Raw genomic sequence first — 121,896 nt, 5'->3', positions numbered from 1 at the left:
TATTAAGGGAGAGAAATTATTTACAGCAGGCTGAGGGTTATATGTAATCAGATGAAATTACCAGCAGAAAAAGTAAAACAGGAAGTTTTCATTTTAATTGTAAAAACCCAGGAAGCAGACCTGACCCTGAGCCCTGCTGGGCTGCACAACAGCTCAGCACAGACCTCTTGAAAGGGAGCATTTGGGAATTGTCCCCACACTGTGGGAAAAGAGCAGGGAAAGTTGTTCCAAACGAGTGCTGAGTGAGTATTCTGAGGGGTGCTGGGCTCACCCATGTACTGCTTGTGTGGCAGATGCATTTGTGTATTGAAATAATGATTATACCTGTGGAAACTGAGCTGGCTGCTTCATTAGCCAAAAAAAAAAAAAAAAGTAACACACAGACCAAAGCTCCATAACCGCCATGAGAAATGCTCTCTGCTCTTCCAGTCCCCCAAATTTGCTCTGCAAACATGTCCCTTCCCTCCTTCCCTCAGTTACTGCCCCTGAAAAGTCAAACCACGAGCCTGGCAGTGTCCCCAAGCCTGACTTTACTCCAAATCTTGGCCTTCCGATGTCACTGATGGTGCTCCTAGGCACGAGCACACCTGGAGTTCAGCTAGCACATGGAATGAGGAATTACCTACCGTGGACTTAGGATCAGCCTGTAAAACCCTTGGGTCTAACCAGACTTCTCTCCTGTTTGCTGAAGCAGATTGCACAGCATGCACTGGGCAGGGCAGACCTTGGCTGAGGGGAGCAGCCAGGGTCACGGCCCCTTTGTGTCACAGCAGCCTGGAGCCCTGCCCTTGGAGGTTATTCCAGCCTGGAACCCAGCCCCAAGGTACAAACACTCCCAGATTTTCTCATTACAGCCCCGGGTTTGACTGCCAGCACCTTCCAGCTGCCACTGGTCAGGAAGTGACTCCTCAGCCAATGCCTCAAACCACTGATGCCTCAGGGTTTGGGTTTTCTATTCTCAGGTTCTGAGCTGCTTCAGTGTGTGGGTCTGAGCTTCACATTGGGGATGCTGAGCTCTGCACAGAGCAGGGACACAAAACAATTCCTGCTCCAGCTGGGCACCAAGGACAAATGATCCAAAGCTCAGCCCAGGAGCACAAACAGCGTGGGCTGCAGAGAGGAAAACAAGCAGGGTGGGAGTGCCTGGGCTAAAGCTGGAACGGGACAATGAACTGCAAGGTGCAAATGGAGCAGAGCTGAGCCAAGGCAGAGACCCCGGGAGCGCTCGTGCATTTTGGGACCATTTGGGTTCATCTTGGGGGCAGCCCTGGCTGGGCTCTGGTGCTGCCCAAGGTGGATCCATGGAGGAGATGCTTTGAATAAATCCCTGCTTTATTCTGTGACTCTGCCCAGCCCCTGCTCCAGGGCAGCCTGCACAAGCCATCACCAGCAGCGTCACACAGACTTAATTAATCACTTTATTAATCAGCCAAGCACTTCCAGGACCTCTGGGGCACCACCCACCTGGATAAGACTCTTGTCTCACACAAAAGAGCCTCTGTAGTCCTGAGTGTCCATTAACTGCAGGGACCTCGGGCAGTGTTTGTTGAGTGGAGCTAAAGTTCACATGGCAGAGCTGCGGGGGAAATCCATCCGTCCATGCTGGGTGGGAATGCAGAATCCCAACAGCTTCTGGGGAGCTCTGGGGATCCCACAGGCCAAGGAAATAAATCAAGATATTCACCTTGGGAATCTGAACCCTGCGTGCGCAGGCACACGTGGAAATTTAACCTGCAAGGGAAATCAAAACCTGTGCAGGAGCATGGCCGTGACTGCTGGATTACATACACAGTTGGAATATACACAATTGTTCCGTAATTCATGTGAGCATTCAGGGATAGTGACCTGCTGTAATAATTAATTTGTGCAGCAGGAAAAAAAAAATCTGAAAATATTGCAAGACTGCAAAAAAAAGCGGATTTTTGCGGAGTTCAGTTTGTTTTAGTGCTTAACAGGAGTGCCATGCTCAGGGGAGGCAGCAGGAGCTGGTCCTGGGGAACTTCAGCTCTTGAGTGCTCAGATTTGGGGTAATTCACCCCAAAACCCAGATCTGGGTATTGTTCAAAGTCAGTTATGTAATTAAACCCATATCTTACGTGAATAAACCTTCCTGTTAGAAAACCTTCATGAATGAGCAACGTGCATGCTTTATATACAGCCTGGAGCCCCTGGAGGGGCCAGTTTGAAGAGCAGAACGCTGCAATCTACAGCGTTTTCCCACATTCCGGACCCCCAAACAGCCACGTCTGCAGCCCTAACAGGCTCGGTGATAACCCCTATTCACTGCGGGGCGCACAGGTGTGCCGGGGGGCCTTGGGGCCGGGCAGCGATGGGCATTCCCGCAGGAACGTGCGGTTTTTATGGGCAGCGATGGAATTCCCGCAGGAACGTGCGGCTTTTATGGGGCAGCGATGGGCATTCCCGCAGGAACGTGCGGGTTTTCTGGGGCAGCGATGGAATTCCCGCAGGAAGGTGCGGGTTTTCTGGGGCAGCGATGGAATTCCCGCAGGAACGAGCGGTTTTAATGGAAAAGCGCGGGAAGGCTCCGCGGGGCCGCTCCGGGCACTGCGGGCCGGGCCCTGAGGGCGTGAGGGGGGAACGGAGCCGCCGCCTCCGATTGGTCGAGCCGCACAGGAGGCGTGGTCAAAGCGGGACCAATCCACCTCCCGCCGGCGGGGGAGGAGGGAGGGTTCTCCCCACGCAAATGGTACAGCCCGAACCCGAGCCCTTTGGCCGGGCCGTTACCAGCGCCCGCGCGCGCTCAGGCAGGACCCACAGCGGGCTGCCCGCCGCGCTGCCTGATGCGGCGGCGGCCTCGCGGGACCGGTGGCGGCGTCGCACCGGCGCCCAGCCGCCTCCGGTCTGTCCGCCGGCTCCCGGCAGACGCCGCGCCGCCTCTCGGCATGCCTTTCGCCCGCCGGCTTGCCCCGGCGGGGCGGGCTCCGTTTTCCGGCGTTCTCGCCGGGCGGCCGCCGGCGGGGAGGGGGGGGTTGCGGCGCGAGGCGGGGCGCGCGCGGGGCGGGGGGGTCCTCGTCGGCGCGCGGAAAAAAACGCGCCAAGTTGTCTGACGGTGTCCCCGCGGTCTCCATGGCAACGGCGAGCGGGAGCGGGGCCGGCATGTAGCGGTGAGTGAGGGGGAGCGGCCGCACCGCGGCCTCGGGCCCCGCCGGCCGCGGGGAACATGCGGGGGGCGCGGGGGGGCGGCCCGAGCCCGGGGCGGGGGGCGGCGGGTCCGCGCTCGGCCCCCTCGGGGAGTAAATGGCGCCTGGTGTGCGCGTGTGTGTGTGTGTGCGCGCCAGGTGTGAGCGCCCCGGCCGCGCCCCGCAGGAACCATGCCCGGCGTCCTGCCCGGCGACAGCGCCAGGGCCAGCCCCTCCAAGAAGAACAGGCTGTCGCTGAAGCTCTTTCAGAAGAAGGAGGCGAAGCGAGTGCTGGATTTCATCGAGGCGCAGGAAAATGAGCCGAAGGGCGCGGAGTTCCGAGGCGCCGAGATGTGAGTGCCGCGCGGGAGAAGTTCCGTGGCGATGCCGCGGCGGGCTGGGGCTGCTCCCGCCATCCTTCCATCCATCCATCCTTCCATCCATCCTCCCTTCCTCCTTCCCTTCCTTCCCCGCTCCTTTCGCTTTCGTGTTCTCGCACCGGCAGGGCGCTGCAGCGCGCTCCATGGCATTAACGTGCGCCCCGATTCAATTAACACGCGCCTCCGGTAAATTAACCGGCCGGGGCCTCGTGGAACCGAACCAGCTCCGGCTGTGACCAATTGCTGCCTTCCCAGCCGTTTTAAGAAAGCGGCTTTGCCGCACCGGGGATGTTCAGTTGGCACAAACTTTGGGATTGCGTGCTGAAGTTAGTTTTTAAAACCTATTTAATCGCTGTAACCGACTTCTAATAACTCTCCTAAGAAAACTAGTTTTCTTCTGCTGCAATTTGCTCTTTTGATATTTTAGGGGCTTTTTTTGGTGTTTAGTTGGCACAAACTTTGGGATCAGTCGAAAAACTTACTTTGCTTCAGGTTAATATAAGTAGTTATTGCAAGTTAATATAAGTAATTATATTCAGGTTAATATAAGTAGTTATTGCAAGTTAATATAAGTAGTTATTGCAAGTTAATATAAGTAGTTATTGTGTCACTGAACTATTTATATTAAAATTTAATTTTCTGCAAGGGGAGCTCTAATGGAAATATGTAGGATGTTTAGTTGTGGGGTTGGCTGTCATTCATTGGGGCTTTTCAGGCCCTGAGCAAATCTGTTTCATTGCTGGTGAGGGGATTTAAGTGGGAAAAAGAAAATTGTGGTCAGTTAGAAATAGTTGGAGATGTCAAATTTTGGTTCTGTTGTGTCCTTACAGTGTATTAATCACTTCTATCAGTGATTATTAATAATGATAATCAGTGTGTAGTGTGTAAAGTTTATTGGTTTCTTTTTTTTAGATTTTTTTTCTGGTTTTATGCTTTGGCTTTGCATCCAGAAATGATGTGACTGGAGCAGGGGACAATGTAAAAATACATTCTAGGCACGTTTTTTCTGCCTTACGAATGAAGAAAGAACGTTCAAAAGTATCTGTACATGAAATTTTTGATCCATTAAATCAGTCTCCTGCTATCTGATGTGCTGGAGCTTAGAGCAGGTTTTCCTCCTGTGTGGTTTTGGGTGGGTTGCTGAGGAGTCCGAGTGAATTCAGACACTTTTGCAGGGTTTAGATCTGCATTTCTCAGTGCCGAGTTCTCCGAGGTGGGGACAGATGAAGGAGTGGTTTCTCCAGAGTGTCTCTTACCCCATGCTCTGTTTCCCAGTGACCAGGTGGTTCCTGCAGCACAGCCCCCCTCCCTTGTCAGCTGTGAGAAAAAAGACAACATGCTGCCTTTTGTGGGCTTGAACAACCTGGGCAACACCTGCTACCTGAACAGCGTCCTGCAGGTGAGCCATGGCCAGGGGGGCTCCAAAAGGGACGTTTTGGGTGACAAACGGGTGACATCGCTTCATTCGGGGTGCAGTGACAAGGGCATCTCATTACAGCAGGGAAATAAAGATGCTGCTGCAGGAAATGTGTGCCCTGTGGTTGTCCTGATTGGGAAATTCTTCAGTTTCCATACGCAGGGCTCCTCCCTGCTGTGAAAAATCCTGGATCTTTGTGTGCCTGGGGAGGTGCAGAGCTGTGTGGGTTATAAATGTGCATTTATGTGTGGAATAACTTCTTACTCTACTTATTCTCCTGTTTTCAACTGTTGCTTTCAGGTATTGTATTTTTGTCCTGGTTTTAAAACTGGAGTAAAACACTTATATAACATTATTTCAAAGAAGAGAGAATCTTCAAAGGATGAAGGAGAGCAAAAGGCAGAAAAGGTAACAAATCCCCACGTGTTCTTTGTTTGTAGCCTTGCAAGCGAGGCTGTCCTGAATGTAGGGAAAATTTAACTGGTTTCTGTTCTTAAGAAGCTTTTCAGCATTGTTTTCTGCACTCTATTCGAGTTGTTTTGAACTTTGGCACAAGTTTTGAAGTCTAACAGAAGAAATTTGAGGAAGATACCTGACCATGCTTCTGGCACAAAGATAATTATGAAACGGTGCCTGGAGCTGATGGAAATGGGAGTTTGGGCAAGGATGGTTTGGGATTTTAAACCAATGGTTAATTGGGCTTTTATGTTTGTTTCCTACTTGAAAAAAAAACCAAAATACTGTCTGAAACCCACCTGCCTCACATAGCAGACAAAAAATTCAGCCAAATACAGAAAACCAAGGGAGGGGAGGAGAGAAAAATGTTAATTTGTGACTGATGTACCTGTTGCAAGTGTTCTTATTCCTTTTACATTGTCCTTGCAGGGAAGCTGTAAAGAAGATCCCTTGGCAAGTTACGAGCTCATCTGCAGCTTGCACTCCTTGATCCTTTCAGTTGAGCAGCTTCAAGCCAGTTTTCTCCTAAACCCAGAGAAATACACGGATGAATTGGCCACTCAGCCCCGGAGGCTGCTGAACACCCTCAGGTACAAATCCCCTTCAATGCTGACAGAATTCTGTCCTGACTTTTCCAGGCCGTTAAATTGCCCAGCCTTAGAAGCTGCTGCAAGGTAGACAGCCTCAAATTTGGGGTGGCCTTACAGGCAGCGAGATTTTTGTGCTTATTGTTGGTACAGTGGGGTTGAAAATTTGAAAATAAATTGTAAGACTGTCATGCAGAAGGGCTTTAAAACAGTGCTTAGGTACAGAAGTGTTATTAAATCACAGAGAGGTTTGGGTTGGAAGGGACCTTAAAGCTCATCCACTTCCAGCCCTGCCATGGGCAGGGACACTTCCCACAATCCCAGGTTGCTCCAAGCCCTTCCCAGCCTGGCCTGGGACTCTTCCAGGGATCCCCTTGGAGCTGAGGAGCTCCACTGCTGGGTGTGTGGAAATCCTTAAGGTAGAACCTTCCCCCATGACTTCTGAATCCCTGATTTCAGTCTCAAATCACATTCCCCAGTTAGCAAAGGCCAGCAAACCCTCATTTTTTCTCCTTTCTTTGACAGAGAGCTGAACCCCATGTACGAAGGGTACCTGCAGCACGATGCCCAGGAGGTCCTGCAGTGCATCCTGGGGAACATCCAGGAAACCTGCCAGCTGCTGAAGAAGGAAGAGCTGAACAAACTGCCTGTGGAAGAGCCTGCAGCTAAACTGGAGGAAAAACCCAGCCAAAACCCCGAGAGCAATGGGTCTGTGAGCCCCGCTGAGGAGGAGGATCCCAGCCCGGGCAGCCACGGCGGAGACGCGGCCAAGGAGAAGCTGCTCAAGGGAAACGGGAAAAGGAAAAGCGACGCCGAGGGCGGCAACGCCAAGAAAAAATCCAAAGTATCAAAAGAGCAAATTGCAGCAGAAGAAAATCAAAGACAAACCAGGTCCAAGAGGAAAGCCACGGGAGAAAGGATGGAAAGCCAAACGGATGCCATTGCCAAGTGCTCCGGGGAGAGCGAGAGCGCCAAGCCCACGCAGAAAAAGTCGCGCCTTAGGTTAAACTGGTTAAAATCTTCCTGCAAACAGCCCAGTATCCTGTCCAAATTTTACAGTCTAGGAAAGTTAACTACAAACTTGGGATCCAAAGAGCCAGGGAGAGAATATGACTGTGAGTTCGAAGAGTCAGCTGTCAAGTGTGAAAATGGTGACAGTAAAGAAGAATATCATGAACCAGCGTCTCCTGTGGAAAGCCATCATGGAAAAGGAACTGAAAAAGAACCAAAAAAGGAAGGTTGGTGCACAAGTGGATGGGCTTAAAATTAGTAGGATTAAGAAAGTACAATGCGTGGGAAGTCAGCCTTCAAACTGCACAGCCTGCAGAGCTCTAAACACAAAATTAGATTTTTCAGGAATTGAAGATGATTTTTAGGAAAGAAAATTTATTTTTATACGTGTTTGTAATTTTTTCCCTTTTAGAACTTGACCTGTTTCGCTTAGATCTCGAGGTGTTTCTCTTAACACTCTGTAATCGTTGTGCAATATGTATAAAAAAGGCTGAATATTACCGGGTTTGTATTTACCACTAATTTTTGTCATCCGTGGAAAGAGCAAGTGGATTTGAGATGTAAAGGGATATTTCTGGCAGGAGCAAACAGAACCAAACACCACTAGCTATGGTTTTACAAGCAGTATCCTCTTTTTCCCTTCCAGTTCCTTAATCTTTCCATATTCCCAACCTTCCCAAGAACCAGGAAGGACTCAGGATGTATTAGAGATCTAATCTATTTAGATCTAATAGATACCAATTAGAAATGCTAATTGGCTGGCAGGTCTGGATTTTGTTGATGTCAATGAAACAAGATACAGGTTGAGGGAAGGGCCTCAGTATGAATCCAGTGCTTACTAATTTGGAACTTTCCACCCACCAATTTTTTATAAAAAATTGAAGGAATGAAGAGTCTCTTGAGTTCTGCATTTCTTCTGCAGATTTGGCCAAAACTAGCCAGTAAATTTAGGAAGGAGGAGAGGACTGAGAATGAACAGAAATCAGGCAAACCCACAGTGTGGTGCTCCTTGAGGAGGTCAGCAGTCCATGCTAAGTTGTTTTGATGACAACCAAATATTCCAGAACATCACACTTCAAGTACAAAACAAGAACCCAATCTCAGAACAGAAAATAAAGGGGGTCCTTATTTACTTACAAGCAGATGATACCATGAAAACTGTTCGTGATTTGTTTTGCTTTTTAATTCCTGTCTGAGCTCCCTAAAGGGCCGTGGTGTAGCAATGATTTTGTGAGGATAACCAGGTTCTCAAGGGTCTCTGGAACGAAGTGGCCCTTGCTCAGGGATGTGCCATGTGCTCTCTCCAGGTACAGAGCTGGCTGTCTTCGAGCTGGTGGAGAAACTCTTCCAGGGCCAGCTAGTGCTGAGGACAAGGTGCTTGGAGTGCGAGTGCTTCACGGAGAGGAGGGAGGATTTTCAGGACATCAGTGTCCCAGTGCAAGAAGATGAACTTTCTAAAAGTGAAGAGAGTTCTGAAAGTAAGTAATTCCCTCAAAAAAAAACCCAAAAAACAAAGGTTGTGGAGATGTGTTCCTGCCTCTGCCAGCCGTGGGGAAGGACGGTGCTTCAGTTAGGAAGGAGCACGGCTCCTGTTTGTGCTGGCTAAAATTAGAGGCTGTTATCTCCAGTCCTGATTAACTTTAGACTTTGGAAACACGGTGCTGATAATGCTGGCAGATCCAGATAATATTCAGATTGTTCCAGATCTTAACATACAGCATGGACTGCCTACATCTGTCACCTGTTTTCCTGCTTATGGATAGGTATTTCCTTTGGTTTGAGTCTTCCTTTTTCTTCCTGCATAAGAAATTGTGCTTTATCTTCTTTTGATAAGAAATATTTACATTTTTTCTTAGAAGTAAAAGAAACAAAAATCCAGCTTTTTTTTTCCTCAGTTACTCTACAACATTTAGTATTTTAGATTGCTGTTATTTTAATAACATTCGTATTATGTTTGTAAATGTTAGTCATGTGATATCTTTCACAATTTTTACTGATCTATATGCAGTTTTTTAGCTATTTTCAAAAGGAAGCATGCTAAAAACACATCTTGAAATTGAGGCTTTTAAGGGAATTAATTTTAGTTGCCGCTGACTTAATTTGGAGCAGCTTTTCCTGCTTTTGCTCCCCATTTTGCTGAAGGATTCAAAGGAAAATATGTGTGGTGATGTTCGTAAGTGAAGTGCTGCCGACAGCGGGTGATCCTGTCAGCAGTGTGAGGGTGGCAGGGGAGGCGAAATGCAAGAAGTGAGAGGGAACTTTCTGGTTATTTTGGGGGTTTGCCTTAATAAGTGAAATTCTGGTCTCATACAAGCTCTCCATTTCCAGACATGGCAACAAAATTGTGTGATCTGAAAGGAGCTTTGGGAAAATCCTAATTTTGAGCAGTGACATCCATTAAGTGATGTTTTCATCCCTTCCTGAAATGCTCCAAAGTTTGGAATACATCACATATTTCACACATACTGAGTGTTCTTTGCAGTGTTACAGGTTTGGAGTGGTCTGAACTTGACATATTTTGTTTTGTTGCTCTTCTGGCGGGATGCTTTGGAAATGTAAATATTGGCATATCCGTGAACGCAGCGATTTCTTTTCCAGTTTCTCCAGAGCCAAAAACAGAAATGAAGACTCTGAAATGGGCAATTTCCCAGTTTGCCTCAGTGGAGAGGATTGTGGGAGAGGACAAGTATTTCTGTGAGAACTGCCACCACTACACGGAAGCCGAGCGCAGCCTCTTGTTCGACAAAATGCCCGAAGTGATCACAATTCACTTGAAGTGCTTTGCTGCCAGTGGCTTGGAGTGAGTATGCATTGCCTGCCTTACCAAACGGGGTCCTGCAGCAAGGGAAGTCTTACCCCTAGAGCTGGAGATGCTTTGGAGTGTTTCCAAAAGATTCCCAGATTGGAATTAAACTGCTGGGATGAAGCCCCCGATGCCGTAAAGGCTCTGAGTTGTTCCAGGTAGTGGTAGAAATTACCTCCAGAAAAATTGACTTTTAGGAGATTCCTTAACAAAAATTTTTTAGCTGTACTCTTAAAACAACCTGGTATTTCTTAAAACTTTACTTACTTTAAATATCCCCTTATTTAAGGGGATGTTTAAGTTTTAAGTAAATAAACTGTGAGTTCAGAGGCAGCTTTAAGTACTTTACTAGAACAAGTAATGAGAACAAATCTGCATTTTATGGTCTGATGTTGTCTCTGCCTGAATGTGAGTAATAAAAAGATGAATGTGAGTGGGGAAAAAAATATAATCAGGAGTCAACACACTTCTAAAGAGCCAAAACTCATTACCCCAGAATTGACCAATTCCTTTAAAAAGACTTTGGTCTGTACATGAATATGAACACTAAAATTTTGGGGGGAAAAAAAGTCAGATAAACATTTTAAAGAACTAATATTTAAAAAATATATATAAATTACTTTAAAAACACAATGATATCAGCCTCATTGATATTCAGTTACAGAGCAATCAGTTTGGTAATGTAATTGTAGCAATCCTTATATTTTGAAAGAAGTTGTGGGAGTGTTCTTTATCTTTTTTTTTAATACTTAAAAATTTAGGGATTTTCTTTGGGATGAGAGCAAACAAAGAAAAATCCATCCCTACAGCACTGTACAGGAATATCCAGGTTTCTGACAAAGCAGAAAGGAAATTTCCTCTGTCTCTGCACTGTCTTTCCATACGAGTCCAGAATCATAACATACAAAATTGTCTTTTCATTGATCTCCACAATATTTACTTAAATACTGACTTGTATATACTGACTTAGAGCTGCACACTTAAAAATCATCACAGTTAAATAAGAAACACGAAAATTATCTTCTGTTTGCTCCTGTATTTCCTATTTTCTTGTTTCCATGAGGAAGGACCTGCAGTTAACCAACCCTCTCCTGCCTCATTCACCTCCTCTGTCCTGGGCAGCTTCAGGTCCTTGCTCCAAAACACTCAGACCAATTTCCAGGTCAGAGTGAATCCGGTCTCTTGTGGTTTTCCTCATGTGTCCTCTCAGTCATTCCATAAATTTTCTGCCAAGGGCTACCAGTCAGAGATTGAGGAAGTCAGAGTGGAAAATCTGACACTGAAACCTGTGATGAGGCTGAAACTCTTCTGAAGAGTTTCCTGATATTTGAGTTGGATGTTTTCTCTTGGGCAAAACCTTCTCATTGCTAAAAGTAGTAACAAACTCTTCTACTGGCTTTAAACAAAACATTTTTAAGATAAGAATCTTCAGGCAACTTTCAGCTCCCACAAAAATTTGGGAATGTGGTCTGCTCAGTTGTGCTCTACTGAGTTCTCTGGTGACTGAGTTGTAAATAAATGAGAAATGAAGGGTACTGTAAATATTTGCAGTTAATAGGGATTTTATTCATATTTTCTAGATGCTGCTTTGCAAAGTGTTTTGTTTTAAAATAAAGCAGCCAGTGTGAAAATCTCCTTGCCTGGGGAGAAGTCATTCTCTTAGGCAAGAGTGTGTGAGTGTGGGGAAAAATGCCAGGCCATGTGTGAGCAGGCTGTGAAGCTGTTCAGGAGGCATTTGTTAACTGGTAACATGCAATTAAGCATTTCCACTATAGAAATTTAAGAATCTGTGAGAAAATCAGCTTTTTGTCTTGTGAAATTGAGTGGGTAAAATGTCACTAATTTATGGTCTCAAAAGATGTGGCTGCAGAAATCAAGTTTGATGTGAAGTGCATCAGTCAGAGCAGGCAGAGTACTTGGCATGCAATTTTTCTGTCTTCAGATTCTTATCATTAAGAAGAACAAAAAGCTAATAGGAAAAGATTTCCTCTCTTATTTCATCCTCTCCAAATCTTTCTGATGCTGGATGTCATTGAGAAGAAAGGTAGAGCCTGCTTTTTCCTGTTTTCTGTGAATATGATTGTCCCAGTGTGCTTGAGTGGAACTGGATTTGTAATCCAGGTATCAGCCAGCACTTCTGTGTTTCTTGACTCTCTTCTGAATCTCTCTGTTTCTGGCTGCTGATAATAGGGATTTTCAGAAGATGTTTTATTATTTCTGATTCTGTGCTCTTCTGTGTTCCTTTTGGTGGAGTGAAATGTGTATGGTGAGAGGTCTGAAGTGAGGTTCCACTGCACTGGAGTGACTGAGGATCTGTGTGTGTGTCACTGTGTTTGTTTCTGTGTCTCAGGGTTCATGGCCCTGAACAGGAGTGAAGCAGAACCAAAATTAAATCCAGGAAAACAGTAATCATAACTGCAGTTGTGCCATGGCTGCGGTTTCCTTGGATTTAAGTTATTTTTTCCTATGATAAGAGCAGTGAGCTCTTGGAAACCTCAGTTTTACAGGCCTTGTCTGTACTCCCCAGTATTTTTCCCTGCAACACCCTCACAGTTGAGTAAGACTGAGTCATCCCTGGAATTTATTAGGACATCACAACCTATTGTTAAATAAAGGGGTTAACTGATCCGGGCTGATGCAATGTGTAAGTCATCAAGGGCAGAATCATTCAAGGAGGCTGATGCACAGTGAAATCCCAACAATGACTTTCTCTTCAAACTCTGTAGAATATCCTTATAATGAAAGGACTTTTCCCCCTCCTGGTAAATTTGTGTGCTATGAACAAAATACTGAATATTTATGGAATACTAGAGGCTTTTCCAAAGTAAATTAGCCACAGAATTGTTTGAAAAATTAGAATGCCATAGGACAGTTAGTGAAGAATCCCAGGTGAGCACCACTGGCACAGCTACAGTGCACTGAGGGGAGCTGAGGAAAATTAGTCACAATCTCTTGAGTGGTATTAGAGCTACTTGAAAGTAAAATAAGTAATGCTTTATTTAGTAAATGACTCTTTCAGGAGGAGAAAAAAACAAGCCCAACCCTGCTGGGTTCAGCCTTGGCTGTTGAAGAGGGTTTTGGTTGTTTCTGAACAGGATGGTGAGAGAGAGAAGGGGGTGTTTGTGCAGAAATAGGAGCAGGAGTGAGAACAATCAGCTGAACCTTTATCATCACTATTTAAAAATTATCTTTAGCTGATACTTTAGAAAAATGGGATCTCAGAAATAGTTAAAATTTACAGTTTCTGGGCTGTAAGATTTAACATTACAGTCATAAAAATGCCTTTGCTGACCTGGGATGCTGGTGCTGGGCCAGGGCAGCAGGGAGCAGTTCCCATCATCCGTATCTCTGATGAGAAAGGATATGGCTGCACCTGTGGGCCACCTGCAGTGGTGTTTGGGAGGTGCTGTGGCACGAGGTGTAAGCCGTGTGTCCCTCGGCAGGTTTGACTGCTACGGGGGCCTGTCCAAGATCAACACGCCGCTGCTGACGCCGCTCCGGCTGTCCCTGGAGGAGTGGAGCACGCGGCCCACCAACGACACCTACGGGCTCTTCGCCGTGGTCATGCACAGCGGCATCACCATCAGCAGCGGCCACTACACGGCCTCGGTGAAGGTCACAGACCTGCAGAGCCTGGAGCTGGACAGGGGCAACTTCCTCCCCGAGCCGGCCTACGCCGCGCTCAAGCCGGAGCCGCTGACCGAGGAGGAGGCGCGGGCCGTGGCCGAGGACTACGACGACGGCGAGGTCTCCTTCAGGCTCAACGGCGCCGCGCCGCCGGGCAAGGTGCTCAGCAAGAAGAACATGGAGGCCGTGGGGCTGCTCGGGGGGCAGAAGAGCAAGGCTGACTGTGAGCTGTGTGCCAGCAAACAGCCCAACCCCGAGAAGCTGCTGAGCGTGGCTCCCGAGCCGCGCAGCGAGCCCAGCGCCGAGCCCAGGGCGGAGCAGGGCGAGCCCCCGGCGCTGGGAGCCAACGGACTGGAGAACAAAGCTCTCTACGTGCTCCAGAGCCTCAAGGAGTACGAGGGGAAGTGGCTGCTCTTCGATGATTCTGAAGTGAAGGTCACAGAGGAAAAGGACTTTCTGAATTCTCTTTCTCCGACGTCGTCATCTACATCGACTCCTTACCTACTGTTTTATAAGAAAATTGTAGAGTGATGCTGTACTTGGACTGTAAATATTTGGGATTTGCATACACCTCTGGCTCTGATTTGCATCCAAACTACCTGGAAGCAACGGCTGTTTGTTTTTTGAAGCTACTGATTCTTCATCTTTCTGGTCTTTTTTTTTCTTCGGTGTCAAGTGGCTCGACTTGAATTAACAGAACATGACATAGGACGTGACTCACACCGTAACTTTTCTGCTGAAGAATAGTGCTCTGACCTTTTAGAAATACCAGTTTGTATAGATTCTAAACGATGCCTACAGCACCCAGTAGTGGTTTTAATGCAGCTCTAGGTCTCAGACATGCCTGTTGTATTATTAGCTTTTTTTTTCCTTTTTTTTTTTTCCCTTTTTTTCCCTGTTTTTTTCCTTTTTTTTTCTTTTTTTTTTTAAATAAAAGTTATTTGTATTCATACCCTGGAGTAAATGTATATTAACTAGCAAATTTCATCAGAAGTTGTGTATTTTTGTAACTTGGGAAGTAACACTTCATATTTAGTCTTTGGGTAATGGACATGGTTTATTCTCCTGCTCCCCTTCTTTCCTGCTCCTTGCAACTCGAAGCACAAGGAAAAAGGTCTGGGAACCTTGACCAGAGCATTGGAGGGAACTGGATTCATGGAAGTGTTTGACTGGTCCAATGTGCCTCTTGATGCATAGGTGTTAATGAGCAAAGTGTAAATAGGTGTGATTAATACTTCAAAGCAGGGGCAGAGTGTAGTGTAATTAAAATAATTTTGTACTTTGAAGAGTGAAGCCCTCAACTCTGCATCTCTTTGGGGTGGTTGGGAACTTAGTGGTGCCCCTCTAACTGAAGTTAGTTTGTACCTGGAGCTGACTGAAACGTGGGGGAAAAGGAGAGCATTTGGCTTTGATGCTTTGTTAAGAATGTACATACGAAATAAAAAAGTTATGATCCGCATCTGAGACAAGCAGATCAGCCTGTTGTGTTTGGAGAGGGGAAAGGGTTTTGGGAACAGTTACAAAAAGGCTGGGAAATCATCTTTAAGAATTAAAGAGCTTCTAGAATACATTCTGTGGTTTTTAGCTGCTTCTTGGACAGTGCCTCCTAATTTGAAGGTACTTTTTGACTTGTGAGGTTAAGGGGAAACATTGCAAAACCAAAACCATTTGCACTAAATACTAGAGATGAAAATCCCAAATTGTCTGTCAGAGAATTGAAGGCGACTCCTATAAAGTGATAAAGATCTTAACAAAGATGACTCAAAAAAGGGAGAGTGTTCAGTCTGTCCCAGGATGGATGGAATGACAGCAAGTGTCACTGCAGGCTTTGAGTATGCCCTGGATATATTTCACCTTCTTCCACTACAAATTAATTTATTTACAGAAAAAGCCCTAAAAACCTCTGCCTCCTTAATTCTGCAATACTTAATTTTTACTATCTTTTATTACAATGTTGTATAAACATGGAGCTAAGTCAGGAAAAATCTCTTCTAGTGCATTTTCCATGTTAGGTTTGACCTGTTGTACAGGCCTTGATTTCGCAGCATAAAAAATCTGCAATGACAAAATACACTTTCCCTTTTCCAAAGCATTGCACCATAATAATAAATAATAAATAATTTCAGAGTCTAAACCAAGAGAAAGCTACATTACAAAAATATCAGTAATCTTACCTTGCAAGGACAGCCCAATCCCATTACAGAATGCAATTTTTTAGGCTTTGCTGAATTTCAGCCTGCAAATGAAAGTTTATTTTTCCACACCTGGCGCAAGACTTTATCTTTTTCATTCAACTGCAGCATCAGGAATGTTCCAAGGAAACAAAATACCATTATTTACACCAAAATAGGATGTCAGGAAGACCCAGCTGCCTTCCATCATCCCAGCACAGCTTGGGAGGAGATTCTTTGTGGCAGCTGAAAACAGCCTCAGCTGGAAGATGCTGAATGAAAACCCCTCCCCTGGCACAGGGAGAGGGATGGGGGGTGGATTTTTGGGGTATTCACTCAAGCACCACTTGGCACCCCCCTGAACTTGTTGCCTGTAACTCCTGTCCTGGAGCAGGACCGCTGTAAATTAAAGTTTCATCCTTTCATGGCTCCTGGAATTTGTTTGCACTGTGTAAATATTTTTAATGCCTCTTCCTGTAAATCTCTTCCAAAGCCCTTCCCTCCTTCCTTAATATTTTCCATTCTGAGATTCCCTGACTCCTGTAGCACCTCCAAGGCCTTGTCAACCCCTGGGCTTTGCCAGAGCCTTGGAATATCCATGAAAAGGCTGGAGTTTTCCTTCTGCAGGGAGCTCCCTGCAGGTGTGACACAGAAGCAATTCAGGATTATTCTGTTCCCAGGAACCTGGCAGAGCCTGGCACACAAGGCACCCCCAGTGTGCAGCTGCTGGGATAACAGAGCACGGGAGAAGTCTCCAATAACCTAAAATAAGTATCAGGAAGGGAAAATAAAAGACCCTCCCCACCCTAAACCTTCAGTGCTGCTGCAGAAGGGGGCACTTAATGTATAAACCCATTTGTCCTTCTGTTTTTAGAAATTTACATCTATAAAGAGTATGTTTATCAAATTCAGGTTTTGTGTGTCTATCTGGTTTTTTATGCATACTTGAATATTTATGGAGAGAGAATAAACATGTTTAATCACTCACCACCTCTTCTAGGGGACTCTGTTCACCACAGAGAGGAAAAATATTAAGGACAAGATTTAGGAGTTGTGGATTCAGCTCCAAATCTGATGTTTTCTCAAAGTGCAGTGTTAGACCCCAAAATATCTGCTGTAAAACATCTTTCTTCACATAAATAGTAATGCAAAAGAATGCTTTGTACCCTTTTAAACTGTGACACCATTTTAGGTTCTTTTGCCCTGTGAAATTAGGCTTTAAATTAAAAAATTACATGAAATGAGTTTAGTTCCATGGACACTGCTAATTCCAGGGGTGAGGAGATGCTGGGGCCTCCCAGCTGGTGGAGCTGTCCATGAACACACAGAAGTGAAGCTGAAACTTCCCCTGATGGAGGTGAAGGGGTACCAAGCTGTGCCTCCATCTGCTGCTGACTACAGGTGGAATGAATTTTTTTTTGTTTGCAGCAAAAGAACAGGGATAATAAACAATCAGCACTTTTGGTTAATTAATGTTACCGTGACTTACCTTGCTCTGAACCTTTTCCCCAAGGATGCTGAGCCCTGAAGTCCAATGCACAGGGAATGAAAGTGTAAACATTCACATATTTAATAGTACCATCAAAATAACCATCAGCATCATCACTACATTAAAAACTTCCAAAATGCATTTGCGTATGGTCCTAATATAAATTAAATATAGGAACTAAAAGTAAAATAAATTTAACATTAGGTAATGCTATAAATAAAGGTAAATGCATTTAGTGTACCTTTGAGTCATAAAAATGCCTTAAAAAACAGGTAAGTTTACAGCTCATCACCAATACTCTGGATACCACTGCCATGATGGTTTGTTTTTTTCTTTTCAAACATTGAGAAGTCTACATTTGACAATTCAGAATGATTTTTTTGGCCACTGAACACTTTGATGGAGGAAGAGGTGTGTGGGATGTCCAGGATGAAGTCCAAGTTTTATTTCACAATAAAACTTCTTTGATTCCCAGCGCTGATAACAAGGCTCTTTTTCTTTTCAAAACCTTAATTTTTTAAGTGCTTTTTTTTTTTTATTTTGGTTTTTAACTCGTTTAGATTTCCATTTTGCGAAGGCTCATCCTGCTGAAGGAGTCTCTGAGGGAGAGAAAATACAATGATGAGCTCAGATTTTCCATGGTGAAATAAGAAGCCTCACCAGATGAATGACTCTGAATTGATTTCCAGTATTTCCTAGAGCTGGTTACAACAAAAATTAAATCTACTGGCATTAAAACTCGTTGCTTTTCCAAGGAATTGGGTTTGGGTTTGTATCTGGAATCATCCAGAACACTGACAGAAAGTTTAATTCCTGTGTGCACACAGAAGCAGCACAAACACCTGCACAACTGGTGTTTATTATTATTTAAAAAACCTTATTTAAATCTTTCAAACACATCCCTGAAGAGGAATTTGCCAAGGAATACTTGGAGTTGGACTCAGTGATCTTGTGGGATCCTTCCAACTCGGGATATTCTATGATTTTCAGGATATTTTATGTCATAGCTGTATCAGGCTGATTATCTGATCAGATAATAATCACCACACCAAAAGCATTTGTAGGGTTCCTGGCTGGGTGCAGAGGGAAGGTCTGGTGTTTCCACCATGCCAGCCAGGAAAATTTGCAAGGGAACAGCTGGGACACAGAGCTGGGGAGAGCTCCAGCATCCCAAAGCTGGGCAGGGAGGGAAGGGACCTTTCTGCAGCACTCCCAGCCAGAAACCCTCTGAGTTCAGCTCCAGGAACATCCAGCCTTGCCCTGCTGCCAGGGAACTCCAGAGGGGCCACAGATCCCTGCTGGGAACCACTCCTGGCCCTGATCTGGGAGCCCCAGCCTGGCTGGAAAGTGGCTGTACCCCAAATCCCTCTGCTCATCCATGACCTGCACATGGAGGTTTTGGTCACTCCAAACCTGGAATTTTTCCAGAGCAGGTTGGAGCAGCCTGCTGTGGCAGAAGGTGCCCATGGCAGGGGGTGGGACTGGATGGTGTTTAAGATCTTTCCAACCCAAACCCTTCTGTGATCCTGTGATTCCCACTGGGATTTTTATGTCCTGTGTCACACAAACCCAATCTCCAGCTTCCTGCTCTTCCAGCACCAACAATTTTCCCCCCCTGGAGCTCCTGATCCCATTTTCATTGGGAATTAAGTCCTGCCATGCTGAGGGTGGTTTTGCATCTAAAAGGAATGGGATGCAGGATGGAAACAATCAAAAACCCGACTGTCCTAGCTGAGGAGCAAAAGGAACATTGCAAACACCACCTACCACAGCTGCTGGGAAGGGAATGTGCTCTCGGGAGGGACAGAAGGGAAAAGGGATGGGCTCAGCCAGGAGAGCCAGGATGGAAAACAAACGGATGGCGCAGGATCCCGGGAAGCTCAGAGCCCTCAGTTTCACACCCTGTGCCCCGAGAGGAACCCCAAATATGCACCTGTGGCACGTGACAGGCAGCACTGCCTTGTAGAGCTGTGGGATCTTCCTGTTGATCAGGGGCTGCAGAGCCTCCTTGAGCCGGTGGTAGTTGCGCTCCAGCTCCCGCTGATATTCCTTCTGGTCCGGCCCGATCAGGCTCTTGTTCTTCCTCAGGGCATCCTCACACCTGCAACACAAACTCTCTGAGAGCTGGGCACGCAGAAAGCGCCCCTTGAGACAGGTTTGTTCATCCAATGGTACAAAAACAGCCACTTTGTCCCTCTGGGATCACGGGGAATATCCTTTGTCTTGTCTTTTGGTCATCAGGGCTCAGCTGAAGCACCTGGTGTCCAGGGGGCAAGGAGAGGGTGTCACATCTCCCATTTCCAGAGTGACAACTCCTTTTTTATTGTCATTTACCCTCCAGTTACATTTATCCTCTCTGAAGAGAAATGAAAAGCGAATTTCCACAGAGCCACTTCCAGTCCCAGAGGATTGAAAGATGGATAGAATCAGGAGAGATTAATAAACAGCAGCCTGGGATGTTCACCAAGAACTCTTCTGCTTGCAAAGATGTAATTTAAATAAAGGGTAGGAAAAGAACTGTTTCAGCAAAGCCATTTATTTCACAAGGGAAAACTATTATGCTTCCACTGGATCTATATGCTCACAGCTTTTTCATTTCAATTATTTTTGGTGGTTTTTAAAATTTCTTGGTGCTGTAAAAGATGCTGGACTGAGCCTGCAGTTTGCATGACTCAAAGAAAGTAGAGCAGCCAGCACATTTCTCCAGGGAATGGTGCCAGCATCCCTCCACTCTACTTGGAGAAATTCACTTCAGAAGGAAATTTCATCTCCTGGCCAGTCCAGCAGCTCCTCCTGACCCTGCCAGGCTGGGAGCTCTGGCCTGTTGTGATTTTTCTGGGACACTTCACAGCTGAGCTGGGATCAATTCCTCCCTGCTAAACAGCAAGGGCCACGAAGCCAGGGAGCAGCAGCAGCAACAGGGAAGGGCTGGGCAGGTGAGGAAGGAGCTGCACATGGAAGCTGGGCAGGTGGAGGGACAGCAGGACAGCCCTGGGTCACTGCACGTGGCCCTGCCTGGGGTGGCAGCAGCCACAGCACCCGGCAGGAGCCCTGGGGACCCTTTCCGTACCTTTTGGTGAAGTCCTTGAAGCAGAGGCGGAGTTTGTTGTGGTGTCTGAAGAGCTTTGGATCGTTGGGGATTTCAGACAAGAAAACTTGTGCAACTTCTAATGGTCCCTTTAGGAGAAGAAGGGCACAGTGAGCTTCTGGAAACTGTCATATCCAATCACTGGAGAAAGTTCAGCCACACAGAAAACATCCACAAAACACAACATTTCCTTACACAAAGCATCCTGAAGAGCTGCAGCTGGGAAGTCTGGTGTAAATCACCAACCTCAGTGACAACTGAGTCTCCTTTAGGCCTTGCTTTGTTTTATTTAAAACTCTGCTTTTGGAAAACAGTGTGAGAAACTGCACAGATTCTCCATTTGTTTTCCTTTATAAGGACTCCTGACAAAGTTTGCTCAACTCGCGACTGAGGCAAAGTTTAAACAATGCAGATGGAAGCAGGGAGTGTTTGCCAGCGCCACAAACTCGACCCAGCACTCAGAACTCCAGCTGATTTTTTTCCAGCTTGTGCACTGTGCTTTACTCAGCTTTTCCTCAGTTCTTCTCCACTGCTTTCCATTTTGTTGAAAATCCACAGCAGGACACAATCCTGCAGAGCCTGGCTACCAAAGGGAAAGTTTAGGGAAGAGGAGCAGGCAGAAACAACTGCAAGTGCCAGGAAGGAGCAGTAACTGAGGGAGAGATGTTTCTTCCCAGTTTCTTTCCCCATTTTCAAGACTCTTACTCAAACAGCAAAGTCACTGGGAACAGCTGGCCTAGACCTACCCTAAGTGACCTTCAACACATCCCAGACTAAACAGGGCAAAAGTGCCAGGGGAATTGAGAAAGAAGGCCCAAGGCCGTGCACTCCCAGAGTCCAGCTGGGACAGAGATCCTCACCTGATTCACTGTGGTACCTACTGATCCCTGCAGCACCATCTGCAGCATCTTGGGGTCTGCAGGGTCTTGGTGGGTGGCAAAAGCCAATTCCTGGGTCTTCTTCTGCATGTCCTCGATGGCAACCTCGATGGGGGTCAAAATGATCTAAGCAAGAGGCCAGAAGAGGATTTTTGTTATGGCTGAGCTTGGCAACCAGGCACAGACCTTCAGGAACAGCCAGGCCACAGTGGGGTGGTGCTGGAACCCTGGTTACTGAGAATTTTAGACTGCTGACAGGCACTAACCCCCAAGAGAACACTGCATTTGACCTAAAACCCTAAAGAAAGCTTCCAAAATTAAATAATAAAAGCAAGATTATAAATATATAATTTAGATAAAAGTATATAATATCACATGATAATATATATGATAAAAAACTTAATATATATATGATAAAAAACTTATATATACATAAAAGTTTATACATATATAGATATATCTGATAAAAACTTAAAATTTAAAATATAATATATATAAAAACAATATTAATAATATATATAAAACAAAAACTAATCCTTCTGCACCTTCTTCATAAATTTAAATAATGTTATATAAATAAATAAAAAATCCACATTTCAAACCGCAAATAATTAATTATTAAATTAAGAATAAAAATAATTTAAATATCATTTCTTAATTGAACAATTTATCCTTAAAAAACTTTATTAAAAATACAGCTCCATTTTTAATTTATTAAAATACTATAAAACTCACAATTTATAAAACTATAATATAAATTTAAAACTAATAAACATCTAAATCCAAACAAAAAATATCATCTCACACATTTAATCCCAGCCTTAACAAACAAACAAACCAAAATTTCCACAGGGTGGCACCACGAAGGGGTAGAGGACACCAACAGGACCTCAGAAATGCATCATCTTGGTTCAGTGACATCAAGAAAGGGTTTGATTTTTAGATGTGTTTCTGGGCACCCCAGAGCTGTCTGAGATGTTTCTGAGTGGCACTCGTGTCCCTTTGGGTCACTGCTCACAGTGTCCCAGTGACCACACCTGATCCTGCCCACCCTTGGAAAATTAGCAAGCCTCCATTATCACAGAATCATGGAATGGTTGGGTGGGAAGGGACCTTGGAGCTCATCCCATTCCACCCCCACCACGGGCAGGACACCTTCCCTAGACCAGGCTGCTCCAACACCAACCCAGCCTGGCCTACATGCACCAGGTCTGGAGGTGGTGGGGCAGGCACATCCCCAAATCACTCTGGGCTTACTTTGGGTCGAATGGCAACAGGGAGGAGTCCCGAGGAGCTCCTAAGCTCCTCAGGCAAGCTGGGACTGCAGCTGCAGGAGCCTCCTGCACCACTGGGCACCGTTTCCCACCCAACTGCAGCCTCACCTCCTCCTTGTGGATGACGTTGATCCTGGTTTTGATGTAGGGGAAGGCGTGGGAGGTGGTGAGGATGGTCTTGCGCTTGAACTGCTCGTGCAGGTCGCCGTGGGCGCGGCCGTCCAGCGTGAAGGGCGTGCAGTACATGAAGCGCCGCAGGTTGTAGTTCTTGTCGAAGTAGGTGATCCTGTCCTTCATCTCGTACGTGTCAAAGTAGGGCTCCACGTAGGTGATCTGGATGTAGGCCTGCAGCAGGGAATGTGCTCCTCAGCTGTGCTGGCCCAGCTGGAGCTGTGTCCTCCCAACACCACCACTGCACAAACTAGGGCTGGGCTTTGCCTTCAAAAATCCCGCTCGCACCGGCGGGACCGAGGTGCTGCCGCCAGCTTGCGGGCTGGGTAAAGCACAGCTCGCTGTCCTTCCCTTCTCATGCCTTTCACATCATGGAATCATGCAATGCTTTGTGTGGGAGGGAGCCTGAAGCCCATCCAACCCACCCCTACCACAGGGAGGGACACCTTCCACTAAACCAGGGCGCTGCAGCCTGGCCTGGGGCACTGCCAGGGATCCAGGGGCAGCCCCAGCTGCTCTGGGCACCCTGTGCCAGGGCCTCACCACCTCACAATGAATTTCTCCCCAATATCCAGACTAAACCTCTCCTTGCAGCTCATGCCCTGCCCTGTTTCCCAAGCCTGCTCCTGCTCTTTCTGCTGCTCTTAAAGGACGTGGCACAAAGGTGACAAAATGCCACAGCTGCACAAAAGCCGGGGAATGGCACAGCCCCTCCTGCCTTGCACCCAGCACAGATTCTATCCTCTCACCTCCTCCCTTCCCACCCACCACTACCAGGGCAGGGAAGGGAATGGCCAATCCTGCATCCCTTGCTGGAGTGACTTTCCCAAACTCTCTTCCCAAGCAGCCACATGATGTTCAGTACATGGGTTTTGTTGCCCACCTGGTGAAATTCAGGGCAGAATCTGTCCCACTGCATTTTCACCCATTCAGGACCTGTTCTACTTCACACCTGCACTTGTGCCCTTACCTTGTTGGGATCAAGTTTACATTTGTCCACAGGGTTTGAGTCCTTGATCACTTCCAGCACATCTTCCCCAAACCGTTCTCCATAAAACCCCTACAACCAAGGAGAAAGGAAAAAACCATCAAATGCAGCCCTGATGGGGGCTGGGGGCAAAGGCACATTCAGGGCAGGTGAAGCTCCACATGCCTGACAGAATGTGATCTGCTGAACCCAGGAGAATTCCAACAGTCACATTCCAGAGGCAATGGGAAAAAACAAGCCCTGGAAAGCAGGAGAGCCTTCCAACAGTGCCTGGCTCTAAACGAGGCATTTGGGTTTGTTTTGTGTCTATGTGCAACTAAAATGGGTCAGTTTGGGATCCACTGGTGTTGGAAAGGATAGAATGTTTAAATTTCAGCTCATGATTTTAATTAACATTGAAATTAACTGCTTTAATCAAAACCTATATATATATTAATTATAAATACTGTGATATTCCTAAATTACTCTTAGCCAGCATTTAGCAACGTTGTCATAACCTACTTTTGTGGGAAAATTAATGGAGCTTTAAGTTTTGATAAACCAACTCTGCTGTGCTTCAGTGGGCAGAGAGTGGGAGAGAGAGATGGACTGCTGAGGTTGGACATCTGGAATGCAGAATTAGGGACATCTTGGAGAAACCAGAAGATAAAGAAGAGAGACTAACAAAGACTCAGTCTATGCCTTGGGAAGACCCTACTGGAGGAGAAAGACAATGGGAACACCACAAATTTTCAGGAAGAGACTCTGATCAGGGAATTCCTCTCCTCCCACAGAGGTGGCACCAGCAGGAGGGAAGGGGACACCAGCCCCAGCTCTCAGACACCCAAACTGCTTCTCTGAGGGGCTGTTCCTGTGAAACAACTGATGATGAAGTTAAAGTTCCAGTGAAACCCTCTCACCTCCAGCCGATGGGAGATTTCAGCCAACTTGGTTATTGCAGGCTCCTTGTAAACAAACTCTTGCTCATCCAGGTCTCCAAACTTAGTTCCATAAAAACCAACTCGGAAGTAGGTGCCAAACATCCTCTTTCCATCCTAGGGATGGAGAAACAAGAGGTTATTTCAGGGTGGAGACACGCACACCCCCAAGCACGGCTGCAGGCAGGCTCCTGAATTTATGCAAAAAATGAAAAGAAATTTAAAAAAAGGGAAAAAATTAGAAAGAAAGAAGGGAAAGAAAAAAAACACACCTGGAACTCAGCATGGATGCATTTAGCAGCAAACACCACAATGGAATTATAAACTAACATGGAATTCTATGGATCAGTTACGACCATCAGCCCAACTCTGCAATGACTTCTCCCAGCCCAGGAGGAGCCTGGAGGTGCCATCATGAAAATTATGGAATAGTTTGGGTTGGGAGGGACCTCAAAGCCCATCCAGTGCCACCCCTGCCATGGGCAGGGACATCTCCCACTATCCCAGGATGCTCCAAGCCCTGTCCAACCTGGCCTGGGACACCTTCAGGGATCCAGGGGCAGCCACAGCTGCTCTGGGAACTGGAGACTCACCACCCTCACAGGGAAGAATTCCTTCCCAATATCCCACCTAAATCTACTCTCTTTCAGCTTAAGAAGCATCAGATGTCTCTGAGAGGCAGGCAAAGGCCAATCCCTTTGTTGGAATCATTGTCTGAGGCTCTCCAAAGCCTGTGCAGATCCTGCAGGGGTCAGACACCCCTGGAATCACCCAGCATGGATTCCCCCCAAATCCACCCTCCAGGAATTGCAGGGTTGGGCCCAAGTCAATGTCCAGTTCACTCACACACACACACACAAGTGCTTTTGAACCAGCATTCCAGCTGGGAGGTGTTACACTCTCTAGGAACTGTCTAGGAGAGAGGGCCAAAGTCACTCCTGGTGAAAGCAGATGCAATCCTGTGCCATGTACCTGCTTCCAGGGGAGCCAGTGGTGAATTTGGCCCCGAAACGCAACAAAAGGAGAGAAACAAGAAAGATTTTTTGCTGGAAAGGCAACGGAGAAAATCTGATTAGGAGAGAGAGAAAGAGAGAAGAAAAATGCTTTAAAAATTAAACACACCTTGCTTGTGTTAAAGAACTCACGCTGCATGCACAAACCAGGGATGCCTTTCAGCAAGAAACTCCAAAATGTTCACCTTTACTCTCGTGACAAAGTGTGATGCAGTTAAGGACACTGAGTGCCCCTGAGCTGGGCTAGGTTTTGGCTTCAAACAGCCCTTACAGGTGTCCTGGCTGCCAGGTTTTGTTTTAGTATTTTGCTATGGCAAAACTGATCTCTTGTGATGGTGAACATGATCTACGGAAGGCAAAGAGGATAAATAAACCAAACTAAAATAAAAAAACCCTTCAGGCAAACTCCAGACTGCAAAAACCACTGGCATGGCCACTGCCTTCTCCTGGCTGGAGGAAACTCTGGAGCATCTTCTTGGAGGTGCCTGAGGGCAAAAAAACTTCAACTTCAGAGCTGAGCTCTGCCCTCCTGAAGGCACCTGGGGTGAGTAGCAGCCCTCATCCCACAAAAGCCACACGGGGCTATGCCCAGGCTCCCTGGACCCTGCTCTAGAGCCCATCCCTCTGGGAATCCTCCTGCAGAGAGGGGCTCTTCTCCAGCCCCACTGCCAGGGCTTTCAGCACACCACAGGATCCCAGCACCCCTCCCAGGGTGGGGACTCCAGCTGCAGAGCTGCTGCTGTTTTACTGGATGCTGCCATTTCCCTGGACTCCCTGCCTTTGTCCAGTGCCCATCCCTCTGGATTCATTCAGGATTGAGCTACTGAACCCTTTTTTCCTCATCACTACCTTTTCAAAGCCACAGTTTGGGGTAACATTATCCACACTAAAATCCCTCAACACCCAGCATTTCCAGCTTCCACCTCACTGTCACAGACAGAAGGCTCTGACTCCAGGACTCCTTTCACACAGTCAGGACCTGGGGGAAGGTGGGGTTGGAACCTCATCTCTTTAAGGTCCTTTCCAACCCAAACCATTCCATGACTCCGTGTCTGCCTGGGGGGAGCTGCCACATGGATCAGCTTTCCAGGGCCAAAGGTTGTGGGATCCTTCCCCAAGCCTGGCACTGGGTGGTTGAGGACACACTGATTTCTAATTAATGAGCTGTTTCCTTCCTCCTGGGCCAGGGGTTTCCAGGGTGGGAAGCATTTGCAGAACCAGACCCCTACAAGTGAGTTTTTGGCATGGACACCTGGCCAGGCAGCTCCTTGTTACAGGCAGGGTAAAAATAACAAGGGAGGAAGAGAATGCTGTCTGCTGATCAGCATAAATCCCTGAGGAGTCCTGCTGGCATTTACTAAATGCATAAAGTCAAAGCTTTGGGGCATTGGGGAGTCCCAGGAGTGGCAGAGCTCCAGGAAAGCCTGCTGAGATTCCCTGTTCCTGTGTGAGATCAGCTCCCAGCTCAACCCCATGCTGCTCTGGCTCTCCCTGGTAAATCCAGATGCTGAATCCCAGTTAAAGGGATCCCAGAGGCAGCAGTGAGGAGCACTGTCAGCCCCTGATGTGACTTATGCTGGGAATCTGTGCCTGGAGGCAAGGGAATGGGAGCAAATCCCTTTGGGGAAAACATTTCCAGACCACTCCAGGCCTGCCAAGGATATTCAGGAGCTGCCTCTTCCCTGGGATCAGCTCCATGCCTGGCATTAGGGATAGGGGATGGCTCTGTACTGGCATCTCAAACTCAGCCAACACCAAACCACTTCCCAGCCACAGCAGGGAAAACGGAACAAATAATTAAATGCTCTGTGGTCTTGTTTCTGGCAAGAGCTAAAAATGCAGATATGAGGGAGGAATTATTAAAAGCATCGTATCTCCTATTATTTTATCAAAAAATAATAGGATTTTGGGAGGAGAAGAGAATGAAGGTGAACACTGAATAGCCATCACACAACTGGCAGAGCAGGTAACAGCCACCATGACTTATGAGGGTTCATGATTTGTTATTATGCATGGTAAATACCTTTCCAAATTGCTGGGAATAAAGTTTTGGGGTTATCTCTTGCACGCACACAAAAAGCTTTGCCAACAAGATTTGTTGGGAAAAACAAGATAAATCAGACACAAGAGGGATCATTGCTTCCTCCACCAGGACAGCAGCAGCTGCCTGAAGGGTGCAGGAACAAAAGCAACTCCTTCAAAATGCAGAATCCAACCCATCTTTACCAAACCCAGCACTGTTATTTTCCTGCTCAATTTTAACCCAAGGTCCTTTGCGGTGTTGCCAACTACTACAAGTCTTCCAATATTGATTTTTTGGGAAACAATCAGCTCCTGGAGCCTTGTTATCCACTGGCAACCTCTCCCTGCACAGTTTAAAAAGAGTTTTTAAATTCTCGTGGCACAGCATGAAAAGATTTTTTCTTAATTTTCCTAATTGGAAAGCAAACAAATAGAATAAATTTAACATTTATTCCATGAATAAACACACAAAGCCCATCAGCTGGTGTGTTTAAGGAGAGCTCAGGAATGCTCTGGTGCCAGCCCCAGGACACTGCAATGCTTTTGTAGTTGGCAACACCACATTCCTTGTGCCATGAGGGGGGTGCTGCTGTTGGCATAGCTCTTTGCTAAAATGAAATTGGGGGTTCCACAGTGTAAAACAAACAAACAAACAAAACAAAAACAAAAAAGGGGAGGTGGGGGAAAAGGGGCAGAGAAAGGGAAAAAAATTTCCACAAGTAGGAACTTACCACAACAGACAATAGTAAGAGTGGGGAGGAGGGTCAGCAACCAGGGCGATAGAGGAGAAAACAGAAAGTATTTAATTAGGGAAATTCCATAAAACAAACAAGCAGCAAATTGGCAGCAAATAAATTTTAAAATTAAAAAAAAAAAATGGGAGCGAGCATCCATTAAAATATTTAAAATAAGGGGAGGGAAAAAAAGGGCAAAACATGCAACAAACCTGAAAGCTACAAAGCACAAAGGTCAGAAAAAGTGTGGCAATGAAGGAGCACGATGACAGACGAGAGCTGAACCCACGGTGTCTTTTACCATGCAGTAAAACAAGTGGTGTTAGAATCATAACCAATGGCAGGAGTCTCTCCAGGGGTCGATTTAGGGGCAGAATAATAAAACAGATGCTCACAGGCCTTGTTGGCTTGAACACATTTACATCGTTTCCACACCTAGCACAGGTTCTCTGCTGGGCTGTGTCTGCCTGGACCTTCCATGGGGACAAGGGGACGACTTCCAGGGCCAGCCCTGAAGTGTCAGGGTTTATTTTAAGCTGCTCAATTTCCATTTTTTGCTAGGCTGGAATTGAAACTGACATTCAGACATCACCAGCCTTCATGATGTCCCACAACACCAAAGGTTTTTTTGTCTCAGCCTCGGTTCAGTAAACGTGTGGTGGAAACCTGGAGGGAGGTGGCCCAAAATGAGCTGCCTGATCCAAAGAAAAGCAAAAATAAACTGGAAAGATGAAGCCTAAACAAAGAACATCATATTCACAGAACTTTTTAGTGCTTTCTGAGACTTCTCCGTGCTCATGCACCCACTGTGCCAACTGGACTAGGGCTGGAGGCAAAGTGGCCCTGCAGAGCAATCAATTGCTTTGTCCATTTTTAACCCAAAAGTGTGGTTCTCCTGGTGTGTGCTGCAGAACTGTGAGCACACAGCCTCCTCAAAAACCCAGGCAGCAAAACTGGCCCCAGTTAACACAACCGAGCCCTTTTACTGCCAGATAAACCCCCACATAAATTGACTGAGAACAGAAGGAAGCATTTTCTCCTCTGAGATCAAAGGTGCACCTGCAGCAAACCAGGTTTGTGTTTGGTACCTCTGAGCATTGGTGCTTAAATCGACCCCTGTGGGTGGGGTGAAAATATGGTATGGAGGGATGATTTTCTGTGTCAATGCTGATGGAAAGAAATATAAACAAATTATAAAAACAAACTAGTGATGATACAGTGGCTCATTCACCAAAGAACCTCATTAGTGGAACACGTCAGCATCCATGCACTACCTACAGCTGCTTACGAAGAAATTCCTACTACGACCACGGTTTATTGGGATTTCTTTGGTTAATGAATTGTTTTAAACAGCAGACAGCAACAGAAACACCCACAACTAGCACATGTGGGCAAGCGTTGGCGTGAGTCATCTGGGAACTCAATTAGTGTTCTTTGCTAACTAAGATGGAGTTACCTACCTCCCAGCCAGTACTCTGTGTGATAAAAAGTAAAAAGGGCATGTCACAGAAACCAAAAAAAAAAGTTTCAAAGGCCAAAACATGACCAGCAAATAAGCCTGCAATGGTTTCAATGGTTCTAAGTCATCATGCATCCAAAGCAGCCTCCTCTGGCCCAGCCAGGCCCTCACAGCCCTTAATTAAGCTGGTGGCTTTTGCACCATCCAAGTTTGGAAAGGTTCCTTCAATTCTTTAACCACCACATGAACGAACAAATAAACCCCCCAGCAATTCTGGATGTTACCTACCAGGCTAAAGGCAAGGTACAGGGGGTTTCCCAGCATGCAAAACACAGTTTAAAAGAACATCTGAGAGGGTAACCTGGAATTTTTAAGTCTTAGATAGTTCTGAAGTTACAACAAAATCTTGGTTTGTGATGTTTTCTCGTATTAAATTCCAGAAAAAAAACCAACTGTTAATGATCCTTGTATTTACTGTGGATCATCATCTGACAATTCTCCTGGAATTTGAGAATAATGGTTTTTCATTTTCCTTGCACTGAGCATTTGAAGTTTCTTCACAATTCACCCTGCAGCTGAAAATTCAAACCATTACCTGGTGAACAATCTTGCTGAATGCTTCCTGCAGTTTACCATGAATAGTAGACAACTTCTTGGCATCTCTGTTGGCTTCATGAATAGGAATAAGGACTTTGTAAACCTCATTAACTGCTTCATACATGCCAGCCTACAAAAATAAGGCCCATCAGATCACTCCATCAATTCAACAGCCAGAATTACACACGCAGCATTTAAATGATAAAAGTGCAAAATGAAAAGGTGGCTGAGACACCACTGTGGGATAATCACATCATCGCTTGAAATGTACCCAGAGATAAATGGAATAAAATCCTCAGTTACTCCTGGAATCAACAGCCTGGTGCATTACATCATGCTGTCAGTAATTAGGATCATTAACATAACCAATCCTGGGACATTTTGGATGGACAAAGGCACAAGAGCAAAACAATCTAAACAGGATCCTAAATATGGAAAAGCTCAAATGCACATTTCAGCTTTTTCTGTTCAGTCCATCTCCAGCCTGTGCGACTTCTACACCCAATTCTGGCACCCCAGGAAAGATGGACTTTGGAAGATGCTCAGGATCTCTCTCATGGAGTGGGTCCAGCCCATCATGGGCAGTCACTGCACAGAGGGGCTGAGCAGGAACTCCAGGTTTTTGCTCTGGATTTACTGCTACTTGTGCTTAAGCCCACTGAATGACACTTCATGTTGTGTCTTGGGAATTAATTCACTCCTTTTCTTTGGTTTACTCCAAAGGGCAAACCAGGCTGTCTCAAACAATTAGAACTCCAATTGTTCTGTGCAAATTAAGCATTTACAATAGAATTATACATTCAGAGAGAAAACATTTTCCTTCCTACTGCCTAGCAGTGTGAGGTTGCTGAAGAAGGGAGGTAAAGAAATAAAAGTCTTCTACCATGGAAAAAGATGCTGCAGCCTGTTCGAGCAATCCCACCAGACCAGCTTCTGTAAAATACTTCCCAGAACAGATTCCTTCTTCATCTGGGGACACAACATCATCAGAAACTGCTGACTCTTCCAAAACATTGGAAGATATGTTCTGGGGAGATACAAGAGATAAAAATGCATTCACTCAATTCAAACAACACTCAACACTTTCAATGCTTTGAAAGGCAGCTGATTTGCAGTCAAATCCTGGAATTTCTGTAGAGGTGCCTTTCTATTTATGTAGAGTATAGATATAAAATATAGCTTTCTATTTTTGTAGAGTATATACGTAAAATATGGCTTTCTATTTTTGTGGAGTATATATGTAAAATACTGCCATTTTTGTAGTGTATATATAAAATACATCTATTTTTGTAGAGTATATATGTAAAATATTGCCATTTTGGTAGTGTATATATAAAATACCTCTATTTTTGTAGAGCATCTGTATAAAATACACATTTCTCACAGAGCAGCATCTCATTCATGCAACAAACAGTGAGCACGGTTTGAGGATGAAGGCACAGAACTCCCAGCACATGGAAACATTTTGTAGCTCAGCAGCAAAGCCCAAAAACCCCTTAGCGAGGATGATGCCCACCTGGAATGTCACACAGCCCACAGGGAGGTATTTCCTGTCCTCCAGCATGCTCAGGTACTCGGCCACCAGGGCTGCAGAGTGCACCAGGCACTGGGCAGACTCGGCGTGGTTGCTCCTCTCGGAATGTTTCCCTGCCATGTTCTGCAGCCACGTCAGGCGCAGGTCAGGGGAATTCTGGTAGCCCTTGGCAATCCTAAAGGGAGACAAAACCTCTGTGCTTCCATGTCCCTTCCTTTTGAACCAGCACAGCCCTTCAGCATGGTTTTTTCACGCTGTATTTAGTCACTTCTGCTTAAACTCCAAGCCCTCTTGGTGCTGTCTGGAAATCCCTGAGACAAGAAGCTATTGAGATGGGAAATCACCCTGAATTATAGATTTTTGATCCAGTTAGTGATGGGTGAGCAGTGGGTGATGCTGAAGCTCCTGACCAAAGCCCACATTTCACCTGAGACTGGTGGCAATCCAAAGGTGTGGTACAATCAGAGCACACCTGCCTGGCTGCCAACAACAAAACCTCTGCTGACCACTAAGAAGCCCTCAGGGCCATTTGTGCAGACAGCACCATGAACTTTGGCACTTGGGAGCTTCACTTGGCTCTGGAATATCTTTTGCATATGGACACCATTGTATGTACCACCAAAAAGCCTTTTGGGCAACCAGGTACTGAAAGACCCCCCCAAGCTTTCCCTGAAGCAAGCAGGGAGAGTTCACTACTCAGGTGGAAGATGAGATTTCCAGGGATGGCTGGGGAATGAAAAATACTTTTATCCAAGATAAGTTGCCCAAATGCCAAACAAAACCTCCCAGCACCACATTCAAACATAACAGACAGGCACAGACTGGTCTGTGAGCAGTGAGACCCAAACTGCTCCACAGTCAAGTCCTGTAGGTGCCCAAATGTGCAGCACCTGAGCCCAAACCCACGCGGAGCACTGACATCTCCTGTCCCTACAGTGCCAACTCTACCTGTACATCAGGTCAATCAGCATTTCTGGATCTTCCTGGTGCTCCTTCATTTTAACTGTGTCTGACAGGATCATATGGAGGTTGAACACTAAATCCTGGACCTGTGAAAAAGAAGCAGTTGTAAAGAACTAGCAATGGGAATTGAGCTACACGTTGTTATGTGAGGAACACGATCACTCTGAATCTTTGTGTGTTTGCATCTTGTCAGAACTAATCAAAGACCTGAGTTTTATGTGATTAGATGATTAAAAACACCAAAATCCTAACCCTTTCTAGGGAATGCCTGCAAATTCCAGTTCTAGATGGAGGTTTAGGCACAGCCTGCTGATGAAATACATATTACTTGTCTTTTACCTGGTCAGGAAATGTTGTCTCCCTAAGTTCCAGATCTTCTTCAGCATATGTCAGAATAGTCTTGAGGGAACGCCGCAGAAATTCTTCATTGAAGTTCTGGGAGGTCCCCACCAGGGATGAGAGGGACATGGTCACCTGCATCTTCACTCTGGCAAAGTTCTGCAACAGAGATGTTGTTATGGTATTTCAGCAGCCTGGAGACAGTGCTTTAGTCATGGCACCCTCCTCCTGAACTGACAGAGAAAAGAAAACTGAAGTTTTGCAAGAAAGGTTGTCTCAGAGCAGTGATTACAATAAACCTGGTGCTGCCAAACTTCATCATCTGATGATTATTTAGTTCCAGATAAAGGTTCTCCTGCAAAAATATTAATGTTGTCTGTGTGCACCTGGTCTCCTCTCACACACCCTGAACAGGATGACACTCTCACGAAACATCCTTGATCCCAGTTGGTTTTGGTTTGGTCAAGCCTTAAAAACTGGAATCCCATTATCTTTGCTGTCAATCTCCTCACAGCCCCTGGCCCAGAACCAGGGTGTCCCCCAGTTCTGTGGGTGACTGCACCCACAGCCAGCAGCCCCCAGTCCCATTGTCTGCAATAACCCAGTGAGAGCAGCAGGACTCACGTTCCCAATCTCGAAGTTCTGCCTCATGAGCAGGTACAGGGAGGCACTGGCGTGGGACCTGATGGTGCCAATGCTGCTGCTGCAGTGCCTCAGGAGCCTCAGGCACAGGTCTGCACACTGCTCTGTCTCCTCCTCAAACAGCAGCTCAGGGAACTGCAAAACAGCGGGGGAAGAAATCGTGGCGGCACTGGAAGGCAACTCATTTTACCCTTCCCTCCAACTTGCTCCCACATCTACACCCTCACACTGATTTACACCACTCCCAAAATCTCAGGCTTAAAACTCTGAGCTTCTCCCTGCACACCTACAGAAACTGGGAAACAAATCCATTTAAAGTGAGATTTGTCCAGCTTAAACCCCACCTGTGCCTTGAGCTCCCAACTGAGCAGAGCTCCCCTCTTCCCACTCAGTGCCAGCCAGCAGCAACCCAAATCCCATCCATGGTGTGTGAGCTGCACTTTTTGGTGCAGCCAAGCCCAAAATGCAGAAATGCAGGTACTGGCCATGAAAACCAGGCCAGGCTACACTGCCTGAAAATTAACACTAAAATAATAATTGTTTGGGGAAGTGGCCCCATACAAAGGAAGAAACAGTGCCTCCCTCCCTCAGTGCTGCTCGGGGTGGATTTCTGCCCCCACAGGGGATTCACCTTTGAGACCAAAGCTCTCTGTGTGGCAAAGCAGTGCTGGAGGTAAAGGGCACTTTGGTTGCAGGCCATGCTGTGCAGCAGCACTTTGAGCACCCCACCGAGGATGCTCTCCTTGGACTCCGTCACGGACACGGTCTGCAAAGGGAAACCAAGACTCCATGAGGGAAAGGGAAACCAAGATTCCATGAGGAAAATGGAAACCAAGACTCCATGAGGAAAATGGAAACCAAGATTCCATGAGAAAAATGGGAAACAAGACTCCATGAGAAAAGTGGAAACCAAGACTCCACAAGAAAAATGGGAAACCAAGATTCCATGAGAAAAATGAACCTCCTGTGTGCCTGTCCATGTGGGAGAGAGCAAATAGCTATGACCAAAAGCCCTCTGCATGGGGAAATTACCCACTTAGCTGGGCCTGTCAAACAGCCCCGTTCTGAGGCAACCCCCAGGTGAGGAACACCTGATCCATGGATAAAGCAGGTGGAATTGGGATTCTTTGTCCCCAGTGAGGCATTTGGGGACGTTGTTCTGCTAGAGGGAAAGCCCATAGCTGGGCTCTAGCTGGGTTATTCAGGCACAAATTAATCCCTGACATTCCTGGGTCTCTCTGCAGATCACAGGTGGATTTGGGAAGCATGGTCCTGCCTGTTCCCAGCCTGTCCCAGGTTCATTTGTACAGAAATCAGGGGACAAAGCGAGTACAGGTCCAGGAGGCTGACCTGGAACCCAGTGATTTGAGGCAGGTTTGGGAAAAACTGGAGGAACTGTTTGGCATAGGACAAGATTTGGAGATTTTTACAGTTCATTCCTGAATAACTATTTCTTATACTACAAGGAAGGGAGAATCTTTAAATTCTCAATTTCAAGACTGAAGGAAGGTATTGGTTTCTAAAACCAGATTGTCCCAGGCTGGGATTTGGAGAGGCATCACCCCCTTGCTGCTGTAGCTGAACAGTTCTCTCAGCACTGAGGCAGTTTTGTTTAACAAAGTGCTGCCTGGCCAGGTGACTGTAATGCCATTACATCTCCATTTTCTTATCAGCCTCACCTGTACAACTATCTCTAGAGTATCCAAAATTATCAGGTTGGCTTCTGTTGCAAGATTCCCATCGATGAGTGCTTCATGCTCTATCTCTGCCCTTGACCTGATCAGAGAAAACAAAGAAATAAAATTACTTCCTGACTGAGGAACAGACCTACATATTTTCCAGTCAAAAATGTTCTCTCTCACTAGCAGGAAATTCCCGTTACAGTTTGCATATTTATCACTGGACAACACCACGAAGATATTTCAATGCACCCCCTGAGAGGACAGGAAGGAAAATTCAGTTTTTTTACAAGTACAGACTTACAGAGGCTTCACGTTCATCATGCTTGGAGAGCTCACACTGCTCTCTGACACTTCACTATTCTCCCAGGAACACAACAACAGTTTAGAAGCCCAGTCCAACTCCAAACTGGCTCAGCAGCATCATTAGGCATGCGACAGCACAACCAGGAACAGGACATGTGGCTTTATGCTGTGGACACACGGTGGTGCTACACGAGCTGGGAACCTGCACTCCCTCTGGGAGCAGCACAGTGCAGCCTGCCAGGCTGCACTCTTATCTCTCCAAGCTACACTGCATCTAATTTTTGAAGCATAACTTCCTCTCTCAGTTGAAGGACAAGGTTTTGCTGTTCCATGCCAGGCACTGGCTTTCCTGGAAAGCCTTGCAGAGTCCAGACACCCACTCACACCTGTGGCTCCAGGAATTCAGCACAACCAGCCCCTTCCAGTGGCACCAGCTGCACTGGGCAGGGATCCAGGGGTGTACTCAAAGAGCCCAACCCTGGCCTGCCCTGCCACAGGTGCCATCACTGACAGACTCATGCCAGGCCAAATCCCAGCAGGAAGGTGACCAAAACCCCAGAAAAACACACAGGGAGGGTGAAACGATTTGGCTCTTGGAGCTCTATTGCAGCAGCCGTTCCCTGCCACACTCCACATCCTCTGGGAGCTGGCTCACACCCCCAACACCTCCAGGACAGGAAGTTTTGGGACCTGATCCCCCATAAAATAATACCGTCTGCATAAAAAGACAGCTGTGCAGAGCTCTTGGAGTGAAAAGTTTTGTTTATGGGGTTTCAAAGGGCCAGGCTCTACCTACACACACAGGACACAGCAGAGCCAGTCACAGCAAGCAGGGGTTAGAAAGCAGCTCTAGAGAGTTTTATCTAAGCAGCTCATTTTGTGAGGTGAGACACCATCCTTTGACCATCAAGGAATTCCACAGCTGTTAGATGTGTACTTGAGGTCCTTCTGGGAAGGACAGGACTCAGACCCAGCATTGGCAGTGAACTGCTGAGTCTTTCAGGCCAAATTCTAATCTGGCGTGGCTCTGGAATTTCTATCTACATCACTTCATCAGCAGGGTAAAATACCCTGGTCGTTTGGCTTTCAAAATGACTCAACAGGACTGGAGCCTTGGACAAAAAGCCACTACTTGTCATAAGGAGAAATTACATTTTTGTGTGGGACAAAACAAATAAAGGCTGTGAAGAATTGCCTTTTATTCCAGGAAGAGTCAATGTCTGCAAGGATAAAATTTGGCCTGATCTCCATGCGGGCTCTGAGGACCCCATTCCTCAGTTTCTTCAGAGCTTCACTTGGGCTGAGGTTGCTTCCCTAGATTGAGGAACAATTCTTTTGCTGGGAGGATGGAGACTGCAGGTTGCAATTTGAGGAGACAGAAAACGTGCACAGCAAAAGCTCAAACACAACTCCTGAGCCCTCTGGATTAAACCACACCAAGAGAGGGAATTTTCAAGGAAATGGGTGTAAATAAGCCAAAAGAGCTCATTCCAGTCAGTTGCACACACACACTGAGAAGTTCTGCCAAGCATCACAAACAACGCTGTGATGATTGAGTCTGCAGATGTACAAAATGGCAATCTGTAAGAACTGCACACCAATGCTACAGTACCTGGCTGGTTTGTGGCTTCTAAAAGCACAGCACATGTGGAAAAACAATCAAAGTGATGGATTAGGACAGGAAAGGAAAGCGAGCTTTGAGAACTCCAGAATGCTCTTATGGAATAAAGGAAATATGACATGAGATATAAATGCTATCTGTGGAAACTCTTAATGGATCTTCCCTCTAAATTACAGCTTAGGGCAGGGTTTTAAGACAGTAATGGATCGTATAAATCTCTTTAAATCTGATTTGGAAGTCTAAGGAAGCAAGGGACAGTGGAAAGGCAAAGAGTTGGGAGGGCAGTGTTGGAGTAAAAGCTATTTGCTTTTTTTTTTTTTTTTTCAATGCCAGCCCTGTGCATCTGAGGGCTCAAACCTGCTGGCACAAGGGCCGAGCAGCTGCTGGCAGTGCCCTTCTGTGGGGAGGGGGACCCTGCCCTCACAGGCCTGGCACAGGGGTACAGCAGAAGGATAAGGCAGAGTTACTTGTCAAGCTTCTCGGTGTTCTGCCGCCAGTGAGTCATATCCTTTCTCCATCTCAGATTCTCTTGACTTCCAAAGGCACTCCCAGAAGGACTCCTCTCTGCAGGGTAACAGCAAAACAACAGCAGTCAGCTGATGCTCACTTCAGCTGCACGAGCAGCAGCTCCAGATCTGCTCACAAGTGGCAGGTGGCAACAAAGATGATTTTCTAGAGCCTGAGGCTCTGTGGCAGTCACCCAGGATGTTTACAGGGCCCTAATTCTGTCACTGCTGCGTGGCATGAGACACAGAGGGCAGCTGAGACACTCACTGGTGAGAGGAGTCCCTTCCTTGGACTGCACAAGGAGCCTGAGTGTGCCAACCCTCAGCATTCCAACGCTGCTGTCCTTGACTGGCACCCAGGAATGTTCTCAGGGTGGTGCCAAGACCCCCCTTTCCCACCTCACAATCTTTTATTCTCATTGCTGGGAGGGCAGGGGAATTTCAAGTAATAAAAGTAATCCGGCCACATTAAGAAAAAAAATAAAGGTTCCCATCTCTCAAGTGATTCCTTAATTATGGCTCTAAACTCCTTATCCACCTTAGCCCAGAAGGACAGGCTCGTGTGGCAGAGCAGGAGACAAACCCACAGCTCTGATTCTTGTCCCCCGGGCCACGCTTTGAATTTTGGGTGCTCATAAAAATTACTGGGTTTTACAAACAGTAGAAATCATCAGAAGGAGCCTGTTAGCCTAACTACAGCTACTTCAAGTCTCCTTAAGTCAGCAGAAATGCCCAGGCATTTTCAGAGCTGTCAGAGCAAGAGCAGGCAGTTTGTTTTCCTCTCTGATCCTTGAACAGGACACTCTAGAAGATGCTACACTGGAAAAAACTAAGGCAAGAACACCCCATAACTGAGATGTGACCTCACTTTAAAAGGCAATCAGGTAGCAAATGAAGTGCCTGCAATTTAGGAAAGGTGTAGAGATTTTGGAGACCCAGGGAAGGATGCTGCAAACAGCTTTCCTTGGGGCGTCTGTATCCCACACCACAGATGGGTGCAAATAATTGTTGGGGGTGGGAGGAGCAGCTTTTGGAAAAAAGGGATGGCACAGAGGACTCCTTTACTTACCCAGCTGTCCTCTACTTCTTCGGACCATTTCCTGCCTTGCCCCTATGCTGCCCAAAATTGCTTCTTCAAGTTTGGCTCTCATGTCTTTTGACTTCTTAAACGTCAGACTGTTCATTCTTTCAAACACTTTCTTGCCCTGCAAATTCCAAACAAAACCATGAGGGAAGATTCTTTCAATCTGGGATATTTGCTAAGAGTTAACAACTCAACATATCTGAAGACATGCAGTAAGAAAGGAATACAGATTAAGTTGGTAGGTAGATAAAACACTCAAATTCCAGCATTGCTACAGAAAACTCTTTTCAAAGTGGCACTGCAGCAGCTCCCAGATGAGGGGCAAGCAGCACAAACTGCTTGAGAAGTGGAACAAGGCACAGACACTCACATGGCTGGGAAGTAAACATGGGAAAAGCCTGGCCTTGGGACTGTGAATACAGGAAATACTTTGGAGAGAGCAGGAAATGCCTTTCTGCAGTCGTGTAAAGGATGGGAGCGTAAAGGTCCTTGGCAGGGCCCAGAAGGGACTCCAGGGGTTCCAGCTTGGCAGTACCTTGTACTCAAAGCAGGAGACACAGAGATAGAGCAGGTCCAGCAGGCGGTTGAGCTGCAGCACTGACAGGTCAGTGAACCACTTCTGCAGGACGCTCTCGTCCGCGTTCTTCAGCACCCACAGCAGGCAGATGAGGAGGCTGCGACTGGACTCTGTTGAGAAGGTGGAGTGCTGCCTGCCACTCTGAAACACAGGTCAGGACAGGGCTTCACATTCCCATCACCACAGAGTGAGTTTCTTCCCTTGAGGTAACTGTAATAACCTCAGCAGCTCAGGGGTTAAGCAGAGGGGCTCCATGTTATCTCAGGCATCTATCAGTGTCTCACTGAGAGTGCCTCACCTAAACTCCAGCAAGATGGGGTGGGGCTGTGGCCCTGGAGTAGAGGCAAGGGAAGGCAGAAATGGAAGGGTCTGCCAGCTACCAGAATAAGGATTCCCTCTCTGTGCAGAGAACAGGGAAAATGGCCCCTCCTTGTCTTCAGCCAGCTGGGATTTACCTGGGGTAGAATTTGTTCTCAGGGTTTAAAGCTCATAATGACTACTGCACTTCACAGAGCTTCTGTAAGATTGTTTCTTTATCAGGAAAGAGAATTCTCCCACTTTCTGAGGCTTGTTGATTCCTATCCCTCCTTGGCATTTTCTTATCCCCCCTGATACACACACAGCAACATGCAAATGCGGTTCATCCCCCTTGCTGCCCCTCTGCACACCCAACTACAAACTGATGTGGGTCCCCACAGAACCTGCTGCTTATTTGCTGGTTGACACAGCCTGAGGGTCAGGAAATGGGGACAGATGGATTTGTACCGAAGAAGGGAGTAGAAAACTGCTGGGCCTGGTGAGCTGGGGGACAGAAGTCCCTGCAATGGCCATGGCCACCGTCTGGCTGATCATGCTGCCACCCTCGCTCTCGTAATCGTCCACGGCAACACAGCTCGGCCTCCCCCGCTGGTTGTGGCTCTCTGCAGAGAAATACAGGACTTTAGTCAAGCCCCAAATCAAGGCTTCACCCCCCAGACTCCATCCACAGTGCTGGTCTCACTGAACTGGGAATTCAAACTGAAAACCATCCCCCTCGAGGGGTTCTGCAAAGAACAGGACAATGATTTGAGGCCATGAAAGCAAAGAAAGCAATTCCCAAATGCAACCTCCACAACCTCAGTGCCTAAAACCCTTCTAACAAGGGACTACACAGCTTTAGTCCCTTGGAATACTCCAAATCCCTTCTTGCAGCTTTACTGTGTCATGAAACTCAGAGGATGTAGAGGAGAACTCTAAATTCCAAACTATTCCTGACTGGACACCCTGTCCTGATTTGAAACAACCTCTGCTGCTCTTTGGGACCCTTTGCAAAGCACCCCTGAAAATGAACTGCTGATGGAGCACATGATAGGGGGAAGAAGAGGAACTCTGCTTATCCTTTGGAATTAGGACATCTGCTTATCCTTTGGATTTAGGGACTCTGGTACAGTGTGAGGGGTGACTTTTAAGCAGGTCAGAGACACAGATGGAAGCTGCATTTATATCAGCCAGTGGGATGTAAACTAAAATACATTAAAATGCACTGATTTTTTTTATTTCATGCCAACAAGTGGGCAAATGCAACTTTTGAGTGTTAACAGGCCTTGAAGGCACATTCTGCAAGTGAAAACAAACACGAAAAAATGCCAAAATCGCAACTCAGAAACAACCTCATCCGACAGCAAAGGCGTTCATAGCTCCATTTCAGAACCCAAACACCCAAGTCTGGTGAGCAGACAGGCAAGGCAGAGAATATCAAATACCTGTGAAGTCATAGAGCTGAGGCACAGTTTCCATGATCACGCCAATCAGAGGTAGATACAGCATTGCCACCCGGGCCTTTACCTGGGGGTCAGCGTACCGCGGGTCCGAGTCGTGGCTGGACAGCAGGTTGTGTACCATGTTGATGACCTTCTTATGCAATCCAAATAATCTGTTAAAAGACAGTTGGGTCATGCACATTAGTTAATATCTTCAAAGCAAACTCTCTTTTGTAACTAAGTGGCTTCAAAAAGGAAAAAAAAAAAAAAATCCCGTTTTTTATTTTTAACTTCACGCGAACTGCCGCTGCATGGGTTTTCTGATCTCCCATGGATTTTACAGATGGTTGGCTGGTTTTTCACTGTGCCTTGTAAAATGGGCAAAAATATCTCGTGGAATGCACACCCAGTATAATGTGAACACTCTCATATATTCCATTAAAAACCCCCAAAGTCCCAGCTACTGCTATGCTGAAGCATTGAATTTACTAAAAACTCTTGGAAAAACTTAGGGAATATGGAAAACAGGGAGAGAAACTTGAGAGGACAGTGGGTCCAGTAAAACTATTTGTTGGATTCTTTTTTTGTTTCTTTTTAACATTTACAGAGAGACAAACCCTCCTAAACCAGAACATTGCTTTAATCAAATGATCAGGAAGTTTCTGCTTCAGCTCCCCACCCTCCCCCATGCAATTATTGAACCAAAACAGGAGACTACAGATCCAAAATTCTGAATAAGAAGTGGCAAAGACATGAAGGGATGGAAGGAAAAATAGCCAAAATGGCTTCAGTCGTTACTCAGATGCAAACACTGGCAGAGCCCTTCTACAGAGCACCACGTGTGACCCTCCTTGAAACACAAAAACTCCCCTGAATCTCTCAAGGACTCTGCTCCTTTCAATCCCCTCAGCCACCACGCAGAGGCAAAACTCTCCCAGAGCAAATAGCAGGTTCTCTCTGCAGCTATTTGCTTCTGTAGGCAAACCAGCCAAGAAGACACTTTACCCCATGCATGAAGCAGCCAAGGAAGCTCAGACATTAGGCAGTAGCAAAACATAAGCTGCAATGTTCAGACCTGAGGTATTAAAACAAGTGCTGAATTTCAGGCAGTATCCACTTTACCTGAAAAGTAGAGGTGAGTTCTGGTTAAAAAAAGAGGCTTTGACTGGATTTTTGGGGGTTTGAAGTTGACTATAAGGCAGCAGTGCAGCTTGGGAGGACATCAGCTACTGGAGCTGCAGGTCCTCCCTGTGGCTTTTAACCAAGCCATAATGAGATCCTACAATTGCTTGTTTGTGTAATTAGTGAGAGCCTTAACAACTAGGAAGGAAACGCTTATTTAAGTGACCGGTTCCTTTAGATTAAGGGTAAAGAAAAGTCTTTGTATTATTTTGAAGGAGTGGCACTCAAATCGTGTTCTTAAAAATTCAAGGGAAACTATCCCACAGGCCATAAAACTGCAGATGGGGAAAACATCCAAGCAAGGCTGTGTAATTCCAACCTAGGGATCCGTGGATTTCTTTGTCACTTTCCCAGAGCTGGGTGGGCACTGTGGTGGATCAGTCCCTGGTGGAGAGGAGGAAATGCAGCCCTCTGCTCTTCCTACCCGATAAGGCAGCGAATCGATCTTGCCTCCCTCCCTCCCCTCCCTTATCTCAGCCCTGGCCTGGATTTCTGTCAACACCCACCCACACTTGTGCAAAACCGACTCTGGCACCGAACTCTGAGGGCTAAATTCTGATTTTCTCACTTCTGGCCTGCACCCTCAGCCAAGATGGGCAGCGTGGGCACTGTGTGTGATGGCCAAAGCACCCCTGCAGTGTTTACAGAGACAACTGTGCAGGGCCCAGGTGCTGGGACTGTCACGTTCAGCTGGATCCCTTCCCCTGCATGCTTTGTTTGTCCTGTTTTTCAGGCTGCAGGTGCTCTGCAGGGCTGCTCTGTACCCTGTCACTCTGTACCCTGCCACACTGAGGGATGTATCCAACACACACCTCCAGGCACCAGGGAGCTGACTCCTCTTCTGTCCAACTCAATCCAAAGAGTTCTTACAGAATGACTTAAAACTAAACATATCCTGCTAATGGAGCAAAAAGAGCAAGGACAGAACACATTTAAGGCTCTGGATCACCTATCAAGGCCTAAAGCAGGTCTCTAATCCAATTAGCAACGAGCTGAACAGCCCTTTCCACTCCTGCTGCAGGATAATGAACTGGGAACAATTCTGAGCTTTCTCCAGTGGTGGCCACAATATTTTATGGAAGGCAAGTGTGAACTCTCTTCTGGTGATCATGCATGACCTGTTAAAAGTCTTCACAGCAAGGGAAGAGCAGATCTGAACACACTTGGTTAACTTTATCAGATAGATTAACCAGGAGAAATGCAGAGGGTTTGAACTTGAGAAGTCAACAAACCTGAAACTCCAGGTTTTTCTGGAAAACAGTAAAAAGTAAATGTTTTACAGGTATACATCTGCCCCAAATACAGGAGCTTGGATCCAAATGCATCTCCAGAGCTGAACTGGTACCAGGGGCCTTTTTCTGGCTAGATAAGGTTTGAGTGAGGAGTTGTCTCCCCACGGGACACCAGCAAGCTCCTCTGTGCAGAGATTACCATCCTGGGCCAGGCCTAAGGGCTTGGTATGCAGGTAGAGAACACAAAGTTCGTCAAGAACAAGGGCAGACACACTCAGAGACTGGGCCTGATTTCCAACCAGTGAGCAGGATGCTCCTCTGGCACAAAAAGGATTTCTGCAGACAGCACGTATGGGTAAAGATTTGCTGCTTTTTCCATTTCAGGCCAAACAAATGGGACTGCAGTGTGTTATGTATATATACAGGAAAATATTCCAGTTTATGCCATCACTTTCTTCTCCAAGAGGAAACAGAATGAATGTCTAACTCCAGAGACCTCCTGGCAAAGGGGCAGAATTAACCATGAATCATCAGCATTTGTCGACTCGGCTGATATTTCTGAGTCCACCTTGAGAAAAATGTCTGTGAGGGAACTCAGGACTGTGGAAGCAATCAATAATTTCCATTGCAACCCATTTTAAAGAGGCAAGGCAGAAAACAGCCCTAAATAACACAAGGAACAGGCTGGATGTCAGGACTAGAGCAGAAAATTATTTGCTGCACAAGCCAGGCGAGTCACTGACAAACTCTGCATGCTTGACTCTATTTGTCTATTTGTGTAACCCACAGGGGCCTCATCAATGCATAATTTACAGTTAAAAAGAGCTGGGAGAACCACAGGCAAAATATATTGTAACATTTAAAACCACCAGCAAGAGAGGCTTCCTAAATGTTGGAAATTGTTTTCCTGTTCCATTTGAGAAAAGCTATTTTCCTTTCAGAGCTCCAGCAGTGCCCGTGTGGCATCTGGGGGCTCCAGCAGGAACCTCCTTCCCTCTTCTCAGCTGGAAAACTGTGACTGAAATCAGGTTTACAGAGTCTGGGATAAGGAAGAAACAGAAGGGGCAAGAAGAAAGAAGATTCTTAAATCACTGTTTTCTTATCATAGCTTACTAATTTATATAAATTCTGGCCACATCAGGACTTTCTTTGCATCCACCATTTGCTTGGAATTACAGAAAACTCCTTGAAAAACAAAACTTTGTAAAGATTTACCCTTCTGCATCAGGATCTAGAATGACAGCCAGTTCTGTGAGCACCAGCCCGGCCAGGTAATGCTGCTGGCGGAAAGGCACAGACAACTCAAACATATTTGCAATCTTCTGGTCTTGGACATTGGTGGAGAACCCAGAACTCTGAAAAAGTCAAGTTTCAGAAGCTGCATCATGAAGAAAGTCAAAGCTTAGGAAATACACAAGAAGCAGTTTTCAGAATTAAAGACAACCTCACGCCTTTTCCCTTTTCTGTTTGGATCAAGGCACATCTACATTTAAATTCCATCCTAGCTCAGTAACCCTTCCATTAATTCTGTTTGTTGTTACTGTCTTCCCCTGTTAGGAAAGTTAAACCAAATAACCTTTAAAAGTGGATTGGTTAAACTTTTAACTCGAAGATGCTCTTATCCAGGCTGAAGAAGGCTTTAATTGATTTCATTTATGTGATTTTGCAACTAATTAATCCACTTGAATGACACACTAATTCAAATTACTTTTTCTGAGCAGGCCAGGACTAAGCTACAGGGAGCTCAGAAGTCCCTGGTGTTGCAGAAAAGGGTAACACTGGACAAAGTATTTTCCTTTATGGCTTATTCGTGTTTGTCCAATACAAGAGGGGACCAGGTCTCTAAGGACAGTGTGTGCTCACTACCAGGAGAGGGATATGGGCACTCTTTCCTCAATAATAAAAGCTCAAAAGAAATCAGAACCTCTGTGGCAGGAAAAACTGATTTCTAACTAAACACTTCCAAAAATATTAGCAAGAGGGACTGAAGGTACAGTGATACAACTGCCTCAGAGGATTTAATTCTCAGCTCTGAGCTCAAGTTGTATTTCTCAGATTTCTCAGTACCTGGGAAGTGGCTGAAGACACGGACGGTGAGGGAGATGCAGGTGGTGTGAGCAAGCTGCAGGGTAAATTCAAGGTGACATAGTGCTCGTGGCTGCAAATGATGCGCAGGAAGTCCAGCTTCAGAGATGCCAGGTTGCTTGGATTTGTTAAGGAATACACCTTTGCAGACACCTGGAAAATCCAGCCCACAGCTTTGCAGTCAGCACCAAAAGAGAGTGTAGCTGCAAGGTGAGCCCCCCTGGCCCACCCCTGCTCCCCAGAATCACTCCCAAAGCAAGATCTGGAGACCTTGGTGTCATTAAATGGTCACACCCACGTCCACAGCACTTTTTTGTGCCAGAAATTCAGTTCCTGATGTGCAGGAGCCACACACATCCCAGACATATCTCTCAATCCAAGATCTATACACCAGTAGTATTTAAATAACCAAATGAGGAACCGTGGGCTTCACCTGTTGGGGGGTTGGAACAAGATGATCTTTAAGGTCCTTTCCAACCCAAACCATTCTCTGATTCTGTAATTCCCACATCTACTGATTTCAGCAGGGAGTTGTGAGAACCACAGTGTGATGCACTACCAGCTCCAAGATGCAGGTTGATTTTCATACATATATCTTTTATATATAAAATTAATGACACATAATATATGTAATATACAGCACCCAGCTTAAAATCTTAAATGCTCTTGCTGTTCTTCTGCCCCTTACAGAGAATGGTTTAGACTCTACAGGGAAAATGAGTCTAAGCTTAGCCCACTTCTCACTGATCCTTTGTTATCTCCTCTGTACACAGTCTCAGAACGGATATTTGTAGTCAAACAAAACTTTGTGGTTTGGGCTGATTTCCCTGTCACACTGCAAATGTGGGAGAAGCCCTCCTTATGGGGAAGGACACCCTGCATGCCCCAAAGGATGGAAGAGGAGCTCAGTGATCAGCATGATCATCCAGGGTCACCGTGTCCTTAAGAGACCACGACAGTCTGAGCTCCCTCAAAGAACCTCCCACTAATTTTTGATTCAATTACTCTGAACGTGGTGAGCAGAGGGAATAATTCTCCCTTCCTGCTGCCTGTTCATTCACTCCAGGGAGTGACTCCTAATTAGCAGTTAAGAGTGTAATCAGAGAGGCGTAAACCCTAGATCACCTCTGAGAATGCCTTGCTCTAAGACCTGAGCAGTGGAATTCTGTGTCCATATTTTATTGTCTGTCCAGAAAAATCTAACAGGCTCTGCCACGGTTCAGTTAAGCCATAATGTTTATCTGCATTCACCTGTTTGTAGCAGGTCTTAATAAGACCAAAAACAAATCCTCTGTCCATGATGGACAACAAATCATTGAGGAAAAACGCGAGACTGGTGTTGAGCCGCTCCACCATTTCCGTGTCCTGGAGAGAAGGAAGAGAAAACCAGAAAGCAGATGAAGAACCCTGTGTGTTTTCAAGCAAACAAGAGGCAGGAGGGCTGGTGGCTGAGCTGGGCTCAGTGTAATTCACCTTCTGGAAGCGGGAGACTATATCACCAGCGATTGTGCTGACCAGTGCAGACACGTCATCCATGAAGCGCTCCGGGAAACGATTCTTCCTCGGCGCATCCAGTTTGTCAGCAAAATACAGATGATGCACCATGCTCTTCACCTATGGGGATATAAATTACAGCAGAGCCACTTGCAGCTGTTGCTGGCTCTGCTTGAAAGCAGGGGCTGGGACACATCAGGGAGGTGTTTGCTCACCATCAGCTCGAAGAAGAACCAGGCCTGCTGCAGGGCCGCCTCCCGCACGCTCCCGCTGCACACAACCCACTGCAGGGCCAGCTCCTCGTGGAAAAGCTAGAGGGTCAAAGCTAGAGTCAGCCCGAGCCTCCAGAGCAGCTCCCAACACAGCCCCCATGAGAAATGTCAGCACGGTCCGTGGCAAGTATGGCAAACAATGAGTTAAGCAAACTAAATAACTGAGGACATGACAGCAGTGGTGGCATCCCATAAAGAAATCCCCAGCTAACAATGAGGGATGAGGTTATGACATGTGATGTGAGAAACGTTTCACAGCATCTCGCTCCAGGATTGAATCTCAAGTGTCAAAAGAATTTTCCGCCCGCCCCCAAGAAATAATAATTAAAAAAAAGGTTGGTGCTCAAATTAGTTTAGTTTAAAAAGTCTACCTTTCTGCCTGGTCTGATTTTCGCAGGAAAAAGGAGTAAAAAGTGGACATATAAAGTGATTTGTACAAAGATGTATATTTACTGTGAGAAAGGACTTACAACAGTAAGAAAGAAACACAGGGCTCAAACAGCTCTTGGATTTCTTTTCTTGGAAAAGACCAACCCACACACTGACGGTGGCAGCGGCCACGTTTTCTTTACACAAAAGCTCTGGCATTTTGCCTTTCTGACATTGTTTACGAAGTCCTCATTTCCTGTAAGGGAGTTCACTTTCAAAGTGACTCCCATTCCCTTTCTGGAATCCCTCTGGATTAACACTTGGATAAGTGAGCTCAGCACACCGAGCCATCCAACACATTTTCATTTTGCACACAAAGTGCATCATTTACATGTCTAGACAGTGCAATTCATATTTTTTGAAAGCCAGTAATAAACTGGCCCCAAACACTATGGCCATTAAATCAGACAAGCAACTCCTGATCATTTAATTCTTCCCAATTCAACTCCAAATACTTCACATTCCCTACAGCCTGGATATTCAGAGGTGTTAAGCACCAGCAGTTCCTAATGACCTCGGCGGGGGGAAAAAAAATAATCAGGCTATAAATAAAAGAATAAATTGCATCACGTTTTCAGAATGACTTGACCTCCCTGCCCCACAATATCAATTGTCTCCACTGAAATCTACCTTTTTGGTTGGTAATCGTCCTGTTAATGTTTGTAAGAAACTTGACGTCTCAGTGTGCGAAGACATACGATTACAACTTCGATCCGTAGCCTACGGAGTGGAGATGAATGAATGATGACAGGACATTAAAGTTTGCCGTGGATGGGTTTTGCAGCTCAAGGACAACGAACGTTTACAAAAATACTCTTCCAACTGTAGGGTTTGTACAGCTTTTTAAGCATTCTCAAACTCTTAGGCATTTACAGATTGGGTCTAAACAAAACGACAGCAATTCCGATTGGTTTTAAGACATACAGGTTATTGAAAGAACTGCATGTTCTGATGCACAAAGACAATGCTGCAAAGCATGAAACTTTTCCATCGTTGCATTTTATCAACATGCACAGGTAATATTTGGAATTTCAGCCCATACCTCTCAATCTACCAGAGGCCAAGCATGGGGGGATGTACCCACAGCCACGCTGCTGCTGCCACGGGCAAGGGGGAAATCACTCAAGTTCTGCTTCTGATGGAAATCATTTGCCACAAGAGCAAGTGAACTTGGACTAAATATTTTGGGAAGGCTGATAAACTGGGAAGGAGGAGCAGTTGAGAGGTACGTTCAAGGCAACCATGCAGTGGAGAGCAGCAGGCAAGGGGGGCTAAATAAACTCTTCCTGACTGAAGCCGCTGTAAAGTTTTCATACTTTGCAACACAGAACAATACAATTGGCCCTGGCAAATCACTGCCTCCAGCACTCAAATTGACATGTTTTAAGAGAGAATTTCATATGTGGCAATCAATTTGGGTTCACAATATTCCACTCAAACAAGTCATGAAGGATTACTGGACGATGAGTACTAAATGCTTGATGAGAATGGCAGAATGGTTCACGACATCGAAAGGAATGGCAAACATGGACAAAACTATGAAGCTGTGATTAATGTTCCCACTTAGAAATGTGCTCCACCTGAAGCTGAAACTAGTGTGAGAGAAAGAGAAAAAAAAGAAAACAAAAGCAGTCACAGCATTTACATTTCACAGACCAGCAACCACTGAAATGAAAGGAGGGGACACGTTCACGCGATCGGAGGTTTTTCATGCGGTGTGGTGGGGTGGTGGGGGAGAAGATGAGAATTTATAAAATCAAACTGAAAAGTTTTCAAATAAAAAAAAAAAAAAGAAACCACCAAAACTGGAATATGCACCGAACAGAAGATATTCTACAGGGAAACATCAGGGAAAACAAAGGCAGAAAAACCTCTACCGAAGACACCACCTGTGTTGACTCTGCACTTGGGCTGGGGTTGGATCCCCATGGGGCTGCTTTTGGACCACCAGTGTTTACCCAGGAATTGGAGCGGTCCAAGCCCTGGGCATGTGACAGAAAGCAGTTGGGAAAGGAAAGAAATATTACATGTTGCATGCCATACAGTAGTCAAAGTTCAGTCCTTACAAGCAATCAAAGTGGGTACACTGCAAACACATCAGCACTTAGAACCTGAGTTCTCAGGTGCCTGTCGAGACATCGAGTCCAGAGGATTATTTTATATCTCACATACATACAGAACATCAATCCTGTCAACAGCTCTGGTCTGGCCTGCCCTGTCTGGAATGCTTGACATTCAAAAACTCTCCTCCTCCTGAAAAATCCCACTTGTCCTTTGCTCAGTTTAAACCCATTCCCATGGAGCCAGGTGAGATTTACAGTGTGACAGGGAAAAACTGGTGCTAAGAGGTGAGGATGCTCTCTGAGGTTTCCAGCACCTTCAGGGTAGCCCAGAGTTCATAAGTTCTACAATTCTTACAGAAATGCTGAGAAACTGAATAGGCTGACTGTCAATCCTCACAGGGTTCCCTGCCTATGGAATCAAAGTCCAGCACTGCTGGCAGAATAACCTGTGGACAGGATTTCACATGGACACTCGGGCATTTCCTCTGGGCATTGTGGCAAAGGGAGGAAAGAGCACGTACCTTTTCTGGAACCAACCTGTTTTCCAAGCCAAATATTTGGAAAAACATTCTGCTTTTCAAAAGCTCAATCTAGCCTGTACTCCAAATTCTACTGCAATGGATCATTTTGTCAAAATTACTGTGGATCCCTCCTTTCTCTGCTCTCTTCTCCTTGAGACACTCAGAAAGAAAGAAAAATTCAAACTTGGGCTGTCACCCAGGCTGCTCCCAAATCAGGAACATTAGGGGGATGGAGTGGACTTCCCTGGGTCCCAGGAAGCAGCTCTGACAGACACAATTCCTTATAAATACCACACATTGATTTTGACAACCCTCACTGGAGCGAGAGCTTCCATCCTCACCTCTGTTCCAACTTAGGGCTTTTTCCCAATACACAAAGCAAAGGTGCAGCCCATTTCATCCCAGTGATCAGCATCAGCTGCAAAGTCCACCAAGCCAAATCATCTATTTCTCTCAGCAAACGAAAATCCACCTCAAGGTTGAACCTGGCGTGAGAGCTGTAACCTGGGATTCAAACCATTAATCCACCAAGCTCCTCGAGGCAGAGCTCAGCAGTGCTGTAATTTTGCTTAAGATGTCCAATAAAAAAAATACTGAACACATAAGGAGAGTGTTTTAATCTCAATTACTTTTTGGCAGGAATAAATCAAAGCCCTGTGCCCTGCTCAGCCCCATAAACATGCTTTATTTTGCTCGCAGTGATTTAAAGTTGAAAGGGTTTTGCAGAATGCTGAACTAAGCTCTTGTTTTGTAAAATCAGGTCTAATTTTGAAAATGCCTTTATCCCCCTCACATTTCTCTCTCAGGGCTTCCTAATCTTGTCACTCTGGTTCTGAGGATAACAATTAAACACACACTGTGTTTGCAGAAGCAAAAGTCATTTTGTAAAAATCTAGAAAGGGAAGGATTCTTTCCTCTTCAAAAAACAGAAAGAGTACAAGAGCTTCTTCCTGCTTGACAGAGTCACTCCAAAGTTCACAAAGCTATTGTTAAATTCTGTGCTGCCCCGGGGGTTCAACCTGCAGCTGGGTCTGTGCAGGAACATAACCCACATCTGTGAAAATCCACTGGCAGAACAATGGAACTCCACAACATCTTCTGGGCTTTTCTCAGCACACTTCCAGCATTCCAGGATCACTTTAAACACGTCTTTTTAGACATTTAATAAATTTTCTTCAGTAGGAGATAAAATTTACATGGTTTCAATTCACAAATGATGGCAAAACAAGTGACAGACCTAAGACCTCCTCTGCTGTGACAATAAACAGAAACCTTCCAAATCCTGTAAAGAGTTTTCAAAATCAAGTAAGAAGGTGATAAGGGAGACTTAAAGCACTTATACCACACCTCTAAATACCTTACATTAGAATAAAAAAATAACACAAGACTGGACTTTGAAGACCTCCCTCAAACAACAAAAAACCCCACAATTTGAGTTTTAAAGCAGAAAACGTCCTGTGATGTGGAACTTGCACTTTAAATTAGAATCTATCTGGGAATATCCCTTATGCCATTACTTGGAGAAACAACAGGGATTTTTGCACTCTTTTACTCATGTCAGCATGTCAAGAAGTGTCTCATTTTTGTCTATTGATAAAAAGAAACAGAAATAATTATACTCAACCCAAAGTCTGTATAGCCAGACTGAGGTTAATTCCTGATGCCCAGACTACCCTAAAGGAAACTTTTCCCTCAACAATTATCCACAGAACAGGTTTTCCTTTAAAGCCTGGAGTACACGTCTGGAAGAAAATCTCTCTTCATTTTGTACTGTGACATTATTCACCAAGCCAGCACACGTTAAACTTCTGATAGCCTGGGTAAATTCCATATGCACATCAGTGCCTGTGGCATTTCACAAAAGGTCAGGCTTGTTTAATTAGCAAGATACTGAAGTGGTCTTTAAAATATTTCAAGACTTCTAAGTCCAGACTTTGATGTAAGAAATAATCATTTGCCTACCCACAATTCTTCAGCCTCTTATTTGGTCAGCAAATGATGTTGTTATTCATTTAAAATTGGTAACCTCTTCCTCAAACTTTTTTTTTTTTTTCCTCTTATGAAACCCAGCATCAGCCACGTCAAGCCTGTCTGGTCAGGGTGGTGGCTTTGGTAACAACCTTGCTCCCTAAACTTCCAAAGGAATTTAACAGCTCCCTGAAAGAGCTCAGGAATTCACCTGTGCTGGAAGAGTGAAAGGTCATGGTGGGAAAGAGTCTCATCCCGATGAAGTTAACACAGTATGAAGAATTAAAAGAGAGAAAAAAAGAGAGAACCCCAAAGCAGCTCAGGTACCCCTCTCAAGGGAGGGAATTACCAACACTGCTTTGTCCTGGCTCATCCCACCTATTTTAGGCACAAAATGAAGGGCTCAGATTGGGACAGTGGTGGTTCTGTGCAGTTAGAAGTCATCAGGAGGAGATGGATTTACTGAAATGTACTGAGTTCACTCTTTACTCAAGAGCCAGAGTACAACCATGCTTGATGCTCTGCACCCACACTGGAATGTCACTTTCTGGGGTGGGCAGCCAGTGTGGGAGTCAGTGCCCCTGTGCTCAGCTGGCCAGACTGTGCCTCTCACCAAGCACCCCAAATCCTCTCTGGGCCACGCAGGGAGCAGGAATGCTCCTGCTGTGTGCAAGACACCTGCTCTGGACACAGGGAGTAGAGAAACCTGAGCAGCTGAATGCAGAGGAGAGGAGGGAGTCTGGGGTTGGGAGGGAAGAGTGGGGTAAGAGGGTGCAAGGTTTGGGGACACATAACAGATCTGGGCTCAGGATTTGGCTGCTGGCCATGCAAAAAATGAGGGGGAGACAAATCCAGAAGGACTCCTGCTCTCAGTCCCCACACTCGAGGAAGCAGCTCTCCAGGATGGCTCCACAAGTCAGGAACATTTCCAAGGAGCAGCATTCCTGTGGTGCCACCAGCAACAGCCGGGAGAGGGCTGAGGAGGGGCTGGGACAACCCTCAAGCCCTTCCCTGGTACTCAGGAAGGACTGGGAGGTGCTGGGGCTCCAAGGGGTCCCTGGCAGGACAGGAAGGACAGGACAGACGTACCTTGGTGCCGATGATGGAGCGCACCTCGTCGTCGGGCGAGGTGGGGGTGCCGGAGATGTCGGGGTTGCTGTTGCTGAGGCTGCGCGAGCGGTTCAGGTTGAGGCTGGCGGGGCGCACGGCCGACCTGGCCATGGTGGCGTAGTGCACGGACCCCCCCAGGCCGCCGGGACCTGCGGGGACATCCAGTCAGTGTGGCCACCCCCCACCCAGAGCCCCGCAGGACAGCCCTGCCCGGTCAGTGCAGCCATCCCTGACCCAGAGCCCCTCAGGACAGCCCTGCCCGGTCAGTGCGGCCATCCCTCACCCAGAGCCCCTCAGGACAGCCCTGCCCGGTCAGTGCGGCCATCCCTCACCCAGAGCCCTCAGGACAGCCCTGCCCGGCCAGTGTGGCCATCCCTCACCCAGAGCCCTCAGGACAGCAAGGCCTCCGCTGCCTGGTCAGTCTGGCCATCCTTTATGACCCAGACCCCCTCAGGACAGCCAGCCCTGCCTGGCCATCCATCACCCAGACCCCCTCAGGACACCCAGGCCTCTCCTTCCTGGTCAGTCCAGCCATACCTCACCCTCAGGACAGCCAGCCCTGCCTGGTCACTCTGGCCATCCTTTATCACCCAGAGCCCCTCACGACAGCCAGTCCTGCCCGATCAGTCTGGCCATCCCTCACCCTCAGGACAACCAGCCCTGCCTGGCCATCCACCACCCAGACCCCTTCAGGACACTCAGGCCTCCCCTGCCTGGTCACCCTGGCCATCCTCCAGACCCCCTCAGGACAGCCAGCCCTGCCCGGTCACTCTGGCCATACTCCATCATCCAGATCCCCTCAGGACAGCCAGCCCTGCCCGGTCACTCTGGCCATCCTCCATCATCCAGACCCCCTCAGGACACCCAGGCCTCCCCTGCCCGGCCACTCCAGCATGGGAACAAAAAGCTGTTTTACCCAGAGGGAAGCACAAGGCTCCCTGTGGGATTGTCTTTAGCTAACAGGAAGTTTTCCAGACCTCACACTCAAAACCCACCCAGGGTGGGCACAGTTTTAGGTACAAAACCTTCCCAACACCTCTCAGAGATTCCCCACTCTGTGCATGAACATTCCTTCCAAAACCTGGTTTTCCATGGCTGTCACTCACACCATCTCTTTCCCATCCCTCACTCTCAGCTGGGATTAATTTATTTCCCTCCTGCACCCAGATATGTGTTTTCTAGTATTTTACACTCCTGCTTTAAATACATAATGTCTATATTCTATAGGTATAGATAAAAATAAACCTATGTAATACATATATATGTTTGTTTGTATATATGTTATTATATATCAATATATATGTTATTATATATTATTGTATATATGTTGTTTATATACATATATATATACTTACATTAAAATATGGTAAATATTATATAAATAATAAATTTAATAAATTTAGGCTCTATTTCTGGAATCAGATGACCCACTTTGGTCATCAGCTGCAAGTCTTTGTTTAATTGATGGATAATACCCTTTGGATATCTATTCCATCCAGCCAGTGTTTAAAAACTTTTGCTGGAACTGGATCAAGTATGAAGGCTCTTGTGAAGGAGACTGGGAAACATGACAGGTCAGGAGTGCATCACACTTGTCTCATAGAAAAAAACCCTAAAATCCAGTTTTGGCCATAATTCACGATCCTTCAGCAGTGACACTTATTTAAAATCATCAAATCATTGAATCTCTGACACAACTAACAGTAATTAAACTCACCTTTTAAGTGGCTACACTGGCAAATTAATAACAGGGCCCTGCAGGGAAGCAGCCACACAGTTGGTGCTCAGGAGCACCTGCCACCAAGTGGCTTCTGCCTTCTTTTACCCAACTTGAAATAAAATGAAGAACAAAAGAGCTACCTGGTGATGGTGAGTTGGGATAGGTGTTGGGCAGGCGAAAAACATAATAAATATAGGAAGCAAGCAGGCTGTTCCTGCCATGCTGGTCCTGGTTGCCATCCAGGTTCTTGTGAAGTCTGTTTATGATCGATGCCATCGCCTCAAAAGATGCTTGGCCCAGGTTCACTGAAAGAAAAAAGGGAGGAGTTCTGGTTTAGACTGCAGCAGGACCCAGGGGAAATCCTAAATGTGCTGTTCATCCACCTCCTGCAGGGTAAATGGTGGAGCTTCTCAAAGCCTAGCAAGCATTTCTCATCCCAAACTGAGCCTGGTGTTTGAACCAGGTCTGACCAGCCTGATAGCAGGACAGCTGCTCCAGTGATCAGCTGCCACTTTTATTAATAATAAACTTAATGAATTTAAGCTCCATTTCTGGAACCAGTCCAACTTTGGTCATCAACTGCAATGGTAATGAGAGCAAGTCTTTGTTCAATTGATGGATAATACCCTTTGGATATTTATCATGCTTTTCTCAGTTAATTATTTCCTCTATTTAAGCTTTAGCCGAAATACAAACTGTATCAAATGAACAATTTCATTTTGTTGAGAGAAAAAAGCTGCTCTGAAAATGAGCACAAAAAACTACACACAGACTGAAGTAGATATTCTAGAAAAATTAAGGATGAAGAAGACAATAGCTAGAGAATGAAAATCTTATTTTAAATAAATCCAGTCACTAATGTCCATAATATTCCATACAAACCAACTAAACCAATACAGAACACTGAAAGAGTGACAGAACATTAAAATATAAAACAAAAATGCAGGTAAATTATTTCCCAGAAAGATTAAATAAATAAATAATTGATACAGCTAAGAAAATACTTTTTAAAGTATTTTTAAAGCAGTCTTAGATCCTTATATTCCATCATGTCCAAACTCAGGTTTCCTACAAAAAAAAAATCAGCAAAAACTGCTATTTTAAATGGTAAGGATCTAATCCTGACCTAAACTTGAAATTTTCTGTACTGCCAGAGCTTAGTCCTTCACAGGGAGCAGAAAAAGGGATTATTCACGCTGGCAGAATCAGATCCACAACAGGAACATGCAGCATCCATATTTTCCCGCTTCACCTACTTCCAGATTTTCCAAGGTGACCAATAAGGTTGAAACCCCTACTTTCTGTCAGGATGGAGACACCTTAACAAGCTCCAATGCTAAAAACATGCTGAGCATCCAGGAAAAATCAGGCTCATTTTCTGGTGGCTCAATTTGGACACCAAATTCCCAGTCCCTCATAGAAGCTTTCTATTAAATATTAAATACTGCTCCTGTGTATATCACCCCAGATCTGGATGCCAGCATGTTTTATTTGGGAGACACTTGGTATATTAGTGGCACTAAAATAAAGCATAAAAATGGACTTTTTTACTTCTACATAAATATGATAAAATTGGAAGTGTCAAACTTTCAGCTATGTAATTCTCTATAAAACTTAAATAAAATACCTATTTGGCCTGCAATGACAGGAGGTCTTACTACCAGAAGGATCAGTTTGTCAAGCAGGAGATGAAGAAATCGCACTACCGGCTCCAGTTGAGAGGAATTTAAAGCTGAAATGCTGCTCTTCAGTTCATTTTCCAAGTTGTTCTCCATAATTCTCATGTCTCCTATTCGCACAGGGAACATGTGCTCATCCAGAGCATGGACAAGTGCAAAGAACTTGTCGAGGTAAGGGTCCTACAACAAGCAAAAAGCCAACAATCAGCAAGAATACCCAAAATATCTTCATTTTCTATGGATTGGTGTCTCATGGATGGGTTCTCGCCCTCATTTTTCTATCCGGCCATTTAATCTCACAAAATTAGCAGAAATTCAACATCTTTGAGAGATCTGTCCCTATTTAATTCTAATTCTACTTTCAAAGTCATCAAGGCAAAACTAGAGGACCCACAGACTGTGTATTCTCAGACAAACCAGACAAAAATGCACTAAAATCACATTGCTACTTACAGCACAAATAAAATACACACAGCCCATCAAAATGACACAGTGGGAATTAATAAAACAAAAGCTCAAGTGATTAAACAAAATGACTGTCATCTTTATTTTCAGATCAAAGGCAGACAGAGGGAAAGTACAGGGAGGAAACAAAGGAGGAGGAGGAGAAAGAGAAGAACAAGAAATCGAGAACAAGAAAACAACAAGAAAACATCATTTGCCTGGGCTGTGTTAGAGCTGTTGTATCAAACACAACAGGCTGAAAACACTGTTGGCCATTCACCTCCCTGTGAATTAAGGCCAAACCACTCATACTTTTAAGCAGAACTTCTCAAATATACTCACAGTAGAATGTGGAATAACAGGTGTGCTGGCTCAGAACTGAAAATGAGATTGTAATTTCACTACAAGGGATTGTTACATCCTTCACAGCATCAACTCTGACAGCGTTCCAACTGTCAGAAGATTATTTTATTCCAGTGACTGCTCTCAACACCCACCTGAGTGTGGAGGGATGACACAGCAACAACTTCCACATTGAAAACCCCTTTGTGGTTGTCCACCCACTTCATCCCAGGGAGAGGAACCTGCAGGTTGAGGAAGAATCAGAGAGGACGTGACAGAGAGCAGAGCTTAAGCTCTGCTAATTACAAATTCATTTATTTTCATTTATTTTGGTCTGATCACATACACACAGCCACACACAAACACTAAAATTCTGTCTAAATTTAACGGTGTTTAAGAAATAAATAAATGCACACACAGAGATGTGTTCACATACACCCTCTCATTTTTTCTCACATGCATTCTGGTGGTTTCCAGCAGGCAGAACTCAGCTCACCTCTGGAGAAAGCACTGAATAAGCCTGTGGTGGCTTTTCCAATGACACAGGCAGACAGAACTGACCCGTCTTTAACCGGCCATTCTGCAGCATCGGGATCCACTGCAAAGAGAAAAAAAACAACAAAACCACTCATTTCTTAAGACTTTTTTAGAGCTTCTGCCAATTTCCCAAGCTCTCCAATGGGATACGAGTTCACAGGGATGCTAAACAGAGAGCCAGCAAATGCATTTGAATGAACCCCGTGCTGAAAATTGTAAGGATGGAAAGACACTCACAGTGTAGCCGACTGGAGTCTCCAGGGGTGTGTTTTGTTTTTGTTGGCAACTGACGTGGTAGAAAGTAAAAAGCAGGTGGTGGTGGTCTGTCAAAGTGGCTGGAAGCTTAATCTTGATTTCCTCGTGAAAGTCAGGAGATCTGTGCAGAGAGCAGAGCCTCAGCTGAGTCACCCACAGTGGTTCACCACCTTGTGAACCACTGACTCGAGACTGAACCCTTTGAGTTAAAGGATCTGCAGGGAAGGGAGTGTATGGGCTATCCCAAGGGATTAAAGCTCACTTCCTGATCACAAAGGACTGGAAAAACCTCTAATCCACAAAAGAATGGGCAGCAGCCTCCTCCTCCTCACATGGGCACTCTGAACCACATGAGCAATAAACTCCTGTTTCACTGTGGACACTGCCACAAGCCCGACCTGCAGGACAGGAATCTCCCCTGGAACATCTCTCCCTGGCACAGCTGCAAAGCCAGGAAAACATTCCTGCTGGATTCAGCACCCCTCACCCCAGCTGCAAGGGAATTATTTTCAAGACCCAGTAGCTCCAATTTGTACCTAATGTCTAAAAGGCTCCAAGAAAACGATGGGGGCACCTGCTCCCGTGAGTTGGGAACATAAATCTTCGTGAGTGCTGACTGGAGCTGTACTTGGAGCATCTGCTCAGCTGGGCTACGTGCTCAGGATCACACAAAGCTGATCTGTACCACAGCAAACAAAGACTCTGTCTCCCAGTTGTCACAAAACTCCAAGGACAGCATCAACTGGCACTGCAGTCACTGTGAGTGCTGTCCAGACACTGACTGTTAAATAATTAACACCAGTCACTGGTGAGTAACTCACTTCCACACTGTGTTTTACCTGTTGTGATACACCACAGCTGTGTATGCTTCCTTGGAAAACTCAGGACAGCTGGATTTGCCAAAGATGACCTGCAAAAAGAGGAAAAAAACCACAGAAACACCCCTATAAAACTGTGCCAAGAATTTGTTCCATAATCCTGCAGAGACATTCAGAGCTCCATTTATTGTGCACCTGTACCGTTACACCTGCTTGTTTCCTGCCCCTTCACTCAGTCACTGAAAAAGCACAATTTTAACAACTCCACTGACACAGGGACACAGACATGGCAGAAGAACTGATGGGTGGAACCACCCCTGCACAGATCCTCTCTGAGTGGGGATCGCTGCTGGCCCTGAACAAAGCTGTCACCTTTAATCTTTTTTCAGGGAAGCAAAGCTTCTATTCCAACCACGAGCAGTGTCTGCTGAAAACACAGAACCCCAGAATTCAAGAATGGGTTGGGTTGGAAGGGAATTTAAATCTCACCTCAAGACTAAGACAGGGACAGCTTCCACTATCCCAGGTTGCTCCAATCCCCATCCTACCCAGCCTTGGACACTTCCAGGGATGGAGAATCTCTCTGGACAACCTCTGCCAGGGCCTCACCACCCTTATAATCCATAACCTCACGTTAAAATTCCAGCTGCTGCACTGTTACATCTATACAAGTGCACTCTTTGCTCTGAAATACCATTTCCTATTCCTCTGAACTTGGTCATTTGAAATGCATTTCAGTGAGGTTTTAACAGAGGGGTTTCCTGCCTGCCAGGAGTGCTGTGCCCTTCCCACGGAGCCCCCCTCACCGGCATGGCATTGCTGGGATCCTCTCCATACATGAACTGCACTTTCACGGTGATATTCCTGGCTGATCCCTGCCGGTTGGCGAAATTAAGGCTCTGTGGATACACATAAAGGAGATTCCTGCAAGAGACAAAGGCAGCAGCTGATGAGAGGGGTCACACCTTCATTAACGCTGTTATTTAAACCTCTGTGGAAAGGCTCACAGTGAAGGGTTTGACATTTTCTGTTCCGTGAGATGCAGTGCATGCCCAGACAAATAATTTGTCTTTGGTAATGACCCCTTATTTCAAACATCAAAAGACAAAATTTTTGAACTCCCATCATATTTTGAAACAGTTCTTGTTTGGAAGGGTACTCGAAAAATCCATCTGAAAATTTCCCAGTGATTCTACAATCTAAGTTCAAGTGGAAAGAAAACATATGAATACAAAAGCTGTATTTACTTCTACTTCATATACTTTATTTGCTCAACACAGAGCAGCTGGTTTCTGTTAAATACCTTCCTTCTTGTGGCCTGTCCTTTTTTTTTTTTTATTTTATTTTTTAAATCTCCTGGCATCAGGATAGCTTCAGGCTACATTTCTCCTCTGAGAATGGATCAAACCAAATGGATACATGTTAGCTTCAGGTAATGACAACACTCCCCGGTAGCTAAAGAACTGTTTCAAAGACTGAAGTAATGAAGTGCTCATCACATCCACAGGGAATGTGGCAGGACGTAATGGGAGGAAATTGCAGAACAGGAGATTTAGGTGAGGCACAAGGGAAAATGTTCTGGCTGTAAGGAGAGTTAAAGCAGTAGAACAAGCTGCCTTGGAGGGTGTGAAACCTCCATTTTCGGGTGGTTTCTCAGGACAGGTGAGGCAGACACTCTTCAGGTGGGTTTAAAGACAACTTCAAGCTTCACTGGGCAGGGGACACAGTCCAGAAACCCCTTCCAGTCCCATTTCTCTGAGTCCCTAATTACTTTAACAGCCATGAGAGATGCAAAATGCTGCAATATTTTCTGTCCTCTGAGCCCTGCTGGGCCCTTGTCAACAAGGTGAAAGTTGGATTCACACTTCATCAGCAAAACTGTCCACTACAAACCCCTACCTGTCCTTTGTGCAAGCAATTTAGATCTACACAAAGCTCCTTCATGTTCTTTTAATGACAAAAAAACCCCAACATCCCCCACAGAATTTTCCACCTCAACACCCAGTTATTCAAAGCAAATGAATGTTATTTTGCTGCCAAAGAAGTCTAAATGTATGAATTGTTACATATCTTTAAAAAACCAGCCTGGAAATCCCCATTCCACCTCCCACACAGCCCTGCCCACCATACCAGCATCATCCTCCTTGGCCAGCCTGGCTCCTGCAGCTCCAGCCAGGGGATCCAGCAGGGATGGTTCCATGGGAGCTCAGGGAGGGCTTCAAGTGCTGCCTCCAGCTCCCAGGGATGAAGGACTGGCACGCTGCATTCTGGCCAACCACTGCAGAACCAGCCCTCTAACAGCCCTGGCTTGTGAGGAAAAAGAGGTTCCCTTCCCTCTGGGAACTGTTCCGTGGGTATGAACACAATTTGTGAGTGGTTTCCAACTGTTCCTCGTCCCCCAGAGACAACAGATGCCAGATGGGCTCAGAAGTGAAGAGAGGAGCACAGCAGGACAACTTTTAAGGTGTAATAAAACAGCTGCTGTCGAGGGCTGGCAGGAGGAGGTTGGTAACAAAAAGACTCTTTTTTGGATTCTCAGGAGGGCAGTAACTCAGGGAAGGTACCTGGTGCCTTTTAGATGCCAGGAGTTTCCAAAACACCTGCACTGGTGGGACACACTCCTGGAGGAGCAGCTCAAAGGGAGGCTGCCCTTGGCTGCCTGAAATAGCGCTAATGACAAGATTTTGGCCAACGAATCCCACCCAAGGCCTTGGTTCTGATGGCAATTCCATCTGCTCCTCAAACAGTCCCACCTACACAGCCACAGCTCATGCTGACCCTAAGGAATTCCCCAAGAGCAGTCCAGCTCCAGGAACATTTGGGGCAGCCTCATGAACCAGGCTCTGCTTCACCCCTGCAGGCAGAGGAATAAGTTTAGCAGGCAAATGGGAATTTCTTCCCTCTCAAGTCCTTCATGGTGAATTAAGTTTTGGAATCCCATCCCCACTGGTCACTTTGCCAAATCAACGCTCTCCTACTATTTCAGAGGGGGCCAGGGCCATTTTTGTGACTCTCCTAAATTACTTTGTTCTGCCATGAATACATTTGCTGCTTGATGTTCTTTTAAAATGAAAATGGATATGAGAATTTACTCTAAAATGTACCTTGCTCATAAAACTTTTATTAAGTATTATTAGTGCTTAAGAGAAAGATTTAAGGTATTTGTGAAGCCAGGCTACAGGATCCCTATATTAAAGGCAGGCTTATGTAAAGGATTGATTCATGCTGAGAACAGGGACAGGTTGTTCCCCTCTCCACTGCTTTTTTTAGGGGCATTTCACTGGGAAGAAGCTCTTGCTGCTTATGGGATTTGAGATACACAGATCCCACTGCAACAGGGGACAGGGGATGTTCCCCCCTGTTCAGGCAGCCTCTCTCCAGAGGGATTCCTATTACAGGCATCTTCCCTTTGTGCAAAACTTACATGGAAAGAGGGAATATATGCCCAGCTGGCAAATCAGAATGTGACCCCAAATGGAAAAATCCTGCTTGACCTTACCACTGGTCAGGTTAGGTTGGAACCCTGGTTTGGGTTGGAAGGGATGTAAAGGTCACCTCATTCCACCCCCTGCCATGTCCAGAGACACGTACCACTGTCCCAAACTGCTCCAAATCCCGTCCCACCTGTCCTTGGACACTTCCTGGGATGGGGCAGCAACAGCTGCTCTGGACAAACTGTGCCAGGGCCTCACTACCTACACAGAAATCAATTTATTCCCAATATCTAATCTCATCCAAACCTACTCTCTTTCTGGTTAAAACATCACCTCTTGTCCTGTCACGCCAGGCCATTGTCCCAAGTCCCTTTCCAGCTCTCCTGGAGCCCCTTTAGGCCCTGGAAGGAGCTCTAAGATCTCCCCAGAGCCTTCTCTTCTCCATGCCCAGCTCTCCCAGCCTCTCTTCTACCCCACATCACTAAAAACCTCAGATCTTCCTGTCTAAACACAGTTACAGGAGCCATGGAAAGGGACTGATGGCTGAAAAAGTGATAGGAACATTATAAATGTCTTGATTTCCACCAATAAAAGTTTCAGACAAGAGCTGCAAACCCAAGGGCTTGTGTTTGGAGCTTTTATTAAAATGCCACGCCAAATATATGCAAAGTTTATCCTATTAGCTCAACCAGATCTCAAAAGTGCTTTTACTTCCATAAAATAAATTGCTACAGTGCAAAGGCTTCCCAAGCCATGGACATAATGGCACCAGGCACTCCTCTAAATATTTATGTAGTATCATTGCAGCCATTTTGCAAAATCCTTCACAAAGGCATTAAAACATTAAGAGCTGCTCCTAACTCTTACAATGAAAATTTCAATGAATTAATTTTCTTATTATGAAAATTTCCCTTTTCAGTAAAACCCAGAGACCTTTTTCTTTGCTTTATTCCTACTATAAAAATCATTTAAAGCCCATATAATCAGGGTCACCCAGGTGCATGAAAGACCTTCAGGATCATGTTTGTTATATACATCTTTTCCTGACAACTCTCAGAGGCAGGATTCCCTCTCAGGGTTTCCAAAGCTCTTGAATTTTATGATTTAGTCATGCCAGATGCCTTTTCTCCTCTTTGCTTTCCTGTGTCCCACTTTTCTCCTGGACTCTGGGACTGTTGTGACATCTAGGGGTGCTCTGTAGTGAATGGAAATATGGAAACGTGTTTGGCAGCTAATTAGTGCTTCATTAATATTTGACATCAGGGCCTTTGGCTGCCTTTTCCCTTTGGAAAACAAACCTTTCCCACAGGTAGTGTCGTGCCTGAGCAGCACAGACAGCACATGGGACACAAGCTGTAGAAACCTGGCAAAATGTCTGATCCCCAGTTGTTTGGTCATTGCTATTTCTTCAGTAACTCCCTATATTTTTCTAAAGACTAAGCCAAGAAGAAAGATTTCTGGGAGGTGATGGGGTTAGGAAGAATTCAGAATAAACCAGAAAGATTTCTTGCATGAAATAGTTAAAAAAGAAAATGGTTCATTTGAAACCACATAAAACCAGAGCCTCTTAAGTACTGTGAAGTGGACTGAAGAATGTCTGTGCATTTGTTTTGGGGCTTTTTTTTCAACTTTACAACCAGTTCTTCAAGTTTTGCAGCCCAAAATCCCTGTGTCAGATGCCTGAGAAACAATTCAGAGTAGTTTTCTTGAAGGAATCCCCATTTTGCCCAGAGCTGGGCCTGATCATCTCCCTGCTTCTGCTCTTTTTCCGTACTTCAGGTACTCCAGTAAGTCTGATCCCAATCACACTGGCACAAAATATTCCCCAGCATTCAATCTGAGCTCTAAAATACTTTCACAGTATTTAATTGTGAGTGGGAAGGTTACCTGGATAGTACCAACCCCTAAGCACACAAAAAATCCAACATATGAGGTAAAAATTTCATTTCTCAAACATTTTTTCTATGGATGCTTCATATCATACATGCATATGTACATCAACAGCACAACAAAAATCCAGGGGAAGAATTTCTAAACATCCAAGAATTTGGCAAAAAAACTGAAAACTCTCCAAAGCACATTGTGCAATGTTTGATTTTGATTTCTTGGATTGCTATGAATGAAAGAAAAATACCTTTGACTCACACAGCAATACTACCCAAAAACCATGCAGAGACCCACTGCAGAACTGGGCATTTATTTCAGAGCGCTTGCAGCCTTTCTTTATGCACTGTGAATCTTAAACAGCAAAAAGAATGCTAAGGTGAGAAATGCAAGCGAGCTATTATTTATCTCACCCACCTCTGCAAAGCAGCTCTTAAAAAATAAGTTTTATATGGTGTAAATTACTGCACAAACCTTAACACAGCAGAATCACATCCAGGCAATCTCTGGACCTAATTCCCTCTTTCTCACTTAATCTGGGCTCGATGACAAGTAAATCCACTGCAGCACAATGAGTTACATCAGAAAACGGCCTGAGATGAAAATCAAGTTGTGTGAATCATCTGGGAATATTTTGCCCTTCCACAGCTCATCAAGGAGCTTCACAGCCTGAACATCCAGTGCTCTCAGACATGGTAAAATCCTTTCACACTCCTGAGGCAATAAAGGGAACCAAACAACACAAACAAGGAGCAATTTAAGCCCTTACCCAGATTATGACCCAAAATTAACCTATTAAAAGAGTTGTGTGAAAAACACCGTGTCATCAATAACATTTTACACCAGAAGGCCTGGCAGGTGGAAAAGTTCAGAACCAGTTTAAATCAGCAGCGTGCCCGTCTCTCAATTTTATCTTCCCAGGTATCAACCTACATTCAGAAGGGGTTACACTCGTTCAAACACACACAGCTTAATGATCAACCCGCTGCTCTGCCTCTCCTAAATGAAGAGGAGTATAAATAGATCAAGTTCTGCAACCCAGAACAGCCACACAGCACGAGCTGTCACTGGGAAAAGTCTCTGCATCCTGAGCAAAGAGAGCCAAGAGCAGGAAACATGAAGATCATTCCAGTTTTACTATTCCTGGCCCCCATGGCTCTCCCAGCTGGAGCTGACAAGGATTTTTTCTCCGTGGGTTCCGCCGCATCTCCCGAAACGAAATCGAGATTTGCGATGTTGGACGATGTCCGAATCTTGGCCAATGGACTCCTCCAGCTGGGGCACGGCCTCAAAGACTTTGTCCACAAGACCAAGGGGCAGATGAACGACATCTTTCAGAAACTCTACATCTTTGACAAGTCCTTTTACGAGCTCTCCCTGCAAACCAGCGAAATCAAGGAGGAAGAAGAACAGCTCCGGCAAACCACGGCCAGGCTGCAAATCAACAACGAGGAGATAAAGAACCTCTCACAGGAGATGAACCTGAAGATTGAAGACCTCATCCAAAACAAAATCCAGCTGCAGGAGCAAGTGTGGGGACTGGAGGACAAGGTCACCAAACTGGCCATTTTCCAGCCTTCGGTGCAAGAGACAAAAGAAATTTCTTCACTCAAAGTAAGTGACTTGTGAAAGGCCCTGACACACTGAGCCAAAATACACTGCAGTGCCATCATCAGTAGTTGTGCAATAGAAGCTCATGCTTCCCCTTGCCCCTCACTGGAGTACTAGTCTGACTTTTTGAGAAAGAAATCATTGTAATTACCTCAAAAAAATCACTGCCTTACTCTGACACAGCGTTAATTTTGCAGTAGAATTCCCCAGAGAAATGGGTGAAAATTGGTGAAATTAAAAAGCTCTGTATTATTTTCAGTATTGATTCGCCAATCGATTTTGAGGAATTTTGTCATCATAATGATAAAAAAGTTTTGCAATCAGGAAAATTATGAGATTCCCAAGGCCATGGGTTTGTACATCACCAGCTCATCCCAAATCAATGCAGTGGGAACTGCCTGCCCAGTGCAGAAACAGGGAGCTTAAACCTTTAGAGAGAGGCATTTATAGCACCTGTAGGACCTCCAGAAGCAAAGAACCCTACAGGTAGTAATAAAATTAATAAGTTAATCATGCTAAGCAGTTAATCATACTAAGCAGTTAGGCGGGTATAAGGTTTTCTATGGAAAAGGAACTATTAACTGTATTTTGCAGAAGTGTAAAAAGGCCAAGCAATTTGTATGGGAAAATACTGGATGTTTGTGTCAAAGCAAAAAGATGAATCCTGATCTCTCAAATCCCAAGCTGATACCCTAAATGCTGGGAATTTTTCCCTTTTTTGATCACTGCCATATATCTAGTTTGAATCAAGGGCAGATTCCACAGAATATAATTGTTCTAGATGTGAAAAAGGAAGGAAAAGAGCAATTAAAAAAAGAGTCTACAAAGCTGCCAGTAGCTTGTCTCCAAAAAATGGGGCTTCGCTCCAGAAGCAAAGATATTTTTCATTTTAGAGGCAAAGCAGGGAAACCTCTGGAGCTGGACTTTGATGATCCTTGTGGCTCCCTTCCAGCTAGGGACATTCCAGGATTCTCTGGAAAAGGAAGGGTTTGTGGTTCAGTGGTTTGTGCCTCTCAAAACTGGCCCCAGGACAAGAGTTACAGAAGCAGCACCACTGCAGAAGGTCTTCTGCTGCTCCTAACCCTCCTCCATCCTCCCCTCCCTGTCCTCAGGCTTTCGTGGAGCAGCAGGACAATGACATCAAGCACCTCCTGAGAACCGTGGAGGACCAGCACGTGCAGCTGGACAGGCAGCACAACCAGATCATGGAGCTGGAGGACAAGGTACAGGAACCACCCTGCTTCTCCTTCCCTCTCTCCTGACACTGAGGGAGCTGAGGCTCCCACCCTTGGGGTCAGGCACTCTTGTTCAGTTTGGGGTGCAGAAGAAGGAGGGGCCATTCTGAGGTACCTGTTCTGGGGAGAGGCTGCAGCACTGCCAGGCAGGAGCTACGGCCAACAACAGCTTTGAGAGCTTGTCTCTCAACACCAGGCTGCTCCATTTCTGACTGCTCATTGGGGATTTTTTTCCTCTTATTATCTATCACATTATTGCTCTTCCATTGGTCTGGAACTCTCATTGCTCTCCACCTCCTTCTTAATTTCCAAAATCCACTCCCGGAGTGGAAGTCCAACATGCATCACTGTAATACAGTACAACCAGCATGATCAGGTTTAATTTATTCTGAGAGGAAAATGCATTTCAGCCTAAGGAACTGTGGGTTCTGTCCTCCTCAGCTGTTGGTATTATTTTGTCTAACTGATGTCACCTGAGGAAATAAGTTAAATCTGTTTGCCCATTAAGAATTATTATTAAATAAGTTAAATCTGTTTGGCCTTTGAGGTGCACCATAAGAGAAGGGGTCATTTCCCCCCCTCATGAATCCTACCCTGTCAGAGCAGTGGCACAGCTGGCAATCCAACACCTAAAATCCACTAGAGCGGAGCTGCAGTTATTTTTATGTGGTAAACTGGGTATTCCACAGGGTTACACTCACAAGAAAAATTATTCTCTGCATGACATTGTCTTGATCCATGAACCTCATCATGCCAGAGCCTTGGGAAGTTAACAGTGTCATTATGGCTCTTCCAGCTCAACCACATTGAGCTCCTGGAGCTCCTGGAGAATTCCTTCCTGGGAGAGCAGCAGGAAGCAGAGCCCATCCCCTCTGCTGTGCACAGGCCCACGGCTGGGACATACAGAGCTGATGGTGAGACCCCATCTCTGAGATGTGACCGCAGCACGTGCTGCCTTCCCACCACCCTCTGGGACAGCCCTGGATTGGTTTGTAGGAGCCAAAGACTAAGAGAAGATTTTTATGTTATACACTGGGCTGTGGGAAGGAATTAGACTTCCTTCTTTGGAAAAAATGTCATTATCTATTAGCCCCACTCCAGCTGTACTTGTCTCTGGGGTGACACACAGGAACAATGTCCAAAAATGCAGTAACAGGATCCATTCCTCTCTTGTAAACATGCTGTGACCATGCTTTTACCCATGTCTCTCTTGTGGCGCCTGAACAGAGAACTCATTTACTTCACACTGGCTAATTACAAGATTTAGGAGTCCTTTCTTTGAAGTTGAAAGGCACTGATGTAGCGTAGCAGTGAGCATGGTATTTACTAGGAACTTTACAAGGGGTAGGAAAGCCCATTTGCCAGAGTTGAGTCTCAGGCCTTAGAAACTTTCCAAAATCCTCCAAACTGAAACCCTGCCTTAAAAAACACTTAACTTAAAAAACACAACCTATGCACACCTTGGCAGCTGCACTATCATCCAAAGCAGTCTGCCCGTTCCATGACATTTATTGTAAAATAAAATTACCAGTATGATCATTCCCATTTTTGTCTTTAGCCCTCAGCTCAGCACACCCCAGGCAGGATTTCTAACAGGCTGTTTTGCTCTCCAGGTGCTGCTGCTGACTGCACTGCCCTCTACCACACCGGGGTGCAGGCCAGTGGGGTCTACACTATTCAGCCCAATGGCTCAGAAGCTTTCAATGTCTACTGTGAAATGAAATTTGGTAAGAGCTGTGCCAGCAACAGCCTAATTTTCACACAAACATCTTCCTCTAAGCCAAACAACTTTGTCTCCTCTCAAAGTACACAAAAATTTATGATATGTACCCTCTTGACTTCTCTTAGTGCCTGTCCGCTCTAAATCAGGCTGCCCATATCCTGAAATCTCTTCTCACTGCTCCCATTCTTTACTCCCCTCTTGTTTATACTGAGGAAAGGACATTCAATCACGTGACATAAATTAAGGATATCCAAATCCCAAGCCCCTTTAGCTATAGGCAATGAAAATGGTCATTATAAAGCCCATTACAGGGCAACCATGAATGCATTTCCCAAAGAAAAACAAGCAATTTGCTTTTACAAATGTAAAATTTTGTTCATTAACAGGCTCTGCTTCAGACTGAGCTGTGCCAAACACCCAGAGAAGTGAGTCCTGGGATGGGATTCCTGGGCCACGTTTGGGTGGCTCAGCAGCCAGGAACACAACTGTCATGTCACCTTCCTAAGGAACCCAAGTTGTTCCTTTTGCCACCCACAGCTTGGCCAATTCCCTCATTCCCTGGTTCCTCTGCACCCCCAGAGCTGCTCTGTGCCTGCCCCACACCCCTTCCCCTGCCCTCAGAGAGCTGGGGAACATGTGGGGCCACCTCACGTGTTTGGATGTGCAAACACAGCTCACAGGGCTGCCCTCTGCAAAAAGCTCCTTTGCTGCCCTTTGCTGCAGCAGCTGAAGTGAGGGTGTCACGACCTGGGCTCAGGGAAGACCCCCCTGGAGCTGCAGCCTGGGCACAGCCCCAGCACCTCGTCCCTGCCCCGGAGCTGTGCCAGCAGCCAGCCACTATCAGCAGAGTCTGACCCTCTGAGCCAACCTCTGGGGCTCTTCTTATCTCCTCTTTATCAATTTCTTTGTCTCCCAGCCCTCATAAACAAGTGAAACCCAGTTAAGGCAGCCTAACAGAATAATTCTGTGAGAGGAGTCACCCCGGGTGTGACCAAGGACACTCGGAGGGCCCTGGGCTCTCTCCAGCTGGGCTCATTTGAATTCCCTTCATCAAGACCTCAATTAACTCATTCTACCTCAAAATGGGAGCACCCCAGAGCACACTCAGGGACAGGGAATGAGGCCAAGGCCAGGCTGTGACTTATTTCCCCTTTTCACAGGCACATCCTGGACTGTTATCCAGAAGAGAGTGGATGGATCGCTGGACTTCAACCAAACTTGGGATGCCTACACAAATGGTTTTGGTGACCTCAATGGTAAATATTCCTTTTTTTGTGTGTAGCAATTGATCTGAGAAGCTGAATCTTCTTCTGGAAAGGAAAGCAGACTAAACCTGCAAATAGCAGCTGACTGATTTATTGGAAATAGCAGGAAGTGCTTACTAGAACACATAACTCGTGAAACTCTCAAAGGCATCCCTTCAAATGTGTGTTTAGAACCTGAATCAAGGCCAGAATGCTTTAAACACTATTTCACCAAGATTTTACTACTGATAAAAGCATTTCAAATACACACAAAGGCAGACCCTCACGAAGCTGCTGTCACTACTTTCTCTGAGCCTTCCTGCAATCCTGTTACCCTTAAAACCACATCAATTCCTCCAGCCTCAGGAGAGCCCAAGGCTGTGTGTGCTCCCCTGAGCAAACACTTCAGGCTTCTCCAGAGTGGCCAATCCCCTCCATGGCTGGATAGGGTGAGGAAACACCCACGTTCCCCTGTTAATCATCAACTCCAAAGAATTTGTAGCACCAAGTGCTGCCCAACAGCCTCCTCATCTAGAATATTCTCCTTGTTTTTCCTCGTATGAGATGAGTGACCTCTTGTTTGGGAAATAGTCTGACTTTCTAAGCATAGCACAGATCTAAACCTCATCAAGGTAAGCAGCAAAATTGACTTATTTCCATATCTTTTATAATAAAGAGCTGCTGTATCTCAACCTTTCCCTCAGTTTTGGGACAGGAGCTCCCAGCTGAGGTTGACTTTCAGCTGTAAAGTTTATCTGATCCTGCTGGATGCCTTAATGGCTCCTTGATTGGTCTCCCAATTCCCAAATACTGCACCAAGATGCAGGCAAATGTTTTCAGTGTTGGTTCTTACAGAGAATTTCACTGCTCTCAGCTACGTCCTATTCAGTGCTCTGCTGCATCTTCTGAGGAGATAAAATAAACCAGGTTACAGCTCCTAACCTGGAAATCGAGGAGTATTTTCTTCAAGCATCTTGTGCTCTATGGCTTTAAATGCCAGCAGTGTGTATGGCACTCACATTCAGCCCCACTTTGTACATGTGGCAATTACCTGCACTGATAATAAGCTACTTAATTAATATAATATATGAAACCAATTAAACTAATGAGCAGAAATTCCAGCAAAAGAAAAATTCCCTTTGTACAAGAGGGTGTCGAAACCCCAGTTTGGTTCTGCAGCTCTTTGCTCCCAAAATGCAACAATTGCCATTAGGTTTTATGTATGTCACTCGCTTCATTTGTCACACATTCCCATTACACACCTTTTAAATGTCTCCAGCTCCCTCTCAGAGTCCCACACGAGGTGGGAAACTTAAAGGGGGAAGCTCCAGTTCATTTAGAACTCCTGCTTTTATTGATCATCAGTGTGCAATTAAGCAGAGGTAAACAAAAAGAATGTAGCAGCAGACCTCTGCAAAGATCAACAGTCCCCAAGACTCATATCACTGATTTAATTAAAGCAATTAATAAAGCCTTTTAAATACTGTATTTTCACACACACTACCTGCAGGTTATCCCTAAAACCATCTCTTCCCTCCAACCTTGCAGAGGAGTTCTGGCTGGGCCTGAAGAAGATCTACTCCATCACCCAGCAGGGGAATTACCTGCTGCGGATCGAGCTGCAGGACTGGAGAGGGAACAGGAGGCACATCGAGTACAGCTTCAGCCTGGGGGGCCCCAGCACCAACTTCACCCTGCAGCTGGCCAGGATGTCGGGGAGCATTCCCAACGCGCTGCCAGAGCACGCCCAGCTGCGCTTCTCCACCGCCGACCACGACACGGCCAGCAGCTCCAGCTGCCCCCAGAGCCACCCAGGTACAGCCCCAGGCATGGCATGGCAGCTCCAGCTGCCCCCAGAGCCACCCAGGTACAGCCCCAGGACAGGCATGGCAGCTGCTCTGCCCCCAGAGCCACCCAGGTACAGCCCCAGCTGTCCCCAGAGCCACCCAGGTACAGCCCCAGGCATGGCATGGCAGCTCCAGCTGCCCCCAGAGCCACCCAGGTACAGCCCCAGCTGTCCCCAGAGCCACCCAGGTACAGCCCCAGGGCAGGCATGGCAGCTCCAACTGCCCCCAGAGCCACCCAGGTACAGCCCCAGCTGTCCCCAGAGCCACCCAGGTACAGCCCCAGGCATGGCATGGCAGCTGCCCTGTCCCCAGAGCCACCCAGGTACAGCCCCAGGCATGGCATGGCAGCTGCCCTGTCCCCAGAGCCACCCAGGTACAGCCCCAGGCATGGCATGGCAGCTGCCCTGTCCCCAGAGCCACCCAGGTACAGCCCCAGGCATGGCAGCTCCAACTGCCCCCAGAGCCACCCAGGTACAGCCCCAGGCATGGCATGGCAGCTGCTCTGTCCCCAGAGCCACCCAGGTACAGCCCCAGGCATGGCATGGCAGCTCCAGCTGCCCCCAGAGCCACCCAGGTACAGCCCCAGGCAGCATGGCAGCTGCTCTGCCCCACCACCACTGCCTCATGGAAGGGCTGGGCTGGGACTAGAGCTTAAAGCTCATCCTGGGGCTGCTCAGCCTGCAGAAAAGGAGACTCAGGGCTGCCCTCAGCACTCTCCCAGCTCCTGAAAGGTGCCTGTGCTCAGCTGGGGCTGGGCTCTGTCTCCAGGCAGCACTGACACAACCAGAGCACACAGCCTCGAGCTGCACCGAGGGAAATATAGGTTGGAAATTAGGAAATAATTTTTCACAGAAAAGGTGATAAAGTTCTGGAACGGCTGCCCGGGGAGGTGCTGGAGTCACCATCCCTGGGTGTGTTTAACAAAGCCTGGCTGTGGCACTGGCTGCCAGGGTTTACTGAGGTGTTGGGGCTGGGTTGGACTTGATGGTCTTGAAGGTCTCTTCCAACCCAGTCACTCTGTGAATTCTGTTTCAACCCTGACACCCTCTGCTATCCCAGGTTGCTCCAAGCCCCATCCAGCCTGGCCTTGGACACTTCCAGGGATGGGGACTCCACAGTCTCTCCAGACAACCTCTGCCAGCCCATCATCACCCTCACGGGGAAGAATTTCTTCCCAATCTAATTTCTTCCCAATATCCCACCTAATCCTGCCCTCCTGGTGCAACCAACACCAGAAACAGAACAGGCAGCCCAGGATGAAATAAACCCCCAGGATGAGATTCCAAACTCTGAAACAAAGGGCTGTCCCTCCTCTGATGCCTGGTCTGGTGTGACAGCCCCAGGTTGGGTTGTTCCATCCCTTTTTGCAAACAACTTAAAGACAAGCTGACTTCCAACTCCATTTAGGCTACAACCCTAAAGTTAATAATGAGTGAGTTTTCATTCAAAGGCAAATTTTAGCTGCTTGTCATATATACACAATATAATCACTCCCTAAAGAGCAAGAGATGCAAGGCTGAGGCCATTTCTCCTTGGAGATAATTTGGTTAAAGGGTTCTTAATTAAGAACCCTTACACCCTTTGTAAATCTCTGCTTTACAAAGCTTTTATGTTTGCTGGTTTATAGCAGAAAGCAAACAACTGAAGAAGCAATTAAATGATTGAACCACAGGAGACAAAATTGTCCTCCAGCCACCTGCTTCATGCAACAAACACTTTGTACATCATCCCAGGCATTCTTGAAAGTTGTGGATGCCTGAAGGAATGCCAAGAGGGGCATCTCGTGTCCAGGGAAGGGCCCCTCAGGACAAGCACACTGAGGGGCTGGAGCACGGCCAGGGAAGGGAACGGGGCTGGGGAAGGGGCTGGAGCAGCTGAGGGAGCTGGGAAGGGGCTCAGCCTGGAGAAAAGGAAGCTCAGGGGGCCCTTGTGGCTCTGCACAGCTCCTGCCAGGAGGGGACAGCCGGGGGGGGGGGGGGGTCAGGCTCTGCTCCCAGGGAACAGGGACAGGAGCAGAGGGAATGGCCTCGAGTTACACCAGAGGAGACTTAGATTGGATATTTGGGAAAATTTCTTCATGGAAAGGGTTCTCAGGAGTCCCCATCCCTGGAGGGATTTAAAATCCATGCAAGTGTGGCATTTGGGGACATGGAGCAGTGGTGGCCTTGGCAGTGCTGGGGAATGGCTGCACTCAGTGAATTCAGAGGACTTTCCCAACCCAAACAATTCAGTGATTTGGGAATCCTGGGCAGATGCCAACTGAGCTGGAATTTAGGGTCTAAAGCAGATTTATGTTGCAAAGAGCAGCTGTTTACTCTGCCACAGACTAACATGCCCACGTTTCTCCTCAGGAGGCTGGTGGCAGAGTGAGTGTGAGGAAACCAACCTGAATGGAAACTACGTCACCCCACGGTCCAGGGGAAGGCTGGACAGAGGAAAAGGTTTGTACTGGAAGCCTAAGAAAGGAAGATACTACCTGCTCAAGTCAACCAAGATAATGATCCACCCAACAGACTTAAAAAGCTTTGACTGAGTGCTCAACCTGCTGCATTTTAACTCAGAACAAACAATGAACTTCACCACACCAAAGGACTTGACGCTGTGTTTACCAACAGATGCCAAGTCCCAATCCATGCCCTGCATGGAATTTTTCCAAAACATAAACCCGAGGCATCTGAGACGGTCTTACAAAATGTCTGGTGAGTATTGTCATCCCCTCAAGCTCCAATGTCAACGTGCTGCAACTTTTTGTAGAGCTTTTCCTTCCCCACAGTGAAATTCTAATGCCTAGGAGCCAACCTGTCACATATTGGATGATATCGTTTGGGGGAATGGGTTTTCAGGCTGTGCATTCCTTTCTGGGTTGTGCAGTAGGGAAAACAAAAAGTGTTTTCTGGGAACAAAGGGCTGGCAAAACCCTAAGGAAAACATTTAGGAGAAAGAAAAAAGGAAATTTTGTCTCTTGAAGTAACTAATTGAATGTTTGGTTCATGTTTTTGTTGTGGAATGTTTTAGGAGCAAATGCAAGATGGGTAATTCCTCGTGTTAGGGCTCTGGCTATTTCCAGACAGTTTTCCAGGAGTGCAGCTGAGGCCAATCCATGCTCTCTGGAGCTCTGTGCAGGTGTGTGCACACAGATCAGAGCAGCCCTGCTCCTCTGGATCCCACAGATCCCACAGGGCAGCTGCACAGCTGGGGCTGCCCACTGCAAGTGAAGAGCCAAACTTCACTGAAAGGAGGAAGAGATTTGCTCTCCTCATCTGAAATGAATCACAGCCAAACCTTTGTGACCTTTCAGTCCAACCAGCTAAGGAATTAAATAAACAACCAAGTGAGCTCACACCAAAACACCTTTCACTTAGGGATCAGCTGCTCCAATGGGGTCAAGGGTGCCAACCCACAAACCCAGTAGGCACAACCCATGGGACAGGGCTGGTCCAGCTCCTGGGGACACTCACATGTTGAACTTCAGCTGCAGAACACGGAGTGACAGCCCTGGGCTGGCTCTGGAAGTGCTGACTGACAAAACCCCCAGTCCTGCAGTTCCCCTGAGTCATATTGACTTGCTTATCTTCCCCAACCCTTGTACAGTGGTGGTTTTTTATCTCAGCACAGGAAATGGTTTTGGTTGTCATTTGTCGGAGTGAAACCTCATGAACAGAATGTGTTAATTACAGAAATGCTGCAAAAAAAATCCTTTTCCTTCTCGTGGGTTTGTAACAGAGATGAGATCATGCAGTGCTGCTTATTTGTACTGGTTTACTGTAATGGTAAATTACCTGTCCAATAAATAAACAGACAAATAAATAAATGGCTGAGACTTTTCAAAATACAGGATATGGAACTCGACTAAACCCTTCTTGTAAGCTTTGATTTGTAAAAACCTGGTTTATATCTGAATTTAAATAAAGGATTTGGTAGGTTGGTGAAATTACTCAGCTGATGAAGACAATTCCACCCAGCCATGTAATGTCTTCAAAGATACTGTGAAAAAGCTTTAAATTAATAATGGTACATAATGAAAAGAAATCTGGTTCCAGCCAGGATTTTGTTATAGAAAGATTATTGTTTCCCAAGATATTTAGAGAAATTTCCTATTTTTCAGAGCTTCAGAGGATTTTTTGTCAAGTATTGTAAACAAAGAAATTGCTTGGAAACCAAAATGGAAATATGAACAAAGGGATTATATATTTTCTCTATTTCTATCCCTCACTTTAAAGAAAAAAAAAGTCACTGCAAGTGACATAAATTAATAAAACCAGTAGGAGAATGGTGACTTCAGCAAAGAAAAACCCTACGTAAAACTGAAAAGACATTAACCAAATGGAGAAACCTGTCCTGTGTTCTTATTCACAGCCAAGTTTGATGCAAACCTGTTTGTCCCTTTACTGTGTCAGCCTGAACCCTTCCCATGCCTCTGGCACAGCACCTCGGCCCATCAACCAAATTTTGCAACAAGCTTGCTGATAAGGGAGGAATTTCTACACTTGCCAATCTCAGGCCCTGGAAAGTGAAATGGATTTCAAAACTCTGACCTGTATGTGGTGTTTGGGACGTAGACATCCCTGGCAGGGAACTCCAGGATTTCTCTTGTAGGTCTGACTCTGCTGTCTGGGTAGAGCTTGACCTGCAGCAGCTCTGGGGTTAGGCAGTAGTGGGGGTTCTCTGGAGCTGGAGATATGTCTATCTTCAACTGAGCTGCAAGAAGAAAGGCGTTTTATTCATTAATAATTAGAAAATAATGTTTAAAAGCATAATTGTGCTTTGCTTCTTCAGGTTAATATTCTATATATTAACTGACATCCTATATATGAATTTAATGAATCAACAAATGATAAATTAGAGATGAAGTGGATTTGTTAACAGGTATCAGTGGATCCAACTGATATCTAAGGCAACGAGGGACCAGATAATAAGAACCAACAGAAATTATGCACCTTAACAAGGCACAGATGCTTTCTTCATAGGAAAACCGGGGAAATGCAGTCCAGATAATGCTGCTGTAAGGCCCAGCTATTCTTACAAACAGAATTCCATCAGAGGAAAGACTGAAAAACCCCGAGATTGGTCAGGCTACAAACCAGAGGTGAATTGGGTGAAGTGATCACAACATTCAAGTGCTTGGAAGGTTGTGTCACTGCTCCAGGCCATGGCAGACCAGATTCACATCAATTTGCAGCAAGATAATTTTGCAAAGTTTTCTTAAAACCCAACTTGGTTGCAAGGTAAACTGAGAGCTGGGGAGATGATCCTAGGAAGAGGCAGGATTGCTGTCCCTGGAGAGTTTTAAGAGCAGGTTAAGTAAAGTAAATATTGTCAGGAATAGCACAGGTCAGGGACCAGCTTCACTGAGGTGTGCCAGGGTTCCTACTCCCCTTTCTCCAACAGAGGTGGAGCCTGTTCCTATTAACCAGGAGAGAGATCTCCTCTGGGATAGAGAGTGGGAAACAGAGGCTCCTGGGTTTGGGGATTTGGGGTTTGCATCCTCCCCTCACACACACCATCCTCAGTGTGCCAGTGACAAACCTGTCCCATCACACCCCCAGTGCCCCTGCTGCCCAGGGATTGCTCTCAAGGATTTCTCTGGGGTGCCTGGGGGAGGAACTAACCAAACACCTGAACTTTTCAGCCCAAAAGGGCTGGCTGTGTGGGAACTGGAAAAGCAGAAACTTCTACAGACACTGAAAGGTTGGATTTACACAGAATCACAGAATGACTGTGTTGGAAAAGACCTTCAAGATCTAATCCAACCCAGCCCCAACCCCTCAACTAAACCCTGGCAGCCAGTGCCACATCCAGGCTTTGTTAAACACACCCAGGGATGGGGACTCCAGCACCTCCCCGGGCAGCCATTCCAGAGCTTTCTCACCCTTTCTGTGAAAAACCTTTTCCTAATTTCCAACCTATATTTCCCTTGGTGCAGCTCGAGGCTGTGTGCTTGCAGCCTTGGGAGAAGCTTGGATGGATGTGAAGCTACAATACACAAACATGAAATGGAAAATTCATGGACTTGTGTTTCTACAGTTGGAAGAGAGAATATGCCTTAAGTAAGAAACTGTATTGATAAGATGGTGAAGGGTTTATAATGTAGGGGTGTGGTTGTACAGAGTAAGAGTTTAGAAGTTACAATAGAAGCATTGTGTGGATGTGTGATAACAGCCCATAGGGTAAAAGTATCAACAGTGCAGCAGAAGTGAGTAAAGGTGATTAGTTAGAAAAGCAAAATATACCTTGTAGCATCTATTCATTGGATTAGAAAGTTATTTATTGCCTTGTAACAAAGAATTTGCGACTACTTTGAGCTACAGCCAATAGCTTGCTCCTTTAAAATCTCACAGCCTGTGAGACTGATGTTTATCTGGGCAATAAATGGTTCTTAGCCCCATGGTGGTCCCATCCCTCATCAAAAAGCAGAGACAATGGCAGCTGGGTACCTGTGATGGGTCTGAGCCTGCGCAGCACCGACGAGGGACGCCTCATGTCAGCCAGGAACTTGTACAGGTCCTCATCGCTCAGGCGATCCCCCTCCTGCTCAGGGTGCAAGATTTGGTTACCCCAACACCCCCCCAGGGCTGCCAGAGTGAACAAAGCCTCTCACCCCACAGGCTCTTCCCTCTGGCATCCTACTGCCCCTCCCCAGAACAAGGTGTTACCATGAATGTGTTAAATTACACTTCATTTCTCCATCCTTTCCCCTTCCCTCATCCCTTATTAATCACCCTGACAGCTGCAGGAACTTTTAATTGAAAGCCTTTTCTCTCCCCATCAATATTATCTTTTTCCAAACTGGAGATGGCTGCTAAGAGATTTCCCAAAAATACCCATTTTTTAGCAAGTGTAATAGTTTGAAAAAGTATCTGTCATTCAGGAGGTGATGCTCATTCCTTCCCCTCTGCCCTTCCTTTGGGATGAGCCCAGAACAGACTTATTTTTCAGGAAAAGTAGGAAGTGCAAGGAGTCTGTTGTCAGTCTTCCTCGTGCCCATTCTAATAGCTCAGAGTTTTGCTGATTTTGGAAATATTACAGAAAATGGGACTCTGCCACCCAAAAGCAGAAGAAACCTGATTTAAAGGTAAGAAATCCCAACATAAAAAAGGGAAAAAAAAGAAGCGAATGGAAGGAGAAAAACACTGGGTAGTGTTCAAGTAATTAAACTGAACAGGAGAAAAAGAAGATAATAAAGAATCTGAAATTTAAAATTTTAAATTAATGCTTGGCAGTTTTTAAAGGAAAAATTAAATAAAATTAGCTGCTTCAAAGTAAAAATAACCTCGACAAAGTAAATAAATATATGCTTTTGTAAATCATTACAAACTTAGTGACTAGTTTTTCCTGAACTAGATGTGACATTAAGCAAATCTCAGAAAATTTTCAGCTCATTACTTTTTGCTAAGCTTAACTAAAAAATGTGTTCCCTTTGTTCATGTATTCCCCTGCTCAGGAAAATCCCAAGCTCTGGCTAAGAGGAGCTGCCACTCAGCAAAGCAGCGCCAGAAGAGGAATGCTCTGCTCTCCTCAGGGATCCCTGGATGCATCCAGGGAACTGATGTCAACCTTAAACCACTCTGAGGAATTGGATTCACTACTACCAGAATTAATGTATTAGATCATATTATGTAATATGTAACTTAGAGGAGGTTTAGATTAGATATTGGGGAGAAATTCCTCCCTGGCAGGGTGGGCAGGCCCTGGCACAGGTGCCCAGAGCAGCTGGGGCTGCCCCTGGATCCCTGGCAGTGCCCAAGGCCAGGCTGCAGCACCCTGGGACAGTGAAGGTGTCCCTGCCATGGCAGGGGTGGCACTGGATGGGTTTTAATCTCCCTTCCAACCCAAACCAGTCTGTTATTCCACGATAATTGATAAGTAAGATAACAAACTGAATGCTGCTCAAAGACTCCCTGCGACTGGGGAGCAGAAATCAAATTAATCACAAATTAATCACCCAGTGGCCTCACATCACCCAATCCTCCTGTCCAAGAAACAGCTCCTAGGTGGGACATTGCCCTGCCAGACCTGTTTGAAGAAGTTGGTCACTGTCAGGGTGGCTGGCCTGAAGCTGCTCAGGTTGCAAGCCTCGTCCCCACTCGTGGTCCTCTCCAGGGAGCGCCTCCCGACGATGCTGGAATTGCGCCGCTCCGACCACGACCCTTTACGCTCTGCAAAACACAGCAGTGGGAAGGAATCAAAAATAAAGCAGGGAAACTACAGTCCAAGAGCCTACTTTGGTTCCAAGCAGGATTCCTGGGGAAGGAAGAACTCCTTCCTTCAGAGCAGGAGAGGGAATGAGGGGACAGAAGGGGGGCAGGAGAGGGAATGAGGGGACAGAATGTTCAGGCAGTCCCGCTCCGGAGGCACCGGGAGGCTGTGGAGCACAGCTGACTCCTGCTCCCCTCCCAGCCACCTCACCCCAGTGCCTTCCTGCTGTTAGAAAAGTCTTTATCATGCTGAGATTTATGTATTTCCCTTGCTCTGAAAGATGATGAAGTTGGCAGTTTTGGGGATGCTGAAGAGCAGTTTCGGATGAGCTATGTGGCTCACAAAGATTAATCCACTCCTTTGGAAAATGTTCATCAGCCTGTAATGCTCCCTCAGTCTCACAAGCCTGGTTTTAAATAATATAACAGATGGTTTGCTAGTAAAATCCTTGAAAGATAAATCCATTTGTTATCATGGACTTTTCTGGTTTAGTTCAACCATGACCCCAGACCATCAGAGCAGGGGGAGGAAAGCAATAAAAGGAGCAACAGCAGCTACAGGATATGAATCAAAACCTCTGGATATGCCCACATTCCCTCCTGCAGATGCCAAGTCCTGTACCTCCTGTGCCAACTTCAACTTCTGTGGAATCTCTTTCCAAGCTGCCAGCACTGCTCACAATGTTCATGAGGTGAATGGCTGTCCAGGCGAACGGCATCCGGTACTTCCCCAGTCTTTGGCAAAACTGCTCTGCCTGGCCCTTCAGTTTTTCCAACTTCTCCTTGTTCTGTGAAAAAAATATTCAGCCCAAGAGATTTAAGGAGAGGAACAAGGTCAGAGGTTCATTCAGCAAAATCAGTGAGGAATGATGGTGTCTTTTCCAACTCCCAGTGATTGCGTGTTTCGGTAGCACCTTCCAGAGGAGGAGCACCAAGTGTTGGGAAAATGCAACTTCTGCTTCCCAAAAGAGGCCACCAGAGGACAGTCAGAACAGTCTTTTATTTCCCTAACCCTCCTGAACAGCCTGGCAAATCCCAGCCAGCTCATCTGCCCACTGTTCCTTCAAGAAAATCTGAATTTTCCCCTGTGAAGTCTGAAAGGGCCTTTCCTAATGTGATTTTATGCAGGAGGTGCTCAGATCATCTGGAGTTGTGTGGGAAACTCAAAACACTCCTCAAATAAGTACTATCATACTCATTTTGTCAAGGAAAAAAGGGAATAAAAGAGGATTTTTCCATAGCTCTGCATATTAAAGAGCAATTATTAGAGCTTTAGGGAGGAAATAATAATTTATTAAGAGGTTGATGAAAATGAACAAATGTTCCAGGCTTTTGAGAAAGGGAGAGGCTGGGATCACAAGAAGGGCTGGAACCTCTGCTCTGCCCTTCACCCAGCCCTCATTATTACCCTTTGATCTCCACCTGGCCCAATCCAACTGCACACCAAATCAGGAACTGTTCTGGAGGTGCTTTTAGAGCCAGGCAGAAGTGATGGGGTTAAAGCTGCAAAAGCAGTGGAAAAGTTGAATTTTTTACTGCAGATTCCCATCCAAGGCTGCCTTCCCTTGACCCAGCTGATCCTTTGGGACAGGGAATCACAGATGACTGAGTTTGATGGGAACCACAAATCTCCCCTGACAGCCACAAAATCTGCTGACCTTTAACTACTCCACCCCAATAAGGCATCAAGACTCAAAGGTCTTTGGCTCTTTTTTGGTCTTTAGCATAGGTTTAAATTCTTAATTAAAACCAGATCCTTTTAAAGACAGGAACAGTATCAACCGCCCAAGGTAAAAGAAAATACATTTAATTTTTTATCAAAACACCGAAGAAATCCTTACCTTTGCTGCATCAGATTCCTTAAAAATCATGTAAGGCTCTGCACACTCCCCAATATCTCCCTGCTGTAACACTTTTTCCAGCTGAGAAGGGAAAACAAACCATTGTAAGGACATGTATCCAGCAAGGATTAATAAACTGAACAAGCTCAAGGAAGGAAAAATTCTTCCACAAGAGCTGGAGCCTGGCGAGTCCTTGTGTAAGAAGCATTTCCTGCAGAACCTTCACACTGCCTGGGAACTGAGAATCTGTCCCGACCTCCCCTTTTGACCACAGGATGATTTTTACCCAGAGTCCAGCCAAAAATCTTGACTCAAACACCAACGGGAACGAGCAGCATTTGTGCACTCGTTGAGCCAAAGGAGAGAACAGAGAATAACTTTGATCTTTGTGTACTTTATCCCAGGGGGGACCAATGCTGCATTTTGTTTCAGTTATGGATCTCACTCTCTTGGCAATTTCTGCCCTTAAATACATCTGCAAATCTGGCTGAGGGGCGTGTATCCTTTTGGAAATGAGATTCAGATCAATAGATATTTTTAAATCACTGACTTATCTGTCATTTTAAGGAGTCAGCACATTGTTTTCTACGAAAACCAAGGTCAAGCCCCAGAAAACTGATTTATATCATTTAGTAAACCTTCAGTGCACTGACCTGGTTGTTACAAAGGAACTGAAGTGAGAATATTTGAAATAAAGCAGCACTGTTTACACTTTTGAGAAGAGAATTTCTATTTTACTTTCAATAAAAACCAAGAGACCACAACAATTTCAATTTCCCTGGCATTTCTTACCTTTATTACTAGAAAGACATCTTGGGATGGGTAGGTGATGGAAAAGATGGCAGATCTGGCCAGGGTGGAAATAGCAGCAGGGGGGACATGAGGCCGAAGCATTCCCTTCATTTGCTCAGAGTTTAAATCAAAGTAGAAATTCTCTGAAATCTAAGGAAGAAATTGGGTAGTTTCAAGCATTAGTTATTTTTTTTTTAATTAATTCTTCATTAACAATTTTAAATTGGTTTTAAATACATGTTAAAAACTCTTGTCAAACCAGGTATGAAAAGAAAAAAAAAAACCCTTTTTTGATTAAAAAATCAAGGCAGGACAGTGGGAAAGGAAATGGAGGAACCACCACGAATAAAATTTCCTCCAGTTCCTCTAAGGTGTGCAGCTCCATCACAGGATTAGGAATTACCACTGTTAGCTGAACTGAAAACATCAAAATATCAAAATAGAAACAAAAAAAAAAGAAAAAATAACAGCCCTTGGAAGACAGACACTGAGCCTTGTACCCTGAAACAGCAAATCCTGGACTGCAAAGCTTCAGACCAAAAAAGATGTGAGCAGGTTACCAACACCAGAGGTCACTAAAGAACTTACTACATTAGAGCCAAAAAAAAGGAGTAATGAGATGATAAAATTGGCTTATGAAATGTGATTTAAATATTAAACAAAGTTCACATAATATTCCACATACTCTCATCTACATAACTTAAATCTCAATGCATTAAATTCAAGTCTTAAAGAGATAAATGTCAAAATGCATATTTTTAACATTTTTCTCTCCACTACTGCTAATATCTTGAACAAGGAAAACTAAGAGACTCCCTAAATATTAAATACAGAACATAAATAGGTGAATAAATGTATTTTCCATTTCTTGTAACTTAGATCTTGAAATGACTCCTCAGTTTTGTTTTGATTTTAGCAATTTTAGCCTGTGTGACTTTCTGTGCATTATTGAAGTGTTGCTTGGACCCATGCCATGCTGAATCACCAAAAAGAGATTAAGAAAGTCATAAAAACCTCATCTAAATGAAAGGCTTCAGTTACCTAAGTTCTCTCTGGGGAAGAGACTTTTGAAAGCCAAAATTGGACTCTCTCTATATATATATATAAATATATATATTCTGATTTCAGGCACTGACATATTAGATAATATTTTAGGAAAGTGGTTATAGCTCAACTGCTTTACCAAGAACACACAAGATGGTTCATGAAATGCCTTCATCATTCTTCCCACCTCTATGTCACTGTCCTCTAAAAGCTTTGCCACCAGAATTAACTCCTCCATTTTTTGTGCTTAAATTTCAGTGGAAATGTCACACTCAAGTAATTAAAAACCTACCTTCTTCTTTTCTTTAACATCATACAAAGCCAAACTTGCAAAAATGGGCTCAATTTCTATTTCAAATCTTGAAAGAAGGAAACACAGAATCAGTTGACTTGCATTTTGTCAGAAGGAATAACCAACCCTGTCCCCAGATCCCCCCTGGGTGATGGGGACGGAGCCAACCCCAGGGCAGCTCCTGCTCCAAAGGGATCTTCTTTCCCCGTTTCCACCCCGCTCCTGCCCTGCTCCCTCCCACCATCTCAGGGCTCCCTGGACCTTCCAAAAGCCATTTTAGCTCACTGGAAGCCAAGCCAAGCAGCCCAAAAGCCTCCTCAAAGGGGCAGGAATTGTGAATTGGGGTAACTGGAGCACTCAGCTCCTCTGATGCCCTGGAGAAGCCAAATTCCTGTGCCTCCCCAGATAAATGGCCAACTGCTCCTCTCAGCATTCCTGGCCAGAGGGCTCCTGCCTCTGGACATCAGGGACACCTATTTAGGCAATTTTCAACAGTCAACTGTTGTCAAAAAGTACCAAAAACCCCCTTAGAAAGGAGCCAGCTCTTCCCAGTGACTGCTATCCAGTGTTTATGCAAATTCCAACACTCCCAACAAGAACACTGACCCACCAAACAGAGCTGAACTTCCTGTCAGAACACCTGGGGAGGTACAGGAATTCAAAAACACTCAAAACCTGTCCCTGCTCCACAGTGAGCGGGGGCTGAAATGCCATTTTTGTCTGCACAGCTTCCCCACAAAATCCATGTCCCCTCCACATCCAGCCCTTGCAGGGAGCTCTCAGCTGCAGCCTGGAACTCCTCCTTCCAACAGGGACAACACCACCAAACAGGTGTTTTCTCCAGTTTTGCAGCAAAGCTGAGATTAACCTGGAAATAACTCTGCTGAGGCCATCTGAGCCTGCTCCCTGGGGAAAATGTCCTTGTTTTGTGGCACTGAGATGGCACAATCTTGGATTACACCCCCAAGCACAGGCTCAGAGACTCCCAGGTACACAAGCAAACATGGAGCTGGGCAGATTTGCCATAAATTTGCAGTCAGCAAGAGATGCTTAAAGAGCAGAAAACATTAATTTCCAGCATCTAACTTATTTATGCTAAAAACACCCTCCTTTGGAGGGAAAGCTGCTCTGCTACTGCATATTATGTTGTTCCAGTTCATAAAAGGCTGCAAAATCAGTTCATCTCTATGGCTATATTAGGTCCTGGAGTACTCTACGAGCAGGAGAAATGTCCCACACATATATCTCAGTTATGAGCAGCAACTGGAGCTCTCTAATAAGAAGGGTTGACCTAACTGAGGACACAGAAGATGAATACAGCAGTGTGGAAAATCAGTTTTGTACTTTATTTCTCCAAGGGAATAACAGTAAAATTTTACCTTGTGTTATTAGAGAAGAGTTATAGGCAATGAACCAGCTGCAGGTAACCCTATATTCAGGAGCTCCACTTCATTAAACTTGTTTAACAGGTTTCTATTCCTCCAGTTAATGCTTACTAAGTATATAAAGTCTTCACTCTTAAAGGGACACAGTCAAGGTTGTTGAGCCTAAACTTTGGCAAATCTTTGGCTGTCTTTCTGTTTTTAAGGCTCGAGCATTTTTAATCTTTAAATTTAATCTCAGATTTCCTTGTCAGGGAGGAGAACACCAGTGAGTGGCCAACTTCAGAGCCCTGGAGGAGCGTGGTGAAGCCTCACGTCACGTGCCAGTGACATGGAACAGGCAGAGCTGGAAAGCAACAGGGAGAAAAGCCAAGGGAGGAGGATATTTCCTGTCTCATCAGTCTGCAGGAAGTCTTGAAGGTACAACTGTGCAACTCAAGCTTTACAACATGAACCTGGAAGCCTAGGAGCAAACAATGCAATGACCCTTCCAGGGCAATAAACAAGGCAGTGGAGCTATTTCAGATGCACGCGGATACAGCAGCAGATTTAAGTTCTGAATTTGTGTCTGTTGGGAATGGTACTTACTTCAGGGACAAACACTTCACCAGGAGTCTTTGGCCAAAGTGTTCTTTGGGTACTTCAGGGACACTGAGTCTCTCTATGGGCTCCTCCTGGAATTAGAGACACAGCCCCTGTACAAACCAGCAGCAGAACCAGGAGGCAAACACGTCTATCACTTTTTTCTTCCAAGACACAGCACCACTTTAATCCGAGGCTTCCCAGCGTGGTGCATTCATCAGCAGCTATAAATATGCTAAATTAAATCCCTTTAATGTTTCTACATTGCATAACCAGAAGGGAAACCCAATCTTCAGAAAGTAATATCTATGGGCAAGACAATATGCTGAAAAACACAAAATAGCTGCAGTTCTCATGCATGTCAAACACAGGTGATCTTAAATCCTTTAAATCCCTGGCAGACTGGCAGCTTTCCCATGCCCAATACCCTTCACTCTTTTAGTCTCACCCACATGCGTGCAAAAATACCTCATCTGGTGCTGGGTGTAGTGCAAAAAGCTCCTTATGCCTGCTGGACTTCCTCTGGTCCTCGTTGTGGTGGTCGATCTCCTCGTTGGGGGTTCTGTCCAGCAGGTTGGGGAGGAGGGCATCAGGCAGGGAGTTCTTGAGGTCGAAGATGCTGCAGGCCCAGCTGCCCCGCGGGGTGTCGTCGATCGACATTGAGCGGCGCTTGAGGTCATCCTGAGAGCCAACAAATTAAAAGCAACTTCTAATGGGAAAAGGACTGCACTTTTAAAGCAGGACCATAAATTAGGTTTTATGTAGCAGGGTTTTAAAGGCACATTACTTGTTCATCCTGGTAGCTGTTGCCGTCAGGAGCTTCGTCAGACTCAAAGACCTGTTTGGGCAGCCCTTTTTGCCTCTCCTTCTGCTTGTCCAAGGTGTTGGGGTTGAACCCAGTCCCCAGCTTGTGGTATCTGCAAAGAGAGGATTTCAACCACGTTCTCAGCAGCCCTTTTGACCCCGACCCCAGAAGCAGCACCCCGGAACAAACCCGGCATTGTCAGCGTGGGTGCTCCCGAGGCAGGAGCTGCTCCCTGCAAACACCATTTCCAGTCAGCTCCACTGGAGCTGGGGCATCATCCAACAGCCACTATTCCAGCACTACAATGTGACTCTGTTCATCTATAAAGCCACTCTGGGTGATGTCAAAAGGAGGATTATCAAGGGCCAATTAAAGTCCATGTAAAATGTGCCATTGTGATGCCAAGCTAAAAACAGGCCGGGAACACGAGGGCTGAAGGCCAGTGGTTCTGCTGGAGCAGGAACTGACTTGGAGCAGATAAAATGATTAACTGGAAAACCAAAACAGCAACTCAGGAAAATCCTGGGCACCTCCGGAGAACAATTTTCCAACCCTGACTAAAACAAGTGTCTTCACACAGCATCTCTGTAAGGAAAGCGGGTCCCTCAGAGCTCCCCAGAGTGTGAGAGCTCCTACAAGTGAACAGTGTGCCTGCTGTGCTGACAGATCTCTTTGACTAACAAATTTTTGGGTGCCAAATGGCACCACGTCTGTATTTACACACACACACACACGGGTAGAGCCATGGCCTCCCTGCAATACTCACTCCAAGTCAGTTCCTGGGATCACAGCTAGAATTAATTGTTCGTACCATGCCCTGGCAATAAAGTTACCACAGAGGGATGCTCCAGACATGGGAAAACCATGGAAATGCTAGCAGCAAATAAAGGAAGGGAAGAGAAAAAAGAAGGAAGAATGCATTTTCCTTGCTAGGCTGTAATTCCTGAGAGCTGAACAATAGGATCTGTATAATCCTCACCTGGATGTCTGCATTTGCATCACAGCTCCACCAACAAGTGCAAATTATCTCTAATTCACACCTGACTTCCTCAGTCTAGCACACAGAAACTAAGCCATAAGCTTGAAATCAGAATATGCTAGTGGGTTTTTTTCAGGCCAGTGAATTTATTCACCTTTTCCAATATCATTAAAGGAATTACTGAACGGGTAGATTTCCCTGCCTCAAAAACATTTTGGTTACAAAAAAACTGGAGGTAGAGATGGATATAAAGATTATTCCCCTGGCGTGGGGAAGAAAAGGATGGAATGTCACAAGTCAATTCAGCAGTTCTTCCAAGAGCTGGGTTTGTGCCCCTGGAGCTAGCCAGAGGACTTGGAGCCATCCAATGGGATGGATTAAGAGGAAATTGTTGGCATCTTTACTTGAAAAACAGTTCAGTCCTTCCCAGCCAAGCTTTTGGGTTCTTGCTCTGCTCCAGCAGCAACTCTTCCATTTCTACCCAGTGCACTGCCATGATTTTATCCAAGCAGGAAGTGCTTTGACTCTCAGAGGACAAAACCCCACCAAATACAGCTCATCAGAGCAGGAATCACAGCCAGGAATTCCAGGTACCCATGAAAGCCACTGAGAAGCCAGGAGTGGGTGGCTGGGTGGGTCACGCTGTCCAGGTCTGGGAGTTAATAAAACATCTCCCTCCCTCTTGGGTTCCTTTCTGGGTGGTTTGTTTTGTTGGGTTTTTTTTTGGTATGAGATTACAAAACACTTTTTTATTAGGTCACGTTAGCAGCGCCAAGCACATCCTAAGCATCCCCTGAAGTGGCTCTCAGGACAACATTAAACCAGTGAATTGTAGCAACTGCCACAAGGGCAGAGCTGGAGCTGCAGCCAAGTCATTTGGAGGTGATGCACATCACATGGATCACTCACTCCCTGACAGCAGCTCTTGAAGTCATCAGACTTCCAATCATCCAAGAGAGTCCCTGCTCCAACTGAAGCCTCTCAGAACCCTTCCTGCTAATTTGCATGGAATAATCAATGCGTGCCCATCCTCTGAACTGTTAACTCATTAGGTAAATGTTGTGATGGTTCAAATATTAACAATTATTTGTCTGAATGATGTACTTTCCCCAAGACTCTCTGGGAACCAATGGAAGCTGCAGAGGGCACTTTGTCTATCAGATGGTGGTGACTCCATGTAAATCACTGCAAAATTAATGCAACTTGGCTCTAAAAAAGAACTAAAACCAGATGGAACAAAGGGAGAAACAAACGCTGAAAGTAATTTTACTTGTTCACACTCTCTAGTTGCTCTACCATGGTAAAGGAGAACTGTGGACTGAAAAGGCCCAGATTTTCCAAACTGCCTAAGGGGTTTTGACACCCAAGATCCAATTTTCCAAACATAGAGCATCAGTTCAGCTGGACTGGGCAACGAAAAGCCAGAGCACATGGAATCAGCCGCCAGGACAGTGTTTTTGAGCCTCCTTATAGCACTTGGCCAAAATTTAAAGATGAAAAGCACCACAGGGTTTCTCACTCACTTTCTGTTGACGATGGCCCAGTCCTCCGTGTAACTCCTGACACAGTCCCTCACGTGAGGGTCCATCTCGCTGTTGAAAGAACAAACACCAGAGATCACAGGGGTGACGAGGATTTCTCAAACACACATTTCGTTCCCCGGAGCACCCCCAGGTCACACGGAGTCCCACCTCTCCTCGGGCACGGCCGACACGAGCGTCCGGCACTCGCGGGGGGTGTAAACCACCTCGATGTCATCGCGGGGAAACTCCAGCAGGTCCCGCAGGGGCCCCGACTCCACGGCCAGAGGGTGGGTGTTGAGATACTCCTCCAGGTCCACAGGATCCACAGCTTCTGTGAGAGGCACCTGGGGACAAACAAACCACCACGGGGCTTACAGGGAGGTGAACAAATACAGGAGAATCACACGCGTGCTTTCTGCTCTCTTTTTTAAACCAGTTCTTCTGCCTTGTTGAGGGATTTGATGCAACATCAGGTGATTAACCCCAGTGGTGTTAACCTCAGCTAACACATCACAGAGCTGCTTCTCCTGTCTTATCTTTTATCTGATGTTCCTCTTCGTATTTCTCTAGCGCTTACCATCACCACCTAAAAAATACAACTAGAGCCAGAAAAGGTCACATCTATTTTCAAGAAATACAACAAAAGGAAACTTTGTACTTTATTTGCCACTTATCTGAGCCCGGATTTGTTTTTACCAGGCTCTGATCACAAAGGGAACCTTGATCCTGATCCAAGATGCAGGAACCCTTCCTCCCCCAGGCAGAACCCAGAGCAAGGCCTGATTTACCAGGAGCTCAGGCAGCCACACAGCTCTGAGGACTAACATTATTTTGAATTAAACCACCTCTCTGAGGAACACAAAACACAGTGTTCACCTACCACAGGTACAAGTTTAACCACCTCTTGTCCCTGGTACTAGAGCCTTTAGTGTCACAATGACTCTGCCCATGCCAGGAAGGAACACTGCCCTCAATAAAATGGATGCTTAAAAATCATCTTTACTGGGCACAAAGCCTTTACCTGAAGCACAAGGAATGACTGGAAACGTGCAGGAAAACAGCAGATTTCACTGGCAATGCTGATCTCACTACCCTGAGCTTTTTTTAGATACATTAGAAGAAATTTTGCATAAACTGGATACACACTCACATTGCATAACTTGTATTTTTACATATCCCATTACATAAACACATATAAATATTCTGATATGAGATCATTATGCTATGAGGCTATACATAAACATAGACATTAAGAAAATGAAACACTAAAAACAAGTTTTGAGGAAGCTGTCTCTACAGCAACTGAGAGATTTCCTAGAATTCCCTGGCACATGCCAGTGAGGCTGAGTGTTTTAACATGAGTCACAAAAGCACATCCAAATTCAGCAGTTTTCTCTACTAACTTCCCCTTTCCTGTCATCCCGACGATTTCTGAGGGACAAGGAACTATCCTGTAGCTCGTGTTGGAGATGACTCTACAAAGAACACTTGGTACTTCAGTTTTAAAAGTGCTTCTCGGAAATATCGCTATACAAATCCCAAATTCCACTTTTCAAACGATTGCCAACAAGCTCTGAAATTAATCAGCTTTTTATTCAAGGGAAAAGACTCAGCTAACACAGAGGGTACTGAAAGAATCTCCCGACCACAGCCAACCTCAATGAATACTGCATTTTTCTGACAAGGCAAACCCTCCAGCAGGAAACCAGCGTGACTCCAAGGAAGCCAGGGGAGTTGGAGCAGGTGACTTTTTGCCAGAGAAGAATCTGGTTCACCAAAAAAATATGTGATGGCTGGAAATGTGGTATTTGATTCTGCAATTTAGGTTAAATAAACAAATTCATTTCTGTGTAAAAAAATACGGAAAGAATCAGAGAAGGGTTGGAAGGGACCCTGAAGACCAGCTCTGCCATGGGCAGGGACACCTTCCACAAGATGATGATGATCATTTCTTTAACCCCATAACCTTTTCCCCCCCTTCTCACCCTGAACTCTTGAAATGGACTCAAAGTACGTGATTTTGGAGAACTTTTGAAAACACAAGCCAGACACTTCCACTGCAAGCAGAACTTGCCACTGCTCCTGCCATGCCACAGCTGAGATGTCACCACCTCACCCTGCTCTTCACAACCAGGCAGAGCAGCTCCACTTGGCACCAGATCCCTGACAAATGTCACTGAGGGGTGATGCTGGAACCCTGGGTACTAAAAATTTTAAACTTTCTGGACTAACAAACACTAACCCTCAAAAGAACACTACATTTAACCTAACAGCATAAAAAACCTTCCAAAATTGAATAACAGAACTAAAATCATAAGTGTATAGTTTAAATAAAAGTGTGTAATATCACATAGAAGAAAACTTAGGAGTTTAAAATTTTGGAATATAATATATATGTAAAAGTTTTAGAGCAAAAGCTAGTCCTTCTTTACCATCTTCTTCACTTTCTTCTTCATAAGTTTAAGTAGTATTGTGTAATTAAATAAAAAAATCCGCATTGCCTGTTATGAGTAGTTTATTTTTAGATTAAAAATAAAAATAATTTAAGTATAATTTCTTCGTTAAATAGTTTATCCTTAAAAAACCTTATAGAAAAAAAAATCTCCATTTTCACCTTGTTAAAGAAAACTACTATAGAATCCACACTTTGTGAGACTATAATATAAATAAAAACTGATAAACGTCTGAATCCAAACAAAAAACATCATCTCAAAATTTAATTCCAACCTCAACCAAAAAAAAAAAAAAAAACCAAAAACAAAACAAACAGAAAAAAACCCCCAAAAAAATCAACAGTAGTGATGCTTCACATGAGGATCCAACTCAGACCTTCAGAGGGTGACAGCTTTTCCTCAAGGAATTTTTTCCTCAGCTTTTCCTCAAGGAATTGCTACAAGTGCCTGTTTGTTCCCAAGTGCTGCTCTGTGCCCAATCTCCCCTTCCACTGACAAACCTCAGATCCAAAGAGGAGGAATCACCCAGCACTGCAGACTCCTTGCAAATGAAGATAAAAATAACAAAATCAGTAACAAAATTCTGGGCAAAAGCTCCAGAGGGGCTGGGAAAAGCATCCCCTCACATCCTCCCCTGGCCAGTGCAGAGCTCCATCCATGCTGCTCCTCCCTACACCTCCCTGAGGGGTAAGGAAGCCTTCATGGCATGACTTAAAGCTGCTTAGCTGACCCTGGTTTTAAGCCCTAACATTTTAAGATTTACTTTTATTCCTCTTTCTGACCTGGCAGCTCCAAAGCTGAGGGATCTTCCAGAAGTGAGCTGCCTTTGCAAGTGTGGTGTTTTAATCCGCACAAACTCATTTACCTGTGATTATCTAACACACAGGAACCTTCCAATCCCTTCCAATCTTTCCACTCCATTCATCCTGATAAACAGAATTACAAAAAAAGATGAGGAAAAGCCTTAATGCAGAGCTCACAGGGACATGCAGGAGCGAGGGTGTGAGGCTGTCACAGCCCAAATCACACCGGGTCCCCTCATCCCTGGCATGTCACATCTCAAACTGCCCTTGTCCAACAGGAGCACTGGGATGTGCTGGACAGGAGATGAAGGAAGGGGCCATGCCAGTGAAAAATCAGCCTCTCCAGAAAGGCAGGCAGTGCTCAGGGGCTCTCTGTGCACCCTGCGGGTTCCAAGCCCTTCACACATTTCAGGATTAGGCCCAAGGCTGCACTTCCCAATTTTCCACTTTGTCTCTTTGGGTTACTATTGTACCATGAAGATGCAAACAAACAAAACAGTCAAAGCCAGAGGCCTGTGTCAGACTCACCATCTGTGCAGCCACAAATACTGTCTAGCACCTGAGTAAAGAGGCCAAACATAAATCCATGGCCAAGGAGAGGAACTACTTGGTGTCAGCCTATTGGCAGATAAAAGGCAAGAACATTATTTTAGGCTTCAGATATTTGTGGGGGAAGAAGTGATGAAAGAGGAGGAGGAGGGAAGAAGGATGAATAAATGCACCAAAAGGAAAATGAACCTAAAAGATGTCCCCGTGTGTGAACAGAACCACAAGAGCTCCTCTCAAGGCTCTTGCTGTCAATGGTTTAACCTTTCCCCTGCCCTGCTCCATGCTCCAGCGTTGCTCCAAAGGTGTGCATGGGGACAAGGACACACAAAATACCAGGGGCTATTCCAGTGCTACTTGGGCAAAGCATCAGTCACCTGAAATTGCCACACAAACCCAGCAGGTGCACACTGGAGGAGCTGGACAAGCTCAGGTAAAGACCAGGTTACCCAACCCCATCATCCCAACCCCATCATCCCAACCACCCTCACTCTGCTGGAGAAGCAGAACCTGCTCTGCCATCTCACCTCCAGCCCAGCTGACCTCCTGTGACACCAGGACAAACAAGAGCTGATTGCCCTGGCCTGCAGGAGCTGACACTGGGCTAGAGCTGATCTCAGCCACCAAAGGACTGCCAGTCCTGTCAGCTGCACATGAACAGGATTGAAATCTGCTGCAGCAGGAAGGGGGAACAGCTGAGGAGGAGAAAGCTGTGCTCCCCCACAGCCCTGCTTGCTGGCAGGCTGCAGACACAGCCACCTTCAGTGCAATCTTCATCCTGCTCCCAGGAAAGGCCTTCTCCACTCCTCTGGCAGCTCCAGGGAAGCAACAGTAGGTGCCTCCTTCACAAAACACAGCCAGCTCCTCCTCACCGGACTTCCCAAGGCAGAAGGACAATTCCAGCCAAGTATTTACAAACATGCAGACCACCTAGCAACTGGCTAATCCCAGCATGCCAGAGTGGTTTTGCAGGAAAGGACCTTAAAGCTCATCCTGTTTCAACCCTGACACCTCCCACTGTCCCAGGCTGCTCCAGCCCCAGTGTCCAGCCTGGCCTTGGGCACTGCCAGGGATCCAGGGGCAGCCACAGCTGCTCTGGGCACCCTGTGCCAGGGCCTGCCCACCCTCCCAGGGAGGAATTTATTAATATCCAATCTGAATTTCTCCTCTTTTGGTTTGAAACCATTCTCCCTATCACTGCCTGCCTGTGTAAAAAGTCACTCTCATTTTTTCTAAGCTCCCTTTCAGTACTGAAAGGCCCCAGTGTGGTCTCCCCTAATAAACCTAAGGGGGAATACTGGAGTGTTACTGCAGGAAATCCTTGCCAGGGGGGTCCATTTCTGTTGAGTTTATTAAGACCCTCCAGAAACCAAAGTCTGAAAGAGCCCTGAGCATCTTCCCCACCAGGACCATAGAATAATGTAAATTAACAGCAAATACATGTTAAAAATATGAAAAGGAACACTGCTCCCAGAATTGCTGCCCATTTAAAAAATACCCTTTGATTTTGTGCAGGCTGTAATTACAGATGAAATTATGGTCAATTCCCTAATCTGGTTTTCACTCAGCCTTTATCCCAGGATCAGGCACTGCAACCTCACCCATGGCAAGCACTGTTCTGTGCCATTAAAATCTACAGGAGGACAATGTGGGGAGAAAGGGCAGCTGAGGATGAGTAAGAGGGGCATAACCTGCTCCCTGCCAGCACAAACACTGTGTTTATCACAGCACTGACAAACTGAAAGTACACAACAAATCAAACAGGACTCTCTCTCTCTCTCAGACTTACCCTAACCCAAATCAAACCCCTCACCTGGAAATACATCTACATTAAAAATACCAATTCTGCATGTCCTTAACCTGACCACAGACACGTCCAATCAGCTAATTCTGACAGCAGCCTTGATCTGGCTGCTCTAGCCCATTTAACAGGCAGTTTCCAGAGCACACCTGTGTTCCTGCAGCTCTGGCTCTCAGCACTTGCAGGACAAAGCTCCATTTCAAAGCTTTACAGCTCTCCTGCAGTGGGGACACTCGAGCTTTCTTCTTTAAGGTTGTGTTATTCTTCACTGTTACATCCCCTTAAAAGCTGGAAAATCAAACTGCCTTCCCTATCGACTTTGCCCTTCTCCAGACAGCAAACATTGTATTTTTGTGGAGTTTTAGTGCACATGTCTCTTTCCTATTTATTTCCTCCTTTTCAGCACCTACCTGCATCATCATCATCATCACTTCCAAAAGCACCCGCACAAATCTGCAGGAGCCTCAGTGAGGGGATGTGGCAGCACTCCATGGAGGGTAACACAAACCTTCACTCACTTCAGCCAGGCATCCCAAAGGGATGACAAAGGGAACAAAGGGATAAAGTGCAAGGAAAGCTACACCCAGGGAAAGCTCACACAGGCAAACAACACATACAATGCAGAGGTCAGGCTTGTACAAGAGCTGCACCTGTGCAGGTAGCTGAAGACTCAAGATCTGCTCTCCTGGGCATTGCACAGCAGCTCAGAACAGGAGCTCAGTAACAACTAGGGCAGAAAAAGGACAATTATTGTCTCCACCTCACAGGGACTGCCTGAAGCACAGTGCCCTGATGTTCACACAGCCATTCCCAGGTTTGCCTGGAGGACTTCAGCCTATCCCTTCTCCAAACAGCCAGCTGGGCACAGGGGATTGCCCAACCCACAGGTGTCCCAGGGGACACACTGCAAGTGACACACTCAAATCCCCGCAGTCCTTTCCAGCTTGTGTATGACAGCACAGCCATGGAAAACAACATTCCCTCCCATTTCCTTCTCCCTCCCTCACCTCTGCCCTCCCAGGATGTCCAATTCCCCAGGGAGCCCCAGGAGCACTGAGAGGTTATGGCATGACAGCTTGGCAGGATGCATCTGGCACAACAAGGATCTGAACCCAACTGCTGCGGCCCAATCCAAACCCAATTCCCCTTTTAGCTCAAGTGAGATGCATCATTCCCAAGGGCAGAGCCCAGCCCCTGTGAGGATCAGCACAATTGAGGGCTCTGTAAAAATGACAATGGCAAAGTGTGCAAGGTTGTTCCTCCTGCCTCCTTCCTGTGGGAGTAAAACTCCCTGTGAGGATCCCATAAGGGACCTTGAAAAATTAACCTTGCAGAGAGCTCTTCATCACAGGGAGGATTCTGACTGCTATTTTTACTCGGCAGCTAAAGCACTTCTTCAAAATCAGGGTGATATTTCTTGCCAATTTTGAAATCAGGACAAAGTTCCATCTTAACTTCAATACCTCCTTAAATATTAAGCGATTCACAACGTGCTAAAACTGCAACAGATTGTGCCAAAGCTCCAAATTCTAAATTAATACCAACTTCCCACCCACCGCCTTCCCTGGGCAAAATCTTGGAAGGACAGAAGCAGCAGATTAACATTTCAAAGCTGAGCCCCAGCCTCCTCTCAGCTATCTCTGGGTCTCCAGGGCAAACAGGCACTTCCCTTGCAGAGCAGTCAGGAATGCAGATGGCCTGTGCTTGCTGTGGCAAAATCCTGTCACCCTTAAAGGGATACTGGAATCTCGGGGAACAGGAGTCAAATCTGATGTACTGGAAGGACTCAGAATAAATCTGAGAATGTAATATGCTAAAAAAAAAAAAAAATTACAATTTGCAGGCAGGTTAAAGAAGGTAACAGTTGAAAGAAATAAGCTTGCTAAACAGAGGCAGTGGATTTATTTTTAAGTGTGAACTACAGGCAAGTCACTCTAAGAGGTTTTGAAACATGAGCAGTGTAATATTAACCACTGACAACACTCAAGTAATGAAAAAACATGTTTTACTTGCAAAAATGACATTTGCTTTCAACTAAGCGCTCCAAAAATAACCCAAATGGATCCAAATTCAAAGACTCACATATTTGTCTGCTGCCATCCCTGCATTTCAGCAAACCCATACTCCTGATGCCTGGTGAGCCCAGAGAACTCCTGCATTTCATTTTTTTTGGCTGCATTTATAATACATGGAAATATTCAAATGAACCAAGGGGATTCCTAGGCAATCTCTGCTTTCCATCAGCCACAGGCAGCTGCCCAGGCTCACCAGGGATGGCACCTCCCCAGCCAGAAGTGCAGTCATTAGCTCCCCACTGCCTCTGGAATGCAGCTCCCTATCTCCTGCTCTGCCTATTCCTGCTTTTGCACGGTGTTCTGTGGGATGTCATTACCAGGACAGCAGCTGATGGAAGTGCTTCATTTCCAAACTGCAAACGTGCCCCAAAAAGGGCTGTAAGCACTCTCTGTGTCTGAAGCCTCCATCTATAAACCTGAAAACATTCAGTTTTAAGATCTGCCTTCTGCGAGATCTGCAGGGTATTCTATCACAGCGCTTGATCTAGAAAAAGCCTCTAATGAAAGGAAATAGATTCCCCATCCCTGGAAGTGTCCAAGGCCAGGTTGGACAAGGCTTGGAGCACCCTGGGATAGTGGAAGGTATCAGGGTTGAAACAGGATGAGCTCCAAGGTCCTTCCAACCCAAACCGGTCTGGGGTTCTGTGAAATAATTACAAATATACCTGCCTAAAGAAGGATCCTACATGGAACAACTCCAAAACCAGTGAGATGCTTTATGTACAAATAGTGCCAGGTTATTTGCTGTGATAACTGGTTGCTAATGTAGGAAGCCGTTTGGGTATAGAAATATTAATATTAATCAGAGATTAATTAGTTATCTGGGAATACTAAAGCAATTTCTTACCAACCCTAGAAAGACACGAGTTATGCCTCTAAGGATGGGTAAGAAGACAACATCTTGATGACTAAAGATTGTGTAATTTCACCAAGAGTATTTGGAGAACACAAAGACTTTGACACAGAAAATACAAGTGCTGAGACTCATCTTGGAGAGTCTCCCTCTGATAAACTGTGACAAAACTGAAAGCAGAAACTGAGACAGCAACAGAGAAATGAAAAAGCCAAAGAGTTTGACCAGAGACTGTAGAAAAATCACAGATTTCCCACTTTTGGCAGAAATGTTACATCAGGTCAGTAGAGACAGACCCCTCCAGACCCTGGGGGCTCACACAGGCAGGCCCTGGTGGCCCTGAGCCCTGGTGGCCCTGAGCCCTGCCAAGCACAGAGTGCTCTCCTGAGCAGGAAATCCTTGGCACAGGCACCTCCCAGCTCCCAGGGGACACTTTCTGCCCTGCATGGATGGATGAGCCACGGGGCAGGGGCTGTCCCATGGCCTAGGACAGCCAGGGATGGGGCAGCCTCAGGGCAGCCTGTGCCAGGGCCTCAGCACCCTCTGAGCAAAGAAATTCCCCTACAGCTAACCTCTGGCAGTGGGAGCCATTCCCTGTGTCCTGTCCCTCCAGGCCTTGTCCCCAGTCCCTCTGCAGCTCTCCTGGAGCCCCTTCAGGCCCTGGCAGGGCTCTGAGCTCTGCCTGGATCCTTCTCCTCTCCAGGTGAGCATCCCCAGCTCTCCCAGCCTGTTTATTAACAATTACTTGGTATAATATCATTTAGTTAAGAGTATTATCTCTGCTAACCCTGTTGAAGTTATTGCAGAGACTTCCAGTGGACAGCAGACTCACCTGAGCAGGTAAAACACCCCTGCCCTTGCCACAGGCTGGCTGCTGCCCTTAGCAATGGCAGGGGAGCAGTTCTCACGAGCTACAGAAAGTGCCTGCACCAGAGCAGAGTGACTTGTGAGCAGGCCCAAGGGCAGAGGCAGGGCAGAGGATGTGGATGATGCCTCTCCCATCCTCCCCTGCCTGATGAGGATAACCATGCAGCCAGGCAGGGCAAAACCTCCAGGAAATACAAATAATGGGAGACACCATTCAGCCTTCACCAGCCCTGAGACAGCATAAAGACTCAGCTCATTCTCCTTTGCAATTTTTGGGGATAAAATTACTTGGCTCTGAGCACTCCAAAATGGCCTTTCACAGGACACTGGCATGTTTTCCTTTGCTGTGCTTCCCATTCATTTGCACAAATCACCTTTTCTTCTTCTCTTAAATTATGTTAAAATAAACAGTGGAAATATACAAAGGAACCTATATTCTCTTACTGAATAATTAGATGCTATCTTTGAATACATGGCCAAAGTCTGACATCCAATAAATCCAAGACAATGCCTCAATTAGCCCAGATAATGCCCATAAAGCCAGCAGTGCTTCACAAAGATATGTAAATGTCAGCACCTTCATTTTATAGGAGAAAATGAAGAGCTGAGAGCAGCTGTGGTCAGATCACATCACATCCAAGAATCCAGACCCCTTTATTCCCAGGCTAATTAGCATCTCTTATAACAGTGTTCCTTTACATACTAACAATCATCTCTGCTGTAACATGCAGGAAATATCACACCCAATCCCTCGGGAAAAGCTGTGATTTTTCTATAAAACAACTCAATGTACATTCACTCTGCTTATTTGCAAGTTCAGTAAAAAGCTGCTCTTCTAATTAAATCACAGAATCATTAAGGTTGGCAAAGTCCTCCAAGATCATCCATGTCCAAACTTTGACTGAACACCATCTTGTCAACCAGACCACTGCACTATGTCCAACCATTAAAATATACTTCTAAAGATGTAAAGAAATAGAAAAAAAAGACCTGAAAATGTTTTTAAAAATTAAGAGAACTTTTTCTTGGGAAGAAAAAAAAAATCAAGTTTTGGACAACAACCAAAAAAAATTTCAATTATTATCCTTGGCACTCAAAAGAGAAAAAAGAAGTCCAAGATTTTGTAAGTCTTTATCTTCTTTCAGCAGACAGAGTTAACTGAGCACAATGAGCTGCTCCACAGAAAAAACAAACTTGGGAAGAAAAGAAAGTGGTTAGTCAGGAGGGATTATAATGGCCCATAGTAAACAGCCTGGGTGATCAAACAAACACTGCAAATTCCCCATCCTGCAGGATGCTGGGGAATTCTCCCAGAGGAAATGCAAGTGGGGCTGGTGGTGAGAAGCAGCAGCTCCCAGCAGGGAATGCTGAACCTCTGGGGGCACCCAAGGTGAGCACAGCCCATGGATTCCAACCCAGAGCACACCCAGCACGGTGCAAATGCACACCCCACTCACCAGTGGGCTTGGAGAGACTTGCGAAAATAACTTCAAAAAAATAAACCCTCCTTCATGGAACTCTCTGAGCTCACAGCTCCGACTTCCCAACAACAAACTGCCAGTGCCTTCTGCTGTGGGTTGCAAAAAGCAAAAGCTCGGAGCTGCAGGGGCTGCATCCTGCCAGGATCCCAGCCTGGCACATTGGGTTACACAGGAAAAGCCTCTCAGGGCCTTGGACCTGTGTCTGGGGTTTGAGGAATGTGCAATTAAAATCAGCTGCTCCTAAAGTGGCAGAAGGGTGGAGGCTGACAATAATAAACTCATTTGAAAGCAGTGTCTTCTCCCCAGCTCTACCAGATACCGAATTAGAAACAGTTCTGGCAGCATTCTGTCTGCTGCTTGTGAGGCAAAAGGGAAGAAAGAGACTTGTTAAAATTCAGCTGACAGGATTTTGCATTTATCCCAGGGTCAACCACGGGCAAGCCTGTGGAGCAGGGAACATCCCTGCACTGGCCTCAGCTGACAAGGCCCAAGCAAGCTCGGTGCTGAAGGCTCCTCATCCACAAAAACTCCATTTCTCCACCAAAATACCTCCACTGGACTGGTAAGACTCTCAGACAAACCATCAGAGGATCAGTGCTGACCTTTCCTGGAGCAGCATTCTCAGCACAGCGAGCAAGGTGGAGGGTGCACATCTGCAGAATCACTGGAGCCACGGGATCATGGAACGTCCTGAGCTGGAAGGGATCTACAGGGATCATCCACTCCAGCTCCTGGCCCTGCACAGGACAACCCCCACCATCCCAGCCTGGGCATCCCTGAGAGCACTGGCCAAATAATTCCTGAACTCTGGCAGGCTGGAGCTCCCCATCCCAGCTAGTATCGTGGAGATACTGGAGCTCAACCACACAACATTCCAGCAGGAATTTCCTACTCACTCCCACACTACATGCCCTACTTTAGGCTTTTAAACCAGTGTGGCTACACAGAAACGAACTTTTCCAGAGCAAACCCAGCTCCACACAGCAATGCTTTCCCTCTGCATAATGCTGATTATCAAACCAGGCCAGGCAGGCACAGCAGATCCTGACGGATGCCTCGGGGAGAGAAATTAACCCAAAATTCAGACAAGCAAACCTCTGTCGTATTATGCAGCCTCAGGATACAGACTCATGACTTAACTAAAGAGATTTTTCCTACAGACTATCTCCTACAAACCATCACCCCGTGTTAATCAGGCTTCTGCAGAGCATCTCTGCTCAGCACCCAATTTAATGTGACAAACTGGGAGCTTATCACAGCAGCCATCACACAATGCAGCTTGATAGGAAAAGCTCAGAGCCTGCTTCCAGCCAGCATGACCTTTTCCAGCATTTTTAGAGATTCTCGCATATATTTACTAGCAAACACCAGGGCAACAGGGTAATGAGAGCTACTGACAATACCATGACCAACAAGTCTGATCTTGTATCAAAAATTACATGTGAAGATCAACAGGACTGAAGCTTTGAGCATGAATACTGGGTTGGTGGCAGAATGGAAAAAAACTCAGGAATAGGAGGAAAAAGTGAAAAAAAAAAGATAATTCAGAGTGAAAGGAGGTGATACAAGGAAAAACTGATGAAAAACATGGCTGGGTGAGGAGCAGCTGGAGAGGCTCACAGAAGACATCTCACTTGATGAGAGCACAAAGGCAATTTGGCCAACTCCTCCCAAGATGAAACCAAGGTGGGCCAAGGGAGGCCCAGCAGTTCCTGGGATGGAAATCCAATGGGAGTGCACTCCTCAGCTGGCCAGTGCTGCAGGGAAGTGGAGTCAATGACCCTGAGTGCTCCACACACCAGCTAATAGCAGGGGACCCTCCCTGCTCTAATGCTGGATTATGCAAAAGACCATGCAGAACTGCCCAGTCAGGGTTTGCATTATCACTGCACAGCCCAGCAGAGCCACCCAGATAAGGCATTAGCCTGGGCAGCAGCTCTCATTAACCCTTCTCTCATTAACCCTTCTCTCATTAACCTGCTCAGTCCCCACCAGGCTGCTGACACACCAGCCTTGTGCTCTCCCTGAGCTCCTGGGACATGACAGAATTCCAGCCCTCCTCCATCCCCAGCGCCCCTGGCACAGCCAGACCTCAGAGATGAAGATTGTGCCTGCACTGAAGTCGCTGCTCTGAGCCAGGTGAGCCTGGAGGTCCCCTCAGAGGTGACACTCAGCCCTGAGGACACCTCTGTGCTCCACAGGAGGAAGCTTCAACAGGTTACACTGCACATGAAGCAGAGGGAATTCCCATGGACTCATTCCCACAACCCCAGGAACTGAGGAAACACTACAGGACCCCACTCCAAAGAGAGGAACTCTTGTAAACTCACAACACTTGCACAGACTATCAAATTCAGGGCACATTTCCAGCCCTGCCTGACCCAACCTCCCCTCTCTGAAGAAAACAAGATGCTCCAATATTTATTTTTCAAGTTGACTGCAGCAAAAGGAACTGCTGTGACCCGGAGACCCCAAATCAAACATTTCCAGCTTGGAAAAGTTTGCTGCACTCTTGAAATGTTTACCACAATAAATCTGGAAGGTTACTGGTAGGCCATGCAAGAAAGTCTGACTTCAGAAAGGGTGATTGTGACAATGCAGCTCTTCAAAGTGGGCTGTAAACGTGTAAGTAAATACAAGGAACAGCCATGCTCAGCTTGCACAATAATATTTAAACGACTTCAGAAGAGCAGATGATTTGCTGTGGTCCTGCTCTCCAGGGTGACAAGGACAGGAAAACAGCAACCTGAAGTGCAGGAGCTTGCAAAGAGCTTTCCATGCAGAGAACCACACACACACATGGGATTTAATGCCCAATCCAGGCTGTTTGAGAATAGAACAACTAATATCTGATCCAAAAAACTCCTTGTCCTACAAAGATTCTGCAGAAACACAGATTCCCAGCCACACCAACTCATTTGCAACATAGAAATCTCCAAAATCAGTGGGTCTTGCATGGAATTTTGTCCTTGGTGTTATCAGAGCCTCTTGCATCAAGAACCTGTCAGCAGAGCAGCTTCCTCCCAGCGGTGCAATGAGTGTGGACAGCATTCTGAGCAGGCCCTGCTCCAGGCGTGACTTACAGTGGTGTGATGAGAGACGCTGCCTCCGATGTTGAGGTTCTTGAGGAGCTGTGGGGAGCCTCCATACTGCCCCGAGATCTGCTTCCTGACCTCGGCTGCCACGGTCCTGCAACGACACAGGGACACAGTTAGCCCTGCCAGGGACACGGGCACGGAGCAGAGCCACCCCCTGGGTGCTGGAAGGGAAGCAGACACTGCTCAATGCACTAAGGCTGTCACCCCCCTCCAGGAATCCTGCACGACAAACTCCCAGGAATCACAAAGCTCTCACAAGGCTGCAGATACACATTTTTAACAGCAATTAAATTTTTTTTTCCCCTTTTGTGAACTGCTCTTCTGTTCGCATCTGTGGCAATAAAATGCACGTGACCACGAGCACAAATTAACTTGTTCCCAGCAGGCTCTTCCAAGGAAAGCCCTTCTCCAGAGTTCTCCTCACCCTTCAGCAGTTCCTGGTCACACAGCTGCTCCTGTACTCTGCATTTTCATCCCTCTGCCTATTTTTGGGGTGTGCAATCACAGCCAGACAAAGGACCAGGAAACAAATGACTGGGTCAGAACAAAAAGGTGTTTCCCTTCTCCTGTAGGAAAGGTAAAGTGACAAGCAGAGGAAACACTGGCACAGAGCCTTGTGTCTCTGCCAGAGAGAAATTCCACCGCTGGGTAATTTTCTCACCAGGAGTGGAAAGCACAGAGCAGCCCTTCCATGCCTGGAAGGTGAAAGCTGTGACCCTCCACGGTTTTCCATCCTGGCTAAAGAGCCACATTGTCTCTGGTAAGGCTGGAAACACAAGAGGTGGGTAAAGCCACCTGGAGGGGGAAGGAGGAGCGCAACAGAGGGCAATGCTGATGGCCAGGGGCTGTCTGAACACAGAGCCACAGCCCCACCACAGCCATGCCCAGCTCTCCATCCTGTATCCCAGCAGGAAGCTGCAGCTCCCCTCAGCAGGGACAGCCAAGCCTCTGAGGAGGGTGGAAATGCTTTTGTTCCAAAAGCAAACCAAAACCCAGATTCCTTCCACAAAAAAAAGAGCTGTGTAGCTGAAAAGCTGCTGAGTACCCCTGGCCTGCAGGACCTCACCAACACAAACGCTCCTCCCCAGGAGTCAACACCCAACTGATCAGCCACAAACCCACCCCAGTGTCACTCACCACATCCCAGCACTGCTGGCAGCTCTGCCTCCCAGAGCAAATTCCAGCTCCAAGGAGACGCTAGCCAGCCCATAAGGCAATGAACAGGCTGCAAGGACTGGTGTGGGGGTTTTTTTCTGCTGTATCAGTGATCTTTGAGCATCCTCACGGCTAAAAGACTCCTGATCTCACCAGGGGGACTGTGCTGTTTATCAGAACAGCACACGAGCTGCTAAAATCCTGCCAAGGAGATGGTTAAACCTGTCCTGAGCTAAACCTGGACACCAGGATGGGCTCCTGCCTTTGGGATTGCTGGTGGGCAGGAATGAAGGCAGCTGGAGGCAACTGCTGTCAGTGGGAGAGAAGGGAACTCTAAGAGGGAACTGGCTGGGACAATTGAGGCTGCCATGGGGAGCAGATGTTTCCTCAGGCCAGAGGATGGATGTAGGATTAGCTAGAGGAAGCATTATTTTGTCTTTTTTAAAAAGTAGACTGCAGGAGGGGGAAAAAAAATCAAGTTTTATGTATTCTGGCTGCAAGAAGTCATTTCCTTCGTGTTTGCCTTTACCCACAGGAGCTGATGTTTTCACTTCTGGTGGGTGGCTTCTGTCCTGCTGGGGACAGGGAACATCCAGGAAAAGCCATCTCCCTGCTCCCACCACGCGTGCACACACAGACACACGTGAGAGCAAACCGTGTGTGCTGCTGGCTTTTGTAGGGAAATTTGGAATGGATTAAAATGGCTGCTTGGCACGGAAAGCACAGCACGGAGCTGTGGCTGGGGAGGGACAAGCGTGTCCCCAGGGTGCACAGGGGCTCTGCTCTGCACCAGGCCCTCACTTGCTGTGTTTTGTGTCACTCCTGACGAGGCACAGACAGAGCCCTGGCAGGAAAAATCAGAGCCCAGCAAGAGGAAAAGCTAAAAACCCTTTCCCATTTTGAAGAGGCATTGTTTACAGATGGGAAGTCCAGCCAGAGGAGGGACCTGTCCCCAGCTGGGGAACCACAGCTGTGCCTGGCTCCTCCTCAGGAACCTGGGGCATCTCTGTGGTCCAACAGGGCAAGGAATGTGGTGCCACAAAGGGTGGCACTGGTCAGCTGTGTTGCTGCCCCATTCACGACCTCAGTGGATTTTGAGAATTCCCCCAAAGCACGACCACAGGCACTCAGAACTGAAGTTCCAATGGGTTTCACCAAGGAACAAGCATTACTCACAAGGCTGCAGCACTCCTGCCTCTCCAGCTTCCACCAGCACCCATCAAAACTCTTCCCACGTGAAGTTAATGGACACTGTGTAAACCCCAGGATTCCTGAGTGGAGTCTGCAGGAGTTACTGTTCATTGCAAGCCTGCAGTCCAGCCCACAGCTCAGGCTCCTTTCTGTGTCGCTGCACCCACAGGGGTTCTGGACACCACTTCCCCAGGGAAAGCATCGTGCCTCTGACACTCAGAAACCATCTCCTAATGTGGCCTGATCTCCAGATGTATTTATGGGGATCTATCCCCCTTTGGGTTTGTGGCAGCATGCTCAGGTCCGAGAGCCCTCTCCCACTCCCTTCTACCAGCCAGGTGTCCCCTTGGGGCTCCCCTGATCACACAATGGCTTTTCTAGAGCTGTTCCAGTTGGGAATCACCTTTCAGCAGAGGTGGTTCATGCTGGCCACTGACTCCAGGGAAGGAGCAGAACCTTTGGAGAACCAAATGAGTATTTCCACATTGAGAAAATATCTCAGCTGACTTCTCTTTAGGGCTGCTCCCTCACTGTTTCCTCCCAGAGGTTCCCAGTTTCCCTAAAACAAATAACTCCTGCTCTAGTGGAAGGTGTCCCTGACCACAGGGTGAGCTTTAAGGTCCCCTCCAACCCAAACCATTCCATCACTCTATGAACACACTTGCCTTCTCCTCCTCCTCCTGCATTCCCAAAGGCTGTTTGTCCATGACAAGCTGGTCATGACCAGCAGTCCATGTTACACTATAACCCTGAGCACTATTTCTAACCTAAAGCAATGCTGGTGTTACACCAAACCCCATCAAGAAAAGAGAAATAAATATTCTCCAAATTAAAAAAAAAAAAAGAAAAATTAATTTGGTAGAGCTGAAGAGCCATTAAAGCTTTGATAATTAAAAGGACAAATAAAAAACTGCCTCTTTAATAACTTATCTAATATTCAACGTGTAACCTGGGAACCTCAGACAAACATTCCAGTTAATTACAGCCCACAGCCTCATGAATGTCTATGTTTAAAGTACATCTTCCCCAGTCACTTCCTTTCTGACCCTCTTCACTGGTTAATTATTGTGTGCGCATGTGGTTCACACAGAAAAAGAAAAAAACACACAAAGAAGAGGGAAAAAAATCCTCTTGGAACTGGCTCCTAAAGCAAAACAAAACTGGTCATTCTCAAAGTACTTTGAGCTGCAAATAACAAAATGAAGCCATGTTTGCACTCCCAGGGTTCTTTACTACACACAAAAATCATTTCTCTATGTGCCCTGCCTGGTCAAACCCAAAAACTGTTCCCTTTTTTTTTTTTTTTTTTAAACATTTTTTTAGCTTAACCAGCAAACTGGAAATATGAGTTCTTCTTTTTGCCTTCCCAAAAAAAGCTCCCCCAGATCTACCAAGCAAGGTCAGGAACTCTCCCGTTTCCCAGCAGAGGTGGGTCAGAGCCAGCCTGGGGTGATGTGAGGAAGTGTCCCTTTTCCACAGCCCTCTCCGCTGGGAAAGGGCAAGGCAAGTTGCCTCTCCCCATCCTGCTAATTACAGAAGTGTTGCTGCAGCCTGTTCCTCAGCCTGGGGTCAGTGCAGGGCCTGCAGACCCAGGAGCTCTGAAAGGGCAGCCTGGCACTGAGAGGCATCTCAGCCTCTCGTTCTGCCTCAGAGAGAGAAACTGCACTTACACATCATTTACTTCTTCACCCTCTGCTCAGCCAGCACGGGCTGGAGGCACCATCCTCCCGACTCACTGTGCTCGGATGTCAATCCCAAAGCCCAGTGGCACTGGCTGAGTGTCACCTCTACAGAGGGAGGACCCGGCCCTCTGTCCTGCCTGCAGCCTCATCCAGGTGAGTCACCAGCCAGGGAAGCTCTGCTGGGTGAGGGAACCTGCTCCAGGGATGCAGGGAGAGCTCTGGCCTGGAGCCACCCTGCCAGTTCAGCCCTTCCTCCTAAACCCCAGCTCCTGTTTCCTTCTGAGTGAACTCCTTCCCCTTGGAGTGAAATGGGTTTGATTTCCAGCTGAGGAGATGCCCAGCCTGATCCCAACCGCTGCAGGGTGTGTGTGGGTTCTTAAATTAACACAGATGAGCAACAACATGTTCCCTTTTTCCTCACCATTGATTAAAAGAGAAAACATCACACAACGCTGCCTGTGGTGCTCTTCTGATCATCTTTGATTCTTGAGGCTGAAATGTCACCCCTGGGCTGCAGTGCAGGGAGTGAGCTCCCAGGACACCTGGCTGAGGAAATCACCACAGCACTGGATCCTGCAGGACAGCAAAGTCACACCTCAAGCTAAAAACACCCAACCAAAGAAGGAAGCCTTGGCCAGAGAAGCAGCTCTGTGACAGAGCCCTGGAGATGAAGGGCTGGGAACACAAACCCTGAGAGGAACCACTGAGGGAGCTGGGAACACAAACCCTGAGAGGAGCCACTGAGGGAGCTGGGAACACAAACCCTGAGAGGAGCCACTGAGGGAGCTGGGAACACAAACCCTGAGAGGAGCCACTGAGGGAGCTGGGAACACAAACCCTGAGAGGAGCCACTGAGGGAGCTGGGAACACAAACCCTGAGAGGAGCCACTGAGGGAGCTGGGAACACAAACCCTGAGAGGAGCCACTGAGGGAGCTGGGGCTGCTCAGCCTGCAGAAAAGGAGACTCAGGGCTGCCCTCAGCACTCTCCCAGCTCCTGAAAGGTGCCTGTGCTCAGCTGGGGCTGGGCTCTGTCTCCAGGCAGCACTGACACAACCACAGCACACAGCCTCGAGCTGCACCGAGGGAAATACAGGCTGGATATCAGGAAAAAGTGTTTTCCAGAAAGGGTGAGAAAGCTCTGGAATGGCTGCCCAGGGAGGTGCTGGAGTCCCCATCCCTGGGTGTGTTTAACAAAGCCTGGCTGTGGCACTGGGTGCCAGAGTTTACTGAGGTGTTGGGGTGGGTTGGACTCGATGATCTTGAAGGTCTCTTCCAACCCAGTCATTCTGTGATTCTGTGCAGTTTTGTCCCTGCCTCCTCCCTTGCTTTAAGCAGTCAGGGATTTTCTTGGGCTTCCCAAGCGCTGCCGACTCCCACACGAGCCATCCAGAGAGGCTGCACGGGGACAGCCGTGGGACTTTGGGGGAGAACAGGAAAGGGATGCTCTGAAATTCCTGCTAAAAATCCTTTTCAGTTATCCGTGACAGTGTTTTGACAATGCAAATGGCATCTGGATGTGGGAAGAGAATAAACTGTGATGAATATTCTGCTGTGACCACGCTTGTGGCCCGATCTGGTGCTCCTGGGAGCCAGTGACAGCTCTGCTACTGGTTTCAGTGGGTGCAGGTTTCACACTATCCCTCTTTACCCTGCATCTGGGCAAAGGAGGCTGTCAGCCCCCCGACACATCACCCAGGGAGTGTAAAAGGGCTCTAAATGAACATAAATGCAAATTTAGCCTTCCCAAGTCCCCTTTTACAGCACCCCATCAGTGTAAAGGGAGCTGCAGCAGAAATCAGATGCTCTGAATGTAGTGAACACAAGTGTTTTCCCCTCCATTCAAATCCATAAAGACAAGCTGTGATTACTCCAGGAATCCCATGCAGCGTAAGAGTCCTGGATGATGGGGAATTTCCAAGCCACTGAATGTCTGAGAGCAGGATCAGCCCCTGCTGAAGACCCCCTAGCCCCAAAGAACAGCACCTCATGGGGCTCCTGTTCACATGGAAGCACTGGGAAGGGGTTGGACCCACCAGGTAAAACTGTTTTCTCTGGACTCCACTGACAGCTGGGCACAGGAAAACTGAAAATTCTCAGCAACAGAACACAGAGCAGCTGTAAAAATCACACTGTGGGGTTTGTGTGAGGCTGACAGGCACTGTAAAACAGAGGGCAGGGCAGGTGGGCTGTTCCAAGTCACAGGGGTCCTCTCTCACTGTGGGAGCAGAAAGGAAGATCAAAACTCTTTCCAAGCAAAGACACTTCCTTAGTGATGGTCTGACCAAAGGAGCAGCTCTGAATTCCCCAGACAACCCAGCCTCAGGATGCTCCAGGAGCACTGACAAGGCACTGAATCAGGGGCTCACATGAAAGCCTACATGAGTTTGTCCCTGTAATGTTTTTGCTGTGTGAGGTTTAAAGGGGAGCTGTCCTTTCTCTCTTTTTGAACTCTAAAAACCCTGCACACCTCTTCCTCTGTCCCAGGAAGCACTGGAGTGCTGGGATACAACATGCTCCAGTCACTGGGACATCCAGGAACTCAGAACTGACCCTTTTGGTGAGGGGATTTCCACAGCCTGTTTCTTTGCCAAGCAGCCCCATATCCAAAAAATGTCCTGGGCTAACACGGCTGGGAATGTGCACCAGACACAGGAGGCACCGAAGTTCCCCTGCTCTCACACTGAGATGGAAGCAACAGGCTCCATGCAGAAGTATCAGGATGCTGCAGAAGGATGTGATCCACTACAGCCTAAAAAAATTCCTACCAATATATTTCAAAATAAAAATTAGCAATTTCATGCAAGATCTTATTAGCCCATTATATATGTTTAACTCAGGAGTTTCTTCTGATGGAGTCAAGAAGAATTAGTGATGGCCAAATTCTGGTTCAAACCCATCCTGCAAAAACTCAGCAGGACCTCATCAGGAAGACACCTTGTAACACAGTCTTAAAAAGATATTTTGAAACTGCTGGGGCAATAACTGATAGCCTATGCCCAATATTTAAAGATTTGGATGCAATAAACAGGCAGGGCACGGCACCAGCATTCAGATCATGCTTTTGAGGGGGACCACCACGGCTGAAGAAAACACAGCAGATAAATCTGAGCAGTGGGACACATCCCTGGGCTTTCCAAGAAACAGCTCAGCCCATCCCAAGTTTATTTTTCTACCTCTACTGACACAACCAGTTTAGAAACTTGCAGCTGGACTGAAGGAATTAGTCTTGGTGGATCTGAACGACATCCATCTGGAGCACACAGGCAAAGCAAGAGCAGCATGGCTGTTTCCTGTGAATAAGACAAATGCTACCTCGATGAGTCAGCCAAACCGGGGGGCAGAGTGTGAAAATGCAGGGATCTATTCTTCTTGAAACAATGGAACTGGGGAGGGCTTCCAGCAGCCACCAGCACAGCTCTGCGACTTCCGTGCACTGCCTGCTCCAATCCCTCATCCCTGGAACAGCAACATTCCCAGCAGTTCTGTGCCAGCAGAAGGAAGGACAGCAGCCCAGCCTGGGCATCCCCAGGTGCAACGTTCTGCCCACAAGTTTTTGCCTTCACGTGCACTGGATTTGCAAGCCACGAAGCAGGAACTTGAGACTTCTCAGAACATGACACTACAACATGGGAAACCCCACAGAAAACACAACAATCTTACAAGTGTGAAAGAAAGGTGGAGATGCAACAGCCCTGACCTCACTGCAAAGCACATGGGTCCTTCTACAGGCACAGGGGAACCAAACCTGTTTAAAGACCACATCAGGAAACACAGGGAGTGGATCAGATTAGCCCAAAAGGTGCACAGAGGTGGCACAGCTGTGCTACAACCCAGTGAGCCAGGCAGGACTGCTGAGCACCACCGTGGTCACCCCAGGGCCACCTCATTGAACTTCCTGCCAGGGCTGTACAGCTCGGACACTGACTGCCAGGGCTTGTCTCTCATGTGACATTCCTATGACCACAACCAAGGAGCAGTAAAAACGGCCTGGCAGCAAATCCATCTCTCCCCATTCCTTGACCTGTCACACTAACCCCAGGCTGGTGCACATCAAAAGAGAGATCCTGAAGAGAAGAGCAATGCTTTCACCTGCTGCCAGATCATGAGTGGGACTGATGTCACTCCTCTACCTCCTACCCACCCTTTTCCTTTGACCTGCTGTTTCTTTGCCCATGACCCCTCTCCATCACAGCTTCTCTAACTGCAACTATTTGTACCTACAGCTTCTCACTCAATGGCATGAAAATGAGACTCCTTTTGCTACTGTCCACATCCTCCTGAACAGCTCTGGCACAACTGATGGATCTCACTTTCACTCCACTGCTGGTTACAGGTAGGAGAGGTACCATGGTCACCAAAGGCTACCTGCACAGACCTGCAAGCAGAAAAACTATTCCCACCTGGAAACACACGCCTAACTGGGAATGTAAATCTGCAGAAACCCGCCGTTAGCAGGTAAAATTCCATAAATACCCCTCTTCAAAAAATAACCAAACTTTGAGAAACCCAAGGATGCTCAGCACCGCCAGCCTCACGTAGCTCGGCGCGTCCAAGGAGCGCGGCAGCCGCGCTCACACACAAAAGGAAGGCGCTGGAAGGGAGCTCCCTCTCCATTTTCCAGCCAGCGGGAGGGAGGTCGGCGCTCCCCTCCCAGGTGCGGGGCCGGGGCAGCGCCGGGAGGCGGCCGGGGCAGGGCCGGCTCGGCCGGGAGAGCGCCGTGCCGCCCGCTGCGCGGCGAGAGGGGCTGCACAAAGCGCCCGGCCGGCCTTTGTTCGCGGCAGCGGAATTCCAGGGCTCCTTTCCTCCTCTTCCTCCCTCCCCCGCGCCCCGCGGGAGCTCCCCCGGGGGAGCGGCCCCGCGCTGGCGGCCGCCGCGCCCGCTCCCGACCCTTTGTGCCGGCCGGGGAGCGCCGCAGCCCCGCCGGCCGGACCCTGCCCGGCGCCCCCGGAGGCCGGCGGGGCGCGGGGGCCCGCGGGCCGCGCCGGGCCCGCCCGCCCCCGGGGCGCGGCAGCGGCGGAGCCCCCGCGGCCGGGCCCGCCCGCCCCCGGTACGCGCGGTGCCGCCGCCGGCCCCGCCGCCCCCGCTACCTGCTGATCTTCTGCGCGAAGGCGCGGCGCTCGGCCATGGCCGCGCTGCGGGCTCCGCGCTGCCGGCCCGGGCAGCGCTCGGCCGCCGTAATGCTCCGCCGAGCCGCGCACTTGAACGGCGCAGCTCCCACCCCCGGCGCTCGCCGCGCCCGCCGCCTCCTCCCCTTCCCGCCGGGGGGCCGCTCCTCGCAGATATACGGCGGGGAGTGACCGCCACCGGCCCGGTCCTGTCCCCATCCCTGCCCCTGTCCCCACCCGTGCCCTTGTCCCTATCCCCGTCCTCTGTCCCCATCCCTGCCCCTGTTCCTATCCGTGCCCCTGTCCCCATCCCCGTCCTCTGTCCCCATCCCTGCCCCTGTTCCTATCCGTGCCCCTGTCCCCATCCCCGTCCTCTGTTCCCATCCCTGCCCCTGTCCCCATCCCTGTTCTCATCCTGTCCCCATCCCTACCCCTATCTCTGTCCTCTGTTCCCATCCCTGCCCCTGTCCCCATCCCTGTTCTCATCCTGTCCCCATCCCTACCCCTATCTCCGTCCTCTGTCCCCATCCCTGCCCCTGTCCACATCCCCGTCCTCTGTCCCCATCCCTGCCCCTGTTCCTATCCATGCCCCTGTCCCCATCCCTGCCCCTGTCCCTGTCCTCTCTCCCCATCCCTGCCCCTGTTCCTATCCGTGCCCTTGACCCTATCCCTGTCCTCTGTCCCCATCGCCGTCCTCTGTCCCCATCCCTGCCCCTGTTCCTATCCGTGCCTCTATCCCTGCCCCTATCCGTATCCCTGTCCTTTGTCCCCATTCCCATCCCTGTCCTCGTCCCTGCCCCTGTCCTCGTCCCTGTTTTCATCCTTGCCCCTGTCCCTATCCCTTCCCTGTCCTCGTCCCTGTCCCCTGTCCCCATCCCCGTGGTTCTGACCCCCACCATCTCGGGCTCCCCTTGCGCTGCCACGTTATTCCTGAGTGAGAGCAGAGCGGTTGGGGTTGTTCTTGGCACTGATGAGGATCCACCGGTGGTTTGGGGAAAAGGCTCCTCAGCATCGCTCCCTGGCCCTCAGTCCAAAACTGCTGCCAGACCAACCCTTGGGAGCACCAGAATCCCAGGATCGCTGAGGCTGGAAAAACCCTCCAGGAGCATCGAGTCCAAGCTGTGCCCACTCCCCACCTTGTCCCCAGCCCAGAGCACTGAGTGCCACCTCCAGTCATTCCCTGGACACCTCCAGGGCTGGGGACTCCAAACCTCCCTGGGCAGCCCCTTCCAAGGTCTAATCACCCTTTCTGTGAAGAAATTCCTCCTGATGTCCAACCTAAACCCCCCCTGGTGCAGCTTAAGACCTTGCTGGGTGTCATGGGGTGTGCAGGGCATGGCCAGGTCCCTTGGCCAGACAAAACTGGGCTCCCAGTCAATCCTGCCCCATATCATCCCATCTTTTCCTTCAAAAAGGCTAAAAATTGTCCCTAACAAGGAAGAAGAAGGTGGCTGGAAGATTGTACCATCCACCTTCCCATCAAACATGCCATTACTAGCAGTGTCTCCAACCACATCATGGTTTGGGGTTATTCCAACAGGAAGAGGAGGTGGAAGGTGGGGAGTCATGAAAAAAAAGGACTGTTTTGTGACTGCAAACACAGACTGAGCCCAGGACACGATCTAGCAGATAACACCAAGTCCCTGCTACCCGACATATGCTGTGCATTAATCCAAACCAGGCAACTATTGATAGTCACCCAGAAATGTCCAAAAGCAGGAGTGTTAATTCCCCCCACTCCATCTGCTTGGGTTGGGTGAACGTTTCCCTCACGCTGAGGACACCAATCCTGCCCCTGGCAGGAGCTGCTGATTTCCAGCCGTGTGTGATTCCTCTGCTCTGCTGTCCGTGTGTGTTTACACAGGCAGTGCTCCAAAATCTGCTAAAATCTCTGAGTGTGAGTGACCCCAGGGGATTTAATGCAGCCACCAAGTGAATCCCCTGCGGGTGAGGCTGTGCCCCAGGACACAGAGGTGCTGTCATGTGTCACACACGTGCACGCACACAGAGATGCTGGGAAGCAAAGGCCCATTGTAGGCACCGAGAAAGGGATGTTCTTCTCCAAGGGGGAGGGGAGGAAATATCCCTCAGACCTCTGCCAAGACAAAAGACTCTTGCTCTGGAGCTGCTGCCTGCGTGTGGAATTGCACACCAGAGAAGGGCCTCACGCTGTGGATGGGATAAGAGATTTACCTCCTTATATCCACAGAAACTGGGGCTGCCCCAACTCTGGAAGTGTCCAAGGCCAGGTTGGACAGGGCTCGGAGCACTCTGGGATACTGGAAGGTGTCCCAGCCCATGGCAGGGGGATGGAACTGGATGAGATTTCAGGTCCCTTCCAAGCCAAAGCAGTCTGGAATTCTAAGACCAAATTCCCATATCCAAGTATGTGTGCTCACAAGAACAGACCAAAGCATCAGGAACCACCAGCAATGTTTCCTCTTCCCCCCTTTTTTACACCCAAAATGGCACTAGTCGGGAATGCAGGAGGCCAAAATATCCCTGCCTAATCCAACCTCTGAGACCAAAACTGGGAATCCTGCAGTTCTGAAAGGGAAACTCTTCCTGCTGCCAGAGGGTGCAAAGAGCAGCCCAGCCCCAGCAGCCCTGACACACAGGGCACGGAGTATCCAAGGTCCACTGGAGACTTTTGGGATTTTAGGTTTCATTTTCCCTTCCTGCCAGTCATTACCACAGAGAAAGGGCCCTGGTGAGGTTCTGGGCACTGCTTGCTGAGTTTTGATGTCACCTTTGCTTTTCCTTGACTTTTTCTGTAGCAGAGAGCTGGGCCAGAGGAGCTCCATCATCCCATCTGGATATAAAATGGACCTCTATCAATACAGATATATTAGATATTAAAATTATAAAAATTATATTATATTATATTATATTATATTATATTATATTATATTATATCTTATATTAACAAATAATACATATTATATTATATATAATATTATATAATATATAATATAAAATATATAATATATAATATATAATATATAATATAATATTATATATATCAATAATATATATTATATAGAGAGAAATAATATATATAAAATATTATTATATTATTGCCTTCACATCAGGAGGGCATTGCTTTGCAGAGAAATAGCTTTTCTCCCTATAGTTGGGTTAAATACAAGCAAAATCTCTCAATTGATAGTCAATACCCAGTGAATTTCAGAAAAATAGATTCCTCATTACTTTTCAGATAGTGACCAGCAAAACTCTACAAAGTCTGTGGGTTCAAATAGTAAGAGATCACCAACATTGGTAGAAATGTATATGTGACCTTGCAAAAAATCCCAAGAGCTTCTGTAGATTGACCCCAAATTTTGCAGTGCGTGCAGCATTAACCAAGAGAAGTCAAGGAAAAAGTGAAGAAATAAGAGAGGAGAAAAAAATTGCAGTCTTTGGCCATTATAAATTCAATAATGCCAAATATAAAAAATCATGGTAACAACATGGAGGGGATTGATGTGGTGGTGTCAGGGGGTTATTTTGGGTACTAAGGTGAGGGTTGCCTTGCACAGTCACAATCCTTCTGCCTCTTGTTCTGTCATCCTGAAAGTGAATTAACTGAAGGAAATGCTTGGTCTGAAAAAACAAACAAGCTTTGCAAAGAGGAGAATGTGTCCACCAGAGAAACCTGTTACATGGAATTACAGACTGCAAAAAAAAAAACCTTCTTTAGGAACTAGCAGATCCCTCTGATCAGAAACAGATTCAGAAACAACAGTTGTGGGGTGAGTTTTCCTGCAGCAAAGATGGAGCCATTTCCTTTTAAAACAGGGGGAAATGGTATGTGATTCATGATGTACTGGCAGTGTTACACTGTTTATTTTGCAGAGTTTTTGGTGCCCATGTATTGTCCTCAAGGGTGTCTGGTATCTCAGAGGGAGGGTGAAGGCAAATCAAGAGTGGAGGGGCTGTGTGCATGCAATTAATACCTCCAGACAGCCCAAGTTAATTGAAATTAATGTTTGAATGGAGGCTACATAGTAACCAATGGAAAACCTGGAACTTTACCAGCATTATGAGGATACTGAATAGCTCCTCTTCTTTAACACACTGTAATTCTTCACCATGTTTTAGGAAGCAAAGAAGGAACCTGGCTTGTTCCACGCTGGATTCCCACAGAACACATCAGCTTTTGGGAAACATCCCTGCCTCCAAAAAGGAGTCCAGGACACAGGACTCTGATCCACTCTCACACTGAAAGGGGGAGAAAGAAGCAGCATTTAGTCAATTCACCAGGGTACCTGTCCATGAACCATCTGCATCCTTTAAACATGCGACTAACATGATTTTTTTTATAATTGAGAATGACTTTTACTGGGCTACAATCAAATTTGGTAAGTGCACCCTACCAACACAGATGTAACTCCTGGAGCCTGATAGAAGCAATCTTACAAGATTAGGTCCTGCACAGGAAAAATCCCTTTGGATCACAGCCACAAAACATTTGGACAAAAGTGAACTGATCCCTGCCTTGCCTGTTAGCAGATTATTTCCTGAGCCCAGGGCTCCCTTCTTCTTCTGACGCAAACTTCCTCAGGGCAAAGGCAGGGAAAACATTTTCCACGGAGAAGGCGTCCAGAGCAATTCCATAAACAAAGCCGTAAATAGGGACCGCAAATGCCGGGAGCCACCTCCTGGCAGCACCCGGGAAGGGCCAACCCCTGCCTCGCCTGGCGAACGTTTCACTGCGAAGAGCTCCACGCGTGTCACAAACTGCACAAACATCTCCCCGGACAGCTCCGGCAGGAGAGAATGCGCTGCTGCTCTCAGGCTGCCCAGTACCCAAATTCTCCTGGAGAAACCAGGAGATTTAAGGAGGGAGGATTCTCCAAATACCTGCAGCCTTCACTACACCCCTGACATCCCTGCTATTTCCTTTACAGAACTGTACCAGCCTTTCCAGAGCCTTCTTCACAGGGTGGTGTTTGATGGCAGCTTCACTTCTGCTTTACTGTCTCCTGGCACATTTATTTTAGGAATTCTTCACTTCAAAAGGGGGGGGGGTTCAAGAAATTAAATCTGCCCAGAGAAGGACTCAAAGTCTTCCCAACTGAGCTTCCATTAATTCCTTCCATCAATTCCTGCTCATGTTTATAATTTTTGTAGTTTATGTTTCCACCCCAAGCACAGCTCTCACCCTTTCCCAGTTCAACACTCTATAAATGGCATTAATGTGTTATTTTCTCTTGCATAATTAGGATCTTACATTAAGGGTAGCCTGGGCACAGACTTTTCCAAATATCCTGCTGAAGCTTCCTCCTCCTTACCCCACTCCTGGGACAGACAAAGGAAATCTGGATTTGGAGGGACTGAGTGGTACCAGCAGAAGTTTGCTGGCCAATTTGGGGGGGAACCACATCAGAGCAATCCCGCTCACTGCTGCTTGAAAGGATGCACAAATTCACACAGTCTCAATTCCTATGTTTCCCCCTTTTCTGGTTCCAGAGTTTGTTTTTTTTTTTACCTGAGCACCTACTCCCACAAAAACTGGAGTTATTTAACATCTCTGAGGCTCTGCAGACTTGAATTCAGAGCAGTTTCAAAACTTTCCAGAGGGAAACAGACCACAGATGGCTTACTTCCCTAGGAAATGAAGCTAAAAATAAAGGAGGAAAATTCCCTTCTCTCCAGCTACTTGACCCAAGCTCTGCTCTCTTCAGGCAACAATGTTTGGGAAAGCACATTTGGCCAAATGTTTAATGAGCTTTTCTAAATATATTGCAGATTACTGATGATGGGACAGTGGCAGGAACAGGAGCAGAAGCTTCATTCCCCACTGCACAGTGTCCTCTTACCACTCTGCAGTGTTTGGAGGATAAATGTGGTGTATCTCCATAAATCACAGTATCTCCTCTAATTTTTAATCTTGCCACTGCCACTTGGTGTTACCTACCTTGTTTACCTATCAAAAAATAAAGAAGAGACAAATTATATTCTCCAGGAACACAGATTTTCCAAATCTCCTTATGACATTCGAATGGGGCTCAGAGATGGTTTTATGCCATTAAAATGCTGAAAGTGTGAACTCTGTGATATTTGTTGTAAGTTTGTTGAACTCAGTTCCCTCCCACTCCCTGTGCAAACCTGTCCTACAGAAATAAGAATTGGTGGAGGTGAAGAAAACTCTCTCTTTTACAGACAATTATTTATGGTTGCCAGAGGGATTATTTGGCAATCAAAACTTTGGTTTGTGTGGAAAAAAAAGCAGAAGATAAATACCTTCCCTCTCATAACCTGCCTGCCTGGGGATTTACAGTGGATATCCAGGTGTGGCCCATCAATTCAGGGCATGGTTATTAAATTTGAGAGCAGGAAGGTGCAGGAAGGGGAAGAGCCATTTCCTTTGATCAGCTGGATAATTCCTTGTACATTTAAGCAGATCCAAGGCCTGTCAGCTCCTCAGCTCTCCACCTTGCAGCCCCTACACAGACAGACAAGAACATCCATCTCTGTCTCAGGGAATAAAAGCAAAGATAAAACTTTAAACAACTATAATTCCTAGAGCAGATCATGAAATTCTGGAGGCAGCAGGCCTCTTTCTTTCTGCACTGTCACAGTTTTATGAGTTTATGCAAACAGCAACAGGGTTTTTATTTTTAAATCTTTTTTTATCTTGGGAGCAAAGGGCAAGCAGGGAGCTGAAAGGCAGGGAAGGATTAGAAAGGTGATCTGCTACATCCCCACTTCAGGCCAACAGCAGACCTTTGGAACAAGATGTAGTCTGCACATTAAAACCTACAATCCTCTTTACTGATCAACCCTCCTGTGTGAAATATATCCATGAGGCTGCAGGGGAAAAAAAACCACCAAGAAATACACAAAGCATCTATTGTTGGCATTTGCACTGCAGCTAAATTTTAGATCATGTGCTGATTATATAAAATTAAGCTCAGCATGATCATCTCTGACCAGCAGAAGGCAGTAAAATCACAAAATGAAAAAAAAAAAAACAAAACCCCAACTTTGCTTCATGAACCCAAAATTGGGCTGGTGAGTACCAGGGAAAGAAGGAATATCAGGATCTTAGGATGTTGAGCACTAATGCCAGTTCCAGACAGCTGAGAAATTCAACTCAATCCTCCACAAATCCTGCTTTTTTTTTTTTTTTTTTTTTAAGCTCGGCTCCCAATACAGCCAATGAGTATTTTTAAGCAGCTTAAGACAATCAGATTAATGAAGAACCTACTTTACAAAACACTTTTAAAAAAACCCTAAAAAACCCCTCAGGACAGTGAGAGGAGATGCAGTGGTTTTGATGGGACTTTTAGAGAGGAAATAAAGGAGAGCACACTCAGCTGGGTATTTAGGCTGGAAATTGAAATCCTTCAGGGAGTTTGGAGATATGGGAAGCATTTTGCTGTGGAAGAATCAAAAGACACGGAATTAAAAAACAAAAGCAAAAACAAAACTAACGAAAAGCCCACCAAAAAACCCCAAAAAACCCAAAACCACCTAAACCAAAAAAGGAAACCACACAAAAAAAAAACAAAACCCCACACACACAAAAAAAAACCAAACCCAAAGAAAACCACAAAAACATTAAAAAATCAAACAAAACCAGGCCCCTCCCAAAAACACCCTAGCAAGACAGAAGCGCTGTTAAAGGACAGCCACAGATCCCGTGAAGGGGCTGGGATTTCCCTTCCAGCCAGGGCCGGGCCTGGCCCGGTCCCGCCGCCTCCTTCCATCCTCTTCCTCCATCCTCTTCCTCCATCCTTCCCTCCTCTTCCTCCTTCCCGCCTCCCAGTCGCTCTCCCTCCGGACTACACTTCCCAGCGTGCCCTGCGCGCACCCCGCCGCTCGCCACGCCGCGCCCCCGCCGCGGCGCCCGCCGGGAGTTGTAGTTCGCGCGCCGCTACGCCGCGGCCGGAGCGGCGCCGGGAGGCCGCGCGCTGCCCGGGCGGTCCCGGGCATGGCGGAGGCGGCTCCGTGAGGGGTGAGCGGCGGGCGGCGGCGGCGGGACGGGCTCTCCGTGGCGGCGGCTCGGGCGCGGCCGTGTCCCGTGGGGCAGGGAGCCGCCGAGCCCCTTCCCGCCGTGCGTGAGGGCTGCTGCTCGGCTGCGGGTCCTGCCGGGCGAAGCGCTCCGTGCTTGCTGCAGCACTAAGGAACAATCTGCTTTTCTTTCCGAGCCGCCTTCCGAGTAGCGTTTCTAACTGCCCTCGGATGTGTTTGCAGCGCCTCCGCAATGACCTCCGGCCGCTGCTCGCCGTCCTTCTTCCGTGTGGCTTTCGCTGAGTGTCGCCGCTGCCGCTCCGCGCTCCGTCAAGGTACAAATGAAAACCAGGGAAGTCTTAGTTAATAGGAGATCATTTATCTTATAATTACCCCGTTGAGGCTTCATTCGTCCTTCCCGCTGCGGTCTTGCGTTGCTTTGTGCTGTCTGTGCAAACAGATGCTGTGTCGGGGGTTTGCCGCTCCCCGGCATGGATCCCTCGGGGGCTCCGGAGTTGGGGTTCAGTTCCAGCCGTGTCCTGCTGCTCCCTGAGGGAACATCATCCTCGTGATGAGCATCTGAACAACTGCATAAACCAGGCAACTTCGGGATAAAACCATTCGGTTTGGTAATTCGATATTAAAGCCTGTTGGCTTTAGTATTCCTGGGACCTTCTGGTGCTGTTCCATTAATGTCGGTGGAACTCTTACTGGTGATTTCAGTAAGAACCTGTGTTTTCCCCATGAAAAAATTACACCTGGTTTGTGTTAGCATTCTTGGAAGCCCTTTTTGCATCTTTAGCATAAAGCCAGACAAGAAATGTACAGAGAGGAAAGATAAATGTGCTGTGGTGACCATTGTCTTTGAAAAGAAAATTAGCTTCTTTGTCATTTACATAACTTTGTCTTCAGGCCCTTTCAGGACTGTAGAGTTTGTTTCTTTTCTAATTTTAGCCAGAGGATGCTTCTATAGGACTTGGTTTTTAAGGCAATCAGCGGTGTCTGGATAAATGGTTGTTGCTGATGGATCATGTGAGGGAACGCAGGACC

The 121,896-nt window shown here is 46.6% G+C and overlaps 4 protein-coding genes across 24 annotated transcripts in view; 3 read left to right on the top strand and 1 right to left on the bottom strand.

The window, feature by feature from the left end:
* Positions 1–2,993: 2,993 nt before the first annotated feature.
* USP1 (ubiquitin specific peptidase 1) lies at positions 2,994–14,885 on the top strand. 3 transcript variants are annotated; one of them, XM_038145190.1, is made up of 9 exons: positions 2,994–3,125; positions 3,300–3,493; positions 4,796–4,919; positions 5,238–5,345; positions 5,823–5,983; positions 6,506–7,218; positions 8,299–8,469; positions 9,590–9,791; positions 13,238–14,883. In XM_038145190.1, the coding sequence occupies exons 2-9, from the start codon at positions 3,333–3,335 to the stop codon at positions 13,950–13,952; spliced, it is 2,355 nt and encodes a 784-aa protein (XP_038001118.1). In that variant the 5' UTR covers positions 2,994–3,125; positions 3,300–3,332; the 3' UTR covers positions 13,953–14,883. The 3 variants fall into 3 exon arrangements, with proteins under 3 accessions (XP_038001118.1, XP_038001119.1, XP_038001120.1); XM_038145191.1 differs by having other exon boundaries at positions 3,008–3,125; positions 3,328–3,493; positions 13,238–14,884; XM_038145192.1 differs by lacking the exon at positions 3,300–3,493 and having other exon boundaries at positions 3,020–3,125; positions 13,238–14,885.
* A 2,118-nt stretch (positions 14,886–17,003) lies between these two features.
* On the bottom strand, positions 17,004–113,008 carry DOCK7 (dedicator of cytokinesis 7). Of its 17 annotated transcripts, none has more exons than XM_038145171.1 (51): positions 112,870–113,008; positions 103,739–103,844; positions 89,945–90,120; positions 89,777–89,845; positions 87,257–87,386; positions 86,938–87,150; positions 86,476–86,561; positions 84,506–84,572; positions 83,170–83,319; positions 82,378–82,458; positions 81,159–81,324; positions 80,355–80,497; positions 78,776–78,869; positions 76,877–77,039; positions 60,170–60,287; positions 59,385–59,455; positions 58,528–58,666; positions 58,250–58,351; positions 57,909–57,995; positions 56,916–57,147; positions 55,429–55,593; positions 53,548–53,717; positions 49,796–49,888; positions 48,537–48,626; positions 47,421–47,516; positions 47,185–47,325; positions 46,963–47,076; positions 45,694–45,864; positions 44,842–44,981; positions 41,216–41,385; positions 40,239–40,393; positions 39,432–39,614; positions 38,882–39,017; positions 37,774–37,870; positions 37,298–37,315; positions 35,380–35,476; positions 34,332–34,466; positions 33,683–33,835; positions 33,059–33,217; positions 32,705–32,805; positions 31,739–31,931; positions 31,106–31,249; positions 30,221–30,352; positions 29,627–29,641; positions 24,380–24,514; positions 23,463–23,552; positions 22,430–22,666; positions 21,030–21,173; positions 20,152–20,258; positions 19,015–19,182; positions 17,004–17,680 (listed from the first exon to the last, which is right to left on the bottom strand). In XM_038145171.1, exons 1-51 carry the CDS (start codon positions 112,905–112,907, stop codon positions 17,638–17,640), a joined length of 6,423 nt encoding a protein of 2,140 aa, XP_038001099.1. In that variant the 5' UTR covers positions 112,908–113,008; the 3' UTR covers positions 17,004–17,637. The 17 variants fall into 17 exon arrangements, 16 of the variants coding, with proteins under 16 accessions (XP_038001099.1, XP_038001100.1, XP_038001101.1 ...); XM_038145172.1 differs by having other exon boundaries at positions 24,380–24,505; XM_038145173.1 differs by lacking the exon at positions 29,627–29,641.
* ANGPTL3 (angiopoietin like 3) lies at positions 65,634–76,166 on the top strand. The gene is made up of 7 exons (XM_038145193.1): positions 65,634–66,295; positions 67,405–67,515; positions 68,324–68,441; positions 69,141–69,254; positions 70,411–70,506; positions 72,043–72,309; positions 74,693–76,166. The coding sequence occupies exons 1-7, from the start codon at positions 65,798–65,800 to the stop codon at positions 74,872–74,874; spliced, it is 1,386 nt and encodes a 461-aa protein (XP_038001121.1). The 5' UTR covers positions 65,634–65,797; the 3' UTR covers positions 74,875–76,166.
* Positions 113,009–120,755: 7,747 nt separating the features above from the next.
* ATG4C (autophagy related 4C cysteine peptidase) overlaps positions 120,756–121,896 on the top strand; it is a 20,236-nt gene continuing 19,095 nt past the window's right edge. Inside the window, exons 1-2 of one of the 3 annotated variants that reach the window (XM_038145195.1) lie at positions 120,756–120,850; positions 121,090–121,181. The gene's annotated coding sequence lies outside the window, so the exon portion shown is untranslated. Of the gene's footprint in view, positions 121,182–121,896 lie in introns of all 3 variants that reach the window. The other 2 variants (XM_038145196.1, XM_038145194.1) reach the window with 2 other exon arrangements.

The sequence above is a fragment of the Motacilla alba genome, chromosome 8 (genome assembly GCF_015832195.1).
Source record: "Motacilla alba alba isolate MOTALB_02 chromosome 8, Motacilla_alba_V1.0_pri, whole genome shotgun sequence".
Lineage (NCBI taxonomy): Eukaryota > Metazoa > Chordata > Aves > Passeriformes > Motacillidae > Motacilla > Motacilla alba.
Note: the sequence above shows the minus strand (reverse complement) of the source record. Positions and strands in the feature narration are given on the sequence as shown.

Excerpts from the sequence above, each read along its gene's own strand:
- USP1 (XM_038145191.1), top strand. The coding sequence starts at position 3,333 with ATGCCCGGCGTCCTGCCCGGCGACAGCGCCAGGGCCAGCCCCTCCAAG. Across the intron at positions 5,346-5,822 it reads GAGAGCAAAAGGCAGAAAAG|GGAAGCTGTAAAGAAGATCC; the intron begins GTAACAAATCCC and ends TTGTCCTTGCAG. Across the intron at positions 8,470-9,589 it reads AAGTGAAGAGAGTTCTGAAA|TTTCTCCAGAGCCAAAAACA; the intron begins GTAAGTAATTCC and ends TTTCTTTTCCAG.
- ANGPTL3 (XM_038145193.1), top strand. The coding sequence starts at position 65,798 with ATGAAGATCATTCCAGTTTTACTATTCCTGGCCCCCATGGCTCTCCCA. Across the intron at positions 67,516-68,323 it reads TCATGGAGCTGGAGGACAAG|CTCAACCACATTGAGCTCCT; the intron begins GTACAGGAACCA and ends TGGCTCTTCCAG. Across the intron at positions 68,442-69,140 it reads TGGGACATACAGAGCTGATG|GTGCTGCTGCTGACTGCACT; the intron begins GTGAGACCCCAT and ends TTTGCTCTCCAG.
- DOCK7 (XM_038145171.1), bottom strand. The coding sequence starts at position 112,907 with ATGGCCGAGCGCCGCGCCTTCGCGCAGAAGATCAGCAG. Across the intron at positions 47,326-47,420 it reads GGTTCTTCTTCGAGCTGATG|GTGAAGAGCATGGTGCATCA; the intron begins GTGAGCAAACAC and ends ATATCCCCATAG. Across the intron at positions 47,077-47,184 it reads TAGTCTCCCGCTTCCAGAAG|GACACGGAAATGGTGGAGCG; the intron begins GTGAATTACACT and ends CCTTCTCTCCAG.